Below are 140,259 nucleotides of genomic sequence, written 5' to 3' on the forward strand. Positions count from 1 at the left end.
CGTTTCCTTGAAAATGAATGAAGTGAGCTTCAAGGAAAGCAACTAACAGAATTTGCTGCCAAGGAGACCATGGGAGCTTTCACGTGAAAATTGGAACTTGGGGACACTTGCATCTGCCACTGTGAGCTTGGCAGCTTTGCAATACTTAAAAGATTTTTCTGATGAGATTGGTGGTGCCATTAATGAATGTGGTCTTTTAATTTTGCATAATCATGCCATTGGTCGGTATTTGGAAGATTTGCACAACTTTGTGGGCCAGTATTTCCCAAACGACCAATGTATGATGCTACAAAATTGTGCCTGGGTAGGCAACGGCACCCCACTCCAGTACTCTTGCCTGGAAAATCTCATGGACAGAGGAGCCTGGTAGGCTGCAGTCCATGGGGTCGAGAAGAGTCGGACACGACTGAGCGACTTCACTTTCACTTTTCACTTTCATGCATTGGAGAAGGAAATGGCAACCCACTCCAGTGTTCTTGCCTGGAGAATCCCAGGGATGGCGGAGCCTGGTGGGCTGCCGTCTATGGGGTCGCACAGAGTCGGACACGACTGAAGTGACTTAGCAGTATAAGCAGCAGACCCAGTTACAGTACCAGATGGACCCATGGATTTGATGTAACTGAGTGTGAGAAGTCACTGATGTGATTTCAAATTCCAATTGGCAACTAACCTTTGAAAAACCATCACTTGTTGAGTTTTGGTGAATTATCAAAGAATATTCAGCCAAGTCATCTGAAAAGACTATTAAACTAACCACCTCTAAGAACTTCCCTGGTGGTCCAGAGTTAAGAATCTGCTTTCCAATGCAGGGGACGGGGGTTTGATCCCAGTAGGGAAACTAAGATTCCACATGCTTGAGGACCAATTAAGCCCGTGCACCACAATGAAGATTAAAAAAAAATACTCTCCTCTTTTCCAAATACCTATCTATATGAGGTTAGAGTTTCTTATATACTTAAACCACTTTAAGTGCAAGAGATTGATGCAGAAGTAGATATAAGAAACCATGTATTTTTGAAGACACCTAATAAAGAGATTTGCAAAACTGCAAAACAATGCCACTCTTTTCACTGTATTTTTTGGAACAGTTTTTTTTCTTTCCCCCATAAAATGTTATGTATGATAGCAAGCAATGGGTTTGTTATTTTTAAATGAATTATATTTTTCAAAATTTTGTTTTAATTTCTAGTTCAGTAAGTATTCATATCCATCTACATAAACAAAAGCTCTTTGGAGGGTCCTCCATAATTTTTGGCAGGGCTAAGGAGTCCAAGGGCCAAAAAATCTGAGAAACACAGTTGTACACAATTATCTGAAGAGATCAGTAAAAAGATAAGAGGCAATATTTAGTTATTGTCCCTGAGATTAAATGCTGGTGCTGTAAACAAGCTTTTAAAAATGGTCTAATAAGTGGTTGTGTCATGGAGATCATCGACTATGTAAATATTTCATTAAGCGGTACTGATGGCTTGGAAGAGAATTTCTGGGTAAGCATCATCTGGTTCAGAAAGTGCTGCATCTGGCTGGGGACAGGGCTGGAGTTCGAGTCCAGCCTGAATCACAAAGTACCCACTGCTCTCTCCTTGTATCTAACATTGAAACACAGGCAAAGCGATCGACGGTGTTACATGTCACCTGTGAGTTACACGGGGGCATAAAGCCTCAGAAAACCCACAGGCAGCATCCTTGGGACCCAGGAATGCAGCACCTGAAGCGACCAAACCCAAATCCTGTCCTTTGACAGAAAAGGGCTGCAGCCAGAGGGAAGGAGGGGGTGGGGCTGAAGAGCCTGAAGGACCAGAGCAGCATCATGGCGTGGGGCCCATGGTTATCCACCTTCTGTGCCTCTTCCCTGGACACGTGCAGGTGCTCCCACTTCTGGCGGGCCCACGGCAGGAACTATATAGATGCTAAAACAGCCACACGGCCCGCGGGCACCCAGGGGTGGAGATGCGTGCTGGAGGAGAACCACTCCCAGCTCCAGCCCTCTGCTGCCTACAGCAAGGAAGACTTCTTGTCGTCAGACCCACTGCTCTAGAGAAGCTAGAAATGGAAATCTTGGGTACAGCCACCTGATTTAGTTTTTGGCGGCGCCGGGTCTTCATTGCTGCACGTGGGATCCTTAGTTGTGACACGTGAGCTCTTAATTGCATCACGTGGGATCCAGCTCCGCGACCAGGGATCAAACCTGGTGCCCCTCCCCACCCCGAATTGGGAGCACAGAGTCTTAGCCACTGCACCACCTTAGGAAGTCCCCAGCCACCTGATTTCAAACATTTCATTTTCTTTCAAATGTAGCTCTCTGCTTTTTGTTCTAGACTAAGGCATCCACTCCTCTTTGGTGATCTTTAACCTAATGCTGAAGGTGAAGCTCCAATCCTTTGGCCACCTGATGGGAAGAACTGACTCACTGGACAAGACCCTGAGGCTGGGAAAGATTGAGGGCAGGAGGAAAAGGGGACAACAGAGGATGAGATGGTTGGATGGCATCACTGACTCAATGGACATGAGTGTGAGTAGGCTCCAGGAGTTGGTGATGGACAGGGAGGCCTGGCATCCTGCAGGCCATGGGGTCACAAAGAGTCGGGACACAACTGAGCAACTGAACTGAACCGAACCACACTGTGCATTTGAACACATCTACTTATCTTAAAGGTAGGTTTATCTGGTCTTAAAGGAGCAAATTTGCATGGGATTTAGAAAGATGGTAATGATAACCTTGTATGTGAGACAGCAAAAGAGACACGGATGTATAGAACAGTCTTTTGGACTCTGTGGGAGAGGGCGAGGGTGGGATGACTTGGGAGAATGGCTTTGAAACATTATGTGAAACAAATCGCCAGTCCAGGTTTGATGCATGATACAGAATGCTTGGGGCTGGTGCACTGGGATGACCCAGAGGGAGGGGATAGGGAGGGAGGAGGACGGGGGTTTCAGGATAGGGAACAGGTGTACACCTGTGGCAGATTCATGTCAATGTATGGCAAAACCAATACAATATTGTAAAGTAATTAGCCTCCAATTAAAATAAATAAATTTATATTTTAAAAAAGAAGCAAATTCACAAACTAAAGAGAATTCTTAGCTTCAGGAGCTGTGGGAGTATGAGGAAGATGTCAAAAGTGCAGGGTCTATGCCGGAATCAATCTACGGGGAAGTGTGTCCTGATCTTCGTCAGCAGGGCCTGCTTGACTGTCCTTTGCTCCAGTGCCCAAGACCCCTTGGAAGCACAGCCTGTTTCCTCCTTGGACAGTAAAAGCCTTGCAGACAACAGACAGTGGGGAGGAGGGTGGCTGGTGGCTCAGCTCCAGGAGCACGTGGCTGATGAAACTTGTGTAAAAGGTCAGAGTGCGAGGGCAGAGACCACCACAAGGTCATGGAAACGGGCGACACGATGCATCTCGGACGGGTTTTCTTCTATGGGCATTGAGACAACTATCTTTGCTGAAGCTAGCCTTGGTCACATGCACAAGGAGACTGGCCCAGCATGTTTCCAGCAAGGGAGACGGCAGCGTTCCCCTTCAGAATGAAGATACGGAAGGCTTCGGGTCTTGGCCCATTCCTTTGCAGAGTGACATGAAAGCCTTATTGAACAAATACTGAACTCTGGTCTAATCCCAAATGCTCAGGTATTTAGAGAAAAATGAAGTCAAATTAAGATGCAAAGGGAATTCCCTGGTGATCCAGTGGTTAGAATTGGGTGCTTTCACTGCCGAGCAGCAGACGCGGGTTCGATCCCTGGTCGGGGAACTAAGATCCCACAAGGCAGGAGGCGCAGCCACAGAGACTCACGGAGGCAGGGGGCTGCTCGTCACGTTCCTTTTATGACATCTTTTGCTCTAAACAGCAGCCATGAGGCTCAGTCCGCAGTGAACCGGCCTGGGCTCTGCGGTTCCATGGACGGCACTTTGTGAAGGGTTCCTGGCTCCCTGCTCCGGTCTGCCCACTGAACCCCTCTGAGGAGGGACAGAATTCGGATCTCACCCCGTGTCTCCACTGCTTCCACTCCACCCTGTGAAGCAGCAGCCTGAGAAGTGTGTTTGCCACTGAAACAGGCTCCTGACCCGGCAGATGGCCGACCTGCCACGCTTTCATTAAGGCGCTGGGCTGGCGGCCCGAGGTGACCCGGCCCTGCATGACTAAAGGTGCACCATTTCAAAAGTGACTTCCTTTTGGATTCTCCACCAGAGTAGGAGACGAATTCACAAAGGTCATGGAGTCTGAGAGTCTGGGCTACCTGGATTTTCACTGTTCCTAATTTGTAGCCTGAACACAGCAGAGCTGTACTGCGGGTTTCTTATTTTGCCAAGTGTATCAATGTGAGACTGGAAACCATAAAGCAACTCAGGGGGAAAACAGTATGTACTCCTAGGTTCCCAACTATTAAGAGAGGTGAAATTTTCTTTTTAAATAGCCTCTGCCAAATCTCCATAGTTCACGCGGGCAGTGAGGGGGAGACACACCTCGGAGGCCCGAGCGCAGGTGGGTCCCTGGACTTGGGTGGCCTTGGTGGGGATATTAACTAGGTAATGGGAGGATGAAGCTGAGGGGCACTGAGCCCCAGCCGGGGTCGTGGGGGTGGGGAGGGATTCCGATAGGAAACTCTCTGGCTAAGGCCCTCGGGGGCACCACCTGCACCCCTGGACATTTTTACAGGGCACCATTTTTAGAAGAATTCAGAGGAGGTTTAAATTGTTAAAACTTTCTTCTCATGTGGCTAATTAAGTCTACCCTAAAATACTGATAGATAGATACTAGGTGTCTTAGGCAGGATAAAGCTTCCCCAAAGATGCCCACGTTCCAACTCCTGGAACCTGTGGGTATCTGACTCAGTGTGGCCGGGGCATTATTAGATTGTGGTAGAACTGAGGCTGCTGACCATCCGATGGTAACATCAGGCCAGCCTGGAGTGTCTGGTGGGCCCAGCAGTCACAGGGGCCCAGAGACGAGGCAAAGAGTCAGAGGGAGATGGAAGACTGAGCTGCGGGCTTTGAAGACACAAGAAGAGGCCATCAGCTAGGGATTGTGGACGCATCGGGAAGCTGGGAAAGGTCAGGAAACCGACCCTCCCCTGGAACCTCCAGCAGGCATGCGGCCCTGCGGACACCCTGGTTTCAGGCCAGCAAGACCCATTTTGGACTCCTGGAGTATGGACTGCAAGGGGACAGCTCTGTGTCACGCTGAGCCTCTAGGTCCGCGGTGCTTTGTTAGGGCAACATAGAAGCGGATTCACACGCCTTTAATAACGAGGCGGCTGCGCCTCCCTCCTGAGAACACGCCCTCCCTCCCTGCCTCCCTGACGTCAGGCTGGTTCATCCTTGCAGGGAGCTCACACTGGCTGACATGGCCCTGAGCCTGCAGCCCCGCACAGGCCCTTCTCAGCGGGCATCGAGTCAGAGCACGCACGCCCCCCAGCGGCAGGCTCTGCGGATCGCTTCATGGAGAATGCCCATCACAGTCATGAGGATTTGAGGCGGGGCTCACAGTAGCTTTGAGAAACAGCCCAGACGGACTATTTCAGTCAATCCACCAAAAAATTTAATAGTAATGATGATAATCAGAGTTGTTAGTCACTCAGTCCTGTCTGACTCTAAGACCCTATGGACTGCAGCCCACCAGGCTCCTCTGTCCATGGGACTCTCCAGGCAAGAATACTGGAGTGGGTTGCCATGCCCTTCTCCAGGGGATCTTCCTGACCCAAGGGTCGAACGGGCATCTCCTGCACTGGAGGCAGACTCTTCACCATGGAGCCAGTCACCAGGGAAGCCCAGGGATGAGGATACTAATAACGCTTTCTAATGCTGTTTTACAGTTTGCTAACAGCCATCCCATTGCTGATTCCACCTAATCTGTGGCAACTGAGCACTGAGACCCGAAGAGTCCGGGATGAAAGGGGAATCGGGAGACGCCTGCCCGGTCCCTCACCCGGCGGCACGCACGAAGGAACGCGCACAAAGCCACCTGACCTCAGAGAAAGTGGCATGCGCAGCCTCAGAGAGGAACTCCCATCCACGAAGCGGCCGAGGATCTGTATTTGAAAATTTATTGACATGGTTTCCCACAAGGACTACAGTCGAAGGATCCATGAAGCGTGTCTGTCTGGAGAGAGAGAGAGTGGCCCCGAGAACGTCGGTGCTGCCCGGGTCCTGGAGCCGCTGCTGGGGGGCCGGGGGACGCGCCGCATCCACTACAGGAACCTGATCCCAGCTCCAAACTGGACACCGTCACAGATCCTGGAAAACAAAGTGCCTTCTCTTAAGACAGGAAGTCAACGCTCGGGTCTGCCCTGCTCACCCTGCCGCTGTCGGATCCAGAGATGTGCATGGCTCAGACACAAGGCCCACGGCCCTGCCTCTCAGGGGGCCCGGGCCCTCCTGGCCGCTCGGCCTCACCCGCTGGCCCTGGCTGCTCCCTCCTCTGCCTTTGGAGGATGGATGAGGGAACAAAACGGGAGACACAAATCCCCCTCCCTGCTTCCTCCTCTACTCCTGTTTCCCCAGTCCTGACCCAACTGGAGACAAGAGGACCTCTGAGCAAAACAGTTACCAACAACAAAACTCTGGTGGGGGCGGTGGAGGTGGTCGGGGGGAAGCTTTGTTTGTTTCTAAGGCTACCAGGATGTCCCAGGGAGGTCGGGGAGGGAGCTGGGAGGAGGGCAAAACCAGAGGAGTCCCAGGGTCTGGCAAGAGCAGAACCCACAGCCCCGCAGGGTTTGCCCCGACCACCTCTTTGCTCCTCTTGCAGGAAAGGACACAGGAGGTCACATGGGTTGCAGCATCTGCCACCCACTGAAACTTTCACAGGTTCCCTTCTGTGCGCTGTTGATCACCAGCTGACAGGCCCCTGGGCCCGAGTTCAGATGGGCAAGGAGGCCGAGCAGCGAGGAGGCGGCTGTGCTCACGGCAGGGTCCTGGGAGCCGAGCTCCGCACCCAGATGCACGCATGCCCGAGGGCCTGGCCATGTCCGTGATGGCCTGGCCCCTGCCCTGGCCACACACAGGCTGGGAATCACCGGCCGAGGTGCGTTCCTGGGACCCCCCAGCGATCTCGGTGCCCACCAGGCCAAGAACCGGCCCCCGGCACGGAAGGTGGTCTCCTGCGCTGCCCACCTGCTGGCTGGGCTCAGAGGAGGACCAGGGCTGTATGGTCCTAGGGTCGCAACACCAGGAAGCAGAAGCTTCCAGCAAAAGCAGAGTTCCAAATCCCAACTGGCAGTTGGCGACGATGTGTTTGTGGAACACGGCGTGTTTTTGCAAGTTCTGACAGTTTCCAGAAAAACTGGACAAGAGCAGCCCCCTCACTCAGAGTAGAGCTGACATTGCACTGCCACGACGCCTGTGCCTCGCCCTCCCTGCCCCGAGAACTGAAGACGCAGGAGAGCAGACAGACAGTGGTTTTCAGCCTGAGTGAGCAGGGGACAAAATAACCTGATCAATTAAGAGACTCGACACAGAATCACTGCTGTTGCCACCGACCGCCTGCAGGGTCAAGGGTGCTCACTGACCGACGGCGTCAGCAGAAGTCACCTGACCGGAAGGGGTGGCCACAGTCCAGCCCCAACGTGACCCTGAGTAAACCTCACCGCTGTCCTTAAATGGCAAAGACCCACAATCAGGACCGCGACTGTGTGCACAGCTTAATTCCGCTGAGATCCAAACAACGTGTCTTTACCTTTTATATTTTCGGGTCCATAAAAGGGGGTCCAATGCCTACATTCGCTATTTAGGAAAATGTCTGAAAATAGGCTACAAGATAAAAATAAGTCAAGTCCTAGGTTTACACGGTTCAGAAACAAGCAGGCATTCCAATAAAGGCTCGTTTACTTGAACTATATAAACAGATTAAACAGCTTTACAAGCGCATGTTTATGTTCAGAGACCGTATAAACGTGTCACGGGAAAGATACCCGCTACACATACCCAGAACGGTGTCGCTGATGCCAGGAGCATGGAGACCGCCTCACCAAACGCCCGTCATCCTATTCTGTGTCTTCTGTAACTTGTAAGCCTGTAACTCAGGAGGCGCCTCAGAAATCCCCCGTGTCTTCAGTCGCCCCCTCCCACTGGCACGGTCTCCGGCCCTGCAGGGTCCCCCAGCATTAGGCTCCCATCCTCCCCGTGCAGGCCCCGGGCCTGAATCTGGCCTGGGCAACTCAGCGGGAGGCAGGCTGACGAGGGCCAGAACTCAGAGACCCTGGTGTGTGCCCAAGGGGAAAAGGCCAGAGGAGACGGGAGGGGACGAGAGTGCCCGGAACTCAGTCCCCGCCCGACATCAAGGGCTGCCCCACGCCTCACTTCTGCCCCTGCAGAAGGGGTGCAAGCTGGTGCCCACAGGCATCTCCTGCATCCGCCCCTTGGCTCCAGCTGTCCTTCCAGAAGTTTCCAGTCAGGTATCATACCACTCCCTCCAGGAGGCCCTCTCACACCCTCAGCAGTCGCCGTGACCCGCTTCCTGTCCTCCTCCGTCACTGACCACACACTGCCCTCCCAGGCAGAGTCGCCTGAGTCCCCAACGGGTCTCCAGGGACCTCCGTCAGCAGGGCACAGAGTGGTCACATCAGAGCTCAGAGGCAACAGTGTCCTATGTCACCTCTGGTACAAAACGCACCAAGCATTTCACAACGGTCTCCATTTCTATAAAGGTCTGAGACCCTAATTACAGAGTGACTGCATTAACTCGGGGGTGTGGGGGGCGGTTTCTACGGGTGATCTGCACACACAGTTCCCCATCCTGCCAGCTGCCTGAATTCAGAAATAAAGACCGAGCAACTTCCAGTTCTGATGAGAAGACTTCAGACGGAGCCACGCGCTGAGTGAAGAGAGGCGCCTGCGCAGGGACGCCGTGCACGACAGGCCTCGTGTCCTGGTCTAAACGTCCGGTGCACGGCCTGCTCCCTCCTTCCGGAACTCACAGCTGACATCAATATCTGAACTACATTTTTCAAACTTAAGCTGAAAAGAGGGAACAGAGGGGAGAGGGGAACACGCCCGCTCCTTGCAGAGTCTGCGGGGAGAGTGGACCCAGCCAGGCTTCCCCAGAGCCTCGATCCTGGGAGCACAGCGACACCCAGTGGGCTCCGAGGACGCTGCAACCACACTTCCAGTTGGAAGGACGGGAAGCTTCCCCAGGGCCAGCGGGGCGGGCCCAGGTCACACAGCCAGGGACAGGCAGGGGCTGGCCCTGCAGCCCACCCGCAGGGCAGCCAGTCGAGGGGCCGTGGCCACTCCGCGGCTGACAGTCACTGGGAAACAGTAGAGCTACAGTGAAAACCCCACCCGCGCGTCCAGGCTCCCCTGTAACAAGGAACACCTATGACCTATTTACTTGTATGATCGGGACAAATATCAAACACGGTTAATCTCCATCAAACAATCGTCATGGAGACAGCCTGGGTACTCTCTGAGACAGAGAAGCTGGTAGCGAGTCAAAGTGTGAATGAGGAGACACAGACGGTTCTCATCTTTGCACACTTTTGCCCGCGGGGCGGGGGGTGGCACAGCCTCACGCGGGGGTCTCTGAGCGGGCGGCAGGGTGCTGGGCTCCTCTGCTGGCGTCGGGGGCGGAGGGAACGGCGCGCGCTCTGGACTCAGCGGGCTGGCGCTCCCTGGCACCCCTGATGGACACACACACCATCGTCCTGCCCACCCAGGCCCATTACGGCTTGAGAAGCGCCGGCTCGGATGGCTCTCTGTGACTCCATCCCAGGGCGAGTGCAGGGTCCGCACTGCACCTCAGCCGCTCCCTGCAAGGGATCAGTGATCACCTGGGTATTACGCCAGGGAGCCCGGGGCCACACCTGTGGCGGGCAGCTAAGACGTCACCTAGCAGACAAGCCTGGCCCTGGGCAAAGTGCCCGATCGCCCACACTGCACTCTTCCTGAAATCATCACACGTCACCCATCGCTATTACGTGTCTCCATCACAGTGAGCCAGGCGGCAGCCCTGGGCACCCTGCAGACGGGGAGAAAGCAGGGGGACCCGCTGTGCTTCCCAAGGGAGCAGCTGGCCGGGGCGACTGCACCGGTCACAGCAGCAACGTGAGGAGCAACCAGAGCTGCTGACACCACACCGGACATGGCTCTGCAAGTGTACGGGTGCTCACTCAATCAGCCCCTAAACCGGCAGAGCAGTCCCTACCACTAGCGCCACCATCTAGACGTGAAAACAGGCCCGGAAAGGTTACGCCACTCACCCCGGGCCACACGGTGGCCGAGCTGCGCTCCAGAGCACACCCAGCCTGAGCACCCAGACCCTCCTCGGCTCTGCTCCGTGTCGAGAACAGGCAAGGTGTAGAGGGGCGCTGACTGTGGTCAGAGCCGCAGACCTGCGAGGGCACAGGGAGGAAGGGCTCCAACACCATGGGTGGCTTGGTGGCCCCGGCCCGAGACAGCCTTCCAGCGAGACGAGCAGGGCAGACTGCACTGGGCCGACGGCCACAGGGGACTCGGCTGATGGACGCTGACCCGCGCCTAAGAGCACAGCCTTGTCGGAAGGCCTCTGACACGGCTCCTCCCAGAACACCGCCACCCCACCACGCTGGGTGAAACCAGAACACCGTCACCCCCCGACACGGAGCGGAGGCAGCACGGGACCCCCTCCAGCATCGCAGACCACAGCTCGGCGCCGGACGCCTGGGAGACGGTGGCTCAGCATCACGGCGGACCACAGACAGAACACCAAGGAGAAAAACACACAGCCGTCGAGACTCTGAAGTGCGTGCGTGTGAAGATACTCAGAGGTTAACAGAAACATGTGGCCTCCCCACCCGCACAAGCTGAGGCCCAAACCCTAAGCCCACGTGACGGGACCTGGGGAGGTGACCCAGTCACCACAGACGAGGGAGCTCAGCCAGGACGGGGTCCTTGGCGGGCTCAGTGTCCCTGTGAGGAGAGACACCAGAGACCTTGCTCTGTCCTCAGGTGAGGATGCAGAGAGAAGGTGCCGCCCGCCAGTCAGGAAGGGCGCCCTGGGCCACAAACCAAACCTGCCAGCATCCTGACCCCAGCCTTCCCAGCCCCCAGACAGTGAGGGATCCACGTCTGCTCTCTAAGCCGCCAGTCTGTGGTATTACATACTAACATGATATCTCTGGAGAAGGCAATGGCACCCCACTCCAGCACTCTTGCCTGGAAAATCCCATGGATGGAGGAGCCTGGTGGGCTGCAGTCCATGGGGTCGAGAAGAGTCGGACACGACTGAGCGACTTCACTTTCACTTTTCACTTTCATGCACTGGAGAAGGAAATGGCAACCCACTCCAGTGTTCTTGCCTGGAGAATCCCAGGGATGGGGGAGCCTGGTGGGCTGCCGTCTATGGGGTCGCACAGAGTCGGACACAACTGACGTGACTTAGCAGCATGATGATATCTCTGGGCTTCTTGAACTTTCTAAAACGTGCACCAAACACTTCAAGAAACAGAATTAACTTATTCTTCAGCACAAATCCATGACAGCTGGAGAAATGCCAGACAGCCGGTTCCTCTGCTGCCCAAAGAAGGCTCTGGAGGGTGCAGAGCTGCATCCAACCCAGCCTTTTGGGCTACCGGCCTGCAAAGGCCCTAAGGCAACACCTCATCCCCCTCAGCACAGACCAGCAGCGCCGGCCACCGCCTCCAGCCAGCCTGCCCGGAGGGCTCCCGCTGCTTGGCAACAGGTGCAAATAGTGTGAGGTCGGGGGACAAGGATACCCCACAGCCTGTCCTCCAAACCAGATGGAAAGAAAAACCCCGCGGAGAAAAGTCCCTGTATTTTCACTCCTTTGCCAACTATTCAATTTCTCCTAAAGTCCTGAATCTTAAAGGCTGTTGGTGAAGTGATTGCTGCTGCTGAGTTGCTAAGTCGTGTCTGACTCTTTGCGACCCCGTGGACTGTAGCACCCCAGGCTTCCCTGTCCTTCACGATCTTCTAGTTTGCTCAAACTCCTGTCCATTGAGTCGGTGATGCCAGTGATGAAGCAGGTTCAAACAAAGTACAGTGATGGTAGAGTGCCATGTGCCTCTTGAGAGGACCCCCACACCTACCTGTCCCCGCGCTGCACGCCCATGGGGACGCAGTAGTTGAGCTCCAGCCGGGCGATGTTGCCCAGCCTGAGGACGATGCCTGCCCCGTAGGACCAGCGGATGCATTCGGCCAGCTTCCGGATGTGGGCTTTGGGGCCCTCCCCTGAAAAGAGAGGGGAGGGGAGCGTGACCAACCGCACGTGGCCCCCAACTCGCTGTCTGCAGACAGCCCTAGCTCTCACTCTCCGTGTGGCCTCCGATCATCGTGAGAGCCAGGTCGAGCTCTTCGAGGAGAATGCACGAAAGTGACACTAGGTCCAAACTCAAGACAGGGCCGGGGACCACGCTGCCTCGCCGCCCCAGAACGCAGGCCTCTCCATTCTCTGGGCCCGGCGCGTTCTGGTCCTTTTGCCTAGGATGGCATTTTCCCCATCCCCTGAGCACCCAGGAAGCTTGACTCCAAGCCTTGGTTTCTAGACACCTCCCACGCCCCTGCTGCTGGATACGTCTGTGCCCCTTCACCCAGCCCAGAGCTCCGAGAGGAAGAGACTGGCTCTGTAGCCTTAATGACCAGCACAGAGTTGCTGCTTGAGAAATGTTTGCTAAATAAATACTTTTTTTTTTGGCAAGAGAGCACCAGATGGTTTTTCACGTATGTTCCAGTCATTTGACCAATCGCTTTACTCTGGGCGTTGTATCAGATGATGTGGGCATCGAAGGCGAGCACATGCGTGCACGCTCAGCCGTGCCCAGCTCTTCATGACCCTACGGATGGTAGCCCACGAGGCTCCTCAGTCTATGGAATTTTCCCAGCAAGAATACTGGAATGGGTTACCATTTTCTCCCCCAGGGCATAGTTGATACATTTAAAGATGACATAATCTAAACCAGGGGCTTCCCAGGTGGCTTAGGAGTAAAGAACCCGCCTGCCAATGCAGGAGACACAAGGGACGAAGGTTCAATCCCTGGGTCGGGAAGATCCCCTGGAGAAGGAAGCGGCAACCCACTCCAGTGTTCTTGCCTGGAAATCCCCTGGACAGAGGAGCCTGGCGGGCCACAGTCCATGGGGTCAGACACGGCTGAGCGACTGAGCACAGCAATCTAAAGGAGACAGATCCCTGCTCGTGTCCTGTACTTTGAAACATAAGGTCAGGTGTGCTGACTGGTCACTAAGGAGTCCAAGTCTTACCGTAGTTGAGGTTGCAGAGGTTCCCCGCGTTGAGGAAGAAGTGTGTCCTGAAGAGCTCGCCAAAGCCGCCCTGGCCGGGCCGGAAGGGTAACGGGGTGTACAGGTGCAGCCCGCCGGCCCAGTAGGCTTCCCCGCCCAGGTAGTCACCTAGGCAAGGAAGGAGCGCGGATCAAAACAAGGTCACAGGTTCAAGACCACCCCGACGGCCCACCACGAACAAGAGCGAGGGGTGTGCTGTGATCAGGACATACTCCATGCCCAGCCCACGAGCAACTGCTCTTCTAACCGCTGAGGCTGTCGGCCTCCTTTCAAACAATGTTTCTTATTCTCTTGGTTTGTTTTATAATTTGCTTTAACTGAAAAAAAAAAAAAAAAGCTAATACATCATTTAGGAAAGAATGAAACCAGTAATTGATCGTATCTGTGAAATGCTTAGAATAAACCAAGCGAACTAATGGAAATCGCTTTCTCCGCAACTGCAGATGACCAGATCATTGTTGCTTGGCAAATGAAATGCATTATTCTGCAGGAATTTCAAGACCGCACTACAGAGAGACAAAATGCCGAAAATGTCTCCGCAGTTTCTGGAAATGGTCAGACTAGCTATTGACCCAATGGTACGGAGGGCCTGCTCCCCGCTGCACAAGGACACCATCCCAGCTCAATGTCTTCACAGAAGAGGCTCGTTCTCAAAGGTTCATGACCACTTGGGGTATTGTTTGTTTGTTTACATAACACATAATAATACAAATTACTTCTACAAGTGTCCCTACTATTTCAACTACAAATAGCCACAACATTAAAACAACAAAACCCTCTGAACTGTTTATACGTTGTTACTAAATACCATTTGTAAAGTGCCTCAGTCTCCTTTAATACAAAATGACCCCACATGACAAAGAAGACTACAGGTTGTCTCCAAGATTAACCTCAAGGGATGAACTGCTTATTCACTCCGAGACTTCAGCGTCTCCTCACCCCTGTCAATACTGAAGTTCTAGAGGAAACAATGGACCGAGAGCAGGAGACCAACCGGGCTGCTTTTCATTTCCTAGCAAGTGTTCCTCTCCTTCCTTAAATAACCTCTTTTATTCTCATCACGGGAGTATAAAAAAGGAAATTCTCCTCTAATTTCTACCATTAAGAGAAAACCAGCTAACATCCCAGTGTCCTTCCTTTCAATGAATTACAATGAAATATTAAATAAGAAAATAAAATGTAAGTATATATATACATATCTTTCAGCCTTGATTTTTTTTTCATTTACTGTACTATAAGCACTTCCTTCTAAGACTTCTTATTCTTTGAAAATGTGATTTTGATGCCTGAATAACCACATATATGGACCATAATGCAATGACCTGTGGTTCGGTCGCTAAGTCACGTCTGAGTCTTTGACCCCATAGTCTGTAGCCCACCAGGCTCCTTTGTCCATGAGATTTCCCAAGCAAGAATACTGGAGTGGACCGCCATTTCCTGCTCCAGGGTACCTTCTGGGGCACAGATGGAACCTGCCTGGCCTCCTGCAGGCGGTCTCCTGCACTGGAGGCTGATTCTTTACCAACTGAGCCACCAGGGAAGCCCAATGTAACCACCTACCCCTTGACTACCGTCCTGTTGGTGCTGGACTTCTTGAGAGTGGACATTAACCTGTGATGGGCTTTCCTGCACATGCACACAGTTTTAGACCATCTTGAAGTATAATATACACACAAAAAGCACACACATCCTAAGTGTACAATGCAGTGAATTTCCAGGCCCAGAACACACGATACAGTGAGCACCCAGACCAAGAGACAGACACACGCAGTGCCCTGAGGAGGCCCTGTGCCCCCTTCAAATCACCGCCCACGCCAAGGGCAACCATCGCCTGTCGCCCAACAGCACGGAGCTCTTTACCCGGCTGCCACACTTTGCACAGACAGTCACAGAGCATGCACCAGCTGGGCCTGACTCTTTTGGGGGGAGGCGTATGTTTCTTAAGTTTGTTCAGGCCACCCCATCAGTGGCTCTAACTTGCTCATCCTCGCTGCTATATCATAAACCACAGTGTGAAGACACAACATTTAGCTGCCTGTCCTGTAGCTGGCGGGCATCTGGGTTTCCAGTTTTCAGTGCTGTTATCCGTATGTGTTAGTCATTCAGTTGTGTCCAACTCCGCGACCCCTACAGATTGTAGCCAGCCTGGATCCTCTGTCCACGGGATTTTCCAGGCAAGAATACTGGAGCGGGTTGCCATTCCCTTCTAGTTCTTGTATATATATATATATGTATATATATATGTTTTAGGCTCTCGATAAGTATTGTCAAACTGCTTTCATGAAAAGTTACGGCGATTTACATCCTTGCTTACAGAATCTTACCAATGGCCTTTTAATAGGTAATTAAATAAAACATCACTGTGTTTTAATTTTTAGGCAAATGGAAGACTCCAAAACTTTTATCTAGTCACTAAATAATACTTGCTACAATGAAAAAAGAAACTGTTATTTTTCCAAGAGAAAAGGACAGACTAATAAAAGCATCTTAAAAGCAAATGAAAAGAAATAATTTATATTTTATACAAAAATTTATGCCGTGGATGATCATTATTTTTAATAATATAAAATAGGAACAACAAAGATGTTTTAAAAAAGTTAAGAAAATCAGGATAGACTATTTTATAATGTAATAACATGTGTCCTATCTAAATGATGTTTTTCATAACACATGGCAATTCTCTAATAAAATGTCAAGGACTGGAGAGAGTTCCCGAAACAGGAATGCCCAAACTCTGCTAGACAGACTATGATTGAGCACAATATAAATAAACCGTTGAGGATACTCAAAATCTGTTGATCTAGCAATTACAACCTAGAACTTTATATTATATAGTAAAGCTTATAGATAAACACAAAGATTGAGCTAGGTTATTCACTGACACATAAGTTATTTAAAATAAGAAAAAAGAAAACAGTCTAAATGTCTAACACTTGGGATTTGATTTAGAAAGGTCACAGTATGGCAAGAATGTGAAATATGCAGCCATTAAAAATGATAAGGCTTTTATCTTTCTGAGTCATTGCTGGTGGGAATGCAAAATGGTAACACTATTTTGGAAGACAGTCTGGCATTTTCTTACAAAGCTAAACATAATTTTACCATACAATCCAGCAACTGCACTCCTTGGTTTTTACCCAAACGAGCTGAAAAATCTTACGTCCAGATAAAAAAAAGCTGCACACAGAGATCTCTATCAGCTTTACTCGTAACTGCAAAAAGTTGGATGTCCTGCAAGCAAGATGTCCTTCAACAGGTGAATGGATAAAACACCCTGTGGAACAGCCATGCAGTGGGGGGAGTATTATTTGGTGATAAAAAGATATGAGCAATCAAGCTATGAAAAGACACAGAGGACTGAATCACTATATTGGACATCTGAAACTAATGCAATGCTATAAATCAACTATACTCCAATTAAGATATATATATACACACATACACACACACACATACGTAAACAAAAATTTGATAAATACATTGACCAAAAGAGGAAAAAAAAGATACTGAGGAACCTGAAATGCGTACTGTTTTGTCAAAAAAGCCAGTCTGAAAGGCACATACACTCTATGACTCCAACTATATGACATTCTGGAAAAGGCAAAACCAGGGAGGTAGTGAAGGTCAGAGGCCATCAGGAGCAGAGGAGAAGGCAGGGAGGGAGGAACGAACAGGTGGAGCACAGCGAATGTTCGGGGGTGAACGCTGGATGGATGCATGCCGTCACCCATCTGTCAAAACCCGGACACTTCACAGCACAGCGGGGGGATGCCCACGGGAACCAAGGAGCTCAGTTGGTAGTAACATGTCAGTACCTGGAGAAGGAAATAGCAACCCGCTCCGGTATTCTTGCCTGGAGAATCCCGCGGACAGAGGAGCCTGGTGGGCTACAGTCCACGGGGTCGCGAGTGGGACACGACTGAGTGATTCAGCAGCCGCAGCAGCACATCACTGCTGGCTCAGCGGCTGTGACAACCGCCCCACACTAACACAGGACTAGTGATAAAGGATCCTACGGGCGTGTACGGTGAGCTCTGCACTTGGTGCCCAATTTTTCCATTAAACCTAAAACTACTCTCAAAAATAAAGCCCATTACACAGGGTATAGAGTCGACATTTTATGAATCACTACGCTGCACAACTGAAATTTATGTAATATTATAAACTGACTATATCTCAGTAAACAAATAAGCTTAATGTAAACATGCGAAAAATTTGCAAAGTGCAGAAACACTTTAAAAAACTTACTAAAAATCATTCATCAGTCCCATCACCCAGATAAAACCATGACTGCTGTTTAGCTGTATTTCCTCTAAGTCTTTTTATAAAAATGCATGCTTATTGTTTACTTTTACTATATGCATTTTTTTAAATTTTAAATAAAGTACACTACTTAAAAAAATTGTAGTTTGTCAATGAGATAAAATAAGCAGCCATAAAAAAACGATAAAGTACTTATTCCTATAAACATCGTTTCATATACTGTTATCGAGGAGGTGGTGGGAGAAACAGATGAGAACACAAGCGTGTAAGAAAATAACACATGTATGTGGACACGTGTGTTTAAAACCACACAACGCTCACAGCTTGAGGTGATGGGATTACAGGTCACTCTTGTTTATGTTCCGCTTAGCTATACTTTCTCACTGTCTATCATTTCCTCAACAAATAAATATCTTTCCAAGCCTGCTGGGTGACGGATATTAGGTGTCAGTTCCGCTGGTGAAACATGAGTATCTATTATCTTGGTAATTTAAACAAACAAACACATGGTTCAAAAATGAGATGTAAATGTAGGTTCGATTTTTTTTCAACGTGGTGTATTTTGGGGCAGGACAGACCTTCGCTCTGTGGCCCGACGCTGTGCATGCTGAAGCCCCGCACGCTCGTGGGTCCGCCGAGGTAGAACCTGGAAGAGGGAAGAGCTGTCAGAGGAAGTCGCCGTCACACACCGCAAGTGCAGAGGGCGCACACTCGCTTCTGGGTGGCCCACATCGCCACGCGCCGCACGTCTCAGGACTAGGGAGATGCACTCGAGAACGGAGAACGCCATTAAAAGCCAAGCTTTGCGGTCGGGGAGGTACGTCATTATATTAAAAATTGTATATATTCTGTTTGAGTATGAAAGAAAAAAGTTCAAACGGGTTATCGTTTAGTCGCTCAGTCCTGTCCACCTCTTTTCGACCCCCGTGGACTGGAGCCCGCCAGGCTCCTCTGTCCATGGGCTTTCCCAGGCAAGAGTGCTGGAGCAGGTTGCCATTTCTTTCTCAAGTGGATCATCCCGATCCAGGGATCGAACCTGCATCCCCTGCACTGGCAGGCAGATTCTTCACCACGGAGCCACCAGGGAAGCCCCGTGTATGTTACAGAAACACAGAGAAACATTTCAGAAAGTAATGAAACAATCCTGCCACTGGCAAGCAGAGTTACCATTTGGGATTACCGTGAATCCTTGAACAACCCATGGGCTTCCCTGGCGGCTCTGACGGTAAAGAATCTGCCTGCAATGCAGGAGACCCTGGTTCAGGCCCTGAGTTGGGAGGATCCCCTGGAGAAGGAAACTGCAACCCACTCCAGTATTCTTGCCTACCAGAGCAGGCTGGTAGGCTGCAGTCCATGGGGTTGCAAAGAGTCAGGTACCACTGGGCGACGTTCACTTCCTCTCAGCTGAACAACTCAGAGGTTGATCCAAGTGTACCCTGCGGTCAGGCCTCGGGGCCTGAGCTTCCTCCACAGCCGCAGACAGACCACCTCCTGGTCATGCAGTGCTGCTGTGTTGGCTGCTGAAGGCGCCCACCTGCCGCTGGGCCCCGGGGGTCAAACTCACGTTTGTTCAGGGTCACAGGCACTTCCTGTCCGTCGATTTTTTGTGAATGTGTATTTGTGTGAGAGTGTATACATACAAATTTATGTACACATCTGTAGTATATTGGTGACATACTATACTTCGCATACATTTTTTGCATCTTTCTTGTTTTTTAAAAATTAGCATAAAGCTATACAGGGTATTTTGAAATTAGCTTAAACCTAAAAACTAAATTAAAATGTGAAATAAGTGCTCTCCTAAATAGTTAAACTTCTTTTGTAAGAAACCAACCAGGAAGACCCAAAGGAAGCCACTTGCAAACCACCCATTCGTTTATTATTACTCACCTATCAGCAATGCTCGATGGCTTATCACCCATGGGTACCAACATTCCACCCCAGAGAGAGGCTGAAAAAACCTATTGAAATAGAAACAAACAACCGTTTTCTTCCAGCGTTTCTTTCCTTCCAACGAGTATCAGCAGACAGAAAATGCACTGAGGTCTGGTCGCGGCCCTGCGTGTCCGGTGCAGAGCTCTGGGCTGGGGCATGAAGGCTGCAGAGGGGAACTCCTGGCTCGGGCAGGGGAGGAGCCACAGCTCAAAGCATTCTGAGGATATCTGTGTAACTCACAACTTCAAGTTTCAAGACGTACGAGACATAAGCAAAAAAAACAAGCCCAAACCCTCAGCAGGGCCTGGCTCTGACACTGGGCAGCCCCCTCCCTTCCGAGAAGCCAAGCCCAGTGGGCCATGCCATGGCCAGATGGGGGAAGGGGACTAGGCCCTGACAAGGGAGTCGGCATCCAAAGGCCTCTGTGGCTTGGCCTCACGTCCTGAGGGCGCCTGGCCTCTCAGGAGAGGGAGGTAGCAGGTAAGAAAATGCTACAAGTAAGAAATTCAGGGCTTTGCTGGTGGCTCCGTGGTAACGAATCCGCCTGCCGATGCTGGAGACACAGGTTTGATCTGGGAAGACCACAGGTGCTGCAGAGCAACTAAGCCCGTGCACCCCAACTACTGAGTCTGCACTCTAGGGCCCGGGAGCCGCAATGATGGGAGCCTGCAGCCCGCGCTCTGCAACGAGGGAAGCTGCCATGGTGAGAAACCCTCACCCCCCGACCAGAGGAAAGCCTGCAGCGCAATGAAGGCCCGAGAAACCCTCACACCCCGACCAGAGAAAAGCCTGCAGCGCAATGAAGGCCCAGCACGGCCAAAAATAAATAATAAAATAAACAAATGGAAAAAGAAATGCAGAGACACACACGTCCAACCCAGCCCTCGGGGACAGCGCTTCCGTCTGACAGGTCAGGGTCGGGGCGGCAAATGATCCCACGCAGGGGTCCGACTTTCACACCACGTCATCTCCACCCAGAACTGCCCCAGTGATGCCGGAGACCACAGTGGGCCCTCTGGGCTCCTGACCCCCAGCCATCATCATGCGCCCCCGCATCTCCTGAGTGCTCCCCATAGGCTTCTGCCCAACTTGTCCTCTTGGACATGCAAAGTCCATGTCCTTCAAAGCTGCCCAGAGGGCTCTTTTTTAGAAGCTTCTGTAGGAAGAATCACAGATGAAAACTGGGGCAGAGTGGGCAGAGAGGGCCAAGCGCACGTTCTATTCTGAGAAATGCGTCTTTGCTCAACAACGGGAGAGACTGCCGCAGAACGGGGTGAGGGGCTAGAACCTGGCACGCAGTGGGGCGGCCGCCCCTTGGACAAGACGTTCCTGACAGACTGTTCTCCCCGCCCCCGCCCCTCAATGGTCACAACCTAAGGGAGGGGGGCGACAAGGAGCACTGATGCCCCCCCAAGACAGGCCCATCGTGCCGCGTGTCCTGCTGAGCTCAGTGACCACGGGAGCCCCAGGTGCCCCCACGCCTAGGCCTCTCCACCCGCTCCCTCCAGCACCGGGCACCCCAATTCTTCAATGCCAGCAGGACGATGAGCCCACCCCCTGGTTCCCTCGCGTCCTCACTCCCCGCTCACCCCACTGAAATCCCATGGCCCGTTACTAAACATGAGCTGCTTTATGCACCTCACACGGCTGTCCCCGGGTGGGCTGGCGCGGCGGGGAAGACACCACTGAGGGTGGAGGGGCTCATGAAAGACACCCCTCCCGGCCCATGAGGAGGCAGCACCCCCGCAGCCACCTTCTCCCCCGCAGTCTGCTGTCCTGTTTCTCACGCCTCTCATCACCACCTGCCGGATTATATACCCATCTCGTGCTTGTGGGACTCCCCCTCCACTAGCGTGTGAGAGCACGGACTGCTTTATTTACTGGGGTGTTCCTGGTGCCCAGACAGTGCCTGGCAGCCAGCCAGTCTGTGTGAGAAGAAGGGAGGGATGGACGTACGCACGGATGGACAGGTGGGAGGACAGATGGGCGGGCAGACGGATGGATGGATGGAGAGCCGGGAGCTGGACGGAGGGAAAGGAGGCTGAGGAAGAGACACGGAGGCCCGGAAGGAGAAGGCATGATGCAGTCAAGGAGGGCTGACGGAGTGCCAGGGAGTGGGCACAGGAGGGGACCGGAGACAGCGCGCTAAACTCAACAAGAAATTGGCCCCGGCAGCCTCCGGAGAAGCACAGAAAAAGAAAGGCAAGGGACTGCACTCTGAGTGCGCTGAGTCCAGGACCGATCGGAAGCAGTGATAAACAATTTCAGTCAGATGAAACAGCGTGTACCGTTTCGTCAGAACTCGCGCCTCGCTGCCAGGTTCTGAGGCAGCAGTGGGGTGTGGAGAGCTCCCCCAGCTACCCGGGCACTAGGCAGAGTGGACAAAAGGCACAGTGTCTCCCGGCCTGGAGCTCCACTGCCTCGGGCAGAATCTGGTCACTCACTCCTCAGGTCCTGAGGGAATCAGGAGGAACTAAACCAAACCAGGTTAAAAACGTTTAACACAGAGATTCTGGAGACACCCAGAGCCTAAAGACCTAGCAAAGACCTAGCAAAGTCAGGTGAAGACACAGAATTTCTAGGGAGGTAACATCAGGAGGCAAAGACGCCGGCACACACGTCCTGCAGTCATGCTTCTTGATGGCTCTGAGATGATGATGGATGGGGAAGGGGCTCTTCCGTGTGAAATGACGGACAGGTGAGTTTTAAAGGAGCTAGTTATTGCTTCTCCCCAGAGCAGCCTCAATTCTGGCCACGCTTAAGAGATGGCGCGCTTGAGCTTCAAGCTCGACTGTTCTCATTTCCTCTTCCGAGCTTTAGATATTCGGGAACTGGGGTCTAGTCAGATTCCAAAAACACAGGTCACAAGCTGCTGGCGAGATACTCACTGTGTCAAGGATGAGTTGTTTATTCAACTGAAGCTCAAAATCTTCTTTTAAGAAGCTCACGTCGCCTCCGGTGTAGCCAGCCAGCTCCTGTCAGGGAGGGTCTCAGGTGGGACAGGGCCCACAGGCTGACTGCAGTCACTGCGGTCAGCACTACAGGCTGCTGCTCTGTATTTTCAGAAAGGCAACAGGCCCCGTCTGTGTCCCAGAGGCTGCCTCCTGGTCTTTTGGGACGGCATCAGGGGCCTGGCCGAGACACCGTCACCAAACACAGAGCAACCGCAGAGAAGCTCGCTCCTTACGCGTGCCAGGAGAACACTGGCAACATCGGCGTTCATTACAGAGCCTGCTAAGGACGGTACGGTGGCTCAGCCGTAGAGAACCCGCCTGCCGACGCAGGAGATGCAGGTTCGATCCCCGGGTTGGGAAAATCCCTCGGAGTAGGAAACGGTAACCTATTCCAGTGTTCTTGCCTAGGAAATCCCATGGACAGAGGAGCCTGGAGGGCTACAGTCCATGGGGTTGCAAAGAGTCGGGCACGTCTTAGCGACTGAACAGTAACAGGATGTTATGACTTGTTTGGCCCAATCAATGTTTGGAAAAAGAATATTAGCCCACCTTTCACAATTTCGCACATTTTTATATGAAAATGGGAGAAGGAAATGGCAACACACTCCAGTACTCTTGCCTCAAGAATCCCGTGGACAGAGGAGCCTGGCGGGCTGCTGTCCATAGGGCTGCACAGAGTCAGACACAACTGAAGCAACTTAGCATGCATACATGCATTGCAGAAGGAAATGGTGATCCACTCCAGTACTCCTGCCTGGAGAATCCCAGGGACAGAGGAGCCTGGTGGGCTGCCATTTATGGGGCCACACAGAGTCGGACACGACTGAAGTGACTTAGCAGCAGCAACAGCACGTGAAAATGGGATTCCCAGCTGCTCCTCTGACACTGAGTTCAGGCAGACAGAGGGGCGGAGCCCCCTTCCCAGCCGGCTTCTCCCCAAGGTCACCGGCTGGGCCCTGCCAGTGTCCGGGTTACAACCCGGGCTCGTGTGCTCATCGAGGACCACCAAGGAAACCAGTCCCACCAAGTCACGACTTGGCTCCTGGTCTGTGAAGTGGCACATCAGAAGCCGGCACCTCACCCTGACTCTGAGCTCCGTGAAGGCAGAGTCTGAGCTGCCGGGAGCAAATCCAGGGCTAGGAAGCCTGAGAGGGACGGACACGCTCGGAGGCATTCCAGAATGGCCTTTACAGCTAAAGGCAGCTGCAAGTATTACCAGCGTGACCGCCCCCGAGGGACGCCTCAGTCCCCCAGGAGCCTGCAGGGGCCACAGGGGAGGGAAGGCTCACCTGGTTCACCTTCAGCAAAGCACCTCTTTTTGGCAGGATGGAGGAGTTCCGAGAGTCGATGACCATCGAGTGCTGGAAGAGGCAAGGACGGGGGTGTCTGCGCTTCAGTATGGAATGACACCAGACACTCCCTGAGCGCTGGCTGCTCGCCAGGCTCTGTGCCGAGTGTTCCCTTAGGTGGCTTCGCCTTCATGAAAACCTCCCATTCTGTGGGAGGACCCAACAGAGTCAGCAAGACAGGTCACGTCTGCTGGCTGGGCGACTCCAACCCCGTCCCCAGCCCTGTTTTCTCAGGGAGCCTGATGCCCTGACGGATGTCAGCTCAGCCTGCTTCCAGCTAAGACACCACAGTGGGCCCTTATTCCCTCCGTTTCCATCACCTCCCGTGTTACTGAGGAAAAAACGACGTGAGGCTGTGTCCAGATATTCAGTGACCGGTCCTAGCCACCGTTCTAGCCGCCCCAACCGTGACACTGCTCAGTCCCTCCTGATGGAGGGAAACACCATTCTCCCAACGCATACGGCCTGGCTGCACCAGGGCAGGCACACACCGAGCAAAGCCCTCACCGAGAGAGACGACTTCAGCGAGTGCCCGCTCTCCTTCCGGACGGCAAAGGACGCAGCCCTGGAGAGGCAGCCCAGCTCCCGCCAGACGCCCTCCCACTTGACCGTGTGGCTCGTCTTCCAGGTGGGAAACTGCAAGCAAACACAGAAAATCGTCAGCCTTCGTGCTGCGTGGACGCAGCGTCATCCCAGCCCAGGCCGTGGGTAGATCATTAACCAATTAAAAACTACGACACGCTGTGGAACGACGGGATGGGAGAGGAAGACAAGGTAAGCGGGAAAGGAGGGAACGGAGGCAGGCAGGGCAGGGCTGTGGGAGAAAGCCAGGGTCGCCATCAGACGGAGAAACTGCTTGAGCAGCGGGGCTGTGCTCCGAGCCAGGAGACGGGCGTCACTGGTCTGATGCTGCAGGGAACTTTATAACCACTTTTCTTTTCCATCTGAAAGACCACGGGACACACACCCCACCTGGTTTTCTGAAGCCAGGCAGGGTGACCCAGCCACCTCAGCCCCCAGAGAAGAGCAGGGAGACAGGGTCACAAGCCTGTGACGAGCGGAGGCACTGGGTGGGGGGCATGGCACAGTAGCTTCCTGGGGCCCTCCTGGAGACGCTCACCCAGCAGGGCACACAGGGCCGCGAACGTGCAGGAGAGGCAGCGGCAGCGGCAGCGGATTGGAAGACCGCACGCAGGGAGCTGCTCTTACAAAGCGCGTGCCTCCAGTCTTTCCTCATCAAACTAAAGCCCACACCAGGAGGGGAGGAAGGGGGACAGCTAGAAAGGAAGGCAAGGAACGGCAGCGTTCGTCGTAAAACTGAAAAGCGGCCAAACGGCAGTAACTCCACGCGATGCATCCCGCCAGAAGTGAACGCGCTATATAAGCCAGCGATGAAAGTGCCCGGTAAACTGGCGTGACCTTAACTGGCTGTCGGGAGTGATCGATCTGAGCGTGCGCAAGGAAGCACAAACAGACGGTGTCCCAGGAAGTCAGGGGCAGGGAAGAGACCAGGTCAAAGTATCTGCCGCCGTGGGGGGTGGCCACCCTCTCTGGCCCTGGCAACGGGCACTGGGCAAGTGGGGAGGGGCCACCCAGGAGGCGGCTGGCAGCAGGACAGGGAGTGGAGGGTGACCCGAGCAATGGGGCCCGCGGCTCCAAGCTTCAGCCCACGTGGGGCTGTGCGCCTGGCCCCGCACCCTCAGCCAAGTCTGGGGATCAATCGACAGGCACTCAGGTCCCATGTAGGCACACAAAGGGAAGGACGGGAAAGCCACTCACGCTGTACTCCGCTGATACGCCTCGGTCTGTCTCCCGGAGCGAGCTCCAAGGGAACTGTCCCGTGACTTTGTATAAGTTTACGGAGAAACTAGAAGACAAAGGGACATAGCTTTACATGCTGGGACGGCGATTATACCTGGTGTACCACCTAAATCAACAGACTCACAGCAACGCCTCGGGGCTCATCTGCATGGGGAAATCCATGCATGCGGCGACGCAACAGAAGCGTCGGCCCATTCTGCAGTTTCCTTCTAGAAACTTCCACTACAGCTATCTTAACCTCTAAACCATGCCACTGAACACAACGACCCGCTGGGCTTCCTACTTTCTATCGAAGTTTCCGGGCTGTGGTTTGAAGAAGGACAGGCCATACGAAGTTTCTTTTGTTCCATAGGAAAACTGGAAAGTCACCTTTTCTGCCCGGCCTAGAAGATTAGGCAGTTTGAGGCCAAGGACCTGGGAGCAAAAGAAAAACAGCAGAGGTTTTGTAAGTGAGTTCATCTCTGTCATTTCTGTTTAGAGTCCACTCACAAGAGGTGCTGTATGATATTTCCCCTTCTCTGACTTACTTCACTCGGCGTGACACTCTCTAGGCTCATCCATGTTGCTGCAGATGGCAGTATTTCACTCTTTTCAATGGCTGAGTAATATTCTATCATAGATACGTACCTCTCATGGACTTAGAGGACGAACTTATGGTTACCAGCAGGAAAGGGAGGGGGGAAGGGATAGTGAGCGAGTCTGGGATGGACATGTACAAACGGCTGTATTTAAAACGGATAACCAGTAAGGACCTGCACAGGGAACTCTGCTCAATGTTTTTGTGGCAGCCTGGATGGGAGGAGAGTTTGGGGGAGAATGGATACATGTATACCTATGGCTGAGTCCCTTTGCTGTCCACCTGAAACTATCGCAACACTGTTTATCAGCTACACCTCAATGCAAAATAAAAAGTTTAAGGAAAAAAAAGGAATCATACCAAAAAAAAAATAGCAGGGGTTTAGATGTACACTAGGGTCCGCCTTTCAACTGTAATTGCTTTTCTTCTTTAAAGCCTGCCTCTGCTGAGGGCACACACCTGATGAATTTTAGGGTTAAGCTAATCCTGCTGACTGTGAAGCTCAGAGAAACTAACTCTGTGTGCTTGGAGTTCAGGAGAATTTGAACAAGAAACTATTAATATGAACATGGGTTATCGACACCTCGTTCTCAAACAGTCCATCTTCATAACAAAGCGTGTTATAATCAACTCTAGGAAGATTAATGAGAACCACAGGACAGCTGACAAATAAAGACTGAAGGTCATGGAAAAGCTCTGGAATTACCGTTAGTTTTTAGAGCATCGTTCACAACTGGGGACTCCCCTGGTGACGGAGACTCCACACTTGCATGTAGGAGGCCTGGTCAGGGAAGCAGACCCCACATGCTGCGACTAAAGATCCCTCACGCCACAGCCAAGACCCAGAACAGGCAAACAAATAAATGTTTTCTAGAAAATAAGAAGTTCACTATGGCAAGTCCCACCCTCAGGAAGGGAAAGCCCGTGTCTTACCATGCTGCCTTCGTTGTTCCCGACCATGGTGTTGTAACTGCCCGTTAACCTCCTTAACTCAGTTACTTCAAAGGTAACGTCTAAGCCATTGGGAAGTGCATCATCACCTAGTGAGAAAGATGAAACAACGAAGACAGCCTGAGTGTGCAGCTTTATTTTCTGTCCCGCTGCGATACATGGCAGAATGCAAGCTGAAGCCTCCGCTGATCTCACAACCTCCTTTGGAATACACGCTCTGGTTTAAAGCCCAAGAACGTGCGTGAAAACCCCATCAGATCCCGACACATGGGTCTCGTTTCTGCGGTGGAAGACGGCGAGGTCAGGCCTCGCTGAAAGGAGCCATTAAGCAACAGCAGCAGCAGCATTACGCAAACACACGTCATTTGCATCACTTCCTTGGGGTACTTGCTCCCCAACAAGTGAGCTCTCTGAAAATGCTGGGGGGGGGCCTCAGTTCAATGGACATTAAAACGTGGAATTCGAGTGACAGAGGGGCTTGAGTAACCCTGACGGAGAAGCAACAGCTCGACCCGGATGTACGACGTGGATGGTTCTGTCCTTCTCAAGCTGGTGGCATGGGGCCTGAGTTCAGTGCAGCTGCCCCTCACCCACCAACGGTCCTAGGGGGCAGGGCCCTGAGCGCCAGAAAGGCTGAGGTTGATCCTGCAACCCTCGCTGGACACCCATGGCCTCTGGGAGCTGTCAGACCCACAGACACCCAGGCAGGGGCTCCCGAACTCTCAGATTCAGCTGGTCCAGGCTGGAGCCTTGGCACCACTTTTTTTTTTAATTAGCAGACTTTATTGTTTGGAGGAGCAGTTTTAGGTTTATAGAAAAACTAAGCAGAAAGTACAGAGTTCCCATAAGCCCCCTCCACACACACCGCCTCCCCCCATTCACACACTGAGAGACGTTCCTGCTAACTCCAGTGTGGCCTGCACTAAGGCTCAGTTTTGGCACTGCACATTCTAGACATCGGACAAATGGATGATGCCCACATTCTTTCTTAAAAGCTCCTGGGTGGTTCTAAAGGCAGCCAGGGTGGAGAACCACGGACAGAAGTGAACCAGCTGACCACATACACATCACATTCACAACAGAGGAGAGCGCTAAACCTACACGCCACCCAGAGGACTTGCCACCAGCAAGCACTCAGAGCGCTGGCAAGGACCACTGCCGCACCCCTGTCCCACTGGGGGCAAGGCCAGGGGCTCTCTGTTAGCCACAGATGAACCTGTACTCCAGGTAATAGAAACGCCTTTCATTTACACAGCATTTTATATTTTTGCAAGCACTTTCATATACTGTTTCATTTTCATCTTCTCAAAACTATCTTTCACTCAATCCTGAAGAGTTCACTTGTTCTCTGATGCATTCCAAATATGTAGTTTTTCGGGGGACGTCGGAACGGAGTGAACCACCACACACGGAGTCCTTCATGACCTGTCTCCTGTCCCTTCTCCTGCCTCGTCTTGCATCACTCATTCCCCACGACTGCCTTCTGGCTCTGGAGCCCCGGCGTCCACCCAGTGACCCTTTCTCTCTGGCCTCTGGGCCTATTCTCTCTCCCCAGAACATTCCTCATCAGCCCTGCTCCCCAAACACACTCATGCGCCTCTTCTAGGTCTCAGCATCTGCGTCACCTCGTCCAGGAAGTCTTCTCTGATCCACTTTGCCTCTGCTGACCGAGAGGCTAAGTCTCCTACCCCAGGGCCCGGCCCTAAACAGCACAACCTATCAGCTGAACTGTCCTCACTTCTCTGTCTGTCCCCAAGCCTCTTCCACTTGACCAGAAGCTTCTTTGGAAAGACACCATGTCTCGTCTGCCACAGTCTCTTCCCATGGCAGGGACTCATTAACCAAAGAATAAACACCAAGGTAAGACAGCTGCCCAATAACACAGCAATCAAGCAAGTGAACAGACACTCAAAAGTGAAATCTGACTCCCACTTGGCTCCTCTTCTTAATACATATTTAGGTGGAATCTGCCAAGAGCTCATTTGGACACCCGCTGAGGTAGGCTATCCCAAAAAAGCCCAGCTCTCTCCTTCTCAGAACCCTGGTCCCATCCAGGGGCTCAGCAAGCAGCATCTTCAAAGTCACCTGACCTTCCTCAGCCTGACATGAAGACCCAGTGAATTCCTTGAGAATGCACGTGCTCTCTGCCTGGACACATAGTGTCCATGATCCTAGGGGAACAGACGAAAAGATGAAATCAGAGAGAAGCTAAAAGCAGGATGCCTACCCTGACACGTATCGATCAAAACATCCACTTGTCTAAATATTCCTAGACGCAGTAACTTTTCACGGGCTTCGTGAGATTTCCTCATAACCTGTAAGAGAGAAAAACAGAGATGGTATTCCTCTAAGACACAGAGACATACACGGTGGCTGTGAGATCAGGCTGGCGGCTTAGCATTCGTGCAAAGTTGATGATTCCCAGAGAATATTAATCTTTAAAAAAAAAAATACTGTATTTTTAAAAGTGGGAATGGCTGAACACTGCTTAAGAGATCACACGCAATAGGGACTGGAGCCAGCCGGATGTGGTCACCAAGAAGCTGCTGGCGACTCTGCAGGTACCCAAATGTGGTTCCGAGAGCAGACACAAGAAAGCCACAGAGGAGAGGACGGTGCAAGCCGGGAAAGACGCAGCTGCATAATCGAGTAAGGGCCTGAGGAGTCAGCGCGGGTGGGTGGCAGAGAAGAGCCCACCCTCCACGGTCATGGTGGGCCCTGAAGGGAAAGTGCACTGAGCACCAAGGGGGTGCAGGAAGGGTCAAGACCCCCCACCAGCAGCTCCAAGGCAAAGCTGGGGCGGCTGCAAGGGACACGGGGAGGAGTGGCCCTGGGCAGGACGGGGGAACACCTCTTCTCTGGAGTTAGGGTGGACAAGAGAGCATGTCAGTTTGTGGGGGGGGCTTCTGGGAACGAAGGGGGTTCAGCCCCCTTCCCGGTAGGAGGCGACCTTATCACTGGGGGCGGGGTACCCGGTGGTGCGGGCAGAGGTCCACGGGGTTCCGAAGGGGATGGGAAGAAGGCCACACAGAGCGGAATACTTGCCTCGATAAGGTTTTTAGCCTTAAAAACATCTCTAATTTCACACATGATGATGTCGTCCTTAGTCCTTCCAAGTCCATCAAAATGAACGTGTTGAACCACCACCTGAACGTGATAAGGGGACACAAGATCGTTGAGAACAAGACAGGGCAAAAGACCCGACATCAAGGGTAAAGACAAATACCTAAAATTAGTTTCAAAGACTTTCTTTTTTTAATTTAATGATCCACGTTTCTTAATTCCATGCCTTTTCAAAACAACTGGTCCCTTGAACTGACTAGGTCTGTACTTCCTGTGAATGAGACTTACAAGGTCTCTGCAGCCAAATGACCAAGGGCCAGGTCAGGCCTAAAGCCAGGCAGGGTGCAGAGATCCTCTGGACCTTCTTCTCCACATGCTCCCTGGGGCAGGGGCCTCTGGATGATGCCGACTGTGACCTGGTTTAATAACTGAGTATTTTGCCGGAGATCCTGTTTATAGCATGATACACGCCAGCTGAGAGCCTTTCCCTTGTCTATACTTACTTCACTCATTCATTCAATAAAAATGCACTGATTACCTATGAACCAAATATCATACTGAACACTGAGAATATATCAGTAAGCAAAACTTTAAAATTTCTGACTCCATGGAGGTTATATTCTAAAGGGGAGAGAAACAGGCAATGTACATAGTAGAGTAGATGGTAGTGAATAACAGAAAAATCAAGCAGGCGTTAACAGGGAGTGTTAGGGCCTGCATGACTTATAGGTGATCAGAACACTACTACAATTGTAATCAAAGAACTAATGAAAGGGAGGTGGGAGGGAGGTTTAAGCAGGAAGCCATATGTACACCTATGGCTGATTCAGGTTGACCTATGGCGGAAACCAACACAACAGGGCAAAGCAAGTATCCTCCAATTAAAACTAAGTAAATTTAAAATAGAAAAAAGAACTAATGAAAATGTGTTTACCTTTCTCTATTTAATTTCAAAGGCAACAAAGTTAAGAAAAAGTCTCATTCAGGACCCAAAGTCTTTTCTGGGAGGAAGGAACACAGTTTAAACTCTAGCACCAAAAAATAAATAAATAAATAAATAAATAAACTTTAGCACCACTTGAGTTTCTCTTTGAAATACTTTTGGGTTTTTTGTAACATAAATACAAAAATGGGTTTGTTTACCCTTCCCACACAAAGAATCACCAAGAAAAAACTATTCCTCTAAAACCAGAAGCTATTTCTCTTATAAGTGTCCAGTCTTTCTAAAATGTAGCTGGCTGCAAACTCTCCTTTGATAAAGGTGTCAACAAGGTTAATCCCTGTCTGTTTTCCCAGCGGCTTGTAGAAGCGAGTGCTTCTAGCAAGTATGGAGGTATGGAGCCCTCGCCCTCCACAGGATACGCACATCCTTGTTCTCAAGAATTTCCTGTTTAGCTTCAGGTTCAACTTCAACAAATTCAGCTTCTTCTCCTAATGCTCCGAAATCAGGTCCACTGGCTGGAAGAGGCTCCAAACTCTGAAAGGGAGTGGGGGGAACCACAGATAAATGAACTTCCATTAAAAAGCCCGAATCTTTTCGTTTTTGTCTTTAGATGGCACTCCAGAAAACTCAGGACCACAGCTCCCTCTACTGCTGGTGGCAGTGGGGTGGGGAGCACAGAGAGTGGAACCAGCTATTGACTTGCAAGCCTTCGGCCGGCAGTGACCCTTCGGGGTCCAGAGTATTGTTATTACAGAAAACAAAGGTGAAAATTAATCAACAAAAGGGTCAGGCACAGACTCCAATGACTGCTCCATGGACTTAGTTCCATACACCTGAGACTCACGTGAAGACAAAACAAAAACCCTGCTTTCCTGTTATAGAAAGCGTCCCAATTTTTTTAACCAAAACTGGAAACAATCTAGGATAGTTACATTAACAAACCAAATCACTAAAAGATACTTCTCCGGGCTCTGATAGATTTGTTTCGGTTCAGAAAGTCTCACTTACACACTAAGGGGAGCAGCATATGCCAGAAAGTGGCCCTTCAGTCTGAAGTGACATTGCCTCAAAAATGTTCAAGCATCTTCTGAGGAAGGATTCTACAGTACTAATTACGGAGATATGACAATAATAGGCACAGCAATGCACATATAATATCCTATATTTATTTCACACATAATCGCTTCCGTCCATGGGGTCACATGGTGAAGCCGGAGCCAATACTGTGCGGGAGACCCAGGTTCAATCCCTGGGTAGGGAAGATCTGGAGAAGGCAATGGCACCCCACTCCAGTACTCTTGCCTGGAAAATCCCATGGATGGAGGAGCCTGGTGGACTACAGTCATGGGGTCGCAAAGAGCTGGATGTGACTGAGTGACTTCACTTCACTTCATGGGGTCACAAAGAATCAGACACGACTGAGCGACTGAACAACGTGACTGCTTAACCACGGGGACTCCCAGACACTCGAGTGGCACCAGGTGAGTGCACACAAGCAGCTCTGGGAGAACTATGGTACCATAACCGGCTGCTTCTTTCCTCCACCAGCTCTCCATAGAGAAGCACTTCTGAAGTGCGCGGGCATGTCTGCCGCCTGCGGAACGTGCAGCAAGGGGGACTCTGGGCCGTTTTCCCCCAGAACGTTCAATGGCCTGTCAGCACACCCTTCGTCATAGCACCGGTCCTCTGGAAAGGTACTGGCCTGACAGTACCATGGCTGCTTTCCCATCCTGGCCCTTGAGGACTGGTCCTTAAAAGCGCCCCTAGGGAGGAGTGCAGCTGGGCTCCTCAGCGGGGTGCAGAGGAGCTCCACTCTGCAGCCCCCTTCTGCTACTCCAGACTCGACCCCGACCACACGCAACCCTCGCACTCCTGTCTGGGCGCACCTGGCCCTCTCCGCCCAGGATAACTGGCCTCCTCCCCAGAGATGAGCCGAAAGAGCCACCCTCGGCGTCATCTCCTCTGCGAGCCGTCCCTGCTTCTTCAGCGAGAATCCGTCCCTCCTTCACAGGGATACCCCTCGGCGGAAATTTACGACCTTGGCAGGTACTCCTTTTTATTTTTACCTGCCCGGCTGTATCAGAAATACTCATTTATGGAATGGGTGAGTGAATTTTTTTTTTCTTTTGTTCTCACGTTTAATAAATATCTGAGTGCCTACTGTCTAAAGAGCAGGGAAGGCAGCCGTGAATACGACTCGGTCCTTCCTGCAGGGATTGACGTGGATTACTTACATGAGTAAAAAGGGAAGATGATGTCGGGCAAAGAAATAGAGTTTATTTCACATAATTATCCTTTCATTTTTGTTGTGTAAATATTTAAAACAGGGGATCATTACAGTATTTCTCAAACATGCAAACAAATCAAAATAGTAACTTAAAAAAATTTTTTTTAATGTGGACCATTTTTAAAGTCTTTATTGAGTCTGTTACAATATTGCTTCTGGTTTACGTTTGTTGATTTTTTGGCCACAAGGCAGGTGGGATCTTAGCTTTCTGACCAGGGATCAGACAAACACCTCCTGCATTGGAAGGTGAAGTCTTAACCACTAGACTGCCAGGGAAGTCCCTAAAATAGTAACTTTTTAATGCAACCTTTCATGAACATCCTTCTGTATTTATGTTTACCTAGTGCTAAAAAGTGTATTACAGATGAGTAAATCCTATACGCAGAGTATATACTACGGTTAAGAACAACACACATATTCATTGTTCTTAATCCAAATGCTTGACAAACAGATTTTGTCTGGACATACAGTTCATGTGCTATTGTGCTAAAAACAAATTCCCTTATGGTTCCTAAAATCTCGAAGCATACAACATATTTCACCAAAGACTTGCCACACCCATCTGTAGTCTTAAATCTGAAATTTACACTTTAAGTTCAACAGATGGTGTCTTTACAGTCTCACTAACTGCACCAAAGCTTGATGTCCTAAATTAACTATTTCACCAACAGAGATTCATTCATTCACCAAATATCCATTCACTATGTGACAAGCACTTGCAAGAATCTCACCTTCACAGAATTTACATTGCACTGTCTGGCTAAGTAGTCAGTGAAATGAATTAAAATAAATATTTGGATCTAGCCTCTAACCTTTAAGCAGATGTCTACTGTGAGTCGACAAACTTTACCAAGCACCACATGTCAAGCACTGGGCAAGGCAGTGCTAACGGAAGAAATAGGACATGAAATAAATTTACTGAGTTATGAACACCATCTTTAAAGTGATATAGACTAGAATGAGACAGAAAATACCAAAAAAAAAATAATAGATATCGATGGTAAATACTGTTTCAGAAAACTTTATTCCAATTTTTTAATTTTTTGGTCTTGCCACGAAATGTGTGGGATCCTAGCTCCCCAACCAGGGATTGAACCTTTCCTGCACCCCCCACCCCACAGTGGAAACAGCATCCCAACTACTGGACCGCCAGCGAAGTCCTCATTCAGAAAACTTTTGTTTCACATATGCATGAGGGTACTAGATAGCAAATATGGGAAGTTTTCTTACTGTGAGTTCTGACCAAAAAATTCAAACACTGGCTAGTGAAGTTAAAGAACTGAAATTGTTTTTTGTCAATATATTCAACAAAGGAGTGGCAGTTTTAGTGTCAAAGGAGCTCGATAAAAGCAAAGTCTTTTTGTTCCTATACTCTGAGCACCTAGAACAGTGCCAGGCAGCACACAGCTGACCATCGGTAAACATGAGCTGAATAAATGAACAAATGTTTACTTTGCCAAGATGCTACAAGGGATCCAAGGCAAATAAGATGTGGTTCCTATTGTCATCTAGAAACTAAGAATCTAAAAGGTTAAGTGAAAAATGCAGAGCTAAAACAGGGCACCAGAAGAAAACTGTCAATCAAGGAGGTTGGCAGCACATCCAAAATGAGGAACGGAGGGGACACAAGGTTTGTGTAGAAAATGATTTGAACTGAATTCTAAAAAACCATGGGCTTCCTTTGTGGCTCAGCTGGTAAAGAATCCGCCTGCAATGCGGGAGACCTGGGTTCGATCCCTGGGTTGGGACAATCCCCTGGAGAAGGGAAAGGCTACCCACTCCAGTATTCTGGCCTGGAGAATTCCATGGACTATATAGTCCATGGAGTCACAAAGAGTCGGACACAAATGAGGCACCCTCACTTCACTTCTGAAAGACTGGCCCGTTTTGTCAGCTATTTCGAGTGATGAGAGAGGGGAGCTACGCCCACCAGGACAGTCCAAATAGTGTTTTATCTGAAGGAAATATCTGGCAAAGGGAAAGGGAAAGTGAAGTCGCTCAGTCGTGTCCGACTCTTTGCGACCCCGTGGACTGTAACCCATCAGGCTCCTCCGTCCATGGGATTCTCCAGGCAAGAATACTGGAGTGGGGTGCCATTTCCTTCTCCAGGCAAAGGGAGGTTAAGTTCAATTCTGGACATCATGCTGGGACATCTGTGCTAAATTCTTTCAGGAAAACTCCTGAAAACTTCTGAGCAGCGCAACTATCTATGCTGCAGAAAAAGTTGTGCTGTGGGCTGGGACTCAGGAACATGCAGATGGTTCAGGACATTCAGTTTCAGAACATTCTGAGGCTTGAACGGTAAGGCCTTGGACAGATATTCTTTCTCTGGGCCTCAGTTAAGACTGCGATAAAGGAGGGCAGCTGGGCAGCCTGCCTACTGCACTGCACCCAAGCAAGTGCACTTACATGCACTGTGTGTTTCAACTCTCCCACAGCCCGGTGAGTGGACACTATTTCCGCCTCCACTCAGCTGGGTTCCCTCTTTGTGCGGTAACCAGGAGACATGAGGACTCCTGAGCCTGGGTTGGAAGACTTCAGAAGATGCTTCCTGCTCTAGGAAAGCCTAGCAAGACCCCAGCAGCGGCTGAGCGGGACAGACTAGAAAAAAGCAAAAAAAAAGCAGAGACATTATTTTGCCAACAAAGATCCATCTAGTCAAAGCTCTGGTTTCTCCAGTGGTCATGGATGGATGTGAGAGTTGGACTATAAAGAAAGCTGAGCGCCGAAGAATTGATGCTTTTGAAGTGTGGTATTGGAGAAGACTCTTGAGAGTCCCTTGGACTGCAAGGAGATGCAACCAGTCCATTCTGAAGGAGATCAGTTCTGAATACTCATTGGAAGGACTGACTGATGCTGAAGCTGAAACTCCAATACTTTGGCCACTCATTGGGAAAGATCCTGATGCTAGGAAAGATTGAAGGAGGGAGAAGGGGACGACAGAGAATGAGATGGTTGGGGGGCATCGCCGACTCAATGGACATGAGTTTGAGCCAACTCCGGGAGTTGGTGATGGAGAGGGAGGCCTGGGATGCTGCATTCCCGGCGTCGCAAAGAGTCGGACACGACTGAGAGACTGAACTGAAGGAACTCAGACGCCCGAAACCGCTTAGGGCAGAAAAAATTTATTCCTCCGCTGCAGGACATCGCGGAAAGCCCGCTGGCCCTTTCCCGGCCCCACTGCTAAGTGACCTTGGGCAAGTCAGGTCTCTTCTCTGGGTATCGGTTTTCCAGCTCGGAAGCCTGCCGTAGCGGGTGGAGGCATCTTTGCGGCCTCCTCCATCCGGCCTGCGGCGGCGCACCACTGGGGCGCCCCCACCCCCACCCCGGCCCGTTCCCCGCTAGCCTTCGGGCTCCGCCGCCCTCTTTTTACCGGGGCAACCCCGGGCGCAGCCGCGAGAGCGTCTCCCCACGACGCTCGCCCCGAGGTCACGCAGCCCGCGCGGGTCGCTGGGCCTCTTACCCGGGCGTGCACCGTCCCCATGGCTCCCTCTCTGGCCGCCGCCTCCCAGAGCAGTCCCGGCCGGACGAAAGCTCGGCGGGTGAGGACAGAGGGCGGGGCTCCGGTGACCGAGCTCCGGGTTAGGGCAACACCCACAAGCCCCTAGACGCGGCGGACTGGGGGCGGCCATGATGTCCCGCCTTCGCCCCGCCCCTTGGCTCACGATGCTTCTGCTCATTGGCTCATAGGCATCCATGACCCGGATGTGCACGCGGGCTCCCGAAGCCCTGAGACCTGGAGATGGCCCCAGCGCCGCGCGTTCGTTAGCGCTCAGAGGAGCTAGCGGCGAGTGGACTGCGGGTCTCCGTGGGGGTCTAGGGGGGGTGCGGTGGGGTGGGCGCCCCGGAGTTGCCCCTGGGGGACAGTACACCAGCTGGTGAGCGCGTCGGGCCTCATGTGTTTCCCTTAAACCTCGTGTTTAGTTCAGTTCAGCCGCTTAGTCGTGTCAGACTCTTTGCGACCCCATGGACTGCAGCACGCCAGGCCTCCCTGTCCATCGCCACCTCCTCGGAGTCTGCTCAAACTCGTGTCCATGTCCTTGGCTCCGCGGTGCCGCGCTTGTACCCGGACTCTGGCGAAGCGCCGCGGCCCTCTACGGCTGTGGCCTCCCCGACCCCTGCCTGCGGAGCCTCACAAATCCGGATTGGCGCCCTGCACCTCTCCCTCTGGCCACATGCACCCTTCAGGTCTCTGAAGTTCCCAGGGCTCAGGCTCCTCTTTGACAGAATGAATGTGACGTCTTACCTGCTTAGCAGGGATGGATTACAAGGCTTTTGCACGAGAGTATAAAAGCGCTGGGCACTGAGTGAGCAGCGAGTCAATGGCTCCTATTCTCTCAACTGCAGTGAATGTCAAGAGTGTTAACCAGGGTTTGACGCGGGGACTATTCACATTGTAAAACAAGACAGCTCTGGTGTCACCGAGTCTAAGCTTGCTCTTATCCTGGTAGGATAGGCAGTGAATCTGGGGAGAGGAGGAAATGAGGCCAGGAGTCTGACTTTATGTGGAAAGCTGGCTGACTGAGAAGAGGGCAGACTGATGTCTCAAAGTAACCCATCTTGTAGGGGTCTGGATGCCAGGTTCTTTTATGGATCTGAGATGGGGGAGGGGTGAGGAGACAAAGTAAAATAAAGGCCTTTAATCGTGGAAATACTCTTTTAGAATGCCAAGTCTCAGGCAGAGAGATGTGTTAACCTCTTTCTTCCTGCCTTCTCCAGGTGTACAGGGTTATTCGCAAAGGCACTTTAGCTTACCAGGCAGAGGGGCAGAATTCTCTGAGGCAGGGCATTGTATATGATTGTAATAACAAAAGCAACAGAAAGCAAGTGGAACAATGTCAAGATGGAGTCAGAACTGACTTCTCCCTGCAACATGGGGCTTTATTTTGGTGGTGGAAACAGCTTCCTGTCTCAAATGACAGCATGTAATAAGTAATAGCACATGGTGATAAATGCAGGGAGAAGAGACAGAACAAGAGAAGGATTTTCAGTATCATGTGGTCTCACGTTTCCACCCCTTCCCAGAGACCCTGACACTCTTTCCCATTTAAGTGGCAGTACCTTGATTCTCTTGCCTTCCTGGGGTAAATATTAAGTCCATGTTCCCCTTCTTGCCTGGGAATAGACATTAGCTCCTCCCAGGCACCCCTTCCCACACTGCGTTCCTTGCCAGTTGACCTAGTCATCTGTTTTCTGAGCTGGACTGGTGCCTGGAGGCGGGGCCCAGTCCTTCGCTCCATGAGCCCAGAGGCTGCATGGTGCGTGGCGTGGTGCAGGGACTCAGTTAATATTTCCCAAATTACTGCTACAGCAGACAGACACTGCTTATATTAAAAATGCACATTCCTGAGCCACAGCCCTGATCTACTGAACCAACCTCCGGAAAGTAGAACCTGGAGATGTGAGTTTTTTAAAGTGGGCTACATAATTCTTTTACCCATTATGTTTAAGAACCCCACAGTAAAGAATCTGCCTCCAGTGCAGGTTCCGTCCCCAGGTGGGGAAGATCCCCTGGAGAAGGAAATGGCAACCCACTGCAGTATTCTTGCCTGGAAAATGCCATGGACAAAGGAGACTGGCGGCCTACAGTCCATGGGGTTGTAAAAGAATCGGACGTGACTTAGTGATTAAACAGCAACATTCTAAAAACCTTCAGGTCTGTGTTTGACTTTATCACTCATTTATAAAGTCTCTGAAGACTTGGGCTACTCACCTGCTTATAAGGAACTTGGCCAGAATTGAGTGGAAGAGGTGGTCAGCAAGGGAGAGGAGGCAGCGGCAGCAACCGAGCATCTGCAGGCGGGGCAGGGCCGTGACACAGGCAGGCGAGGCGGCCTCCAGCGGGAAGGGGAAGGGTGGGCAGCGTCAAGGCTGGCCCGGAGGCTTCTGGGTCTGGGCATACGTTTGAAAGACAGCGAGCTGTTGGAAGAACTGGGCTGTAAGTTAGCAGTTGACCCCTGGCAAGTCACACCCTCTTTAAGGGTTACTTTTCTCCACTCTCAGATAGAGGTGAGCTTACTAAGGACCAGAAACAGAAGGTTTTTAAGTGTTTTATATTTCACACTGGGAAGTAACGGGTCCTGGGCTTTTGTACTCGTTTAGGCCATTTTGGATCACCCCTTGGCAGGAGATGACAACCAGATTAGCTCCCCTTTAATGGTTATGAGAGCTGGCTTTATGGGCAGACCCGCTGGTTGGGTTTCAGCCATGATTCTGTCACTGCTAAGCTGTGTGGACTTGGGCAGGGCCTGTACCTCTCTGGGTCAGTTTCCCCTTTGGTGAAGTGAGGGTGGTGATGGTATCCACCTCATAAGGTTAGTAAATAATGTAAAGGTTTGCCTGGCCTAGATAGAAAGGGCAGGTGCACACGCACACACCCACACACAGCCTGCAACCAGGCCTAGAGAGAGCACGTGTGCACGCATGCACACCCACACACACAGCCTGCAACCAGGCCTAGAGAGAGCACGCGTGCACACCCACAGACACACCGCCTGCAACCAGGCCTAGAGAGAGCACGTGTGCACACGTGCACACCCACACACACACCGCCTGCAACCAGGCCTAGAGAGAGCACGTGTGCATGCGTGCACTCCACACACACCGCCTGCAACCAGGCCTAGAGAGAGCACGTGTGCACGTGTGCACACCACACACACCGCCTACAACCAGGCCTAGAGAGAGCACGTGTGCATGCATGCACGCCCACACACACACAGCCTGCAACCAGGCCTAGAGAGAGCACGTGAGCACACCCACACACACACACAGCTGCAAGCAGGTCTAGAGGGAGAGAGAGCACATGTGCACACCCACACACACAGAGCCTGCAAACAGGCCTAGAGAGAACACGTGTGCACGCATGTGCATGCACACAGCCTGCAACCAGGCCTAGAGAGAGAGAGCACGTGAGCACACCCACACACAACCTGCAACCAGGCCTAGAGAGAGAGAGCACGTGAGCACACCCACACCCATACCACCTGCAACCAGGCCTAGAGAGAGAGAGCACGTGAGCACACCCACAGCCACACAGCCTGCAACCAGGCCTAGAGAGAGCACGTGTGCGTGTGCATGCATACACACACACTCACAGCTGTGAGAAAAAGAACATGTGTGCACGTGTGGACAAACAGCCTGAAACCAGGCCTAGAGAGAGCATGTGCGCGTGGACACACACACACACACACACAAAGAGTAAGCAACTTACCCTATAGCCAAGCATGGCCCTGCTACTGGCTCTTGGCCACCTCTGAATGATGCCCACATGTCCCAGGATCTGGAGACAGGGCAGTGAAGTAGATGATAACTCAGAAGCCTCCCGACCCTTAATGGGAGGGGGGAGTATATATAACAGGCTGTGCCAGATTGTTTCCCGGCAAGACCCCTAGGGCCCTCAGCTCAGTGCCCACAGGCCCGGTCCCTGGGGCCCCAGACACCTGCCTCTGGCCACCAAAGTGAGGCTTTGAGGCTCTTACCGATCCCCAGCTCAGACACAAAAGATTGTGATGTGTGAAAACTTGGACACAGATTTCCAAAGATAATCTAGGAGAAGGAGCAAATTTTAAGCACGAGTCACACAAGTTGGACACTTATTTTAAAATTCATCCTCCTGTTGCCTGAACCTGAGTTTTCTCAAGTATAAGATGAAGATAGCGGTTCCTAAAGCATAATGGTGTAGTGAGGATTTAAGGAGAGAGATCATGGGGCCTGGCTCACTGAACGCTGAATAAACTAGGCTTTCTTCCTGCATTTCCTTGTTATTCTCTTACGAAAGCCTCCTCTCAAAGATAAGCCATGACTTTGACCTGCAGATTGCAACACAAGTCCTGAGCCAAATATCTGAGAGCCTATTGTGCACAAGGGCCAGGGTGGCTGAGGACGTGTTGAACAGAGTCACAGCTCTGCCCTCTCTGGTGGTCACAATGTACGCTTTTTTTTTTTTTTTTTTTCCGGTCACGCCGTGTGGCATGCAGGATCTTAGTTCCTATCCAGGGATCAAGTCCTTGCCCCCTGCTATGCCCCCTGAAGTAGAAGCATGGAGTCCTAACCACTGGACCGCCAGGGAGTTCCCCGTACATTAACATTTCAAAGGCTCTGAGACATCCTGTGATGCCTACACCTGTTAGGGTTTCTTTAACCCAGTATTTCCTGGGTTATTTATTCTGCCATAAAGACTTTGCGGGTTTTTTGAGGTTTTCAGTGGCCCTGTTCACCAGAATTTCTGCTCTTCCTCTTTGGGGTGAAAGATAGGCTTGCATTTCCATGACCCCATCCATGTGACTTGCTTTGGTCAACAAGTGGTGGGCAGAAGGGAGAGCTGACACCCCAGATGGAAACCTTTAAGCACCACGTTCCTCCCCTACCGCCCATCCCGACCCTGGGTCCATCCCGACCCTGGGTCCGGAGGCAGGGAAAGGTTCAGGCTGGGCCACCTGGGTCCGAAGGGCACGCACCCTGAGAAGTGAAACTTTCGGGAACATAACCCCGTTTATCCTAACTGATAAAAGTCCCTAGTCCCATCTGCAAGGACATCAGCATCTGGAAAACTTGGTTTACGAAGGGCTGACCTAAATGCAGGTTAGTGACCACACTGGTTCCCTTGACAAAGTTAAACCCTGAGTCTCAGAGGCCACGAGGAAGGCACGCTGGGTCTTCACAGATCTCCGCAGTGGTGACCCCTGCTCTTAGTTTGGGGTGCCCTGAGGTGAGGGCCTTGCCTCCATCCTGTCTCGCCGGCTCCTGCCACCGGAGGAGTGAAGGTGAGCGGCTAAGAGGAAAGGACACAGGTGTCGGCGGGAAGCGGAAATCCAGGCAGGATGCCTGGAGCTGGGGGCCTTGCGGGGAAGGCAGCTTCTTCGGGTCGGGGTGGGAGGTGACTTGACCGATTTGGGGCCCAAGAATGGCCTGAGGCAGAGTTCAGGCCACCAGCCCCTGCCCGGAAGTTGTTGCCACAGCCCAGGGCAGGGGCGGGCTGCCAAGAGGGACTGGCTTCCAGGTGCCGGAAGTGGAGGTGGACGGGCAGGACAGGGACTAGCTGGGGGAGAAGGGTGGGGGGACTCAAGCGCCGGGTCCTGGCTCCGATGACGGAGCTGAGGAGCTCTGCCCTGGGGGAGGGTGTGAGGGAGGCAACCAAGGGCAGGTGGAGGAATGTTAGGTGGGCCCTCCCCTGAACCAGAGACTGAGGAATCCTCGGAGTGAGCGAGGCCTCCCCAGGAGTGGCTGGATGCTTTCTGCAGAGCAGCACATCCAGGCCCTGGGGAAGAGCCGGGTACCCAGGATGAAATCGGGGAGTCTGGGGTCCCAGAGGAAGGAGGGTCTGGGTCTCAGTGTCCAGGACAGAGCATGTGAAGGCCACCTGGCCTGGCTGGGCCCATCTGGGGCAGTGGGCCCATGAACCCACTTAGGATGCGGGTGGGGGGTGGCAGAGGAGTTTAAAGGAGCTTGGCCGTAAGGCAAGGAAAGCAGCACAGCGCAAAGGATGCAGAGACAAGGGGAGGCAGTTGAACAATCAGATTTATTATGAATTATTTCCTGATGAATGCAGAAATTTAATATAAAATGTAATTACAGGGAACGGCATCATGGTAACCACCTTCAGTAACTGGGCCAACAGTCTTTCAGTCTCCACTCTACACACACACACATTTTATTTCCTTAGCAAGACTGGGCTCATGCTTCTCAGCAAGTTCTGCTGTCTGTTGACCAAACAGACGGTTGCTGCCTGGCATGAATCAGACTGCACGCGGCTGATTCCTGATACTGGAGCATCCCAGCATATCAAGGGATCATCAATATTTGACAAGGTGGGAGAAACTTGAGAATGTTTTATGCGCTGATGAGAAACCCGCAGTGCTGGAGAGGTGAGGGCCTGGCGTTGGGGGGCGGTGAGGATGTCGGGGGGCCATGACCTGGGGTCAGCCAGTGAGGAGGAGATGGGTCACATTTAAGGCACCAGTGAGGTGGAACCCTGGATATTCCTAAGAGAAAGTAATACACTTTCTCGTCTTAGTGCACGTTTGAAAAAAATTAATGAAACACATGCTCATTGTAAGAACGTGGAATAATCACAAATAGTAAGAAAATAAGTCCCATGTAATCCTATCTGAACACATCTCTTTCCTTACAATGACGTCAGAGCCAGTGCAGAGAATACTATCTGAACGGAAGTATCTTGGTCATTGTAAAGTGCTGCTGAGGTGTGCTTGCATGTGTTTAGACCGTGCCATGGTTCTGGCAGAGAAGGCCACTGGGACCCTGAGCTCCGGGCTCGGGGAAGGTGTGAGAGGGTGTCACCAGGAGTCCCCAGCTCAGCAAGGGGACAGTGCTTTGTCCTGCAGCCCAGGTGGCCAGAGAGCCCACCACTCAGCCTTGCCTCACTCGGGTAGTGAGGGTTACCAGCACAGGAGGCCCCAGGAATGACAGGCCAGCCAGGAGCCCCACGGGGCACTTCCCTGCACTGCGTGCCGACCCTGTGTTTTCACAGGCAGCCCCTGCCTGCTGCCCTCACAGGGCGCTGCTCTGTCTGGCCCTGCTGGTTCTTCGGCTCCAGGACACCTACACGATGTGGGTGAGAGCTGCGACTTTTCGTGCCCACAAGTAGGATTTGAGCTTATTGTTCCTTTCCTTTTTGGTATCCTCAAATGCATAAATAAGAAAAACACACGCACACATTGGACCTTGAGTCATATTACACAGGGCAGCGGGCCCATGTAATCTGTGCCTGCCAACAAATTACCACCCTGGAGAGACAGTGCGTACCTGCCTCCTGCTCGTCTCCATTAGAGCTCTGGTGGAAGGGAGGGTGGGCTGGGTGGGGCAGGTGTTGGGGAGACTGTCTTATGCGCTGGATTTTTATTTTCAAGGCTTCTGCTCTGAATATTTTAATGATTCTCATAATAGATAATCCAACAGATTTTAAGAATCCTTTATGTTTAATATCAGTTCAGTTCAGTTCAGTTGCTCAGTCGCATCTGACTCTTTGTGACTCCATGAACCGCAGCATGCCAGGCCTCTCTGTCCATTACCAACTCCCAGAGTCCACCCAAACCCATGTCCATTGAGTCAGTGATGCCATCCAACCATCTCATCCTCTGTCGTCCCTTTCTCCTCCTGCCCCCAATCCCTCCCAGCATCAGGGTCTTTTCCAATGAGTCAACTCTTGGCATGAGGTGGCCAAAGTATTGGAGTTTCAGCTTCAGCATCAGTCCCTCCAATGAACACTCAGGACTGATCTCCTTTAGGATGGACTGGTTGGATCTCCTTGCAGTCCAAGGGACTCTCAAGAGTCTTCTCCAACACCACAGTTCAAAAACATCAATTCTTATGTGCTCAGCTTTCTTTATATTTCAGCTCTCACATCCACACATGACCACAGGAAAAACCATAGCCTTGACTAAACAGAACTTTGTTGACAAAGTAATGTCTCTGCTTTTTAATACACTGTCTAGGTTGGTCATAACTTTCCTTCCAAGGAGTAAGCATCTTTTAATTTCATGGCTGCAGTCATCATCTGCAGTGATTTTGGAGCTCAGAAAAATAAAGTCAGCCACTGTTTCCACTGTTTCCCCGTCTATTTGAAAGGAAGTGATGGGATCAGATGCCATGATCTTAGTTTTCTGAATGTTGAGCTTTAAGCCAACTTTTTCACTCTCCTCTTTCACTTTTATCAAGAGGTTCTTTAGTTCTTCTTCACTTTCTGCCATAAGGGTGGTGTCATCTGCATATCTGAGGTTATTGATATTTCTCCTGGCAATCTTGATTCCAGCTTGTGCTTCTTCCAGTGCAGCATTTCTCATGATGTACTCTGCATAAAAGTTAAATAAGCAGGGTGACAATATACAGCCTTGACGTATTCGTTTTCCTATTTGGAACCAGTCTGTTGTTCCATGTCCAGTTCTAACTGTTACTTCCTGACCTGCATACAGACTTCTCAAAAGGCAGGTCAGGTGGTCTGGTATTCCCATCTCTTTCAGAATTTCCCACAATTTGTTGTGATCCACACAGTCAAAGGCTTTGGCATAGTCAATAAAGCAGAAATAGATGTTTTTCTGGAACTCTCTTGCTTTTTCCATGATCCAGCAGATGTTGGCAATCTGACCTCTGGTTCCTCTGCCTTTTCTAAAACCAGCTTGAACATCTGGAAACTCACGGTTCAGAAGCCTGGCTTGGAGAATTTTAAGCATTACTTTATTAGCGTGTGAGATGAGTGCAATTGTGTGATTTGAGCATTCTTTGGCATTGCCCTTCTTTGGGACTGGAATGAAAACTGACTGTTTCCAGTCCTGTGGCCACTGCTGAGTTTTCCAAATTTGCTGGCATATTGAGTGCAGCACTTTCACAGCATCATCTTTCAGGATTTGAAACAGCTCAACTGGAATTCCATTACCTCCACAAACTTTGGTCTTAGCCATGCTTCCTAAGGCCCACTTGACTTCATTCCAGGATGTCTGACTCTAGGTGAGTGATCACACCATCATGATTATCTGGGTTGTGAAGATCTTTTTTGTACAGTTCTTCTGTGTATTCTTGCCACCTCTTCTTAATATCTGCTGCTTCTGTTAGGTCCAGACCATTTCTGTCCTTTATTGAGCCCATCTTTGCATGAAATGTTCCCTTGGTATCTCTAATTTTCCTGAAGAGTTCTCTAGTCATTCCCATTCTGTTGTTTTCCTCTATTTCTTTGCATTGATCACTGAAGAAGGCTTTCTTATCTCTCCTTGCTATTCTCTGGAACTCTGCATTCAAATGGGTATATCTTTCCTTTTCTCCTCTGCTTTTCGCTTCCCTTCTTTTCACAGCTATTTGTAAGGCCTCCTCAGACAGCCATTTTGCTTTCTTGTATTTCTTTTTCTTCAGGATGGTCTTGGTCCCTGTCCTGTACAAAGTCACAAACCTCCGTCCATAGTTCATCACTCACTCTATCTATCAGATCTAGGCCCTTAAATCTATTTCTCACTTCCACTGTATAATCATAAGGGATTTGATTTAGGTCCTACCTGAATGGTCTAGTGGTTTTCTCCACTTTCTTCAATTTCAGTCTGAATTTGGCAATAAGGAGTTCATGATCTGAGCCACAGTCAGCTCCCGGTCTTGTTTTTGCTGACTATATAGAGCTTCTCCATCTTTGGCTGCAAAGAATATAATCAATCTGATTTTGGTGTCAACCATCTGGTGATGTCCATGTGTAGAGTCTTCTCTTGTGTTGTTGGAAGAGGGTGTTTGCTATGATCAGTGCGTTCTCTTGGCAGAACTCTATTAGCCTTTGCCCTGCTTCATTCTGTACTCCAAGGCCAAATTTGCCTGTTATTCCAGGTGTTTCTTGACTTCCTACTTTTGCATTCCAGTCCCTTATAATGAAAAGGACATCGTTTTGGGGTGTTAGTTCTAGAAGGTCTTGTAGGTCTTCATAGAACTCTTCAACTTCAGCTTCTTCAGCATTACTGGTCGGGGCATAGACTTGGATTACCGTGATATTGAGTGGTTTGCCTTGGAAACGAACAGAGATCATTCTGTCATTTTTGAGATTGCATCCAAGTACTGCATTTTGGACTCTTTTGTTGACTATGATGGCTACTCCATTTCTTCTAAGGATTCCTGCCCACAGTAGTAGATATAATGGTCTTCTGAGTTAAATTCACCCATTCCAGTCCATCTTAGTTCACCGATTCCTAGAATGTTGATGTTCACTCTTGCCATCTCTTGTTTGACCACTTCCAATTTGCCTTGATTCATGGACCTAACATTCCAGGTTCCTATGCAATATTGCTCCTTACAGCATCGGACCTTGCTTTGGTCACCAGTCACATCCACAACTGGGTATTGTTTTTGCTTTGGCTCCTCCCTTCATTCTTTCTGGAGTTATTTCTCCACTGATCTCCAGTAGCATATTGGGCACCTACCGACCTGGGGGGTTCATCTTTCAGTGTCCTATCTTTTTGCCTTTCCACGCTGTTCATGGGGCTCTCAAGTCAAGAACAGTGAAGTGGTTTGCCATTCCTTTCTCCAGTGGACCACATTCCATCAGACCTCTCCACCATGACCCGCCCATCTTGGGTAGCCCCACATGGCATGGCTTAGTTTCACTGAGTTAGACAAGGCTGTGGTCCATGTGATCAGATAGGCCTATTGTCTGTGATTGTGGTTTCCATCTGTCTGCCCTCTGAGGCCCTCTCTCAGTGCCTGCCAAGAGTTATAACTCCATCAAATATTTAGGATAGATAAGTACTCTTGCCTGGAAAATCCCATGGATGGAGGAGCCTGGTAGGCTGCAGTCCATGGGGTCGCTAAGAGTCGGGCACGACTGAGCAACTTCACTTTCACTTTTCACTTCCATGCATTGGAGAAGGAAATGGCAACCCACTCCAGTATTCTTGCCTGGAAAATCCCAGGGACAGAGGAGCCTAGTGGGCTGCCGTCTATGGGGTCACACAGAGTCGGACACGACTGAAGTGACTTAGCAGCAGCAGCAGCAAGAGGTACCAGAGCGCAAGTAAGTTACTACCTTGTAATGCCCCCCAAAACCAGGGATGTCCTTGGGAGGATGGCACCCCACCTCACCCAACACTGACTGCTTTCTGTACAGAGAGGTGGGACCACAATCCTTCCCCACAACCCCCAAGACTGCACAAAGGGCAGCCCAGCTCCCCGCCACAAGGTCCCCAATCCAAACACCAGTCACCCTAGGAGCCTGCCTCGGGACAGCTGAGTGGGCGACAAGTCAGTCACGGACTCCCCAACGCCAGTCGCCCTCGTGCAGTTTCTCAGCCGAGCCAACGATACTCAGAGATGCATATCCTGGGTATCCCTGAGCTCGGCACCCACCGCGCACACCAAAAGTAGCTTCCAAGCTTTTTGTAAGACAGAAAGATTGCCTTTGGTTTCAGGACACTACAAACTCAGCACGGAGGTCATTCTGCATACATCACAGGTGTCAGCTCTGGCCTCTGCGGGACATCCACAGTGTTCTGGTTTGTGGCGGAAGGCCGTTGACCGCTTGCTGGGATTTGGGATCTGAAACAAACGAAGAATTCTGACTCAGCCGCCGACCTGCCACTCTGGTCTGCAGTGTCAGTGGGGATGACGGTCTGGGGTCTGCAGGGTGGCCCAGCCCAAGTCCACCGCCTCCTCGGGTCCCCCATCCCCGAACTGGGCTGACATCACCATCCCAGGCCTCCAAACCTGTGGCCCTCCCAGCCACCTGGACACCTCCCAGTGGACGTGCACAGGCCCAGAGGAGCCCATCGGTCACCCCCACGCACACCAGCTCACCCGCCTGGGTGGCCTTCTGCAGCCACACCGCCATCCCCCCCGCCCCCTGCTCCTGCCTGCCGACCAGCCTGGAGCTCAGCAGCGCCTCGCAGCTGCTATCTTCCTTCGGACCTGGAGCCTGCAGACAGCACTCAGTCCTCCAGTTTCTCTGGAGAGCAAGCCCTTCCCCTCGCTGGGCCAGTTCTGCCCTCTCTGGGGATCCGGCCTCCGCAAGGCCTCTACCGTCATTTTCCCAGCACAAGCCAGACCCCTCCATCCCTACTTTAAACCTTCCAGGTCTGTTAATAGAAAAACTGGAGGGCTTGTCTCCCAAGCACCTGCCATGTGTCAGGCAGGACTGAGCTGGGGGCTCCCCAAAGCCTCGCAGACACCAAATGAGGCGAGGAGGATCACCCCCAGTGGACAGGGGAGGAAGCCAAGGTCCACGACTTTCAGGACAAAAATCCCAGAATCATGACTGGAACCAGACCCTTCTTGCTCTTCATTAGTTTTCAGAATTCAGGAAGTGGTAGCAGCAGTACCCGGACCATGTTAACAATGCAGATGGCCGGGTTCCAGCCCAAGAGACCGGGATTCAGGGAGTCTACGGTCAGACGGGAATTTGCATTAACAGATGTGCACACATTCACACACAGACACACACACACAGAGGCCCTGACCCTCTCTCCCTGCCTCATCCCCTCCCCGTGCTACCGGTACTCAGAGCCACTCTCTTTAGGCATACCAATGCTACCTGTCCATTGGCCCTGCCCCTGCTCATCAGCCAGCTCCTCCCTCCTTCACCATCAAAATGGGCTCAGTGAGGGACTTATCTGGCTGTGCAGTGGCTAAGACTCCGTGATCCCAGTGCAGGGGGCCAGAGTTCAATCCCTGGTCAGGGAACTAGACCCCACATGCCACAACTCAAGATCCCACGTACTGAAACTAGGACCTGGCCCAGCTAAATAAATAACTTTTTAAAAAATTACGCTCCATGGACATACCTCCCCGGGCTTCAGCACACCCTCTGCAGATGAGTCTTGGTCACTAGCTTCCAGCAGGCACAATGGGACCTCTGATGGGCTCAGCTGCCTCCTGTAAGGCAGGGCCTCTGGCACCAGGGGACACAGTCCCTGCCTCCTCTCCGGGGCCTGATGACATTCCTAGGATGGCGCGTGAAGCCTGAGCAGATGAGAGGGTGCCTGGTGGACCCCCAAACCCACAAGTAAATCACTTACCTGGAAGCGGGGAGCAGACGCACCATGGCTTGAGAACACACGTGGGAGGTGGCCCACCACAGCCACTGGATGTCGCTGGGCATGTCTGGAAGCCACGTCACCAGTCTGCAGGAAGGAAACGCGGAAACTCAGAGACGCACACCTCGTACGTGGGTGAAGACAAGCCACAGCAAAAACGACCAGAGGAAACCCCACCCGAAGGCAGACATCTGACGACAGTGCCATCGTGCAGGTACTGCCAGGGCCACTTCTAACCCCAAGCTGATAAATTCCGCAAGGCAAGCCCACCTAAAAGCCCTAGAGCAAAATGAGGCCACTTTGGATTCAGGAAAGCTCAAGGGACTTGCATGGAGATAAAAGGCCTGGGTCTTCCAAGACCCCGCTCCTCCAGGGCAACATGGACCCTGACACAGCGTCTTCTGATTGAAACACCACCCCTGCACCCACATCGAAGGGGCTCGGCCACATGCAGGCCCGCAGAGGAAGCTGCCAAGGAGGCCTGACCTCTGCTCTCCAGGCTTCCAAGACCCCGACACAAAAAGGACCCCACGTCTCGGGCTTCAAGAAATGTCAGCGGACGACTTCCCTGGTGGCTCAGTGGCAGAGCCCGCCTGCCAATGCAGGAAGCATGAGTTCGAGCTCTGCTCCAGGAAGATCCCATACACCTAGGGGCAACTAAGCCCGTGCACCACAACTGCTGAGCCTGCGCTCTAGAGCCTGGGAGCTGCAACTGCTGAGCCTGTGTGCCCGAGAGCCTGTGCTCAGCAACAAGAGGAGTCACTGCAATGCGAAGCCACGCACTGCAACCAGAGAGCAGCCCTCCCTCTCCACAACTAGAGAAAAGCCCATGCGGTAGTGAAGACCCAGCACAACCAGAAATAAAGAAATGTTTTTAAAAGTGAAACTGTTAGTTGCCCAGCCGTGTCCGACTCTTTGCAACCCCAGGGACTGGAGCCTCTGTCCCTGGGATTCTCCAAGCAAGAATGCTGGAGTGAGTTTCCATTCCCTCCTCCAGGGGATCTTCCCAACCCAGGAATCAAATCTGGGTCTCTTGCATTAAAAACAGAAGGAAAGAAAGAAAAACCTACTGTATACCACGTGGAACTCTGCTCAGTGTTATGCGCCCGCCTGCTTGTATATGTGTATGTATGGCTGAGTTCCTTCACTGTTCACCCAAAACTATCACAACATTGTTAATCGACTATACCCCCATAGAGATGTTTTTGGTGTTAAAAAAAAAAAAAAAAGAAATGTCAAGGGACTTCCCTGGTGGTCCAGTAGTAAAGAATCTGCCCTCCATTGCAGGGGACTAGGGTTCGATGGAACTAAGATCACATATGCCACAGGGCAACTAAGCCCGCTCGCCACAACTGGAGAAGCTAACGTGCATCCTGGTCTGAAACCCAAGCACTACCACAATAAACAAATAAAAGAAGTCATCAAACTACTTTTTTAAAACAAAAGGAAAGGAAGGAAAAAATATGTCAGAGCAGCCAGCCCTCCTCCCAGGGCAAGGCAGGTGGCTGACTGGCAGCTCTGGGGAGTGATCTAGGAGGTCCAGCAGAGCCCGAGAACTGAGCTGGATTTTGAAGGATGGTTGGGACTTTTAAGGGCTTCCCTCATAGCTCAGTTGGTAAAGAATCTGCCTGCAATGCAGGAGACCCCAGTTTGATCCCTGGGTTGGGAAGATCCCCTGGAGAAGGGAAAGGCTACTTACTCCAGTATTCTTGGCCTGGAGAATTCCATGGACTGTAGTCCATGGGGTCGCAAAGAATCGGACATGACTGAGCGACCTTCACTTTCACTTTGGGACTTTTAAAAAGACAGACTGAAAGACATGCTGACTAAGTTGCTGAAAAGAAAATAAACACTAAAGAAAATCTGAAGAAAACGGAGGGAAAACAAATGCCCAGGAATCCAGCAGCCACACAGGGTAAGCCTCGGGATCCTTCCAACACACTAGAAATAAATCCCCCTCCTTCCCAAAAACATAGACCTACAAGAAGGGACAGACCTGCAGGAGCAATGAGAAAGGGGCTGGGGTGGCCAGGGGCTTGTCCACCAGGCACCTTTCCAGGGTGTTCCACGCAGACTGTGAGCTCCACCCAGATGTGTAAGGACCCAGGCTCTGGGCTGAGCACCCAGCATGACTCCACTCACTGAATCCTCACCCTACCCCCCAGCCCCGAGAGGAAGCCAGAAAGCCACGGAAAGCATTCACCTCTGGACCACAGCGATGGCAGACTGCACGGGCAGCATACAGGGCAGCATCACATAGGACATGATCTTAACGGGTAAGAAGTTGCAAATCTTGTTTATGTACCCATCTTGGTTTCTGAGTGCCTTCCTCAGTGCTGAAAAACACAAGTTGGAGATATGTTTCCCACCAGCGTAAAAACCAAGCCACCTTCCCCAGCTGGTGCCTGGAATTTCTATAAATCCTACCAATCCTGGCAGCTAAGCAATCAGAAAGTGAAAAAGTGAAAGTGAAAATTTCTCAGTCGCGTCCCACTCTTTGTGACCCCATGGACTGTAGCCTGCCGGGCTCCTCTGTTCATGGGATTCTCCAGGCCAGAATGCTGGAGTGGGTAGCTGTTCCCTTCTCCAGGGGAATCTTCCCCATCCAGGGATCGAACCCAGGTCTCCCACATTGCAGGTGGGTCCTTTACCATCTGAGTCACCAGGGAAGGAATCAGAAGCTATCACAAATGAGGTCAGATGTGGGATGTGCCTACACAGCCCTTGGATCACCAACAGGACACAGGCTTCCTTTTAAAGTGAAGTGAAGTGAAGTCTCTTAGTCATGTCTGACTCTTTGCGACCCCATGGACTGTAACCTATCAGGCTACTCTGACCATGGGATTTTCCAGGCAAGAATGCTGGAGTGGGTTGCCATTTCCTTCTCCAGGGGATCTTCCTGACCCAGGAATCGAACCCAGGTCTCTTGCATTGCAGGCAGACGCTTTACCCTCTGAGCCACCAGGGAAGCCCTTTTAAAGAGTCTCCTTTAAACTGACTCCCTGGAGAAGGGAATGGCAACACACTCCAGTATTCTCACCTGGAGAATTTCATGGACAGAGGCGTCTGCTGGGCTACAATCCATGGGGTCGCAAAGAGTTGGACACAACTGAGCAGCTTTCACTACTACATTACTACTTTATTTTTTTATTTATTAAATTTATTTGGCTGTGCTGAATCTTAGCTGTGGCATGTGGTATCCAGTTCCTGGACCAGGGGTTGAACCTGGGCCCCCTGCTTTGAGAGCTGCATTGAGTGTTAGCCACTGCACTTAGTCTTCCAGAATGGAAATCCCATTTCACTACTACTTTGAATTACTTTTGGAGGCAGACACAAATGTCTCAAATCTCCCCAGCCCAGGCTTCATGAGCTTTTCTTTACATCTGCAATTGGAGTCCACTCTTCCACCTGGAACCCCTAGCCTTCTATTTTTCCCTTTGTGATGACCTGACGATGCCTCAGATCCCAATAACCTGAGCAGCTGCTGGTTAGTGTGATTCCTAGGACATTAGTACCTGAGGCAAAAAACAGCATCCCTTTCATCTTTGTTTTATTCAGCTGCTCAGTCGTGTCCGACTCTTTTTTTTTTTTTTTCGTGTCCGACTCTTTGTGACCCCGTGGACTGCAGCACGCCAGGCTTCCCTGTCCTTCACCATCTCCCGGAGTTTGCTCAAACTCATTTGCATTGAGTCAGTGATGCCATGCAACCGTCTCATCCTCTGTTGCCCCCTTCTCCTCCTGCCCTCAATCTTTCCCAGCATCAGGGGCTTTTCCAGTGAGCCAGCTTTGAGCTTTCCCCAAAAGCCTGACTGGAAACTGGACGGCGCACTCATCTGTCCATCAGATAGTTTGTGATGACACGATAAAATACATCACCTTCAGTGAAGGTTCAAAACTGTGGTTTGGGGAGGAGGAAGAAGTTAGGAGGGGCTCCTCAAGAGAGAGAAGGCTTTGAGATGGGAGGACAGACAGCAAACAGCATCGTCAAAGAACAGGCCACCCCTAGGAGTCCCCCTCGAAACCCAATGTGTTTGGACTTTTGAGCAGAGAGCACAGCAGGTTAACTCAAAAGTCAGCTAGAGGACTTCCCTGGTGGTCCAGTAGATAAGGAGCCTCCTGCCAGTCCAGGAGAATTCCATATGCTGGGGAGCAGCTAAGCCTGTGTGCCACACCTACTGAGCCCTCGCGATGCAATGATGGAGCCCATGCCCTGGAGCCTGTACTCTGCAGCAAGAGAAGCCACCGAAACGAGGAACCTGGGCACCACAACCAAGAGCAGCCCCTGCTCACTCAGGGACAGCAACGAAGGCCCAGTTCAGTCCAGTCGCTCAGTCGTGTCTGACTCTGTGACCCCATGGACTGCAGGAGGCCAGGCCTCCCTGTCCATTGCCAACTCCCGGAGCTTGCTCAGACTCGTGTCCATTGAGTCAGTGATGCCATCCAATCATCTCATCCTCTGTCATCCCCTTCTCCTCCTGCCTTCAGTCTTTCCCAGCATCAGGGTCTTTTCCAGTGAGTCAGCTCTTCACATCAGGTGGCCAAAGTATTGGAGTTTCAGCTGCAGCATCAGTCCTTCTGATGAGTATTCAGGACTGATCTCCTTTGGGATAGACTGGTTGGATTTCCTTGCTGTCCAAGGAGACTCTCAAGAGTCTTCTCCAACACCACAGTTCAAAAGCATCAATTCTTCTGCACTCAGCTTTCTTAATAGTCCCAACTCTCACATCCATACATGACTCCTGGAAAAACCATAGCTTTGACTAGATGGAACGAAGAGCCAGTGCAACCAAAAATGAATTAAATTAAAAAAAAAAAAAAAAAAACCCAGCTGCAATGTTATGTGCCAGCCTGGATGGCAGGAGGGTTTGAGAGAGAACGGATGCCTGTATGGCTGAGTTCCTTCCCTGTTCACCTGAAACTACCCCGACACTGTTAATCAGCTCCACCCCAATATAAAATGTTTCTGGTATTAAAAATAAATAAATAAATAAAATAAAAACTCAGCTGGAGTTTGTTTCCCTCTGGCCATGGCCGCATGGGAAGGGAGACAGAGCAAGGACCCAGGGGGATGGGAGGTCCATGCGTGGAGGTGGGGGTCCCGACCGACCTGCGCTGGTCACTCTGTCCTGTGTCTTCCCGAGCAGCGCGGCTCGACCGTCACAGTTCACGGAGAAGCCGCCCTTCCTTCTCTGAAAGGGTCACCGACCACCACCGCCTCTGTGCTCCCCCTCCCCACCCCCAGAGCCAGTACCCATGATGAGCTTGGGCGACAGGGTCTCCAGGACGCTCTCGTCCCAGGACAGCACGCTGAGGCGCACGTGGTCCAGCAGCTCAACTGGCTCAGGCCCCGCCTCCCAGGTGGCCACACCTGGAAAAGGCTCCTGGCTCCCGGGCTCCGACTCTGTGCGGGACGTGCTCAGGCATGGATGGGGCCCGTCACAGATGCCTGCGAAGGGCACAGAAACACAACCCATCAGGCGATTTCAGGCAGCAGGGCCACTACTTGCCCAGCCACCCTGCCCACCCAGTTAGAGGAAGCAAACAGGCCTGTTATTAGTACGCAGCGGGGATCCACCTGGGAGTAATCCGCCTGGGATTCCCCCTGCTCCACCTCGAACAGGGACCACCACTCCTAACAGGGAGAGCGCAGTGTGGGCCTTTGAAGCTGGACGGATGAGGCGGGCAGCTGGCTCCGCCATGCACCAGCCACGTGGGCTCTACACCCACATGTGGATTCATGAGGTTCAGAGGAAAGGATGATTTATAACAACTGAACCACTGGTGAAGCCCAGTGATCCAGGCCCTGCAACAGCCACACAGCTGCTCCCCACTGAATGCTGAGGAATCAGAAGCCCAGAGAAGTGAAGCGATTTGCCTAAAGTCACACAGCCAACAGGTGGCAGAGTGATATTCGAACCCAGGTCTGACGTCAAAGATGGCACCCTTCCATCACACGACCTTGAGAAGAAGCCACAGTTCGGGGAGTCTGTGCTGGCACTGCCCTGGGTGCCAGGGCTCAGGGGCTGATCTCAGTGGGTGATTCCTGCTCTCACACTGGGTGGGGACACTGGGACGGGTAGACTTGGGTGCCCACACCTCCCCTGGCTCACCTCTCGCTTCCAACCTTGGGTTAAAAGCCCAGGGGCTGGTCCTGCATGCCCCCCGCCTCACTCCCAAGCTACACCTCCCACTTCGACTCCCTTGCATCTATCCAGCCTCTGACAGACACACAGCTCAGCCTCTGGGGACTTATTCTCTCTTAGGAATGTGTCAGAGAATCTGTTTCCAGGGAACACCTGTCCCGCCCCCATGCATCCTCTGCTGAACCCCAAGGAAGCCAAGTTGACCAAGGCAGAACCTGGCTTAGATCCTTAAACCCAAACCCAGCACCCATGCTGCAAGCGCCCAGCCCCACGCCAGGATTTAGAATTACTAAGAATCAGTCGGCATCATTTACTCCAAACTCCTCTTGCTACAGATGTGGAAACAGAGGCCCAGAGAGAGAAGGGGCTTGCCCAAAGTCACCTAGCAACTTCTATAGGGTCCCTCGTTGTCTTTTATTCCCAGGTGGCTCCCAAATTTCAATCCCAGTCCAGACCTGCTTTCTAGAACCTCGAATGCTGACATCACTATGCCTCCTGAGTACACGCATGCTAAGTCACTTCATTCGTGCCCAACTCTGAGACCCTGTGGACTGTAGCCCACCAGGCTCCTCTGTCCGTGGAGATTCTCCAGGCAAGAATACTGGAGTGGGTTGCCAGGCCCTCCTCCAGGGGGTCTTTCTGACCCAGGGAACAATCCTGTGTCCTGCAACTCTCGCATTGGTCAGGGGGCTCTATACCATGAGTGCGACCTGGGAAGGCCCAGTGCCTCCTGCCCAACCACCCAAATCTGTCCCAGGGCACCACACAAGGGGCTCTCGAGCTTTCCTGCAGTACCCACGCCCTCCCAAGGGCCCAAACCATGAGCACCGCCCTCTGCTCTAGTCCCAGCCACAGAAGCCAGGGGCAGGACTTCATCCCCGAGTCCTCCTCCTCGGGAATCTCTGGTTGGTCGTCTCCAAGTCCTGTCCCCGTGGGCCCTGTCCACCACCCTTGCTGCCGTGACCCCAGCCAAGCCCATGGTGGCCACCTTGACCAAGGATGTTGGCCTCACCCTCTCTGTACTGCAGCCAGGGGCCCTGGCAAAGCTCCCTCTGCCTGCCCTCACTCCTGGGTCAGCAGCCCTCCCTGGCTCCCTATGGCTGTGAGATGCAAGCCCCGCTCCACCTCCATGAGGCCCAGCCTTGCCCCTCTTTCCATTCACCCCCATTCCTGCCCCCCTCTTATCTGTTCCTCTGTCCCCCACCCCCACCACTCCAGTGACACATGCCTCTTTCCACCTCGAACAGACTACCTGTCTGCAGCACTCATGCTCACACCCCCCCAAGCCTAGAACATGCCTGTGCACCCTCAAAGCATCACTGCGGATTTGCATCCTCCCAGGAGCCCTGCTTTCCCCTGCCTTGCAGAACCCCACCCACCTTCCCCTAACTGAACCCCAGCTGAATCTACAGCGTCTTGTACGTCCCTGCTGGGCACTGAGCCCTCTGTCAGCCTCCTATTTATGTACCTGGCCCCCTCCCCAATCTCAAGACTAAGCTCCAGGAAGGCAGAGGCTACATCTGTCTATCCACTGTGGAGTCCCAAGCACACAGCCAACTGCTTAGCGCCCAGAAGGTATGCAGTAAGCGCTTTCTGAGCAGATAAATACATGTGTGCCCCATGAACCACACCAGCTCCTAGGTCTAGGACAAAGACTAATTCAGAAGATCAGTGACTGTAGCACTCGTTAGGGAAAAATAGCTCGAAACATAACTAAGGCTTGGTTCCACACTAACATTTGAAGAACCCAAGTTCCCCAGCCCAGACCAGCCAGGACCTTTCCCCAGAACACCCAGGACCTTTCCCCAGAACACAGCTGGGCTGGTGGGCATGGCCCACGCCTGGCTGGAGGCAGCTCTCCTGATGGCTTCACCGGAGACCCAGAAACCGTTTCTCTTCCTTCCTCATCAAACTGAAGTTCACAATTGTTCAAGCAAAATGCAAAACAAAGGAGCTGCCTTCAGCTAGCAGACAGGGACACTGAAGAGGGAAAGGAGCCCCGGGGCTGTGACCTCTGCAGGGTCAGCTCTGCTCCCCAGAGTGCAGGCCGTGGCTGCCTCCATGTCTCCATCTGTAAAATGGGGGCAATGATTTCCTATTTCTCAGGGCCGAGCCAGATGGCCGGTGACTGTGCTGAGCACAGCCGTGGCGCCAGCACAGCTCCCCTGGTGACCAAGACTGAACAGAAAACTTGCTCAAAGGGCGCGGCTGCCGCCCTCACCATACGCACCGTTCTTCTCCAAGAACCTGAGCGCGTCTACATATCCTTGAAGGCACAGCTCTCCAAGCACCTGTGGACAAACCACATGACGTGAACCACAGGCGGAGTCACTAAGCACCATTCCATTCAGCAGCACCCAAAGACAGCAGGTGCAGAGCCAGGAACCCTCCGAGCTCCGAGTTGATGCCGCGTGCGGACAGGGCTCTGGGCTCCCGGGAGAAGGCAGCCCTGCTTCCCGGTAGGACTCCGCTCAAACGACACCTGCTCCACGCGCAGCCTGGGCTGGCACCCCAGCACGACGGGAGCTGGTTCCTCTGGTCCCTGGATGAGCCTCCATCCTCACAAATACTGGGGCCTGATCTGCTTGTCGTGGGACATTGGGCTGCCTTCTCTGCACCCAAACCACATGGGCACCCGATGCTGAGGTCCAGCCTTATCTCTACCCGTGAGCACACGCCGTCACATAGGCTATATGGCATGGCCTTCTTTCTCCCCAGAGAGCTGTCACTGTGCAGATTCTACCAACTTTCTTACTATATTAGGGTGGTAAGGTCCACCACACTATAGCGACAATCAAAAATAAACAGATTAAACGGGGAATTTCCCGGTGGTCCAGCAGTTAAGACTCCACACTTTCGCTGCCAAGGACTCAAGTTCAATCCCTCAAGATCCTACAAGTCTCAAGGCACAGCTGGGGAAAAAAAAAAAAAGATTAGACCATCAAATGCAGTGTAATTCTTGACCATGGCTGCCAATAATCATTGGGGGACTTACCTGGTGGTCAGGTGGCTCAGGCTCTGCACGCCCAAGGCAAGGAGTTTCAACCTCTGGTCAGGGAGCTAGATCTTGTGTGCCACAACTAAGACCCAGTGGAGCCAAAGTAATTAATTTAAAAAGAGAATCACTGGGATAATTAAAAAAACAAAACACAGAAACACCCTACTGCCCAGGCTGTGGTGTGCTATGATCAGTCATGTCCAACTCATTTGCTCATTTGCCTTGGGATTTCCTAGGCAAGAATACTGGAGTGGGTGGCCATTTCCTTCTCCAGGGGATCTTCCCAACCCAGGGACCAAACCCGAGTCTCTTGCATTTCTTGCACTGGCAGATGGATTCAGGCTGTGGATACTTAAGCCATAGCCGCTGGAAGTGGGATCTCAGTGGCGAACACCCCACCCCTCCAGTTCAATGGCCCCAGGGGATTCCGGTGGCCAGCAGGAGGCAGCCTTGAGCCGAGTTCCTTTCCAAGGATGGGGTTTGTTGCTGTCGGTCCGTCAGCGTGGAGAACAGCTGCTGCTCTGTTCACTCATTCATGTCCGATTCTTTGTGACCCTTTAGACTGTAGCCTGCCAGGCTCCTCTGTCCATGGGATTTTTCAGGCAAGAATACTGGAGTGGCTTGCCATTTCCTTCCCCCGACTTAGGGGATCTTCCCAACTCAGGGACTGAACCCACATCTCCCGCGTCTCCTGCATTGCAGGCAGATTCTTTACCCAGTGAGCCATCAGGGAAGCCTGAACAGCTGCTGGGTCCCCTGGCAAAGAGGGACGCAAAGGGGAGAACAGCACCCCCAGAACTCAGAGCCCCCCCTCACCTTGCCATCTGGCGGGAACAGCGACCGGAACACCAGGTAGAGGTTCTCTGTGCAGAAGTACAAGTTGAGCTTGGTGAAGCCTTCATGAAGAAAGAACGTGGGCTTGACTCTGGGGCAGATGTCGCTCTCCCCATAGAAGGGGGACACAGTGATGGTCGTTTTGGTATCAATGAAGGGTATGTTATCACTTATTCCTCCATCCACATATCGCTTTTAAGGGAGAAGGAAAAAAAAAAGGACACGCTGTCAGAAGCTCTGGGCTGGGGTTTTCTGCGTGTTTCGGGTTAGGGATAGAGACTTCTCAGAGCCCCAGGCAGATCTAGTGAGAGAAGAGGGCGTTCGGAACGACTCTTGCAGCAAATCCCCAGGGAGCACGTCTGTGCCAGGCCAGGCTGCAGGCTGGCACTCAGGACTGCCACATGCTGTCGCATAGTGTGCGCGCGGCACCAGAACAGTGCCGGGTCAAGAGGCACACGGAGGCGGGCGCCTGGCCGCGTGGCTGGGCCCCGTCAGGAGCGCCCCCAGGCGAGTCCGTGTAACTCGCATCCACTAGGGGCGCTGTGTGCACTCAGGGCAGGGTGTGATGTAGATCGGGCGGAAAGGAGACAGATGGTCATGGGTTCGATTCCAGAGGCCCGCTGCTGCTTGAGCAATCTTGGACGAGACACTTAACCTGTGGTCCTGACTCTCTGTCCACACCTGGGCAATGAGAACCAGCACTGGAGACTTAAATGACATGGCGAACCTGGGACCTGCGCTCTTAAAAAATGGCATCTTATCCCACAGGAAAGGTGCATTTGAGTAAGTGCTGTGAAAATCCATTTTCCCATATTCCATGGTAAGCACTCAGGCACTCTGTTGTGTCCAACTCTTTACGACCCCATGGACTGTGGCCCGCCAGGCTCCTCTCTGCCCATGGGATTCTCCAGGCAAGAATATCTGGAATGGGGGTGCCATTTCCTACTTCAGGGGATCTTCCCAACCCAGGAGTCAAGCCCAAACTCTTGCATCTCCTGCGTTGGCAGGCAGGTTCTTTATCACCGAGCCACCTGGGAAGTCCTCCTATTAATGTATTCATAGCCTTGAACAACCCTAGTGCCCAAAGCCAGGCTGGGGCAGGCACGTTTTGCTACAGTTTGGATCGAGTCTGGACCTATGAAACCAACATCTTGAATGATTCCCGAAGCTCAAACCATCATAGCCCAGCTGTCGGTGCCCATGGTGGGGGTGGGGGGGGGCCTTCAAATATTACAACTGGGAGGCTTTCCCCAGCCAGTCCTTCAGAAGGGAGAAATGCCAGGGCACACTTTGGCCTAAAATGAGTCCCGGAGAGCATCGGGCATGTTCAGGCATGCCTTAGGTATCAGGAGCGTCCTCCCTTGAGGACAGAAGCGATTGGTGTGCACACACAGGACTAGCTTCTATATTGTTGCTGTTTGTCAGCATCAAAACCCTCACTCGGAACCCAACGTCAGGAAAGCTGAGTTAAGGTTGAGATGGGGGGAAGCAAGCGACTGTTTTTTCAACTATTTTTTATTTTTTTAAATTCATGTTTACTGGAGTCTAGGTGCCTCACAATGCTGTCTTAGTCTCTGCTGTACAACAAAGTCCATCTGTTATACACACACACATCCCCTCCTTTGCCCCCCAAGGTCTATTGTAAAGTCCAGTGACTCCTCTGCCGTGTGGGGTTTTTCCTCCAGCCTGAACTGTCCTGGAGGAATGTTCTGAGTTTGCTCAGTGGAAGCTCAAGAACACTGTGCTCTGATTTCCAGCAGGTTTTGTCTGAGGACGCTGAGGGTGTGACTGTGTGTGCACCACAGCGGGGGCAGTCAAGGGGAAGTGCAAAGATGACAATAACAACAACAACAAAACAACCCATATTTACCTAATACTTAAGGGTGCCAGGCTCTGTGCTGGGCGCTTCGCTGCATTATTGCAGGTAATTTCCACGGCCGTGCTGCAACCGCACACTATTATTGACTTCCAGTTTGCAATTCAATCTAAGAGTTAAGAAATGTGTCCAAAGACTTCCCTGGAGGCTCGGTGGCTAAGATCCTACACTCCCAATACAGGGGGCCCGGGTTCAATAGCTGGTCAGGGACCTAGACCGGGGACACCACAGCTAAGAGTTTGCATGCTCCAACCGAAGAGCCAGAGTACCGCAACTAAGACCTGGTACAGCCAAATCAGCAAATAAATGTTAGAAAGAAAGAAAGGAACGTATCAACGTGGCCCAGCTAACATGGGCTAATGCAGACACTCGATTCTAGATTTGTCTGCCAGGCAGGGGCTGTGAGAACCGCAGGTGACCACTTCATGGCTCCAGGCCTGTTTTCTCATCTGTAAATAGGGCCAGCTGTGTGTCTGTCCGGCGGAAGCTCCAGGGCATAAGTGAGGCTGTTCACAACCTGCCTTTGCAAGTTGCTTTGCAATGTGAGGCCCATACTGCTGTTAAAGCGTGAACCGAAAGGGCTTCTGAAGTGCCTTCCTGCTGAGACATGGGGATGTCTCGTCTTCTCTTCCACAGCTGTGACAACCTAACTGGTCTCCAGACATCGCCAGATGTCCTGGGACAGGGAGACAGAATTAGCTGACAACCACTGCCCTAGAAGGAGGCTGCCAGGTGGTCCAGCATCCAGCCCAGGGTCTGCAGGACCAACACCTCAACTTCTGCTCTTCCTCCTGAGTCAGTGCTCAGGAATAGCCACATGTGTCTACACAGGTGTTGAACTGCAGCCCTGTCGGCAGCCTCTGCCCAAAGCCATGGACAGAGTCAGAGGCAGAGAGGATTGACACTCTCAGCTCCTCAGAGTAAAACCTTAAGTGATTAAATTGACTCTTGAGCATCTTATACTCTAAATAGGCCATCGGGCACCTATTTCGGTGCTCAAGTGGAGATTATGTGAACAGCTTATGTTACAGGTAAGCAGTTAATTATCCCACATGAAGTCGGTTTTGCTTCAAGAGAGCTTGGAAGGGGTTCAGCTATGGAATCTCTGTCTGAAGGCTGAGAGGCAAAAGGCTTTCTTCATTTAGGGACAGGTCTCAGGGCTCCAGGGTGCCTGAGCCCAGTGCCTTGTCTTCCTTTTTTTTTTTTTTTTTAAGATGCTTACGAGATCTTAGTTCCTGGACCAGGGATGGACCCAGGCCCTTGGCAATGAAAGTGTAGAGTCTTAACCACTGGACCACCAGGGAATTCCCAGAAACTCAGTTTAAAAGTGGACTTACCACACCTCTGAAGGACGGGGGGATCAAGCCAAAGAGGAGGGGGATGTAAGAGGAACAATACAGGGCCTGCAAAGACAAAAGAGAGTGAAACCACAGCACAGCCCAGAGCAGGCGGCCTTTTACACCCTGGGCCTTTACAAGCCTTCTACAAGCAAGGACAGCAATAAGCCTGAAAGCGCTGCTGGCAGAGCAAGTGCTTTACTAAATGGATGAAGATGAGCCTGCCCACACACTTATTATTTCAGCGTGCTTGCACGCTAGATCACATCCGACTCTTTGTGACCCCCATAGACGGAAGCCCACCAGGCTCCCCCGTCCCTGGGATTCTCCAGGCAAGAACACTGGAGTGGGCTGCCATTTCCTTCTCCAATGCATGAAAGTGAAGCCATGTCCGACCCTCAGCGACCCCATGGACTGTTGCCTTCCAGGCTCCTCCGTCCATGGGATCTTCCAAGCAAGAGTACTGCAGTGGGACGCCATTGCCTTCTCGGGGCGATTAGATCAGGGCTTTGCAATTACTGGCACGCATCAGAATCACCTGCAAAGCTTGGCCAATCACAGACTCGGGGCCCCACCCCTAAGATTCTGATCGGCAGGTTGGAGGCGGGACCTGAGAGCCTGCGGTTCTAAAACACCCCCGGGAGATACTGCTGCTGCGGGTCCCCAGGGGACCACGCTCTGCGTCTCACCATGCTAGTGAGCATGAAGCATGATGTAACACGGGTGCAGTGAGAGAAAAGGGCGCCTGTGGGAATGCACGGGTGCTGGATATCTAGAAAATGCTCCCGGAAACAAGGTTACGCGGAAGACGACACTGGCTGGTTATACACGCCAGGCAGCTTGCTCCTATGGACCCGTGTTAAGTGAAATGACACCCAAGGCATTCTCACAAAAGATACCAGCCAAACCAAATGGTATGTTGATGTCGCCGATAATCTTCTCTGTGCTAGAGCCAGGGGACAGAGGTAACCAAGACACGCTCCCACTCTTGTGGGGCTTCACTGGGCGGGTCCTCACTAAGCAACAGGCATCGTTGGGAGGAGGGCCACACACAAAAGGTCCCTGAAGCAGGAAGTTAGGAACCAAGTCATGAAGGAGGGGGAGACACTGTTCAAACCTGAGACTGTCTGGGACACCCCAGGTTTGCACATGCTCTGGACCAGCCCGCTGGAGGCACACAGTTTACATCACTCTGGTATAGGAAGCCAACCAGCATCATGGCCCGCTAGGTTCTCCTGCATCTTAAGTAAAAAATGGGGCAGATTGGCTTACAACAGCCCCTCCCTGTGTTGCTTCCAAAACAAAATGGCCCTTCCGACTCAATAAGCCGCTTACGTCCACGACTTCATCTTTGGAATGAAAATCCGACACCAGCACGTTTTCTCCGTCGGACACTCTGGTAAGCGAGATGACCATCTTGCCCGAGATGAGCTGGTGGACGTTGTCAGGGAGGTGTCTCTGGAGACCGTCTCGGATGTGCTTGCTCAAACTGAAGCCCGGGTGAAGGATCCCCATGCTCCGGCTCCTGGCACTCCGGACGAGGTCCATGAGCATCTCCACTGTCTCATCTGGGTTGGGGGTGAAGTGGGGGATGGGCAGGGTGGGGAAGAAGGGAGGGGTGGAGAGAGAAATATGCAAAGGAAGGTACCACCCTGGAGGTGGCAATTGCTTTGCGGTGGGACCAGAAACCTGATGGCAAGGAAGCTGCCAACCCTCTGCTTTGTCTAGGCCTGGGCTGCCTGATCTGGCCGGTGGTTCCTGAGCCTGAGATGTGGTTAGTCCACACTGATGGGTAAAAGACACACGGGATCGCAAGGGCTTAGAACGACAGTAACAACAACAAAAATGTTGACTATCTCATGGGTAATGTTTTGTATTGATTAGATGTGAAAATGGTAATATTTTGGCTATACTGGGATAAATAAAACAAATTTCACTGATGTCTTTTATTTCTTCCATGTGATTCAATGGACATGAATTTGAGCAAATTCCAGGAAATACTGAAGGACAGGGAAGCCTGGTGTGCTGCAGTCCATGGGGTGGCAAAGAATCAGACACGACTTAGTGACTGAACCACAACAGCTAGGAAATAAAGATATACATAATCCTGTTGGTCAGAGCCATTCTTGAACCCGCGCCCCCGGGCCAGAGGAATGAGCCTCCAGAGGCCCAGGGAGCCCTCTCTTCGTCTTCATCCCTCCATCAAGGCCAGATGCCAGGAACCCACAGCATCAGAGCTTGAGCATGGATGGGCCTAACCCTGCAGGGAGCAGAGAGCAAGCGCAGAGTGGGACCTGAGTTTGAATCCCATCTCTACCGCTTACTAGCTGAGCAACTTAAACACGTTACATCACTGCTTCTGAGCCTCAGACAGTATGTTTTTAATGTGGAACAACACTCACCTACATTTTGGAGACAGAGAAGGTTAGGTACACTAAAACCTGTACACAGTCAACCCAGAGGAAGCACCTCATAAATAACTAGGCTTAACTTTCAAAAACATATTTTCTTATTTATCTGTCTGCACCAGGTCTTAGCTGTGGCACACCGAACGGTGTGAAGGTCTTTGATCGTCGCTGTGGCATGCTAGTTCTTCCACTGTGAAGTCGCTCAGTCGTGTCTGACTCTTTGTGACCCCATGGACTGTGGCCTACCAGGCTTCTCCGTCCATGGGATTTTCCAGGCAAGAATACTGGAGTGGGTTACCATTTCCTTCTCCAGGGGATCTTCCCGACCCAGGGGTTGATGCAGCATGCAAACTCCCAGCTGCATCATGAGAACGCTTAGTTGTGACATGTGGGATCTAGTTCCCCAACCAGGGAAGAAACCCGGGTCCCCCGCATTGGGAGCATGGAGTCTTAGCTACTGGACCATGAAGGAAGTCCCCAGACTTAACTTTTAACCTCTGGAAAGGGAAAGAGTCACTCAGCTTCGTGGCTCCTCTGTCCATGGGGATTCTCCAGGCAAGAATACTAGAGTGGGCTGCCATGCCCTCCTCCAGGGTATCTTCCCCACCCAGAGATCGAACCTGGGTCTCCTGCAGTGCAGGCAGATTCTTTACCGTCTGAGCCACCAAAGACACTTTTAACCTCTAATGCTACAATTGCCAGACCGTCTAGTGGACACAGGGCCCATTCATGCTCCATCTGACCTCACTCACTGCCCTGGTCCCCTCTGCTGGCCTGCACTGCCCTGGCAGGCAGTGCCAGCCCAAGCCCTGGTCATCCATAGATGTGGGGACGCAGAGGGCCCGGACACACCAGCAGGCCCTGACCCACTTCCGACTCCACTGGGCTCTCCCTGCACATGTGGCCCTTTTGAGGCCAGACAGAAGGTGCACGATTGCACAGAGCTGCTTGGTTCTGCCAGGCTCTCCTTCCAAGTCAGCCCTGGTTGAGAGGTGTGCTCAGGAACCCTGCCCAAGCCACAGGCCCTGGGAATGCTCCCTGGAGCTCCCCAAAGTCAGACAGGCCGTTAAAGCAGAAAACCAGGGGTCACGGACCCTGTGGAGCAGTTCTTGCCAAAACCTCCAGACCCTTTCGGAGGCCTTGGTGGTCCCGAGCCTCCCCCTGCAAGCCCAGCCCCCCCACTACACCTGTCCTCTACCTGTGAACCTCCTCCAGGCTGGAGTCGGCCGACTTCTGGTGCTGGGGTCTGTGCATCTGAATCAATGAAACATTTGACTGTGTGGATGTCTCCAGGTCACAAGCCGGAAACACAAGGGTTGGCTTTTATCACAGCTCAAGTCCAAGCTGTGCAGGCTGTCTGTGTGTCCAGTCTAGTCACCCCTGAGGTCACATTTCCTGCTCTTTGCCCCTCTCCCTCTCGATGGAGAGGGTGGCCAGCGTGGCCTCTCCCAATCCCCACCTCGCAATCAGCCCAGGGTCTGCTCACTGATCCTATCCAATGGCAGGGCTGTGAGTATTGGCAAGGGATTCCTGGCCTCCAGAAACAGTCACTTCCTGCTGGCAGTGCCCAACACAGCTGTCCCCGGGTAGAGCAAAAAGTAAACTGTTGAGGAAGCCCAGCAAAACAGGGGCCGGTGAAAAGCTCTATCACCCAGTGTGGGCGCCAACAGCCTCACTCGCTCCAGGCTCTGCTCCCTGGCCAGAACCACAGGCCAAGGATGCCAGGGCCTAGTAATTCAGGCCCGCTGGCCACCAGCCTCGGTCCTCCCCTCCCTCCAGTCTCCGCGTGGATGGAGACCTTCACTAGGACAAGATTCAAACACCCAGGACCTGTTTCCAGGGCACTGTGCAGGGACGTGGTAGGGAGGATGGGATGGGACTGTCCAGTCCCCAACAGGGTCTCAAACACCAGGAAAGGAGGAGAGGAGACAACTTTGCTAATTCCTCTCCTCTCCCCAAAACATCCCTCCTCAACCCCCTTTCACCCCAAACCAGCAAGCTGCCTTCTACCTGAGAGGCACCCAGGCGCCCCCCAGTCCCCAGGGTTGGGCGGAGCTCAAAGGCCCTCGGGGGCGGTGGAGAGGGGGGTGTCTCAGCCCCTCGAGTCCCCAGAGGGAAGAAGGTACCCACCCCTGCCTGGGACACAGCCCCAGACCTCCCTCCTGGCCGCACACAGGGCAAATGGGAACTCCGCCCACCCGACCCCGTCATGCTCCCTCTTCCCCGTCGCTCCGAGACAAGCCCGGGCGCCAAAGGGGAATTGAGAAGAGGATGCGCTCCGGGTTTCTACGCCCCGCTTTCAGGGCTCCCCGAAACCGGGCAAAAAAAGATGCACTGGAGGAAGCAACTGTTTGGGGGGAGACCCCGGGTTTACCCCCGCAGGGCCCGCTTCCAGCCCCGGCTCCCAGCGCGCGCCCCATCCCGGCGCGGAGCCCGGGACCTACCCAGCGGGATCCCGGAGAGAAAGCAGGCGCAGTGCAGCGCGCCCGCCGAGGCGCCGAAGAACTTGCGCGCGTGGCGGAGGAGGTGCGGGGCGCGCTCGCTCAGGCAGCGGGTCACCCCGATGTAGTAGAAGCCCAGGAAGCCGCAGCCGGCGAAGGACAGGCTCCAGCCGCTCTCGGGGTCGTACATAGCGGCGGCAGGTTGGGGCGGTGGGATTGGGGTCCGAGCGCGTCCCGGCTTCGCCCGGCGGCCACCCTGGCTCTCCGTCCGGCCTGGGCGCCGCAGCCCGGGATATTCCCGCCGCGACGTCACCGACCCCGGCCCCGCCCCGCTCGGACCACGCGAGCGAGCCTCCCGGCGGCCCAATGCGGGTAGCGCGGCCACCCCGCCCTCCCTGGAGGCGGGGGGCTGGGACGGGTGTGGACCCAGCGGAGAGGAGAGCGGAAGACCTGCGCCAGGTGAGGGTGGGGGAGGAAGTTCCCGCAGCTCCTTTGACAGTGGAGATCGAGAGCTTCCTTGCCGGTTCCTTTTCACCCCTTAAACCAGTTAGAACGTTACAGCTGCCTACTTAACGTTCTTTGTTTAAATTTAGAAAAAAAAAAATTTTTTTTTTCAATTTCGCTAGCCCTGTGTCTTTTTTGCTGCCCCAGGGGACCTCCTCTTCACTGCAGTGCATGGGTTTCTGCGAGCGCAGGCCCTAGGCATACCGGCTTCAGCAGTTTCAACATCCAGACTCAGGAGTTGCAGCGCGTGGGTTTTTAGGACGCCTGGGCTTCAGTAATTGGGATCCAGGGGCTAAGTTGCTCCGCAGCAGGTGGAATCTTCCAGGACCAGGGATGTAACTCCTGTGGCCTGTGTTAGTGAGCAGATTCTTATCCACTGAGCCACCGTGGGAGTCCCCCACTTAGGGTCTTAATATCCTTCTGACAGTGTATTCATTTACCTTTTTACAGGAGGAAGCAAGCTTGCAGTATTTTTACAGGAGGAAACAAGCTTGCAGTAAGCACCAGGATCTAAATGGAATTTCATGATTTTGACTTCCTTCAAGTTTTTGCATGATGTCTTCGGTTCACGGCAAATGGTGGAGATTTTTCATTGAATGATAATGACACGAAGGTCCCTTTCAAAAATTCACTTCTAAGTCAAAATTGTACATAACAGGTGCTTGGGGGGGTGGGGTGGGCCGTGCAGGATCGCGGGTTCTGGAGGCTCAGGCCTGGGTTATTCCTTGTACCCTTTAGGAAGTGCCCGGGATCCCCTTGGTCTCTGTGACTGCCCTGCATGGAGAATCTCCACAGCAGCCCACAAAGGGAGGTTAGGCTTTTGCCCAGAGTTGCAGAGCTAGCAACCAGGTTACTGGGCCATCCCACCCACTGTTTTGTGGACAGGGGCACCCCCTCCCCGCTCCACCAAGCCCATGTTGGGTGTAGAGTGTGGGCCTTGGGATCAGACCTCCCCCTCTGTGTAATCCTCATCTGTAAAACCACTGGTGGAGATGCTGCCAGGATTCCAAATGTCACCTAAGGCCTGGCCACACCGGTTATGCATGAACCCCCCACCCACAGAGTTTCCCAAGTCTGAGTCATCCCCTGCTCCAGCTGAGCCTGTGCCTGTAGGTATGGGGGAGAGGCATGCCAGGATCTGAGCAAAGGCTGAGGCTGGGGTGCTTCAGGGACTGCAGACCCCCAGGGTGAGCCATTCTGTCTCGTCTCTATGGACCAGACCCCGGGATGTGGGAGCAGACTGGAGTGACCACCTGGACCAACAGCAACCTCACACAGACGCTTCACTGATGGAAGTCCAACGCAAGGAAAGGACTGGTCCCTCTGTTTGTCCTGGACCATGTTGGCTTGGCTAGGGTGAGGGTGGGGCAAAACTCACAGGCCTGCCCCAACTAACTGCTCTCCACACCCACCCTACACTCAGGGCTGGGACAGAAATGAAATTTCTGGGTGGGAAAATGGAGGCTGTTGGCAGGGTCCTCTGGGTCCACAATCTCTCGACGACTCCTGCCCCTTACCGGGGACTTCTGCCCCTGCCAGCCCTCCTGTGTTGTGTAGCTGCTCTTAGGACTAAAATTAGAGGCTATGAATGCAGGTTCCAGATGAGTCGTCCTGCCAACAGCCACTGGCCTTTGCATTCTCTTCCAATCCACGGATATACATTCATGGCAGCTGCCAGGAACATCTGTGCTCCCTGATGTGAACCGGATAAAGGTGGGAAAGGAGCAGGGCTGAGAGTGACTCTGCGTTACATGAATAGCAAGTGGACACCCTTGTGCCCAAAGAGAAGAAAGGTCTGCGCAGGGGTCCCCGGTCCCGGCTTTCTCAGCCCCTTGTCCAGTGCTCCTGCAGGGCAGGCTGTGAGCTTTAATATGGGATCAGTGTTGTGTTACTCACTTCAGCCATGTCCAACTCTTTGCGGCCTCATGAACTGTAGCCCGCCAGGCTCCTCTGTCCGTGGAACTCTCCAGGCAAGAATACAGAAGTGGGTTGCCATTTCCTCCTCCAAAGGATCTTCCCGACCCAGGGATCGAACCCAGGTGTCCTGCATTGCAGACAGACTCTTTATCATTTGAGCCATCAGGGATGGCTGAGCCCAAATGCAGGCTTCGCCACTCGTTAGCAGAGTTAGATTTTTGCAGGCATCTTTTACTTCTTAGCTTAGTTTCCTTAACCGTGTGAGGGTAGGCAGTTTTTGTTTTGGGGGGGTTTTGTTGGCCACACTGCAAGGCTTTCAGAATATTAGTTCCTCAACCAGGGACTGAACCCTTGCACCCTGCAGAGGCAGTGCAGTGTTAACCTATGTTAACACTTTGTGGGAAGTCCTGAGGTTAAGCTGGTTTATGGGCTTCCCTGGTGGCTCAGACAGTAAGGAATCTGCCTGCCAAGGCAGGAAACCTGCGTTTGATCCCTGGATCAGGAAGATCCCCTGGAGAAGGGAATGGCTACCCACTCCAGTGTTCTTGCCTGGAGAGTGCTATGGTCAGAGGAGCCTGGTGGGTTACATTCCATGGGGTTGCAAAGAGTCAGACACGACTGAGTGAATAACACTTTCATGTTGTTTTTCCCCACCAAGCTTCTGACATCAATTATGTTGACAACTTTTCCAACGCCACTTCAACAACTCTCAGAAGCACCAGCTGGGTGTCCAACGTTCTGTTCAGTTCCGACGCTTGTTTCCCAGAGTTAACACGGTCTCCAGGGGTGAAGGGCTCAGTCCACAAGACTGGCCCCACTACAGACGCCAGTGGTGCATCGCGTCCCCGGAGTCCCACCACTCCCCGTTATGATTTGCTAGAACAGCTCGCAGAACAAAAATCTGACTGCCAGTCAAAGCATTTAGGAATGACCAGGTCAAAGCTCTGTCTGGTAGTCTGGGGCCAATTAAGGTACATGGCGCACACTGGTGTTACCCAGAAATAGCAAGTGTCGATTCCCTGCTCAACTTCATATCCTAAACATCGTGGTATCGTGATCAAATGTGGGCAGTTTTGGCAGTAGCTGTACCCAAAGACTGAGGAACACTTTGTGGTATTAAGAAACACCTGTTGCTATTGAGCTGGTTAGTTCACTGGCCTGACTGTGAGGCATGAAACCTATTACTCTTTACCTTGGCAGCTAGGTGAGAGTGGAACAGTAGAGTTGTGCTTACTTATAGTGATAAAACTTATAGTTTTATGGTTTTACTTATAAAACTTATAGTTTCATCTTGATAAAAATATTGACTAAGGTTTCAACTTTCAGCCATATTAAATAATTTAGATTTAAAAATTTTAGATCTTTTTCACACACACACACACACACACACATATATATATATATATATAAAGTCCAACTTAGCTCAGTTTGCCAGGGACTTCCCTGGTTTGGGCACTTGAAAGTCCTACATCCTGGGAAGACTTTTGGTCCCAGACAAACTGGGATAGTGGGTCAAACCCATGCCACTTGCAAATGGCAGGGGTAGGTCTGCCTGGCCTATAAATCTTCAGTAGGAACAGCCCTAGGATTGTTCATCTTATTGGGCAGGAAACAGCCAAACCACTGGCTGGGAGACAAGTGAGAAAGTCACAGAGAATGAGAGACCAGCTCAGAAAGGAAAGAAACACTCAGCCGTCCTCACTGTTTATGGTTCTGTATTCACAAACTCGCCTAGAACTCACTAGAGCATATTTATAAATCCCGATTAATGCTAACAGCTCTATTTCTGGCCGTTCATGGATATCTGCAGAGCAGCCACAACGTTCAGGCTGCCCCATACCTGCTGTTCCCAGCTGCGGCTGACCAGCTGTGCCTCCTGTCTCAGTCCCTGCTATAAACTAGCGTCCTTTCTGTCATCGGTTTCTGATTTGTTTCACATTTTGGTGCCTTTGGGTGGCGATTTTGCAGCTTAAAATGGTCCCCAAGTGTAGAGCTGAGGGCCATCTGGTGCAGCCAAGCTCAAGAAGGCTGTGCCTGCCTTCATTGTGGAGACAACGGACGTGTCAGATGAGCTTAGGAATGGCACCAGGGACAGTTCCACGTTAATGAATCATATGTGCATCATACAAGGTGTCTTTAAACAGAAGCACCTATCGCACAAGGTTGTGTTTTTTTTTTTTAAGTATTTATTTATTCATTTTGCAGCACCTGGTCTTCAATGAAGCATCAAAGGGATCTTTAGCTGCAGTGTGTGAATGCTTAGTTGAGGCATGTGAGGCAAGTTGAGGTACTTGAAGTCTCAGTTGTATTAATAGCCTGTGGGATTTAGTTCCCTGATGAGGGGTCAAGCCTCAGCGCACTGCATGGGGAGGGCAGAGTCTTAGCCACTGGGTCATCAGGAAAGACCCTTTTTTTTTTTTTTCAATCATGGTAAAATACATGAATGTAAAATTTCCTATTTTAACCAATTTTAAGATCCAATCAGTCAATCCTAAAGGAAATCAGTCCCGAATATTCATTGGACAGACTGATGCTGAAGCTGAAACTCTAATACTTTGGCCACCTGAGGCAAAGAACTGACTCATTGGAAAAGACCCTGATGGTAGGAAAGACTGAAGGCTAGCAGAGAAGGGGATGACAGAGGATGAGATGGTTGGATGACATCCTCAACTCAATGGACATGAGTTTGAGTGGACTCCGGGAGTTGGTGATCGACAGGGAGGCCTGGCGTGCTGCGGTCCATGGGGATGCAAAGAGTCGGGCACGACTGAGCGACTGGACTGAACTGCCCTGAAGTGTGTTTGACTTTCTCTGGTACTAAGTTGGAAGCAAGACAAAAACTGGGGAAGCTGTCAGTGATTAGGGCTTCCCTGGTGGCCCAGACGGCAAAGGCTCTGCCTGCACTCAGATCCTGGTCTTGTGAGGATGGTTGTCACTGGGTTATTGTTTGGCTTCCTGGACCGCTTGCTAGCGATAGTGATCTGACCGCCTACAAGTCTCACTCACCTTGTGGCGGGCATCTGGGGCCAGTTACTTCAGATGGTGGGTTGGTTTCCTTGGCTGGTTGCTACACATTGTATGTCAGAATTCTCTTTTTATACATGGTCTGGCTATTGTATATTCCTATATTTAGTCTCCAGTGGGGGAATGCAGATAGAAACTTTGCTCATGCAAAGCATGGAACCAAGCGATACAGATATGGTGTATAGATATGCAATGGAATATTACTCAGCCATTAAAAAAGAATGAAACAATGCCATTTGCAGCAACACGGATGGACCTAGAGATTATCCTACTAAGTGAAGGAAGACAAAGAAAGACAAATCCCATAGGATCTCACTTATACATGGAATCTAAAATATGATGCAAATGAACTTATATACAAAACAGAAACAGACTCACAGACGTAGAAGACACACTTATGGTTACCAAAGGGGCAAAGGGCGTGAGGGGGTCAGTTAAGAGCTTGGGATTCTTGTTGTTGTTCAGTCACAAAGTTGTGTCTGACTCTTTGTGACCCCATAAATTATAGCCATAAATTATAAAAAATAGCAAGGAGAGATAAGAAAGCCTTCCTCGGCGATCAATGCAAGGACATAGAGGAAAACAATAGAATGGGAAAGACTAGAGGTCTCTTCAAGACAATTAGAGATACCAAGGGAACATTTCATGCAAAGATGGGCTCAATAAAGGACAGAAATGGTATGGACCTAACAGAAGCAGAAGATATTAAGAAGAGGTGGCAAGGATACACAGAAGAACTGTACAAAAAAGATCTTCATGAGCCAGATAATCAAGATGGTGTGATCACTCATCTAGAGCCAGACATCCTGGAATGTGAAGTCAAGTGGGCCTTAGAAAGCATCACTATGAACAAAGCTAGTGGAGGTGATGGAATTCCAGTTGAGCTATTTCAAATCCTAAAAGATGATGCTGTGAAACTGCTGCACTCAACATGTCAGCAAATTTGGAAAACTTAGCAGTGGCCACAGGACTGCAAAAGGTCAGTTTTCATTCCAATCCCTAAGAAACGCAATGCCAAAGAATGCTCAAACTACTGCACAATTGCACTCATCTGACATGCTAGTAAAGTAATGCTTAAAATTCTCCAAGCCATCCTTCAGCAATATGTGAACTGTGAACTTCCAGATGTTCAAGCTGGTTTTAGAAAAGGCAGAGGAACCACAGATCGATTGAATTGCCAACATCCGCTGGATCATTGAAAAAGCAAGAGAGTTCGAGAAAAACATCTATTTCTGCTTTATTGACTATGCCAAAGCGTTTGACTGTGTGGATCACAATAAACTGTGGAAAATTCTGAAAGAGATGGGAATACCAGACCACCTGACCTGCCTCTTGAGAAACCTGTATGCAAGTCAGGAAGTAACAGTTAGAACTGGACATGGAACAACAGACTGGTTCCAAATAGGAAAAGGAGTATGTCAAGGCTGTATATTGTCACCCTGCTTGTTTAACTTATATGCAGAGTACATCATGAGAAACGCTGACCTGGATGAAGCACAGGCTGGAATCAAGATTGCCAGGAGAAATATCGATAACCTCAGATATCCAGATGATACCGCCCTTAAGGCAGAAAGTGAAGAAGAACTAAAGAACCTCTTGATGAAAGTGAAAGAAGAGAGTGAAAAAGTTGGCTTAAAGCTCAACATTCAGAAAACGAAGATCATGGCATCCGATCCCATCACTTCCTTTCAAATAGATGGGGAAACAGTGGAAACAGTGGCTGACTATTTTTCTGGGCTCCAAAGTCACTGCAGATGGTGACTGCAGCCATGAAATTGAAAGACGCTTGCCCCTTGGAGGGAAAGTTATGACTAACCTAGATAGCATATTAAAAAGCAGAGACATTACTTTGGCAACAAAGGTCTGTCTAGTCAAGGTCTCTCTCATTTTTCCAGTGATCATGTATGGATGTGAGAGTTGGACTATAAAGAAAGCTGAGCACTGAAAAACTGATGCTTTTGAAGTGTGGTGTTGGAGAAGACTCTTGAGAGTCCCTTGGACTGCAAGGAAATCCAACCAGTCCATCCTAAAGGAGATCAGTCCTGGGTGTTCATTGGAAGGACTGATGCTGAAGCTGAAACTCCGATACTTTGGCCACCTGATGTGAAGCACTGACTCATTTGAAAAGACCCTGATACTGGGAAAGATTGAGGGCAGGAGGAAAAAGGGATGACAGAGGATGAGATGGTTGGATGACATCACCGACTCAATGGACACGCTGCTGCTGCTGCTAAGTCGCTTCAGTCGAGTCCGACTCTGCAACCCAATAGACAGCAGCGCACAAGGCTCCCCAGTCCCTGGGATTCTCCAGGCAAGAACACTGGAGTGGGTTACCATTTCCTTCTCCAAAGCATGAAAGTGGAAAGTGAAAATTGAAAGTGAAGTCGCTCAGTCGTGTCCGACTCAGCGACCCCTTGGACTGCAGCCCACCAGGCTCCTCCATCCATGGGATTTTCCAGGCAAGAGTACCAGAGTGGGTTGCTGTTGCAGAGTATGAGTAAACTCCGGGAGTTGGTGATGGACAGGGAGGCCTGGCGTTCATGGGGTCACAAAGAGTCAGACACCACTGAGTGACTGAACTAAACTGAAATTATAGCCTGCCAGGCTCCTCTGTCCATAGGATTCCCCAGACAAGAATACTGAAATGGGTTACCATTTCCTTCTCCAACTATATAAACTGTATATTAACTATCATAAAATAGATAACCCACAAGGTTCTACTGTATAGCATGGGGAACTATAGTCAAAATCCTGTGACAAACCACAGTTGGAAAAGAATATGAAAGAAGATGTATACATATGTATAACTGAATCACTTGGCTGTACAACAGATGTTAACACAACGTGGTATATCAACTGTATAACAACTTATATCAAATAAGTTAAACAGAAAAAAAAAAGCTGTCCTTACAATAAGAGGAAGTCATTGTGGGGTGGCCAGGGGAAACTTCTTGGAACGTTAGTGCTTTAACAACATGTCCAATAAGAAGGATCAGCCTTGAGGGAATGGGAGGGAAGGAGCCAGAGGGAGACTCAGTCCAGCTGCATTGGAAAGTCTGGCAAATTCAAGTCCGCACAAATCTCCCCAGGCCGCAAGATAGAGCAGGGGGTGGAGGAGGGAGTTGCCTGCCAGGAGCTCAAGCAGAGAGGTGAGGATATTACAAAAGCTGCCGGCGGGAGGCTGGAGGCACGGCTTACAGAAGAGGAGCTGGTAGGAGGTGGAAGGTCCCAAGGGAGCTATTGCCTTTGAAATGGGCAATTGCCGGGAAGCACTCAACCTCTGTGATGGGGTCGGGCACCGTGGGGACAGGCGTGAGTGCTGCCAACATGGGAAGGGACTGCACTCTCTCTGGCAAGAGCCAGGTCACTGATGAGTGTGAGGAGGAGGGGGTGGTGGGTTGTAGGGACTGAGAGTAGAGGTGAGACAGGGTGCAGGTTCTGTCTGGCCATGCTGAGCCAGGGAGACCCCAGGCTCCTCGTTGAAAGGGAGCTGGCAGGTTCACTTAGATCAGATTTAGCAGCTGCATCTAAACCGTGAAGACACGGCAGTCTGAGGACAGCCAGCCCCACAGCACCCGGGGGCTTCCCACACGAGGCTCACCCAGGACGTGGCCTGCCCAGGACTCTCCTGTTGGAGAAGCTTTGCCTCCCTGTCTCCTGGGGGTGGTGTGCTCCTAACCACTCCCCATTTGGCACTGCCCAGGTCGAATTGATTTTTGCTCAAAAAACTCAACATTTTTTATATGCTTCAGTTTATCTTTTTAATGAGCACATGCTTAGTCGTTCAGTCATGTCTGACTCTTTGTGACCCTGCGACCCTTTGGACTGCACACAGTTCAGTTCAGTTCAGTCTCTCAGTCATGTCCGACTCTTTGCAACCCCATGGACTGCAGCACGACAGGCCTCCCTGTCCATCTACCAACTCCTAGAGCTTGCTCAAACTCATGTGCATCGAGTCGGTGATGCCATCCAACCATCTCATCCTCTGTCGTCCCCTTCTCCTCCTGCCTTCCATCTTTCCCAGCATCAAGGTCTTTTCCAATGAGTCAGTTCTTCTCATCAGATGGCCAAAGTATTGGCGCTTCAGCTTCAGCATCAGTCCTTCCAATGAATATTCAGGACTGATCTCCTTTAGGATGGATTGGTTGGATCTCCTTGCTGTCCAAGGGACTCTCAAGAGTCTTCTCCAACACCACACTTCAAAAGCATCAATTCTTCGGTGCTCAGCTTTCTTCACAGTCCAACTCTCACATTCGTACATGACTACTGGAAAAACCAGAGCTTTGACTAGACGGACCTTTGTCAGCAAAATAATGTCTCTGCTTTTTAATATTCTGTCTAGGCTGGTCATAGCTTTTCTTCCAAGGAGCAAGTGTCTTTTAATTTCATGGCTGCAGTCACCATCTGCAGTGATTTTGGAGCCCAATAAAATAAAAAGTCTCTCACTGCCTCATTGTTTCCTCACCTATTTGCCATGAAGTGAGAGGACCAGATGCCATGATCTCAGTTTTTTGAATGCTGAGTTTTAAGCCAGGTTTCCCACTCTCCTCTTTCACCTTCATCAAGAGGCTCTTCAGTTCCTCTTTGCTTCCTGGCATAAGGGTGGTGTCTTCTGCACACATGTGGACCTTGTTCCTAGATCTCAGATTAAGGATGTGTGTCCATGCTGACTCTTTGCGACCCCATGGACTGTAGCCTGCCAGGGCCCTCTGTCCATGGGCTTTTCTGAACAAAACTGGAATGGGTTGCCATTTCCTCCTCCAGAAGATCTTCCCAACCCAGGGATCGAACTCACATCTTTTGAGTCTCCTGCACTGAAGGCGGATTCTCTAGCACTGAGCCATTGGAGCACCACAGAATATAAGCTGAGGAAGGTGAAAAGTGAGGACCTGAAAGGAGCTGTGGGTCTTGGCAAGGCCGTAGGGTCATTGGGCTGGAGCCTTGCTGGAGTAGGAGAGCAGCTGGAGTGGGGAGGGGATGATGCCCCTCCTGGGAGAGGGGCAAGGTTTGGCTGCAGTTTTCTAGATGTCAGAACACAAAGCAGGGGGAGACCCTGACTCAGAGATTGGTTTTGGAGGGAGGAGCCCAGGTCACCAGCTCAGGGACAGGCACAGCCTTGCTGAGCCTGAGTGTCCGCATCTAAAATGGGCGTGTGCTCAGCACCTGGAGGCTCAGTGTTCAACTCAGTGCAAAGCTCAGAGACAGAAGACGCCCCACATCTGGAATTTGGTGGGAAGATGATGGAGTCTGAACAGTCTGTGGCTCATTAGGTACCTCAGCTTTGTGTTGAACGAGAGACAACAGCTCGTTGGTGCCCCCCAATCCCCTGAGAAATGAACTCCTGCTTGTTCATCTCAGGAGCTAGTGCAGGACATTCAGCTTGGAAAGGGGAGCGCCCTCAATTCAACCCTTCTGGACATTTCCCTCTCAAAAGAGCACTCTGTCCACGTACCTTATGCGGAGACACCACTCTGGAAACCAGGAGGTCTTAGCTGCTCTTTATGTACACGCCGAGGAGGCACCGGTAATTTTGCATTTCTCCGGTGAGAGCCTGCTGACCGGCCACAGACAGGTTCTAAGCTGACTCTGCGGGTGGGCCTCGGGGTCCCTGACACTGTGGCTCCCGCGGGTGAGTCTGTGCACAGGGCTCGGGGCTTTCTTTACACACTTATCAAGCATCTGAAACCCCACTGCCCCATCTGTGCCTGGAGGCTGACATGAAGCAAAAGTCTGCCGAGGGCAGGAGCAGAGAAAGGCCGGCGCAGGTGGGCCCTGCCCCACCCTAGCACCTTCTCCGAGGGCTTCCTGAAGCCCCTCTGAGGGCCCCTTCAGACAGGATCAGAGGCTATTTGGGTTTTTGCTGTGTGACTGCAGCCAACCCCTTGCCACTTCGGGCCAGAGCCCCACCCCATCAGGGCATTCGAGGCTGGGCCTGGTGGCGCCTCACTGCCTCCCACGTGCAAGTGGCCGTTCCGAGGTTCGGGCGTGGAGGGGGCCCCCACGGGCCCCAAATGTCATCCAGGAGGTGAGGCTCCAGATCTGGGACCTGTGAAGAAGGAAGGGAGGGGGTTCAGCAGGACAGACCCGCTGCTCCACCCTGTGCCCTCTGAATCAGCAAGGGCCCTGACACCCGGATGGGGCGGCACCCAGAGGGGCAGGGTCCCGTCATCGCTTGGGGGTGCACGGGGGCTGATCAGGACCCAGGCCTCCTCACAGGCCCCCTTCCCCTGGACCTGCTGTGGTTTGTAGATGGCACGCGAGTCTTAAGTACCTGGATCAGGGCTGAGAAACAGACCCTCCCTGGGAGGGTCACCGAGATGAACACAAGTCCCCCTGGAGCACCCCCATCAGTGTCCGGGGGGGAGCAAATGCTCAAGAAATGGTAACTGGTGTGACGGTCATCATTACTGCTGCTGGGTATTTTTTCTTTTTTCAGCATTATAGAGAATCATTTTATTTTTTAATTTATTTTCATTATCTTTAATTTTTTTTTCTATTAGTTTTTACTGGACTATGGATGCTTCCCCAGGTGGCTCGGTGGTAAAGACTCTGCCTGCCAGTGCAGGAGAGGCAGGGACTTGGGTTTGATCCCTGAGTCAAGAAGATCCCCTGGAGGAGGAAATGGCACCCTACTCCAGCATCTCTGCTGGGAAAATCCCACGGACAGAGGAGCCTGGAGGGCGACCGACCGTGTGGTCGCAAAGGGTCGGACACGGCTGAGTGAATGAGCACACACACAGTTGCTGTCCATTCTCACGTTAGTTTCTACTCTACAGCAAAGTGAATCTGCTATGTGCATACATATGTCCTATCTGTTTTGGATTTCCTTCCCATTTAGGTCACCACAGAGCTCTGAGTAGAGGTCCCTATGCTATACAGTAGGTTCTCATTGGTTATCTATTTTATCCTTAGTAGTGTATATCTGTCAATCTCATTGTTACTACTATTAGCTTTATTGTTTTCCAGGAAATTTCCTGGGAATGCAGAAATGAATGATTCATGGTCCCTGCTCTCTGGAAGCTTAGGCACCAAGACATACACGTGAATAATCAAAGATAGGAAGTCCTATAGCAGAGAGAAATACAGGGCAATAGTGATTTTCATAACAGCAACAATAATAGTAGCTAGTACTATTGGGAACATGCTATCTGACGGCCCCTATGGGAGGAGTTGTGGAGAAGGAAACGGCAACCCACTCCAGGACTATTGCCTGGAAAATCCCATGGACAGAGGAGCCTGGTAGACTACAGTCCACGGGGTTGCAAAGAGTCGGACAGGACTGAGCAACTTCACTATGTGAGGAGTTGTACCTGGATTTGGTTTCATGCTGGCAATAGCTCTGTGGGGTAAGAAATATTGTCACCTTCTCTTACAGGTGAGGAAATCGAGGCTCAGAGGTGGAGGAACTGGTCCAGGGCCCACGGCCAGCAGGAGGTGGAGTCGGGGCTTGAACCTAGGTAGTCAAATTCCTCCTCCACTGAGACAAAGGTCACCTCCATTGGGGTGGTGGAAAGGGAGTCAGACAGGGCTTCTGAGAAGAGGTGGCCTTGGTTTATTTACACGTGCACATCTCAGTGAGCCCGCTTCCCCCCCAGAAGCAGGGACATAGGCGAGCTGACCCACGTCTTGTCCCCAGTGCCCAGTACAGGCCCTGGGGCAGGTCAAGGGGACTCAGTGACTTTGATGAAGGAATGTGTAAGGGGCGTTCACTCTGGCCCCAGTCATGGCCTCACCAAGGGGGCCTTGTTGCTAGACTTTCTTGCCCACTAGGACAGCCCGCTACAAGCCTTGCTCTGGAGCACCGGAAGCCAGCCCCACAGCAGGGCTAGCTCCTCTGGGACCAAGCAGAGGGTGGAGCAGCAACATGAGGACAGGACCGTGCCGGGAGTAACCGCTTCCCTCAGGCTGATGTTCACAACAGGAGGGTCTGGCTTGTGAAGCGAGGACCCCACATCCAGCTGCCACCCCAGCTGGCTCCAGTCCCCACAGCCTTCAGCCAAGCCCACCTCCCACAGACCCTCAGATCAGCCCTACCCCCCACCCCCACCACCATTATCACTGGCCCTTTCCTCTCCCTGTGAATCTCCATGAATCTCCATGAATCTCTGTGAATCTCTGCAAATCCTGGCCCCTAACCTTCTTCCTCTGCGTGACTACAGAGCTCACCCTGGTGCCAGCCATCAGCTCACAGGTGACAGGGCCAGGGCCTAGATTGAGGAGGGGACAGATATTTCAGAAACTGTGTGTTGAGGGGTGGCAGGAACACTGGGACCATGTGGCTTGGAGAAAGGACCCCAAGTGCTTCTGATGCACCCCACTCAGCTGGAAGTCCAACTTTCAAAACTGTGACAGTCTACTCTTGTTATTGTTCAGTTGCTAAGTCATCTCCAATTCTTTGCAACCTCATGAACTGCAGCACCCCAGGCTTCCCTGTTCTTCCCCATCTCCCAGAGCCTGCTCAAACTCGTGTCCACTGAGTCAGTGATACTATCCGACCATCTCATCCTCTGTCATCCCCTTCTCCTCCCTCCTTCAATCTTTCCCAGCATCAAGGTCTTTTCCAATGAGTCAGCTCTTCGCATCAGGTGGCCAAAGTATTGGAGCTTCAGCTTCAGCATCAGTCCTTCCAATGAATATTCAGGATTGATTTCCTTTAGGATGGACTGGTTGGATTTCCTTGCAGTCCAAGGGACTCTCAAGAGTCTTCTCCAACCCCATGGAGATGCTCAGAGGATGCAAACAAAACCTTGTGCACACCAGGGCCCAGGGCAAGGAGCAGTGACCTTCGCAAGAGACTGAGCCAGACCTGCCTTTGAGTGTTTTGAGTGTCTCCTGCGGAGGCATGGAGAACTTCCACAGGACTGGGAGAAACAAACTCTTGGAGGGCACAAACAAAACCTGGTGTGTACCAGGACCCAGGAGATAGGAGCAGTGACCCCACACAAGACTGAAGCAGGTTTACCCATGAGTGACCTGGATCTCTGGTGGAAGCTTGGGTTACCAGTGGCCTGCTCTGGGGTCAGGGTCACTGGCTACAACAGTCCTGAGAGCCACTGCGTGCTGGTGTAAGTCCTTCTGAAGGAGGTTGCTATTACCCCATTACCCCTCATGGCAGGAGAGGGAACACAGCCCTGCCCATCAGCAGAAAATTGGATTAAAGTTTGCTGAGCACAGCCCCGCCCATCAGAACAAGACCCAGTTTTCCCCACAGCCAGTCCCTCCCATCAGGAAGCTTCCACATGCCTCCTATCCTCATCTATCAGAGGGCAGACAGAATGAAAACCAGTCTGTACATGACTACTAGGCAAACCATACCTTTGACTATACTGATCATTGCTGGCAAAGTGATGTCTCTGCTTGTCAGTACACCATCCAGGTTTGCCATGGCTTTCCTTCCAAGGACAGTCTATGGTGAACTGGAATGTGTGTTTCTAAATGGAGGTTGGCCCACAGATACACTTAATTTTACTTTTAAAAAGCCCTCATATCTATTTAAAGCGATCTGAGGGCATTTTTATTCTGGCAACAGGTTCCCCTTGACAAACTTCGAGGAGAGCTGCAGAGAGAGGAGGGGGGCAAGGCCAGCCTTGAGAACACACGCTTGCTTCTAGAACATCCAACAAGGAGGCGTCCCGGCTGCAGACGCGAAGTAACTCTGAATGCTGGTCACGATGGCTGTGGACGTTGGAGGGAGGAAGGCCTTCCCAGACGGCCCTTTGGAACAGCTGGCCCACTTTCTGGAAGAAAAGGCAGCTGAGTGGAACCAGAAGCACCTGGACTGTCCCAGTTGGCAGGGCATAGGGGTTGAGGACGCAGTCATCTGAGACACCAGGGTGCAGATAGCTGCCCCCACGTGAAGAGCCTCAGGTAACACAAGACGTGCTGGGATGGAGTTTCTGGCAGGACTCTGTCACTAGAAACAGCCCTGAGACAGGGCGGGCCTGCCCTGATACCCAGAGACGAGGGGGTGGGGGTGGGAGCACAGCCTCCTCCTTTGTGCCTGAGACGAGCCTCAGGGTGACTGCCTCCAGGGGACCCCAGGCAGCCACACCCGCGGTTTGCAGGATCCGATTCCTGAAGCCTAGATACACAGACACTCAACCTGCTGTCCAGGGCTACAGCTGCCCCGTCTACTCTCCTGCTCCACGGGCTGTACTGGAGTCTCACCCTCCCTTCTCCTCCCTGCCCCAGGGCCTTTGCTCCTATACTTCCTTCTGTGTCCACCCCCTTTCCTTGCTAGGGGAATCCTCACTCAGCCTCTAAGCCCTGGGACGGCTGGCCTATGACCCCCACCCTTCTGAACCCACACTGGCTGCCCTAGCTGCCCACCTGCCCAGCCCACCTTGACCCTCCTCCAGCCCATCACTCCTGCGTGTGTTTTCCTCCATGGATGGTGGGCTCCCTGGGGGCAGCCACCTGCTCACGCCTCTCAGAGACACCAGGGTTCTGGGAGGCAGTGCGTGCTGGGAGATGTCAATTTCTACTTTGAATTCTAGACCTGCGTTCTGTTATGTGATTGCCACCAGCCACTTGTGCTTCTGAGCACTTAAAATATAGCTAGTGCAAAGCAGTGGAAACTATTTCCGCATTAAGCACCACTTTATTGCTTTGGTAGGATTGTATTTTGCTGAAAATTTAATATCCTAATTGAGTTGTTTTTTTTTTTTTTTAATAGAAAAAGGTTTAGAAAGCTTAGGGAAAGAAAGAATAAAATCTCTTAAGAATATTTGTTTATATTGATTGCAAGTTGAAGTGATCATATTTTAGATATATTGTGGTAAATAAAATGCATTATTAAAATAATCTTTCCTCTTTCTTTTTACTTTTTCAATGTGGCCTGAAAATTAGAAGTAACATAGCAAGCTTGTATTATATTTTTGTTGGACCATGATGTTCTTGACTTTGCGTGTGTTAGTCACTCGGTCGTGTCCAACTCTTTGCAACCCTATGGACTGTAGCCCACCAGGGTCCTCTCTCCAGGCAAGAATACTGGAGTAGGTAGGATTCCCTTCTTCCGGGGGTCTTTCTGACCCAGGGATTGGATCTGGCTCTCCTGCATTGCAGGCAGGTTCTAAACCATCTGAGCCACTAGGGAAGGAGTTCTAGACTTTAAGGGGGGAAAAGCTGCCCAAGTAGAAGATGAAAGAGGCATGGTACAGAGCAGCCTTCCTGACAAGGATCTGGCATTTAAATGACTGGAAACTGCCTGTCAAATATCAGTATGATAAGGTCTGCCAAAAGGCTAATGAGACCCTGGGCCACATTAAAAGAAGCAGAGTGTCTGTAATGAAGGAGGTGAAAGTCAGCCCTGTGGCTCTCCCAGGAGTAGGAATTTCTGTGCTGGGTCCTGCATCTTGGAGGGGCACTGACCACTTGGAACAGGTTCAGGAGACCCACCCAGACAGGGACTGAGACACCAGGTATCTGACTGTGCAAGCTTGTCTCCAGGTAGAGGGAGTGACTCTATTCTGGGGAGGTGGGTGCTAATAGATCTTCCTCCTAGGAAAGAAGCTTCCTTTACCAACCAGGAAGATCCCCATCAGCAGAGGTGTTCAAGCAAGGCTGGATGACCACTGGGACAATGTTAAGGGGACTTGAGCATGGGCTGGGTCCCTAGATCTCAGAGTCCTTAGGGGTTTTTGGACAGAGCTTCTCCGGGGCCCAGCACAGTTATGCCTGTGTGTGTGTGTGTGTGTGTGTGTGTGTGTGTGGTTGTGGGTGGTCCTGGGCTTTGTTTGATGTTGTTGGATTCAATCAGCTGGGGCCTCTGACTGACCCCCAGCTGGGGCCCATTCTAGAGACAGCCTTGGGTTATTTGCCACCAGGACAGGTAAGTTAGTTCAGGACAGACAGTGTGAACACTCAGCCCACTGTCTCTAAATCGAGGATGCTGCTAATGCAGGCTTCCCAAAGCAGTTCAGTTCCCGAGCCAGACAGAAGGACAAAAAAGACCAAGAAATTCAGAGTCCATCCCCAGAGAGCCTACAGAGGGCGTCATTGGGTTAAACAATAGGTTATTTGTTCATGCACAAGATGTGTCTGGATGGAACTCTTCTTATGGCTATTTTCAAATACAGACCCAAGGGGAGTCTACAGCCACACCAGCCTGAGAGCGCTTGATCGTGTCTGATCTTGGAAGCTAAGCAGGGTCAGGCCTGGTTAGTACTTAGACGGGAGACCTGAGGGGAGAGGTCGGTGCCCCAGGCCTCACATGCTGTCAGCTAGATGCGTCTGTGAACCAGCCGCGTGCCCTGATAGAGCTGCGTCTGGGGGCAGTTTAGGGGAGCCGGGCTCCACTTAGAGAAGCCAGGCTCTCATCTGGTCCTGAGACAGTTTAAACAATAGTGAGGAAGTGAGGCACGACATCCCTGTCACAGCCAGCACCTTGCTGTGTGGGGACTGGGGCTTGTCACTCTCTGGGTCTCACCTGCCTCAGCTGGAGTTGGGGGGCCTGACCTAGATGTTTTCCAGACCTCAGATCCTGGAGCTGAACTCACCACCTGCCCCCAAACCTGCTCTGTCCCCCAGATCCCTAGCTCAGTCCATGTACTGCTGTTCCCCCGGGCACCCAGAGCAGAAACCTGGGTGTTCCGGGCTGCTCCCCCTCTTTCACCTCCAGTCTCTCCAGCCATGGGCCCTGTGCCTTCTCCCTCAGGAGTGTCTTCCACTACGGCCATCTTAATCCCAGCCCCACCATCATCACCGTCCCTGCTGCCTACTGCACCAGTCCCAGCCATCGACGAAACAAAAAGACAGCCTACTGAATGGGAGAAAGTATTTGCAAATGATATAACTGATAAGGGACTAATATCCAACATATATAAACAGCTCATCCAATTCAATATCAAAACAAATTCTCAAATGGGCAGGAGACCTGAACAGACATTTCTCCAAAGAAGATATATAGAGGGCCAACAGGCACGTGTAAAGATGCTCAAGGGTGTTAATCATCAGAGAAATGCTAAGCAAAACCACACTGAGATACCACTTCACACATGTCAGGAAGATCATCATCAAAAAAACTACAGCGACAACAGGACGCAAATAACAACTGTTGGTGAGGATGTGAAGGAAAGGGAACCCTTGACCACTGTTGGTGAGAAGGTATATTGGTGCAGCCACTATGGAAAACAGGATGGAGGTTTCACACGCCAAAAAGAACTACCATATGACCCAATAATTCCATTCTTTGATATGTATCCCCCCAACCCAAAAACTCTAATAGGAAAAGATACATACACCCCAATGTTCATAGCAGCATTATTTATAATTGCCTAGATTCGGAAGCAACTGAAGTGTCCATCAACAGATGAATGGGTAGAGAAGATGTGGGACGTATATTTCTCAGCCGTGAAAAGGAACGAGATTTTGCCATTTGTAGTCATATCCAAGTCCATCACGCAAAGTGAAATAAGTCACACGGGAAAGACACATACTGGATGATATCACTTATACATGGAGTCTAAAAACTACAACAAGCTAAAGAATGTAACAACGAATAAGCAGACACAGATGTAGAGAGCAAACTGGTGGTTACCAACGGGGAGAAGGGGAGGGGGAGGGGCAGGATAGGGGTGGGGGTTAAGAGGCACAAACTGCTACGCATAAAAAAGTAAGCTAGAAGGATACATTGTATAGCACAGGGAGTAGAGCCAATATTTCATAATAACTATAGGTGGAGTATCATGCTTGTGCTCACTCGCTAACCTTGAAAACTTGTGAATCACCCCACTGCACGCCTATCGTTTATGTGGTATTGAAAAGTAACTATATCTCAGTGAAAGCACAGAAAAATTAAAAGTAGCTTTTGAGAGCTTGGAGGGCAAGTGGAAGGCACATGGTAAGGACAGGAGAGGGGCTGGGAGCCTCCCACCGCTCGGGGCCAGCTCACAGGTCAGCGGTGGCCGCGTCTTTTCCAAGGCTTCCTCCAGCATCTGTCTGGCCAGTGGCTCCCTCGGGGGCGCCTCTGCAGTGTGCCCACCGCTCTCACACCCCTGTGGGACCATGTCAGTTGACAAGAGCGTGAACAGGCTCCCTGTGCCCCCTGGCTCCCAGGGCCAAGCTGCCTTCTGCAAAGGATACATTCCTTTAAGGCATTAAGAGACACATTCCTTTAATCCCCCCGCCCCATCCTTTCCAGGGCTGCCTGCTGCCACTCAGGCCTGGGTGCCAGGTACGCTCAGAGGACGTGCTGCAGAGGATTTTTCGGGGCCCCCCTTTTCTTACCTTCCATGTGGCTTCTATTAGGGGGCCCCCATCTATCTGTCTATATGGGCCAAACGTGCATGCTGGGCCCTCTGTCCTTTAGGGGTGGGAGGGCCGGGGTCGGGCAGGGCAGGCAAGGGCTGTGTCTTGCTGCCAGCTTGCCCTCTTCCCACGCTCCCAAGGGGGCTCCTCCAGAACTGAGGGTGAGCCAGCCGCATTTCCGTGGGCTGACACCTGCCCTGAGACAGCGGCAGTGAGCCCCTGGGGGAGGCGGTTGGGCTCCACGTCAGGCTGGGCTCAGCACCAGGAAGGAGGGGTTCGGCTCCAGATGTGGTGCCCGACATGGGACGGGCAAAGCGGGGAGCACCTATCTCTGCCGAGGTGGGGAGGAGGGGTTGAGGCGTCCAGACGTACCTGCTGTGCCCAGCACCTGCAGGGCAGCTTCACTGCCCCGGGCCTCCTAACCTCCCTCCTCTTCCTGGGAACATGACCCATCCAGGCGGCCGATCAGGCATCCCGTCCACCTTCTCTGAGCCCCACTTCCTCCAGGCACCGGTGGTGGCGTGGCCCCTTCCTCAAGGGGCTCAAGGTCCCTGACAGCATGCGGCTCGTGTCACACGATTAAAACAACACCACGACGGCCGTGGTGGATTACATGCTGACCACGTGTGAGGCGTGACCCCCCCCCACCCCCCCTGCTCTGACTCATTCAGTCTCCACCGCGGCCCTACAGCATTGACGGGGGGTTAGGCAACTCACTGGAAAAGCCCCTGACGCTGGAAAAGATTCAGGGTAGGAGGAGAAGGGGGCGACAGAGGAGGAGATGGTTGGGTGGCATCACCGACTTGATGGACATGAGTCTGAGCAAACTCGGGGAGATGGTGAAGGACAGGGAAGCCCGGCGTGCTATAGTCCATGGGGTCACAGTCAGAGACAAGTGATCAAGCAAACAACAGTGAGTGAGGAGATACGGATCAGCTAAGTTACCCAAGGTCACCAGCCAAGAAGCTCTCAGGGCAGAACTGGAATCCAGGCAGTGTGAATCATCACAAAGCCAGCCAGGGTGGACTGGCTCAGCAGTCCATAAAGCGCTTTGGGGTATATTTATTGGTCTCTCCATTCTCTCCACAGATCTATGTGAATCTCAGGTAACCCATACTTCTAGGGAAAGGGAGCCATTCTCCTATGTTCTAATTCTTTAAAGAGGATTAATGCATACACAGGATAAAAGGGGATAGCAGGAATGTGTGTCTCCCCTGATAAATCCCTCCATCTCTGCTCCCCAGGGGCATCAGCGTTATAGTTCCTGTGGCTCTCCCCAGAGATAGTTTACCCTTATATTCTCATGTGTTTATATTCTGTGTAAAGTGAAAGTGAAGTCGCTCAGTCGTGTCCGACTCTTTGCAACCCCATGGACTGTAGCCTACCAGGCTCCTCCATCCATGGGATTTTCCAGGCAGAGTACTGCAGTGGGTTGCCATCTCCTTCTCTATACTCTGTATAATTCTCCTTTAAAAAAAAAAATCACTCGGATTTCCCTGGTGGTCCAGTAGTCAAGAGGAAATGGCTTCGATCCTTGGTCCGGGAAGACTCCATATGTCAGAGCAACTAAGCTTCAACCACAGATACTGAAGCCTGCGTGCTCTAGAGTCCGAATGTCATGACTGCTGAGCCCTCGATCCAAAGTGCTCGGCAACGAGAGAAGCCTCCGCTCACTGCAACTGGAGAAAGCCTGCGGGCAGCAACAGACCCAGCGTAAAACAGGAAAAAAGGAAAAAGAACAAGATCCAGGCGGGGGAACCCAATGCACACTGAGGTATCCTGCTGGCCCCTCTTCCCCTTGGGTGTGCCTTTGTGGCTTCACGTACCCGTGCTCCTCTCTCAAGCCGGAGACTCACTGATGATGCTGGTGTTTGCCTCTGGACGAGTTCAGGTCTTTTTGGGCCCCTTTTTCGGATGTGGTGCATCTTTTGAAGTCTTTCCCTCTATGGTGTGAGTTGTTCTCTGCCGTGGGTACGTGCATTTTCCTTCTGATCATTCTGAAGGCCCGTTGTCAGCCAGCAGTGAGGCAGATAGGCGCTATCAACCCCGAACAGGCTCAGAGAGGGGCAGTGACCTGCCTGCGGTGGCCCAGCCTGGGAGATAAAAGCCAGGACCCAGCTCAGACGTGCGGCCCCAGGCTCCAGCCAGCGCCTTCTCCGTAGAGCTCTTTATGGAGACAGCAGTAAGACCTGCCTGCCAGGAGTGGGGTGGGGGTGGGGTTCGGCCATCGTGGCAGGATCCGGAGGCACGTGGGGGTGTTCTGTCTTGGAAGGGTTGGGCTGACACCTAAGTGAACAGGTCGGCGAGGAGTCCGGGGGAGGTTTGTGAGCCGTGCTGGAGACTGTGGGAGGCAGTGGGAGGCAGCTGCAGGTGATGGGGTGAGAGACAATGAAGCGTGTCACTGGGGAGGAGGGGAGAGGTGAGATGCTGAGGGAATTCAGGGAGCCGGCGCGGGGTGGGGATGGGAGGGGAGGCCCAACGATGCTCCATGCTCGATGTCCAGCCCTGGGAGAGGATAAGAGGGAGTGGAGAGGTAGGGGGAGATATTGTTCTAGGGGATGGAAAATTCGAGGCTGGGGGAGCATCTCCAAAAGAGATGGGGTGGGGATTTTCCTGTCATCAAGGGGTTAAGACAATGCAGGGGGCGCAGATTCAAATCCTGGCCGGGAATGAAGATCCCACAAGCCATGTGGCACAGCCAAAAATAAAAAGAGAGAGATGGGGGTGGGCTGAGCGAGGGCTGCCGCCTGCAGAGAGACAGGCGGGCAGAGGACCTGGGTGATGACCCGGGGCCAGGAGAAGAGCACGCCTCTTGGGAGGTGGGAAACGCACACGGTTTCCCAGCAGCCCCACCCGGCAGCCTGCTCATCGGGAGCTGGCTGGGCACGAGGCTGCCCGGGACCGAGCACCGGGCAGCCACAAGGACAGGGGTTTTCAGTCACCCGCTCTCGGAGAGGGGTGCCTTTCTCAGTGGTCTGTGCTGCCCCTCAGTGGGCACTGCCCGCCCCACCCCCTGCTGCATTGCCCCAGCCCACAAAGGTGGTCCAGCCACAGCCACCCTTCTCCTCACCAGCAGGCCGCCCTTGGCCTTGGTGGGCGGTGAATCTGCAGAACTCTGTCCTGGCCCTTCTTTCTCCTGCACCCCGAAGGCCTCCTAAGCCCAGCTGCCCAACCACCGGGAGGGGCGGCGGTGGCTGAGGCCCCAGCCCAGTCACCATCTTTCATATACATGCATCTTTTGCAAAACGCTTGCCAGTCGGAGGTAGCATGGCTCTTCCCGTCTCACAGGGGCAGAGATAAGCTCACAGAGGGCAGGGGACGCACTTCAGCCCTGCTGGACCCAGTGTCCCGCCCCCCAGTGCCCCCACCCCTACAAGGGAGGTTGGAGCCATGGGGAGGCCGAGGATGCCAGGCCCAGCTGCCCAGATACCACCCTGCTTCCCTTCCTGGAGGCTTGGGCCCTTGAATCCCGGAGGGGTACGCCTGTTGGGGCAGGGAGGCCCAACTCTCATCTATTCCCACACAGCCTGGGCCCAGCTGCTAACAGGGTACTTCCTGCCCGGACCCCTGCCCAGCCTTGCCCACCCACTAAAGCTCCATCTGCCTCACCAGCCTCATTTGGAATCTCTTCCTTCCGGTCCATTCGAAGAGCCCCTCATCGAGTCCCAGGCACACCCCACGCTCTCCTGCCCATGTGTTTTCGCTCTAGAATGCCCTGCTTGAGTCTCCCTGCCTCCCTCCCTCCCCGCTCCTCCTCCCTTCCAGGCTCTGCCCAAACCCCTCCTCCCAGCAGCCTTCCCTGATCGGTCCCCTTTCAGGGGTGAAGAGCACAGAGAGGGAAAAGCAGCTTGTAGGGAAAAGGGCACTGGCTGTGGGCTCAGTGTTCACACCTCTGTTCTGTTTTTGCCTCACTGTGTGGCTTTGTCGGATCTTGGTTCCTGGGCCAGGAATTGAACCTGGGCCCTCAGCAGTGAGAGTGCAGGGTCCTAAACAGTGGACCTCCAGGGAAGCCCTCCATAAGTCCTTTGTGGATGGAGGCGGACTAAAGAGATGAGAAAAGGAAGGAAGACCGGCTTGGTGTTTAGATCTGTAAGATGCGTGTTTCCCGTCCCCTCAGAGCTCCAGCGGTCATCTTGGAGGGTGTCCCGGGCTGAGGGGCCCCTTTGTCCCATCGTGGGTGGGGGCAGGGGCAGGTAGAGGCCCCTGGCCTCTCCCCAGGGCTGGGGCTGGGGCATGGAAGTCAGGTCAGCGCCCTGCACCTGGCGCCCTAGGAGTGGGCTGGGAGCGAAGGCTGAAGCTCTGAGTCACCTCACTCAGAAGTCCTCCCCATCCCAGGACCGTCCAGTGGAAATCCACTAACCTGGACAGTCCCAGGCCCACCGCGGGCACCTCGCTACACTGAGGCTGTCCGGTTAGCAGGTCAGCCCCAGGGCTGCAGGCTCCCCTTTTTGGGGCCAGGCCTTGGTGACATTGTGAAGAGTTGGCCCCTCTTCCGTGGCAGAATTGAGGCAGCATTTCGGAAGCAGGCGGGTCTGGAGGCCCAGCAACCTGGTCCTGGCAGGACCCTCACCCGCTGCGTGACTCAGGCCAGCCCCTTAGTGTCTCTGGGCTCCAGTCCCTTCGTCGGTGAAAAGGGGATAATTAACCCCGCTTCCTGACATCAGAGCAGGGCTGCGGAGGAAGGGCTCTGCGCCTGGCCCTGGAGAGGGGCACCTCCATCCTCGGTCTCCTGTTGGACGCTGCGTCCTGAAGGAGGCCTGGGGCGCCATCCCGGCCCCTCCCCATCCTCTGTGGACCTCTGCTGGGTCTCTGTCGGTCTCTCTGCCCTAAACACACTGAGAGCGGGACCTGGGACAGCCCTGCCAGCCTCTCAAGTCCCATCTCTCCAGAAGAGCTCCAACTCCCAATATCTCACAGGCAAAGCCTCCGTGCTGATGGCCTGAAGTCTTCTGATAAATGCTCCGTGGAAATCATTCTCCTGCATGTCTTCAAGTGGGAATTGAATGGACTCTCTGATCCCAACACCCACCTCCCTTGGAGCTGGACTCAGCCGTGTTGCCTCTGGACTTAGTCAGGACCTACTGTGTCCAGCCTCCGTGTTGGGCAGAAGGGAACTGGCGGAGGCCCCGGGCCTCGCTTCACACCATGTGAGCCTGGTTTGGAGGTAAATAGATGACTTTGCACACACAGGGACAAGCGTTTTCCCGTGCTTGTCTGGAGAGTACTGTAGAGTATCAGCACAGCTGATACGCTGCTCACCTTTCCCAAGAGTTGCTGAATTCAGGGCAGCTCTCGGTGGTTCGGGATTTTCTCCATCACTGGATGCTAAAAGGTCAGTTGACTCAGGTGACTAAAAGGTCAGGTGACTCTCCAGGTGTGCATGTGCGTGAAGTGACACTCTCCTTCTGGAAAAGGCTGGAGGCTATGATGTAATGATTTCCCCAATTCACAGGTGGGAAGAGAGAGGCAGAGAGAGGCAATTACTTGTCTCAAGCCCCAGTGGCAGAGTCCACTTCAGAACCCACGTAGGCGGGGAGCTGCTTCTTATATCTGGGTCTTGGGTCCTGGGTGAAATGCTCTTGGAAGATCCCAGTGCAACCCCAGGGACCAGATGCAATGGTCAGGATGGAGGCCTGAGAGTGGGTGGGGAACAGGTTCTGCCCGTGGCCCAGCAACCTTCCCTGCCTCCTTCTCTCCTTTTGCCAGTGGCCTGGACCACGTGACTTACTGGCGCTGTGTGTTCACAGCCTTCCACAGCCTTCACCTCTCTGCTCTCCCTGCCCCGACACGGTCCTTCATACCGCCAGTCAAGCAGCCCATCTTTTCCTATTTTAAGAATATGGGCAGTGAAGGATGCAGATTTGATGCCTCTGACTCTTGTGCCAGTTTACGTCAGAAAGCCTGGCCTTCCCACCCAGCACTGCCCAGCCGCCGTCCACGGGCCATTTCAACATCCTCCCCCTCCCTTGGCTTGCCCCCCACAAAACTGCATCCCCGGTTTTCAAAGCTTGTAGAAATGAAGTGTGCTCTGTGAAACAACAGCCACCCAATCACAGTGGTTGCCGGACGTCTTCCCCATTGGGTGCAGACCTGGCAAGGACTCCTGGTGCCCACGGTGCCCTGCAGCCTGGCAGCCCCTTTCCACTTCCAACAGCTTGTGCCAGCCGCCTCCATCACCTAAGTCCATCTGGAGGCTTGTGGTTCAGCCAGAGGTCAGACCGTTCTGTAGCTCAGGTGACCTTCACCCACTTTTAAAGGATGAGATCACTCACGGCTGGGAGAAGAATACAGGGATAACAGTAACTTATTAAAGTTTACTTGTTCCCCTTTTAATGTTAAAAAGAGAAAAGAGAGTGCAGGTCTGAGCCTCAGGAAGGCCTGACCGATCAATATCAACCCTTATAAAAAGAGACAGTGAGGCACTTCCTGGTAGTCCAGTGGCCAAGACTCTGAGCTCCCAATACAGGGGTCCTAGGACCAATCCCTGGTCAAGGAACTAGATGCCACACACTGCAACAAAAGATCGAAGATTCCGAGTACTGCAAATAAGATGCTACACGGACAAACAAATACATATATTTTTATTATTATTTTAAAAAGACATCCAGGGGTTGTCAGGGGAGGTCCTAAGGGTGTGGGGGCAAGGAAGAGGGATGCTGATGAATCCCAGGGTGGGGGAGGCGTGGGCGATGATCTTTAGATCCCTGGCCTGGACAGCAGGTAACATTACCTGAGGCTCAGGGAGTAGCCACCCTGTGCCCTTTCCAGACCAGAGTCCCATTCCTTCAAGTGGAGGGCAAGTTACTGAGTCCCTGCTCACTCTGCTAGCCACACAACAGGCCTGTGAATCGGGTGACAAGGTGTTAAGGCAAGGAATAACCAGCGGATCGAGAAGATGGAAGCCTAGCGTCTCAAAATAACCATCTTACCGGGGTCTTATCGGTCCAGTGTCTTTTAGAGAACACAGAGGAGGAAGAGGAGAGGAAATAAAAAGGCCGTTAATCTTGCAAATAACTCCTGTTATAGCCAGTCTCAGAGAGGAGATGAGCTAATTTCTTCTTTCTTGCAATCATTCATGGGTAGACAGGGTCAGGATGACTTCCTGAACAAACGAACTTTGGTTCAACATTCAGGCAGAGGGGCAGGGCCCTCAGGGCAGGCCGTTATGTATAGACACCATTCCTTTAAGTGAACAAAAGCCACGGGAAGACAAGGTTAAAGAAATACAGATCCAATAAGGAGTCAGATTTGGTCCTTCCCTGTAACAGACACGCTGCTTAAAGCTGTCTCCAAGGCTCAGAAACCATTTCCCCACCTCCGTCTTCTGTTCTTTTTCGGGGTGTCCCTGTCCTCACCTCCCAGCTCGCCCCTCCTCTCGCACACCACGTTGGCCTTCCCTCCTGCTCCCTGCTTTTTTTCCTCCTTTTTCTCCTCCTTTTTTCCTCCTCCTTATCTTTCCCTTCTTTCTCAGTTAGGGAGACCCTGGAGAGATTTCCTTATTTTCTCTTTGGCCTCCTGCTTGGGACATTCACTGCTTCAGCAACCAGCTCTCTGCAGAAGCTCTGAAAAAGGCACCGCTCTACCCTCAGTGAGCCCGTGATCTCTAGAGAGTCTAAAACCCCCATCCAAACACTGATGCTGAACAGAACTCACTACTCATGGCTGAAGATAGACCCCCCATCTCAAGTCCCCTGAGCCAGACCAGAAAGGGATAACTGTCTCCTGTTTTTTTCCTTTTGATATGATCTCATGTTTTCTTGCAGAGAAGTTGCAAGAATTGGGCCCAAAAAAACTCTCATGTCCCCGTAACTCCAGTTCTGGGATCAGTAACATTTGGCATGTTTGGCTTCTCTCTCTAGATAATAGACATAGACAAACAGATGTGGTTACGAGCTATAGAAATATAGAGGTTTTTTTTTTGTAACTGCTGGAAATTAGGTTGCGAACACCATGCCTCTTTGACCCTAAATATCTCGAAGTATTCCCCAAGAACCTTTCTTTTATGAATCCACAGTACAGTTTTCAAAATTGCCAGTGTAACATCAGTGCAGCTCTTTGATTTCATTCATGGCTTACGTGTACACTTTGCCAATCGTCCCCACAATGTCTAATATTTAGGGCTGTTTTCTCTCCAAGCCAGGATCAAATCCAGAGCTGTGTGTTGCTCAGATGCCACATCTCTGGTGTCCTTTAATCTGTCTGACTCTGAGTCCCCATGGAGTCCATGGAATTCTCCAGGCCAGAATACTGGAGTGGGTAGCCTTTCCCTTCTCCAGGGGGATCTTCCTAAGCCAGGGATCGAACCCAGGTCTCCTGCATTGCGGGTGGATTCTTTACCAGCTGAGCCACAAGGGAAGCCCAACAATATAGGAGTGGGTAGCCTGTCCCTTCTCCAGCGGATCTTCCCCACCCAGGGATCAAACACAGACGGCTACAGGGGTGATGTGTGTTAGTGTCTCATTGCTGCTATAACTTAGCAAGCGTAGTGGCTTACGAAAGCACAATTTTATTATTGGGTTGGCAAAAAAGTCCATTCGGGTTTTTGCATAAGATGGTATGGAATATTTTAGTTTGGAAGTTTGGAAGTCCAAAAGGGGTTTCATTGGGTTAAAATCAAAGTGTTAGCAGACTCTGTTCCTTTTAGAGGTTCCAGAGGACAATTGGTTTCTCTGCCTTTTAGAGCCACGCAGTCTGTGGCTCATGACCCCTTCCTCCATCTTTAAAGTCAGCATCGCAAGAGCTTTAAATCTCTCTCTGACTCTTCCTCCACCCTCTTCTGTCTTTTAAGGACCCTTGTGATTACAATGGATCCACCCAGATAATCCAGAATAATCTCCCTGTTTTAAGATCCTTCCTTTAATCACATTTGCAAAGATCCTTTTGACATGTAAGACAACACATTCGCAGGTTCTGAGTACTGGGATGTGGACAAGCCACCATTCTGTCATTTCTTGAACGCTTGCTTGCTTGCTGGCATAAGAAGATGTCCTGGGCTCAGGCTTCCAGGATTCCCTGAGAAGCACTGTTCTCCCCCGATTCCTATAGCGAAGCTTCTACTCCCTAAATTCTGAAGCCCCATGCCCTCCAGCCAGCCCCTCTGGAGTCCTCCAACCTGAAAGATACACTTTCCCATCTGCTTCCTGCCTTACCCTGGTTTCTGGTTTACACCTCAGCTCCTTCCTTTGTAAAATGGGACTGATGATATCTCACTGGGCAGTTGCGAAAATAAAATACGTGACCTAGGAAAAGGGCTTGACCCAGTGCCAGGTAGAAGGCAAACACCTGCAAAGGCGTCTTATCAGTCCTCTCCTAACTGTGTCCCATCCCTTCTTCTTAGGTCCTCGGATGCACGTTCTCTATAATATTTCATTCCTTGCCTCCTCCTCCCCATTTCCGTTTCTCTTGTCATCCACTCCCCATAGTCACACCAGCTGATATATGTAATAGCTGACCTTCCAACCCATCTTCCAGGCAGTTAATACATTATGTTTTTTAACTTTTAACAAATGTATTTTAAATGCAAAATGCTTTTCAGGAGTCCACAGGTTTTACATCTTTAAAAAAAACGACGTAATTTTTAGGATTCCAAAATTCTGTTCTTCGAAAGAAATGACTAAGTGTTTTCTTCTGTGGTTTCAAACTTTCTACACTCAACTATTTGACTGCTGTATGCTACCCCAGACAGACTGACATGACTGAGCTGCTGTATGTGTTACCGACTTTCCCAAAAGAAAGTTAAAAGAGGAGTTTGCAGTAAATGCAAGTCTCTAATACAATATTTAATGCAATATCTAACACAAAAGAAGATTTAAAAAGATCATTTCTTTCCTCATTTGATTTGCCAGGAGTTAATTTTCTGTTAAAGCAAAAAAAAAAAAAAATGTTTTACAAACTGTAACACTGACGGTTCCTTTTTCACTCAAGATGTTTGCTACTCAAAATGACAACAATTACATCTTTAAGAATATAATAAAAGGGGTGGAAAACAGCAATACAATCGACAAAGTGTAGAAGTTAAATAAAGATTTTTAAAGGGTTCTTTTTAAGGAGTAGGAAGGATTAGAAGCTTGGGGAAATCCAGAATTTGAAAAAAAAAAAAAAGGAAAGAGAAAAAGATGTCCTCAACTGTGACCCCTCTGTTTATCAATAGCATCTTGGGCTGTAGGACGGAGCATGATCTGTATCGACTACAGTAAGGAGAAGGGATCTTCTGTGCTGGTGATCACAGTCTGCATATCTGTCCTGCCCACAGTCACACCCTCCAGCAGAGTAAGAAGCTCGGTTCCGCCTCCGCCTCCGCCACTACAAGGCGGGCTGGCAATGTATATATATGCCTGGTGTAGGGGTGTGGGCCCTCTGGGGGACAGAACAATCCACACAAACTCTCCTACCGTCCAGTTCCGGTCCATTTGCCCTTTCCTTAGCCTCCTTTGAGTCATCTACTCTCTCGAAATAAACGAAAGCATGTCCTCGGGATCGTCCAGTTCGCTGGTCATGAACCACACTGCCGCCACTCAATGGTGACACCACTGAGTGTACACACGGAGGGGTTCGCCCTGCTGCCTGTATGTCTCCTCCGGTTAGATGTTAGAGTGACGTCGGCTCCTTCGACGCCGGGATCCTGGTGCACCTGACCTACTTCGAGATCCCCTCTCTGGCCTCAAAGTTGTTCTCCCCTACATCACTCATGCCGGCCAGGCGCTCCCCAGAACTAAATAAGAGACACGTCTTGGCTTGAGGACTGATGGCCTAATCAGCCCACCAACTGGACGGTGGGGAAGAGGAAAGGGCCAGCAACAACGGCCCCTCCACTCACGCTCTGGCCGAAAGGCACCACCAATGCACTATTTTAAAAATACACAGCAGAAAAGGATTTTGTTGTTGTCCTCATTCGGTCACTAAGTTGGGTCTGACTCTTTGTGACCCCATGGACTGCAGCACGCCAGGCTCCTCTGTCCTCCACTGTCTCCCAAATTTGCTCAAACTCATGTCCATCGAGTCGGTGATGCCATCCAACCATCTCATCCTCTGTCGTCCCCTTCTCCTCCTGCCTTCAATCTTCCCCAGCATCAGGGTCTCTTCTAATGAGTCAGCTTTTTGCATCAAGTAACCAAAGCACTGGAGCTTCAAGTTCAGTATCAGTCCGTCCAGTGAATATTAAGGATTGATTTCTTTTAGGATTGACTAATTTGATCTTCTTGCAGTCCAAGGAACACGCAAGAACCTTCTCCAGCACAATTCAAAAACATCAACTCTTCAACACTCAGCCTTCTTTATGGTCCAACTCTCACATCTGTACATGACTACTGGAAAAACCATAGCTTTGACTATATGGATGCTTGTTGGCAAAGTGATGTCTCTCCTATTCAGTATGTAGTCTAGGTTGGTCATAGCTTTCCTTCCAAAGAACAAGCGTCTTTTAATTTCACGGCTGCAGTCACCTCCTACAGTGATTTTGGAACCCCCCTCCAAAATAAAATCTGTCACTGTTACCACTTTTCCCCCTTCTCTTTGCCATGAAGTGATGGGACTGGATGCCATGATCTTCGTTTTTTGAATGTTGAGTTTTAAGCCAGCTTTTCCACTCTCCTCTTTCACTTGCATCAAGAGGCTCTTTAGTTCTTCGATTTCTGCCCTAAGGGTGGTGACATCTGCACAAATCTGAGGTTGTTGATGTTTCTCATCGCAATCTTGATTCCACCCTGTGATTCATCCAGTCTGGAATTTTGTATGATGTACTCTGCATACAAGTTAAATAAGCAAGGTGTTGAGATACAGACTCGATGTACTCCTTTCCCAATTTTGAACTAGTCTGTTGTTCCATGTCTGGTTCTAACTGTTGCTTCTTGACCTGCATACAGATTTCTCAGGAAGCAGGTAAGATGGTCGGATACTCCCATCTCTTTAAGAATTTTCCACAGTTTGTTGTGATCCACACAGTCAAAGGCTTTAGCACAGTCAATGAAGCAGAAGTAGATGTTTTTCTGGGATTTTCTTTCTCCCGTGCACCCCGACATAGCAGCACTATTTACAACAGTCAAGAAATGGAAGCAACCTAAACGTCCATGAACAGATCTGTATTTGGGGGAGCAGCAACCAGAGCAGAAAGATCTCTGTAGGTCCTCATCCAAGCCTCATCCATGTCAAGTGGTAACAGTGACAGATTTTATTTTGTGAGGGGGGCTCCAAAATCACTGTAGGAGGTGACTGCAGCCGTGAAATTAAAAGACGCTTGTTCTTTGGAAGGAAAGCTATGACCAACCTAGACTAAGTTCCCACATTATACTGAAAAACTGCAACCCAGACAGAGTGAGGAACGTGAAAAAAGTCCCAGGCACAGGTGGGGGTTGGGGAGGCGGTAGAGCTTAGAACCCAGACTCCCCCTCCCAGGGCTCCGCCAGGTCCCTGATCCAGCACAGCTGCAGAATTAAGTCTGACTTGACCCCCAAGACCCGATGGATATTGTGTGTCCAGCTCCCGCAGTTCCTGGCTACCAGGTTCCCTTGCACTCTGTTTCCTCATCTGCGAAATGGGGGCAGGAACAGCCTTTCCGTCACGACTGCCAGAGACCCGGCAGAAGAGCTGGTTCTGTTTACCCGGGCTCCGTCACCCAGAAATCTGGGACTGCGCTCCGGACCGAGGGCGTGCCTGTGGGGGCGCGTTAAGGTGCCCACATCCCGCTGACGCTTCCAGGGCACAACTGGTGCACACCCGGGGATGAGGATGGCGGGGCCGGGGGGGGGGGGGGGGGGGGGGGGAGCCGGGGCTCGGCTCGAGGGGCCTCATTGGCTGGTGGCTGGTGGGTGATGCAACCCGGGGGCGGGGGTTGGGCTCCGGCCTGAGCTTCACCTCTTGGCCACAAGTCCAACTCGGCACTCAACCGGTGGAACTTCCCGCTGGAGCACCTCCTCTCTGCCCCGTCCGCCAGCCATCCCCCACTCCCGGCCCTGTTCCAGCCGCACCCCGGGGTCTGGCCCCATTGCCATGAGCTGCTTCGAGAAGGAGGGTAGCTGGAGCCTGTCCTTGGCGGGCGCGGGTTTCCTGAGTCTCTACCACGTAGGGGTGATCCACTGCCTGAGGCAGCGCGCCCCGCGCCTCCTCCGCGGCGCCAGCCGCTTCTACGGGTCCTCGTCCGGGGCGCTCGTCGCAGTCAGCATCGTCAGCGGCATGTCTGTCGGTGAGTCCGGGGACTGACTGCGTGGACCAGCGGCGCAGGGAGCATCGGCTTACCTGCGCGAGTCGAGGCTGATTCCGACCTGAGAGGGTGTCTCAGGGAGCCTGGCGCGGTGCCCTGTGCTCCCTACAGCCAGCCCGTTTCCACTTAATCCTTACGAGAACCCTGAGGACGTGGGACCACAGGCATCCCCATTTTCCAGAGGATAAATCTGAGGCTTAGAGCCTGGAAGACTGTTCCCAAGGTCAAGAGGCTGCATAGAACGTTTATTTAGTAGTTATTTTAATATTTATTTATTTATTTGGCTGCTCCTGGCCTTAGTTGTGGCATACAGGATCTTTTAGTTGCAGTGTGTGGGATCTATCGATCCCTGACCAGGGATGGAACCCAGGCTCCCAGCTTTGGAAGCCCAGAGTTTTAGCCACTGGACCACCAGGGAAGCTCCCTGCACAGAGTGTTTGAAGGCAGCACTGGACACAGAAATTCTGAGCTGGAGTCGGAGCGGGGAGACCATTCATTCCCACGGCACCCGGGAGGGAGGGCAGGGGCTGAGGACCCCCTCCCTGCCCCACCCTGCAGATTTGTGCTGCTCCCGCATCCTGGCCATGGTCAAGCAACTGGAGCAGCTGAGTCTGGGCATCTTCCAGCCCTCCTTCATGCCCATCGAGACCATCAGGAAGGACCTCCAAGACTCGCTGCCCGCCGACATTCACATCCTGGCCTCCCAGCGGCTGGGCATCTCGCTGACCCACTGGCCCAACGGCAAGAACTTCATTGTCACCGACTTCGCCACCCGCGATGAGGTCATTGAGGTGAGCAGGGGGCGGGACACAGGGCCTGGCAGCAGATGGGTGAGTACCATCTCCTACCCAGTGGCCTGCAGGCGCTTTCCAGAGCAGACACTTCTCTGCAGCCCTGGGGAGGGGTGGGGGGATCAAGCAGGAGACGGACCTCATTCTGTTTACTAACGAGGGAGCTGAGTTGCACAGAGGGACGGCCGCGTGGGCTCCCGGCTCCCGAGCCTGCTCTTCGGAGGCCCTGCCGGGTCTGCTCTTCCCGGCAGTCGGGGTGCCTGTCACCCCCGACCTGGTCTTCCAGGTGCTTTTTGATGCAGCAGAGAAACACCAGTTCCCTATCACGTGCCAGTCACCACCCCAAGTGCGGCAGCAGAATGACAACAATCCTTGTCTTCCGGGGGCTCCTATTCAAACCTGTGAGCGCACGGATAGTGGCCACAAGCTCGTGTAAGGAAGGAAGAAGCAATCCAGTATCAGAAGGGGACATGATCGGGAGCCCCATGGTCAGGGAGGGGCTACGGGGAGCTCAGAGAGGTGTCGCGCACAGCTCTGCTCAGCCTTGCCACCCGAGTCCCTGCAGCAGAATCCTCTTCACCGTGGTGCCCCATCGCACAGCACGGGGACCATCTCTGGGTGCTGACTGGTGTATGGGGTGCTGTGCTAAGTCGCTCCAGTCATGTCCAGTTCTGTGAGACGCTATGGACTGTAGCTCACCAGGTTCCTCTGTCCATGGGATTCTCCAGGCGGGAACACTGGAGTGGGTTGCCACACCCTCCTCGATGGGATTTTCCCGACCCAGGGGTCAAACCTGCGTCTCTATGTCTCCCACCCTGGCAGGGGGGAAGCCCAGTGTGTGCAAGAGCAGGGCCAGTCCTTTCCTGTGCGTTCATGTCCGTGGGCTCCTGGGACTCCAGTGAGAGTCCCAGCATCCTGGCCTGGATGACACACAGTACAGGGCCCGGAGTCAGGAGGCGTTCAGTAAACATCAGCTGCTGTTGCTCTCATGACGAACCCATGGGAGCAGAGCTCTCCCCTGCACCTCTGCCCTGTCAGGGGTGGGATGGGTTCTGGGTCTCGCAGAAGGGGCTGGAGGGATGGTTCCAGGAGTTGAGTCCCAAGAGACAGGGTTCTATGCTCGATGAGTCTGGTAAGCTCTAGGTCAGCAGTTTTCAACGAAGGGTGATTTTCCCCCCTGGAGACATTTAGCAACACTGGAGACATTTTTGACTGTGACAGCTCTATGTGAGTTTGTGTGTGTGTGTGTGTGTGTGTGTGTGTGTGTGTTTGCACGCACGCACACAAAGTACTGGCAGCTCCAGGGTGCAAGCTGGGGATGCTGTTAAACACCCTGCAATGCACAGGACAGCAGCCTCCCCCCAACGGAGACTCCTCCAGCCCCCAAACGTCACCCGTATCAGGGTCTCTGTTAAGCATCTTTCTCACTGCAGGACTTGTCAGAGCCTCTGCTGGGAGGAGTAGACAGTGTTTTCCAAATGAGGAGAGAATCAGGGTTTCTTGTCAGAGGTGCCCCTCGTAGGATGACCCCTGGTCCAGGGAACACACTTCAGGAGACATAACCTAGATTCTCGGTGGAGAATTCCTGGCAGCTGGATAAAGGAGAAATGGTACTTGATGTCTGTCCTTGAGGGAAAAGGCCCAGCAGCAGTCCTGAGCCAGCAAGGGGCCTAGCAGGAAGAGGAAGGCAGAGGAACTCCTGTTCAAATCCCTGCTTATGTTTCTGGTTTTTGGCTGCACTCCACCGCTTGCAGGATTTTAGTTCCCTGACCAGGGATTGAACCCTTGCCTCTGCAGTGGAAGCGCTGAGCCCTAAGCACCGGACCGCAGTTCTCAAATCCCTTCTTAACTTTGAGAACTAGGCTGGGACGAGGCGATACCTCCCTCCCTGGACGCAGCTTTCCTGACGCCAGTGTGGGCTGTTCTGGGTTAGACTCCACGCCCAGAGCAGGTTCTGAACGCCAGGAGCGCAAACAGCTGTGTTCTCACGGGCTTGTCTCCCCAGGCCTTGGTCTGCACCATTTTCCTCCCTTTCTACTGTGGTATGATTCCTCCCACGTTCAGAGGGAAGGTAAGTGCACTTCGGGGGCTCAGTGACCCAGTCCGCCCCCATCCGTACCGAGAGGTGAGTGGGTGGAGGAACCAGGGCTCCTGCAGCACTTACTGGGTGTGTCAGCCCCCCTACTCTGGTCCCAGGGGTGCTCAGAGCGTCCTGGGCTAGGGGTCAACCTAGCGGTTCAGGGCAGCTGGAGGTGATCTGCTGCCGCCAGGTTCTGGGGGTGGTTTCGTGGCCGTGTGGGCAGAGAGCACCCCGAGGGCAGCAAGGCCCCCTGAATTGCAGCGCTACATTGATGGGGCTCTAAGCAACAACATACCCTTCGCGGACTCGCCCTCCACCATCACCGTGTCGCCCTTCCACGGGACAGCGGACATCTCTCCCCAGAGCAGTTCGGCTAGCACACACGAGCTGAACATCTTCAACGCCAGCTTCCAGATCTCCACCAAGAACTTCTTCCTGGGCATCAGCTCCCTCATCCCCTCCAGCCCCGAGGTAGGTCTGGTCCCCACCCCATGACCAGCCTTGAAGGTGTTAGAGGCTTGGCCATGATCTAGTGCCTGGTGAGTCAGACTCTGTGTCCAGGAGTCCTCCCTACAAGCTCGGGGCAGTTAGGACATTTGTCCTGAGTCTCACGGTCAAGCCCTTGAACTCAGCCTGGGCTCCCGATGTGTCTTGCGTCATGCTTCCCATCGGGGCAGCACCCCAAGGCCACCTCTGCTGAACTGGGGTTTAAGCCAGGCCTCTGCGGGTACTGTTCGGGGTCAGGCTTGGTGACAAGGTACTGTGGTCATCTCCACTCCTCAGGGAAGGACACTGAGGCTCAGAGAGGGTAAGCAAACTTCTTCAAAGTCACCCAGCCTGGAAACAACAAAGCCGAACTTCAGATCCTAGTCCAAAGCCATGCTCAGTTGTAATGGCTGCCCTAGACTGTGGCCAGATTGACCCTCTGTATGGCAGTAAGGCACAGCACAGAAAAAGCTGGACAAGAGACCCTCGTTTCCTGCGTTTTGCTCTCTGGGATTTCTGGGATGTGGGTGATTTGACAGCTGTTTGTCATCCTAACAAGCTCCTTCACACCAGTCACACCCCGGCCCTCCCTTAGTCCTGCACTTCTCCTATGGTTGTGCAGTATTTTGTAATTCATGAAACAAAGTCCTGTTCATTTAAGCTGGTCCTCCCTACACCCATGGAGTGGACAGAAAATCTCAGCCCGATTTTACAGCCAAGGAAGGCAAGGCTCTCAGAAAGGCGGGGCAGCCGTCGAGAGGTCACTCGCAAGCCTTCCTGGGCCTGCAGGTGACTCCCTGCTCCTGGTAGGGCCCTGACTGAGAGCCTCGGCCATCTCAGGGTGGTCTTGGCCACGAACACCCAATGGCAAAGGGCACTGCTGTGTATTGATCTGTAGGGGCCCAGACATCTCTGGCCAGGCCTTGTGATCCCATCTTCCAGAGGAGGAAACTGAGGCCAGAGAAAGGAGAGTTTGGAGCAAAAGCCCCCAGCCAGGGCGTCTCAGAGTGGGAAGGTGAATGAAGCTGTAGGGAGGGAGTTGCTGGAGAAGACGTGTCTCCCCGAGGTCCTGGGACTCTCCCCATCCAATGCTGGCCAGACACCCTCAGGGTCCTTGAACCCTGCTGAGAGGGGGTTTCGGGAAGCAAGGGCTGCCCTGGGGTCCAGCTGAAGATGAGTCTCTGGCCTGTGGCTACTGGCTTGAGGGGTGGGTGCAGGCCTGCTGCACCTCAGCCTGACCTGTGTGTTGGCAGGTAATAGCTGACAGCTGCAGACAAGGCTACCTGGATGCCCTGAGGTTCCTGGAGAGACGCGGTAGGTGGCGGCCCCCCATCGGAGCTGGGCATCGCCCCCCACCAGTGTGAGTGCCAGGTGGACCCGCCTCTCAGCTATTTGGGCTCTCAAGGAGCTCGGCTCATCCATTCTCTTCCGCAGCATCTGCTCTGTGCCGGGTGCCGGGGACCCAGGGAGAAATCGCACGTGTGTCGTAGTCTCCAGCTGCCCGCTGCCTGGTGCCAGGGGGACAGATCAAGAGAGAGACATCCCCCAGGGGTGATGGAGGGATGCTCAGGGTCACGGGAGCCCAGCGCGGGCACCTGACCCAGTCTGGTGGGTTGGGTGGGCAACGAGGGCTTCCTGAGGTGGTGACTGACAAGCTGGGTTTTAACTAGTCATGAAGGCTGCAGAAATATTGACAATGGGAAGGAAGAGGGCACTCTAGGTAGGGAGAAGGAGAGCAAGAGCAAAGGAACAGAACTTGGCACTTCGAGGGTGCATACCTCAGTGGGGCCATAAGATTGTCACGTGTGTGTGTGTGTGTGTGTGTGAGATGGAGCACTGGGAGGGTCAGAGAGGTCTTCTTAGCTGGAGAGCTTGGCTGTCATATCACAGGGCCATGCTTTTCAACATGGTAGGGCTGAGACTTGAACTCAGGATTTCTGGCTCCAGGGTCCATGACCCTTGACCCCCCACTTTATGGCCCCAAACCCTCAGCAGCAGGAAGCACTCATGGAGCACATATGTGCTCAGAGATAAAAAGCTCAGACCTGGGCTCAAGCTTTGTGTGTTCATCGTATCTGACTCATTGCATCCAAGCAACCATACACAGCAGGTCTAATCTTCCCCCTGTTTTCTCGGGAGGGAAGCCACGTACGGAGCTGTCAGATCCCAGAGCTGGCGGGTGGGGACCCCAGGATCTGAGCCTTGGGCTGGGTCTTCTGGACCTGGGCTCTGTCAACCGCTAGAAAGTGCAGAGGAATCAGACGGCAGACAGAGCAGGGCCGGGGAGTTCAGGACGAAGTCATTCAGGACTAGCCAAGGGTCCACTCATCCTGTGGCCAATGGGTCCCCAGAGCTGGGTTCGAGCGTCGAGGCATGCGGGTGGTGAGGGCAGGGTGGAGCACTGGGTGGGGGTCACTGTCGCTGGGAGGCTCCAGCTGTGCTGACCCGTTGAGTCCCTCCTCTCCCCTCACCCAGGACTCACCGAGGAGCCGGTGCTGTGGAGCTTGGTGTCTAAGGAGCCCCCAGCCCCAGCTGATGGGACCCCAGATGCTGCCCACGACAGAGGCCTGTCACTCAACTGGGCAGTGCCCAATGTGCTGGTCAAGGACGTGCCCGACTTTGAGCAGCTCTCCCCAGAGCTGGAGGCTGGTACTGCCCCTCCCATCCCATCCATGCTCACCTTCCAGGTGCCTGCACCTTGAAGGTGCTCGTGGTCTGCAAGAGGACAGGACTCAGGCGTGCCATGCGTGGTGCCCACGCCTCTTACACGTTGCCCCTTTCACTCCTCACCACAACCCAAGCGGGCCTGAGTGTTTTTCATTGCCTATTTCGCTGATGAGGAAACTGAAGCTCAGAGAAGGGAAGGGGCTCACCAAGGTCTCAGGACCTACAACTGAGGGATTCAAACCCAAGTCTGCGCCTGAGAAAGCCAGGTCTTTGCCCACTGCCCAGGGAAGGGCAGAAGGTGCCGAGAGACAAAGGAGAGGCACACACAGGCTCTCCAGGTGGAGACAGACTCATTTTACCCCCACCCCACCGCCCGCCCGAGATACTCTGAGGGTGGTGCTGAACGGTCCCCACTGGACAGTTGAGGAAACCATCGCACAGAGAGCTTAAGTGACCTGCCCAAGGTCACCCAGCTGGCAAAGTCAGCCCTCCTGCTCGGTGACCTAAATGTCACAAAGGCCCCAACAGGAAAGGACAGGCACATGTCGTGGTCGTGGGAGTGGGAGTCTGAGCAGCATCTAAGTGAAGTGTGAACGGAGGAGTTGGCCAAGCAAAAGAGGGGCCAGATGAGCATCCAGGCAGTGGGCGTGGCCTGTGCAAATGTCCTGGGGTTGGTGGGAAGGGGAGGGGGCCCCTGTGGCTGAGGGAGAGGTGGGTGAGCAGAGATCAGCTTGGGGACGATTGGAGGGTGGGGCAGAAGGCCTCCAAAGCAGCAGGAGGAAAGAGACTAGGAGCCACCAGGGCGACCCCTCACTTTCAGAGTTCACGGCTGCTCTAAACTCTGGGTCCCAGTGTTGGCTGCACCCAGCTGGGAGGCGACAGGCTGAAGAGGTGGGAAGCTGGGAGGAGAGGTGATGGTGATTGAGCCCAGAGAAGGGGCAAGGGGGTGGGTGAGGAAATGAGGCGAGCCCCTCTTTCTGCCTGGGAGACCACATAGGGCACAGAGAGGTATGTCTGCATCCACGCTGAGCTCCTGAGGTCCAAGCTTGGGGCTCTGGAACCCCAGCGGTGTCCCTGCGGCCACAAGGGGGCACCAGAGAGCTTCTCTGAAGGCCTTTACAGCATCTCCTAATCCTAACCCTGGCCGCCTCTACTGATGGAGATACTACCTGTATCCCATTTTTCAGAGGCGGTGACCTGGCTCAGGGACAGAAAGGGACCCATCCTAGGCCACATGGCAGGTAACAGGGAGCCAGGTCTTGGGACTGTGTTTTCAGGAACCTAGAGTTGAGGCTGGTGGTGTGTGCATGGCCAAGCCATAGTTTGGAGGTCAGGATTCGGGTTCTAGCTGTGCCCCAGCCAGGATGCTGGGCCCTTGTACTCTGATCAGTTAAAGGGTTGGGGGCTTAGGAAGTGGTCGTGTGGTTACAGCTGCTGTCATCAATAGTGCTGATGTTATGGGAAGGAGGTATGGTGGGCACAGCAGACTTTCCAGAGGGGCAGGAGAGGCAGAAAGAGTGCAGGGAGCCTGACAGGCTCCATCCTGGCCCCACCACTTCCTGGCAATGGGCTTGGGCGAGTCACTGCTCCACTCTGAGCCTCAGTCTACTCATCTGGGAAAGGGCACACTCTGCCGTTTCAGGACTGATGAGGGAGCCTGGGCGGGGCTCCATCAGTGCAGCTGCTTCCTCTGCAGACTGGCTGGGAGCGGGGTGTCCTCTGTGGGCGGTGGGAGGTAGAGAGGGGGCTTGGGCTGTCTTCCCTAAGGGTGACTTTGAGGGGGCGGCTGGAGGGGTGAGGGGCAACTGTGGCCTCTCTCATAGCACTGAAGAAAGCCTGCATGCGGGCCCCCAGTGCCTGGGCCTCTTTTTGCCGCTCGGGGCCTGGGCGGGCGCTGATGTACCTGCTGCTGCCTTGCACACTGCCCTTTGAGTACGTCTACGTCCAGAGCAGAAGGTGAGGCATGGCCAGGGATCCTGGGAAGGGTCTGACCCGTTGAGACTGGTGCCTGTGGCAGGAAGGGCACTGGAGCACTGGGGCAGGGGGCAGAGCAGGGCTGGTGTCCCCAAACTGCCTGACGCTGGCTGCAGGCCCTGAGGAGTCTTGGTCTCCTTTGGAAGACGGGACTGATGGGGTGGTTGGGTAACAGCTGTGGCTTTAGTCCACTGGAAACGGGGCCTCGTGGTCAGCCTGGACCTTCCCGTCTCTAGGATCTTTGGTCCACTGTTGCACCTGTCAGAGCCTCAGAGGAAACGAGTTCTTCCTGAGGGTAGCTCTAGGGGTTGGTCTGCCTCAGAATAACTGTGTGGCCCAAGCCAGGCATCGTGACCTCTCTGGGCCCCAGATTCCTTTTCTGTAAAACGAGGCCTTTCCAGAGCAGACTGGCTGTGGATAGGCCCTCGCTAACCGTCTCACTTTGCTGGCTCATGGATCACTCTGTGTTGTTGACTCATTCATTCCACCAACAGTTATTGAGGGCCCGTCAAGGGGCAAGCCTTGGCTGGGGGCTGGGAGGCAGGACTGACCGAGACCCAGCCCTGACCTGGGGATCACAGCGCACCAATCGTCACATATTTATCTGTGCCATCCAGCTGTGCCTACGGATACCTAGAGAGATCAACAGTGGCTATGGATTCCTGGGAGAGGTGTACAGTGGCTGTGTGATCAGGAAAGGCTGCTTAGAGGGGATAACTTCTGAGCTATAATCTGAAGGATGAGTAAGAGTCCACTAGGCCAAGAAGGATGGAGCAGCATGTGCAAAGGTCCTGGGACAGAAGGCAGAGGGAGTAAAGCTCACCTGAAGAGCAGAAAGGGAGGCTAGTGTGGCTGAAGCCAAAATCTGGAGTGTGTACAAGATGGAGCTGAGGAAGCTGGCGGGGGCTAGACACACAGGGGTCTGTGGCCAAGTGAGGGGTATGGTCTTTATCCTGATGGTTACAGGAAGGCCGTGGAGGATTTTGGCAGGAAAGTGTCATGCAGAGATCTGTTTTTTTTGTTTTTTTTTTTTAATTCCCCATCCCTGGAGAGGGTCTGTGACAGTGAGCCACTGGTCTCTGGCCCACTCCATGCAGAGTCCATGACAGGGTCAGCCCTGCTGTCTGAACTGCTGGTGACCCAAAGCTGGGAGACAGCTTTCTGCTGATGTGGAATTTTTCTTATGCAGAGCTTTTAGACTACAACCACAAGTTAAAATCAAAAAAGACCAATGCAAATTCTAGCCATTTCAGTTACAAAAAGAAGATCAATGTATGAGTATTGATGGAGGTGCCTGCACAGACCGCAGGGGTCTTTTCTGTAAACTACATGCTCAACCACAGCACTGGTGATTAGTGGTGGAGCTCTCGCCTGCCAGTGGGAGGCCCGGGCTCGATTACTGGGCCGAAGCAGGGTGACGTTTCAAGGCTTCTCTGGTGACCCGGTTGTAAGGAAGCTGCCTGCCAATGCAGGGAGAAGGGATTTTGATCCCTGGGTCAGGAAGATCCCCTGGGGAATGAAATGGCAACCCACTCTAGTATTCTTGCCCGAAAAATCCCATGGACAAAGGAGCCTGGTAGGATATAGTCGATGGGGTCGCAAAAGAGTCAGACACAACTTAGCAACTAAACAACAACACCCTCACAAAACACCACGGAGCAGAACATAAGTTAAAGTTTGGGGCTTCCCTGGTGGCTCAGATGGTAAAGAATTCCTGCAACGCAGGAGATGCAGGTTCAATCCCTGGGTCAGGAAGATCTCCTGAAGCAGGAAATGGCAACCTGCTCCAGTATTCTCGCCTGGAAAACCTCATGGACAGAGGAGCCTGGCGAGTTACTGTCCATGGGGTCACAAAGAGTTAAACGAAGCTGAGACTGAGCGCGCACATACTCTACATATCGGTTACAACAACAGGGGCAGAAGGTCCAGAAACGAGGGAGGGGACAGTTCAATTTGTGTTTGGCTTGTCACAGTGCACGCGGTGGGCTCTCTGAGTCTCAGAAAGTGCGGGGCCAGGCGTCCTCTCAGCTGTAGTTGAGTAATGCTGCCCTCTGCTGATCCTGTGTGGTCTAGGTGGGGAGTCCCAGGAGGGCGCTGGGCATGGGAAGGCCAGGGTCAGATGTGTTTAGGAAGCTGCTGGCAGCCTAAAGGAGTGTGGACGAAGGGGCATGCAGGGTGGAGGGCAGGGGCTGTTCTGGGGAGGAGGAGGGGGGACAGAAACATGGAGGCGGGAAGGGGATGGTCCTCACTCGGTGAGAAACTGAGGCCCAGAAAGTCTCCCTGACCTGCCGAGACCACACAGCAGATGAACGGGGCAGCGGGGCTGCAGTGCAAGCCGGCCTGACCCCAGGGCCCTGGCCTTTCCACCCCAGGGCTTCCCCCTTGTGCCCTTTGGAGTCGATGACCCTGAGGGCCTGGTGGTCTCCGTCAAGCTCATGGCCCATGGGGATGGTTCCCCACCCCCTGGTGCCTCTGCAGGTGCTGACCTGCTCCACAGTGCAGTCAATGCGGCTGGAGCTCCGTACCCCGCTTCCTCCTTCCCTTAGCCCTGGTGCTTGGGTGCGGGGGCCCCCAGCTCTGCGCTGGCCCCATGGGGAGGGTGGGCTTTGCCAGGCTGCACGCTCGGCTGGGCACAGACTGGGGCCACGGTTGCTGCCTCTCCCTCTAGATTGGTGGCGTGGCTGCCGGACATGCCGGCCGACTTGTGGTGGATGCAAGACTTGCTGAGGAGCTTGGCCCTCGAGGTCTATTCCAGGACGAAGGACCCGCTCCTCAGGTTGGTCAGGTGAGATGGGCTGGGGGAGGTGCCACTGGTTCCCCAGACCCTGGGCGGGCAGTCGCATCGTCCATGTCCCCATCCACCCATTCGTACAGCCTTGGAGCACATGCTGGGTCCCTGCTGTGGGCCAGACCCGTGATGGCCTCGAGGCAGGAGCTGGCCGGTCACATCCGTCAGTCTTGCGGGGGGGGGGGGTCACCCTGCCCCCTTCATCCACAGGGGTGGCCTGAGGTCACGGGGGATGAGTGGGTCTCTCTGCTCTGCCAGATGCCCTGCATTCCTTCCAGACGTCACCCAGGCCTGGTGTGGGGTCTCCCCAACCTTCCCTCCCTCCTGGCTGGAGACTTCAGCATTCCACCTTCCTGCCTGTTGCACCCACTCAGCACCATTTCTAAACAAGGAAGTTGGCACAGTATTCTCAGGGAGCGGCTACCCTGGAACCTTCCTGCTACCTCTGCTTGGCCAGGATAAGGGTTTATTGCACAATTTGGGAGAAGAGCAACCCAGGGCTTCACCCAACCCCAAGCTCTGAAAATCACCTTTGCTGGCTTCTGCTTCCTCTGCAGCCTGCTTGTCACCTGCCCGCTCCAGCCTAAGGCTGCTCCTCTCGAGGACCTGGCCAAGGAGCCCAGACCCACCCATCAGGCCTGAGGGGACCGTGCCAGCCCAGCCCAGCGACTAGCCTCCCCAGACTCCCATCGTGGCCCTTGTCCTGTGCCCACATCTGCCCCCAGTCCTTGAGTCCTGACCCATCTCCTGGAGCTCAGAGCCTGACCCCTAGCCCAGGGTGGGCACTGGAATTGTCAGCCACGTGGAGGGTGGAGAGGACAGACTCTTGTCCCAGGCCACATGGGCAGGTGGCCCCCAGGAGTGAGAAGAGCCCCCCGAGTCTCTCTGTAGCCCCCGCTCCTGAGGCTTCAGGTTCTTCTTTTCCGAGTGAGGCACAGCCTCTTGGTACAGCCCCAGGTCATCCTCCCATCTCATCACAGGGAGGAAGGAAGCCAGGGGCTGAGACACATGTCTGGTTCTGGAATTTCCATTTGGGGGACTTGGGGCAGTGTCTCCGGGAATAAGGGCTTGGGTGTGTCACAGAGCAGCGTGCAGAGAACTTCAGGGAAGGTGGAGAAATGGGCATTTCAGATCCCTGGCTTCCCTGGGGGCTCAAACGGTAAAGAACCCGCCTGCAATGCAAGAGACCTGGGTTCGATCCCTGGGTCAGGAAGATCCCCTGGAGAAGGAAATGGCAACCCACTCCAGGATCTTTGCCAGGAGAATTCCATGGACAGAGAGGAGCCTGGCGGGCTACATGGGGTAACACAGAGTCAGACATGACAGAGTGACTGACACTTCCACTTGCACAGATCAGGGAACAGATGGAAATGTCGCGGCGAGGAGTGCCGCCTCTCTGACCTTTCTGACTTTCTCTGTCATGCGCTAGCCCTTGGGGGGTAATCCCCGTGCTCTGCATTAGTCTAGAAACCTTGACTTCTGACTTCCTTTGGGTCTATTCCCCAGGGAACCCCCCGCAGGAGATGGGAGGGTGGGAGGAGAGAGAGGGATTAAAATCTCAGAATCTCAGCTATGTGTGCTTCTGTTGGGGTTCCCAAAGGCCCCTGGCTGCCACCACCACAGGTCTCCCTGACGTGTTCCTTAAAAAGATTTTTGATGAGCAATGCCTCCAGCCTGGTTCCTCCTTCTCTTGGGCACAGAAGGTGCTGGGACACCAGACCTCCTCCAGCCTCTCTCAGGAGTTGCTTCCCTTCCCATCCTGAGAGCAGAGCCCACACCGTGCCCCTGGCCAGGCCCTTAAGAGACACTCAGCCCGAGGAGGACTGGGAAGGGTGGAGACATGGAGGCAGGTGTGAGAGAAAAAGAAGCAAAGGAATAAATGTGTGAACAAGAGGCATATTCATTCATCCATCTGACTTAACAAGTTATAGGCTCTGGGGACACAGCTGTGAACAAAACTTATATTCTGGTTGGGGTACGAGAACAAATGCTAAACAGGAAACAGGAAAAGGTGAAAATAAGATCATCTCCAGGAATGGCAGTTCTGTGAGGAGACAGGAGGGTGAGACTGATGGAGGTGGGGAGCAACCTGGGACCAGGTGGTCCTGGAGGGCCTCTTTGAGGAGGTGGCACGGGAGGGGAAGTCTGAGATGAGACGTGAGAGCCGGCGAAGAGCTTTGCAAACAGGGGGAACAGCACACACAAAGGGGGACCAGCGCTTGCAAAGGCCTTGAGTTGAGAATGAAGAAGGGGTGATGGGGGGCACTGTGAGCAGTGAGGCGGTTGTGGGGTTGGCAGAGGTTGGGGCGTGGAGGGCACTGTTTGGATTGCGCAGTCATTGGGGGGCGGTGAGAGCAGAGAAGCAAAAGGCGACTGAAGGGTGAGTAGAATCCAGGAGGGTCTGGGCATGAGGGTGGGACAGAAAGGTGAGTGGCTCTCCAGCTCCCAGTCCTGCCTTTCTGAGCACCAACCGTCTGCTGAATGTGAACTGAGCCCGAGGCAGATCCCTGCCTCAGGGAGCTCGCGTTCCTCTATTGCTATTTCTGCGAAGGTAATAGGGAGTCTGACCCTCACGAGTGCCCACCACTTACAGTTTTCAAAGCCAGTTATCTCAATTAATTCTCACAGCAACTCTGGGAGGTGAGCATTATTCTGCCCCATTTTATGGGCGAGGAAACCAAAGCGCAGAGTGGTCCTGTGTGTTGGGGTAAGTGGTAAAGCTGTAAATGTCCAAGTGTGTGCTCCAGGCAGCAGAAGGATCTCTGGAAAAACCACAGCTTCATTGCGTACCTGCTGTGCAATGCTGAGCAAGTTCTTTCCTCAATCAATTCCTCATTTCCTTGCCTTTAAAATGACCAGTCGGTTTCTAAAGGGCCTCCAGCTCCCACAACAGAAACAATTAATACCACCGTGCTCAGAGGGAGGAGAGGTGATTCCAGGAGGGGATTGGCCACAGAGGGCTAGGTGTTTGAACTGGGTCTTTATAGAAGCCTAGATTCTAGGTTGGCAGAAAGTCACTCCAGGAGTGTGGCTGCAGGTGTAAAGACAGCTTTGGGGTGCCCCCTGGTAAGTTACAGAAACAAGGAGTCTGGCTCATATATGTGAAGCACCTGATCCCACAGCAAATCATTGACAGAGTTAGCATTCAAGACTAGGTCAGGGGACTTCCCACACTGGTAGCCCAGTGGCTAAGACTCCAGGTTCCAATCCAGGGGGCCTGGGTTCAATCCCTGGTCAGGGAACTGGGTCCCACATGCTGCAGCTAAGACCCAGGGGAGTGAAATAAATAAATAAAAATATTAGCAGTAAATAATCTAAAATAAATAGGATCATTAAAAAAAGACTAGCTCGGGCTGTGGTTCCATCCTGTCTGCCCACTAGAATGCTGGGTATAAATATTGAAGCTCAGGACTTTCTTCAGAAATTCTGGTATTGAATTAGACGTGTCTAGGCAGGAATGTGACTGAAGCCTGTAGTTCCTGGGCACTACTGTCCTCAGGGGCACTCTGTGGGTGTGACCATCTGCCTGAGCCAGCACCCTGGGCTCAGACTTTCTTAAGGTCATCTGTGGCAACAGGCTGGCATGTGCCTATCTGTGTCTGGCATCGTGGGATGCTATTGGGTGACCTCTGCCCCAGCACTAAATCTTGGCTTCGTTAGATATCCTCAGATACCTCAACCCCTCTGAACTTAGCATCCCACCCACAAGTCTGAAACTGTACACTAACTGGATATTTGGTGATGTTAAGGAGTAATCATTACTTTTTAGTTGTTTTAATGTATTGGGAATATGGTTTCAAAGAGTTCTTATCTCTTAGAGATCTATGTTTAAGTAATGGCATAACACATGAGTTGCTTCAAAATAATCTGAGTGGGGAGGAGTGGGTGAGAGTTGATGAAACCTCAGTTGGTAACAGTTGACAGTGGGTGATGGATACATAGAAATTCATCCTACTATTCTTTTTATTTTTGCATATGTTTGACATATCTTGCGTATGTTTGCATATTTCCCTAATAAAAGGCATCATAATCTTAAATATTTGATAGTCCGTACAAATAGGAAAATATGCATCAAGACAGAACATAAAACAAAGCAAAACCGGAGCCACTGGGTATCGTGTCTACCCAGAGTCCCGCCTTGGGCGATCATGAGGATTTGGTGAGCTGTGCGCTTTCAGCACCGCGGACAGCGACCGGCGGCCGCTCCGCAGTCTCTATGCAGCATTGAGTATCTCACAGGGCAGAGAACTTTGGATCTAGGTTACTTAGGAAGAGTCTCTTCAGGACAAAAGACTATCCAGCCTCTTACCAATCCCCAGAGAAGAGGCGCTCACTACCCATGGGGAAGACCAGGAGTTGGTGGACAGTTTCGGCTCATAAGAATCTTCTGTTTCCTGCTCTTTAGAGATACCTTTGTCAAAAATGAATCAATCATATATGTGTGTCTGTTTCTAGACTCTCTGTCCTGTTCCATTTATCTATATGTCTATGCTTATGCAAATCCCACACTTTTGATTTCTAGATTTAAGGTAAATAGATTTATAGTAAGTCTTGAAATCAAGTATTGTGAGCATTCCAGCTCTGCTATTCTTTTTCAAAATAGTTTTAACTAGTCTAGTGACCTTGCTTTTCTATATAGGTTTTAGAACTGGCTTGTTAATTTCTACAAAACAGTCCATTGACACTTCTCTTGGGATTGCATCTACAGATGAATTTTGAAATATTTGAAATATTTTGAAATAATTTGAAATAATCATATCTCAACAATGTTGAGTCTTCTAATTGATGACCAGGATATATGTCACCATTTCTTTAAATTTTACAGATTTATCTCATCAATGTTTTGTAGCTTTTGTTATATGAATCTTGCATATGTTTTCTTAGGTTTATTCAGAAACATTTAATGTTTTTTTATGATATTGCAAACAATATTTTTAAAATTTCAACTTGCAGTTGTTTACTGCTGGTATTTGATTTTTGTTTGCTGGTGCTGTGTCTTATGAGCTTGCTAAACTCATTTCCAAGAAGGCAATGGCACCCCAATCCAGTACTCTTGCCTGGAAAATCCCATGGACCGAGGAGCCTGGTAGGTTGCGGTCCATGGGGTCGAGAAGAGTCGGACACGACTGAGCGACTTCACTTTCACTTTTCACTTTCATGCATTGGAGAAGGAAATGGCAACCCACTCCAGTGTTCTTGCCTGGAGAATCCCAGGGATGGGGGAGCCTGGTGGGCTGCCATCTGTGGGGTCACACAGAGTCGGACACGACTGAAGTGACTTAGCAGCAAACTCATTTATTCAGTCTAGCAGCTTTTTTGGTAGGGTCCTCAGGCTCTTCTATATTAACAGATATTTTCCTTTAGATTTCTATTCTAAAAGTTAAGTCAAAAGAAAAGTTTCAAGAAGTAATACAATTGTGGTAGGCAAGAATAACACCTCCCCACCTCCTCAAAAGATGTCCATGTCTTCCCAGAACCTGTGACTATGTTATATATCAAAGGTAATTAAGGTTGCAGATGGAATTCAGCTTGCTAATCAGCTGACCTTAAAATAGATTGCCCTGGATTATTTATTGAGAAGACCTAATATAATTATAAGGGATCTTAAAAGTGGAAGAGGGAGATAGAGAAAGAGTCAATATCAGATTAAAATGATGTGAGAAACAGTAAACCGGCATTGTTGACTTTGAAGAGGGAGGAAGGGACCCTGAGCCCAGGAGTGCCGGTGGCCCCTAGTGGCTGGAAAAGGCAGAAAACTGGCTTCATCCTTAACCTCCAGAAAGGAATGGAGTTTTGCCGACACCTTGATTTTAGCTCAGTGACACACACATTAGATGTATGACCTACAGAACCGTAAGATAATAAATATGTGTTGTTTTAAAGCCACTGAGTTTGTGGTAATTCACTATAGCAGTGATAGAAAAAGAAAACAACAATGAATATATACTATCACCTACATTCACCAATTGTAGCATTTGTCACATTTTCCTCTCTCACTGTATGTATACACAATAGTGTTATAATTGTGTTTCATAGAACTATTTGAAAATAAGTTGCAGACAGAATTCTACACTCCCAAATACTTCAGCATCTCCCCACTAAGAAAAAAAAATTCTCTTACATATCCACAGTACAGTTTTAAAGTTCATGAAATTTAAAATTAATACAGTGTTGCTGATGTTTAGTCTACCAGGTCATGTTTGACTCTTTTGTGACCCCATGGACTGTAACCTGCCAGGCTCCTCTGTCCATGGGATTTCCTAGACAAGAATACTGGAGCGGGTTGCCATTTCCTTCCCCAGCGCATCTTCCCAACCCAGGGATCAAATTCACGTCTCCTGCACTGCAGGTGAGGGCTTCCCCGGTGGCTCAGTGGTAAAGAATCCACCTTCGATGCAGGAGACATCAGTTCGATCCCTCGGTGGGGAAGATCCCTGGAGGAGGGCATGGCAACCCACTCCAGTATTCTTGCCTGGAGAATCCCATGGACAGAGGAGCCTGGTGGGCTACAGGCCGTGGGGTGGCAAAGAGTTGGACAGGACTAAAGTGAGTGAGTATGCACAGACACACTGCTTTTGGATTCTTTACTGCTAAGCCACCAGGAAATTCTGTCACTATTATATTACAATAATATAATATTACCAGCTTATAAACAGTCCATAGTCATATGTTGCAAATTGCCCCAAGAATGTCCTTTTCAATTATCTTTAGTCCTTTTATCTAGAACTAGTTCTTTCAACTTTTTTTTTTCGTCTTTCATGACATTGACATTTTTGAAGAGTACAGGTCAGTTGTTACACAGACTGTTCCTTTCCTTTGGTTTTGTATTCTGTCCTCATTTATTAGATCCAGGATATGAATTTTTGGTGGGAAAACCATGTAAGTGATTTGGGATCTTTAATGTGGTATGGAGTCTGCACCTAAATTTATATCCACATCTGTATTTATCTGTATTTATGCTTATATCATCATGTGACCATCACTAAAAGGAAGACATTAATAGAATATTTCCAATACTCTGCTGCTGCTGCTGCTAAGTCACTTCAGTCGTGTCCGACTCTGTGCGACCCCATAGATGGCAGCCCACCAGGCTCCCCCGTCCCTGGGATTCTCCAGGCAAGAACACTGGAGTGGGCTGCCATTTCCTTCTCCAATGCATGAAAGTGAAAAGTGAAAGTGAAGTCGCTCAGTCGTGTCCGACTCTTCTCGACCCCATGGACCGCAGCCTACCAGGCTCCTCTGTCCATGGGATTTTCCAAGCAGGAGTACTGGAGTGGAGTGCCATAGCCTCTGAGTTTTGTGTCTTTGCCCAGTCACCCCCATCTGCTGCCTCAAATTAAACACTGTTCTGACCTCTGATCATAGATAAATTTTGTTCGTCCTTGAATTGAATATGAAGAGTCATCCAACATACCACCTTTTATGTTTAGCTTCTTTTGCTCATCATTTTGACTGTGAAACTCACCTATATTGTTGCATACACCAATCATTCTTTTTTTAATCGCTGTGTAGTAAGAATTCCATTGTATGAATATATCACAATTTATCCAGTCTAATGTTGATGGACATTTGAGTTGTTTCTAATTCTTGTCTAACAGGTACAAAGTGTTAATTTGTTCCTAATTTCAAGATAGCTCCTGTGATCTTTTGACCTAGCCCCATCATTTTTAATGGTTTCTTCTTCTGCCCCAAAGATATTTTAGGCTCATCTTGTACTTTCTTTGCCCAGCCCTGGAAGTGGCCTTTTCTCTGAGAAACTCTGGTTCCTTTTGGTGGGGAAGTATTTAGAAACCAAGATCTGGGCACTGGCTATTCCTGGTTTTGCTGGAATACAGTGCTTAAAGGCCTTTTCAGCAAAGATAAGGAATAGATTTTAAAAATAAATAATAAATTCATGAAATACCTTAGATTCTAATCTAAAAGGACAGGGTCCCTCCTTGCTCTTCCGTAGCGAGACCTTCATCTGAAACACCAGCTCGTTTATTTGCTCAGTTTCTCCAGCCTTTGGCTACCTGTCTTTGTGCCATTACCTAATTGTTCTTAATGATGTTTTGGTATTTGGAATCTTCTCTTGCAGTTTTGTGAAGACATCCTCAAGCCCCCTGAATCAGAGTTAATGCTCTCTTTGCACTTTTCATCCACTGTGTACACGTGGCCAATGTCCCCCTTGCCAGACTGTGAGTGTCTGTGAGGGGAAGAAGCAAAGAGAGAAGGTAGGTCCTACCACCTGCATTGCTCTGGATTCTTTTTTAAATTAATTAGTTAATTAATTTGGCTATGCTGGGTCTTAGTTGTAGCTTGCAGGATCTTTGATCTTTGTGTGGCATGTGGGATCTAGTTCCCTGGCCAAGGATCGAACCTGGGTCTCCTGCATTGAGTGCAGAGTCTCAGCCACTGGACCACCAGGGAAGTCCCACAGCTCTGAATTCTTGCTGGTGTAATTATCTCTGTCCTCTCAACTACAGTACCTAGAAGTAGAGAGTATCATTCTCTTTTCACAGTCAGGGACACTGAACCTGTGCAATACCACTGTTTCTTTAAAAAAAGTCACAAATGAACATGACTTAATTAACAAATGTTTTATTGCTAAAAATTGCTAATCATCATTCGACAATGCAAGATTGTCACAAATGTTCTATTTGTAAACAGCACAGCATCTGCAAAGCACAATAAAATGAGCTTTGCCTGTGTGTGTTTCTTGAGTGAATGGATGAGGGGTTGTACTAGAACCTCTATAGAATTCGGTTGTTCTCGAATTGTAGTCTGCCTAAGAAGAACGTTTTAAACGCAGACTTGTGGAGCACTACACCAAGGGTCCTGGGTATCATGAGTTCTGGGGTGGGCCCCGGAAATATTCAATTAACAGATTTAACCCTTTCCTGCTCTCGGGATATTGTAAGCGTGTGATTCACACGTCTTATTCTGATCTGAAATTGTCTTGGTTAGTCACAAACGTAAGCTCCAAGGGAGCTGGCTCTTGCCACTATCACTGGTCTGGACCCTCAACCCGTGGCGGGTACAGATCAGAGGCTCCCTAAATATTTGTTGAATGAATGATGAATGAATCTTTCGGGTCACTGCTAGTTGCAGTGTTTCTTGAGTTTGTGTTGAAGCTTTGCTGAAGGACAGAATCGCTGGAATCCCTGGGTTGGTTAACATATGCGTGATGAAAGTGATGCAGACTGCCAGCCAGGAGGAGGGCGGGGGAGGGGTCTTGGACGGTCCTCAGGGAGGGTGGGCGAGGGGTGGCCGGGGCGGGGCTCGGGCCATGACGTCATGCCCGCATCCACGCCGGCGTCGTGACGTCACGACACGGATCGCCTCCGACCCCGCGCCGGCTGGGGCGGGGCGCGGGCCGGGCGGCGCCGTGACGTCACGCCTGCGGAGGAGCGCCGTGACGTCACGCCTGCGGAGGAGCGCCGCGCGGCGGCTGCGGGGCGGCAGGCTAGGGCGCGGGGCGGCGGCGGCGGCAGGGCTGCGGGGCTGCGGGGCCGGGCGGCGGCATGGCGGAAAGCGAGGCGGAGACCCCCAGCACGCCGGGCGAGTTCGAGAGCAAGTACTTCGAGTTCCACGGCGTGCGGCTGCCGCCCTTTTGCCGCGGGAAGATGGAGGAGATCGCCAACTTCCCGGTGCGGCCCAGCGACGTGTGGATCGTCACCTACCCCAAGTCCGGTGAGCACTGCGCGGACCCCGCCCCGGCCGGCTCTGCGGCGCGCCGGCGTGGACGCTGCGGCCCGCGCGCTGGGAGGCGGGGGGCGGACTGGGGGTGGGGGGCCGAGGGCGGGGGCGCGATGCCTGGAGCCCGACAGGGCGGGGTGGGGGTGGTCGGCCCGGGGTTTGGGGGGAAACCAGGTGTTTGGAGGTTGAGCCCCCCGTGTCCATGGCCAGGTGGCGTCCTGTGGGGATGGAGCCTTGTTTGGCGGCGGCAGCTGCCAGGCAGACAGGCCCAGGCCCGCCACCCTTCACTGCCTCCCCTCCCGATGTCCAGCTGGCTGTGTGACCTTGGACAGTCACCCAACCTCTCTGTTCTTGGGTTCGGTTCAGCCCTTTGATGAGCGCCAAGTCCTGGTGATGATCTTGGGGAGGGGGTGAAACGGGGCGTCAGGGCTGTGTGCGTCCCTCATTTCTTGCGTGGGCCCTGGCTGGGGGGTGGGACTGGCCCGTGCCGAGTGCAGTGTCCGATGTGTCCCCCCTGATTCAGGGCCGCCTCCTTCACCCTCGTATATCCTGGCTTCCGAGACCCAGGGCAGCCACATTTCCTAGCAGTAGAATGTCGCTTTCATGACCGCTGTGTGAAGTCCAGATGGTCCTTCCCACTCCCACTGTATGGTGGGCACTGAGGCTCAGAGAGGGGAGGTTGCTTGCCCAAGGTCACACAGCTGATGAGTGGGAGGAGCTGAGATTTAAGGCCAGGTGGGTGTGCATGTGCCCAGGACCTGATGTAAGAGATTTTTGATGTAGTGCCTCTTCGGAGGTTTGTAGGGAAAAGGGGCAACTTTCCTGTTTGACATTCCTGCGGGTTTCCATTGTTGCCGCTGTCCTGAAGAGAGAGGGATTCACTGCTCTGAACCCAGACAGTGCAGTGCGTCTTTGACCTGGTGTCCAGGGTGGTGGCCTTGAGTTCGCATGGTTGGAGGAGCAGGCCAGCAGGTTGCTGGGAGAGCCTGTAGGCTTGGCTGTCCTTGCGGTGCAGGGCCCCAGATGCTCAGGGGGTAGGCCTGGTTCTCCCAGGAAGGCGGAAGAAGGGGCTTGTGAGTGGAGGGGTGGAGAGGAGTCTGGAGGCACTGCTGGGCTGTCTTTGGGAAGAAGGAAAGGGAGTGTGGGGATTCACAATTGGTCAGATTTTAGAGCCAGGGATATCATTCATATATATAAGACCCCCAGCTGGGTGTGGGCAGGACAGCACTTGGCTTTCCTCCTCTTCCGTGGGATCACTGAAGGCTGAAAATGGTCTCCTGTCAGTTTAGGGCAGGGTCTGCCTACCTCTGAATTGTGAAAAATGTGGGCACCTCTGAGGATTTCGGAGTGGCAGATGGGCAGTTGTGGTTCTCTGTTACTCCCCTCCATTTCGTGAGTAGGAGATGGTGGCTGAGAAGCTGGGCTGCTGGCAGGCTGGGGAGGCCCTGGGCATAGAGCTTGCTTGAAAGGCATGGCCTTGAAGCTTGTGGGGAGGCTTTAGACGGGTCCAGCGTTGGGGGCCTGCTGGGGTTCTGCAGGGACCTTGATGGGAATGAAGTGTTAGTTTAAGGAAGTTTTCTGGATAACCAAACCTCACATCTTGTTTGTAACTTGCATCTTTCAAAGATAAAAACATGTCCTTCTGAGTTTGCTCTCAGAAGGAGAGCAAAGATTGGCTCTTCCCTTCGGAAACAGAGAACCCAGCTTGGCCAGAGATCCTGGCGTGGGGTCCCTTTGCACACAGCCTGAAAGAGCCTCCTTTTCAAAGCTTAAAATTATTTTTCCCCTTATGGTCTTTCCAGGCCCTTACTGTTTCTCCATCTGCCCCCTGCTGGCTCCTTTTGCCTTTTACCTGCGGACTGGGCAGTCTGAGTTGGCGCTAGTGGTTAAAAAAAAAACAAACAAAAAACCTGCCTGCCAATGCAGGAGACATAAGAGATGAGGATTTGACCCCTGGGTCAGGAAGATCCCCTGGAGAAAGGCGTGGCAACCTCCTCCAGTACTCCTGCCTGGAGAATACCATGGACAGAGGAGCCCATCGGGCTACAGTCCATGGAGTTGCAAAGAGTCGGACACAACTGAACAACACAAACCCATTTTAAGGGCTCCCCTGGTGACTCAGTGGCAAAGAATCCACCTGCCAATGCAGGAGACTCTGGGTAGGGAAGACCCGCCCGGGAGAAGGAAATGGCAGCTCACTCCAGTATCCTTCCCTGGAGAATCCTATGGACAGAGGAGCCTGGCAGGCTACAGTCCATGGGGTCGCAGAGAGCTGGACATGTCTGAAGCGACTAAGCATGCATGCAGCCTGAAGGGCAGCCTGAAGATGCCCTTGTTCGAACCGTGTGTGAGCCAGAGGGAGAGGACATTAGTAGTGCTCAGCTGGCGACCTGCCATGCTCCGTGCTCTGTCACTTGCAAAGGTCTCTGTTCATCATGGCAGTAAGCTGTCTGCGGACCTCTCTGACCAGAGGTGGTCTCCATTTCAGAAGTCCGGCACAGAAACTCTGGGAGGTGAAGTGGCTCGCCCAAGCTCAAGTGCCTGGGACGAGGCTTGTTTGAGTTGACAGCGGGCCCGGGAGTGAAGCAGCAGGGTGTCACAGGTTTGTGTAGGCCAGTATCTGCTATTCCTTTTTTGCTTTCCTCCTGGTTCTTAACCTTCACCCAGTCCATCCTGCTTGTCCATGTCGTGGGATGGTGACAGGAAAAGTGAGAAATTTTCTCAGGAAGGATGACCTTGCTGAGACCAGTGCTTCTGGAGGTCCCATGTCCTCTCAGCCCCCACTGCCTGTAAAGTTCATTACTCAAAATGATAACAGAGGGGCCTGAAGAATCAGTCCCCCAAATCTAGTTTTCACTCAACCAAAGATGGCACACCCTGGAGGTCCTCTCCAGTGGCAGCTGGTGTGGCAGGAGGAGCTGCCTGGGGGGCAGGATCTGGGTTCCTTTCCACCCCCCACCCCACCCTGGGCAGTTGCCCTCAGGCGATTCCCCTGCTGTGAAATCCACATGGTGCAGTCACAGAGGCTGCTTCTGCTCCCGGGTCCTTGGAGGGGCTGTTACTTTGAACGCAGGCCAGGTGTAGTTTGCCATGGGCCCTCAGAGTGGTGAGGTGGCCCCTTGGCGAGTCCCACGTCCCTGGTGCTCTGCCGTGTTAATCCAGAGGCTCAGAGAAGGCACGGACTTGCCCAGAGTCACACAGCAGCTGAGGGACAGTCAGGTCTAATCCGTCCTCTGCTCCGCAGCCCATTTCACCCCTGCCCCTCTGGAGGAGGGAGCTGGACTCAGGCCCCAAGGAGGAGAGAGGATCCCACCTTCTCTCCCCTGTTCTGGGGTGGAAGTCTCAGGATGCTTCGGGGTTTTAGGGGTTTTGTCAAGAGTTCTGAGTCCTGGGCCACGTGGACTTCAGGTGGCCGACTTCACGATTCCCTTCCCTTCCCGTCCCCGCCTCCCTGCTTCCTCCTCCCCACCGGGAGTGTGTCTGCAGGAGGCTCTGGCTTGGACATAGAGGGCCTGGCTTTGGAGCCCAAAGACCTGCATTTGAGTGCAGCTGTGCTACTCACCTGCTGGCTGCCCCTGGGCAGGTGAGACCACCTGTCTGAGCTGTGCTGCCCTCGAGGGTGGGAGAGGCCGCCTCGGCGCCTTGCTGCGCAGCTGTGAGGATGGGTGGGAAGATAAGCTGGGGCTCCTGCCTGGACCAGATGCAGCATAAGCAGAGGGCAGGATGTCGTCAATGCCAGCTTTCACTCCCTGAGCACCCGTGGTACCCCAACCTTTCCTCGGGGCTGGGCATGCAGAGAAAAGTCCCGTTGGGTGCCTGTCTTCAGTGAGTGCTCAGCCTGCCGGGGGCCGGACGGCTCCAGTGTGGACTCACGGGACCACTTGGGTTCCCGGTGCCCAAGTCTAGGGGGTCGCAGTGAACTTGCAGGTGGCCCCAGGGCCCCTGTCCACCCCGCCCCTCTGGTGGGGAACGTCTGATGGGAGAGGTCGCAACAGTCGGATCCTGCTTTCCTCCACAGTACTCCTGTACTTCTAGAACTTTTCTGTGTTTCTGACATTTGAGCTCAGGTGACAGGTTAGGACTGTGCTGTCTTAATACGGGAGCCTCTAGTTCCCAGAGGGGTATAGAAGTTTAAGGAATTGAAATAAAATTATAGAGATTCAGTTCCTCAGTAGCACTGGCCACACTCCATGAGCTCAGGAGCTGCATGTGGCTAGTGGTCATCGCGCTGGAGAGCAGGCTTCAGCTGTTTCCATCCTCACAGAGGTCCTACAGGATGGCGCCAGTTCACGCTGTGACCCCACGGTGGGAGCCCGTGGTGCCTTCAGTGTCCGGGACCCTCCTCGCTGTCCAATGTTGATGGTTCTTCTTTCTTACAGCCTCTGGTCCCAGGGTCTCTCTCTCTCTTTAGTTGCTAAGTCGTGTCTGACTATGCAACCCCATGGACTGTAGCCCGCCAGGCTCCTCCTCTGTCCATGGTATTCTCCAGGCAAGAATACCCGAGTGGGTTGCCATTTCCTTCACCAGGGGATCTCCCTGACCCAGGGATCAACCGGGGTCTCCTGCATTGCAGGTGTCTTCTTTACCGACTGAGCCTGAGGGAAGCCCAGGGTGTCCGGTGTTAAATCCAATCTTGTCTGGGCGACATCTGTCCCTGAGGCCGTGGAGATAACGTGGGCTCTGGGATGTGCTCCTTGGCTGGGCCTGGGCATCCCCGCTCCCGGTTTTTCTTTCCTTTGGCTCTCACTCGTCTTGAAGTGCACCCCCGTTCTCTGGTCACTGATGGGGGGACGGGAGAGCCTGGCCCAACTCCAGCCCTGTCCCTGTATGACTTCAGTTTGCTCTTGAAAAATGAGAGGGTTAGACCTGATAGGTTCATGTAAGTCTTAAGCGTTAAAAACCCCCTGGGGCGGGGAGGCTGGATGATCTTTGGCTGAGAAGGTCCCCAGGCCTGGTAGATGGGCGCAGGGAGTGTCATGAACGCAGCCCTCGAGGAGCTCGTGTGGACACTGGAAAGCCAGGCTCCTAATGCTGATAGCTGCCCAACGGGCCAGGGTGCTCATTCTCGTGGGTCAGGTAGGGGGCCCAGGAAGAGGGGCTCCGAGGAGGAGGGTTGCAGGGGGGCTGCATGGAGGAGGTGGCGGGACCCGGCGGTGAGAGTTGGTGGGGCCTCCCCGTCCATCGTGTTTGAGCCTCGGAGCAGCTTCGCGTTCTTTGTTGTTGCCTCTCTTGGATAGAAACAGGCCCCCCGAGGGGCAAGGGCGGTGTCAGTGCCCGAGGACGCAGGTTTGACGTGCAGATGGTGGGGAGGAGCCAGCCCCGGGAGAGCTGGACAGAGGGCCGGCGGTGACCTGGCCTCGGTTCTGGGCTGAACGCTCCCGGGTTTCCAGGGATGGTTATCATGTTCCCCCAGCCTGGGGAGGAGACTGGCCTCAAATCCAGATCCGGAAGCAGGCTAGGAAGTTTTGGGGGAGGAACTCGCCACCCACCCTGAGCTCACGTTTGTGCCAAGATCAGAGTCAGCATCCCTGCCTTCCAGCTCCGGGGTGATGAGTGCTCCCCAACTAGCACCTGCTTACCCGCCTCCCCGAAGATGTCCCCGGAGGTTTGGTTCCAGATGACTTGTCGCCTTCCTGTATCCTTCCCCTCCCTCTCCCTTGCCTCCTCCCTCTTCCTTCCCTTTGCTCTGACTCCAGCTGTTCACCCATACTCGAGAGGGCTTGGCTTTGGGGAAGGAGGTGGCTGGTCCCAAGAGCCGGGGTTGGCTGGGGGAGCAGTCTTCTCATCACCCTATGAGACCTGGAGAGAAAGCCTCTAGAGGAACTCACAAGGTTCTGGAGGAAGATGGGAGCAGGGCCCCCGGGACGAGAATCTGCTGACACCCGTGGAATTAGGAGGAGGCCCTGAGCCCACTCTGAGCTTCAGGGTCTCATGGGGCTCCTCGCCTCTCCTTCCTCCGAGGCAGTGAGGACTGCTCTGCCATTCCCCGCCCCCACATGCACCTGGTTACTGTGCTTCTGTGGCTCCACCACCCAGGAAGTGCTCAAACCTGCCCACCCCTTCTCAGCCCCCCTGCAGTCTTGGGAGCCTTCCTCTCTCACCTGGATTGTTGTGTGGCCTGCCTCCTGGGTTCACCTTTTACTCTGCAGCCAAAGTGACCTCTTAGGAATGCAAGACCACGCCCCCAAGGGTTCGATCTCTCTCCCAACTCCGCCATGGCCTTCAGGCAGTGGTGAAGGCCACCCCACGGCCGTCCTCTGGTGGTCAGCTGTCCTGCCCCTTGCTCACCAGCACGGTGAGCACGCATGGCTCTCCCTTCCCTCCAGCCTGGCTCCCTCTGTCTGGGGTGCTCCTACCCTCCCTTCCCTTCCTCTCCTTTTCCCTCCCTCTCGATTACCCGATGTGGACCTCTGTTTCCAGAACGCCTCTCACCTGTTCACTGTGGCACTGAGCGTCCTCCTGTGCCTCTGCCCGCCACCTTTCAGGGCTTCAGAGGTGCCACGCTGTTGTCTGCCAGCTTGCATTGCTTCTGGTGAAAAGTCAGCTGTGATTCTTTGTTCCTTTTGGAATGGATCCTTTTTTCCCCCTTCTGGTGGCCTTCGAGATGTCCTCTTTATCTTTGGTTTTCAGTGCTTGGATATGAGGTGTCCAGATACATGTATTTTTTAGGGGAGGAGGATGCCTATTCTGCTTGGGCTTCTCTGAGCATCTCAGTGCTGTGCTTTGATGCCTTTCCTTACTTTGGAAGAATTCTCAGTCACCACTGCAACTATTTCTGGTGTCCCGCTCTCTCTTCTTCTTTTCAGATGCCAATTACACGCATTAGACCGTTTGATACTGTCCTATAGCTCTTGGACATTCTATTTTTTCACGCTCTTTTTCTCTTTGTGTCTCAGTTTGGGTAACTTCTGTTTGTCAGTCTTCAGTTTGACTGATCCTTCCACTGTGTTAGGTATACTGACGAGCCCACTGAAAGCATTCTGTATTTCTGTTACTGTGTTTTTATTTTTTCTCTAGCATTTCCATTGTGGTTTCCATCTCTCTGCTGAGATATTCATCTGTTTATGCTTGTTGTCCATCTTCTCCATGAAATCCTTCAACATTTGAGTCAGAATACTTTAATATTCCCTGAGTCTGATTCTGTTGATTGTTTTGTCTCCTGACTGGGATTTTTTTTTTTTTTTTGGTGGTTTTTTTTTTTTTTTTTTGATGTGTACTACTTTTTGATTGGATGCTGGACACTGTGCCAGCATTGGAGACAGGAATCATTTGTATTGATGCTTTGAAATCAGCCTGTCTCTTCTTGGCAGGCCATTAGTGTAGGCAGTGAGTCAGTCTAGTAGGAACTGGGCTGTGTTTGCATTCGGTTATCACTCTGGTCACTTGAGTGACCACTGGTGTTAACTCCCATAGCATCACCTCATGCTTTGTGTAGCGGGGGTGGTGCTGAGTGTTCAGAGGGTCTTTCCTCAGTGTTCCTGTCCTGTTGTTGTTGTTCAGTTGCTAAGTTGTGTTTGGACCTACTGGTTAGCACACCAGGCTTCCTCCACTGTCTCCCGGAGTTTGCTCGTATTCATGTCCATTGAGTCAATGATGCCATCTAACCATCTTATCCTCTGTTGCCCCCATCTCCTTTTGCCCGCAGTCCTTCCCAGTCCTACCTTCAGCATTTGGTTTGACTCTTAAGAGGGGTTTCTCCCTACACCCTGTCCCCTCCCTCAAGGGTGGACAGCTGGTACTTGTTGCTCTGTTACTGGCTGAGAGAGGAGGGTTTTGAGGGCGTTGCCTGGTCCAGCTGCAGCCTTAGGTAGGCTCTGGGTTTCTTGGTCTTGATGGGACTTTCTCAGTGATGCCCTCCAGTGGCTGCCAACTCTGCCTTGATGGTGGGTCTTGTGCGGGAAAGAGTCTCGCATCCCTCTTTCTACATTTGGGGTCTTCAGATCCCAGGGACAGGCTTCTGCCCTGCCCATGGGGCCAGAGTTCTTTTCTTTCACCGAGTCTCCAGCCATGTTGGGTTTTCACCAGTACCTGGGTGTGCGGGGGCAGCAGGTTTTGCTGGCCCTCCTCCAGTGGCTTAATGCTTTCTTCCCTTAGAGGAGGAGGGTTCCAGGAGGTTTTCTGTTTTCCTGGGGGAGCTGGACTGACCCCCGCTGTGGCACCTTTGTGTCCAGTGCCTGCAGAGCGCCCACGGGGTGGACTGAGCACAGGTGCTCGTCGCTGCATCCTTTTCAGACCTCTTTACGTGATGACCAGAAGTAAGAGGCTCCGAGCCCCTGGGAGGGGGAGTGCGATGACTGTGGGTTTCGGAAGCTCAGTGTTAGCTAACTTAGCAGCTAGAGAACCTAATGCCAGGAGGGGAGGGCAGCAGGTACGTGGACCCGTCCACTGCAGGGCCTAGGAGTCATACACTGCGCCCCTCGGAGGAGTTTGAAGGCAGGAAGCTGTTGCAAAGACAGGCAGGTTTCTTTGGGGGAAGTGGGTCCAGAGAGGCCGTGGAGTTGGGGCTGTCACACACAGCAATAGGCTGGGATACAGTGCTGAGTCGGAAGTGGACATCAGGTGAAGACCACAACCTCACCCTCCTGCTTGGCTCTCCTGGGATGCCTGCGGTCCCCCGGGGCAGAGAGTGGAGGCGTCTCCTCTGGAGAAATTGACCCCAAAGTGAAGACTTAGAAATGCTCCCACGCGGGCATTGCTGTCATAGTCGTGAGGGTGCCGGGCTGGGCTGTACTCGCACATGTGAGGCCCTGCGGTCAGCAGGCGCGTCCACCGCAGAGAACTGTAACCTGGGGCTTGTTCTCACCTGTGGGTGGACTCAGGGTCTCCAGATCTTAGCATCTCCAACAGGAAGGACAGAGGCCTGCCGAAAGAAGACAAAAAGCAGCAAGAGGCACTCAGCGGAATCCAACACAATGTGCAGAGCAGAAGAAAACCTAAAAGAACCACCCCTGGCACTCTTGACTCTGTTCCACTGTGAGAGTGAAGGCAGGTACGCTCTTGGTGAAGAAAGCAGTCACACCAGGAATGAGCAAGTAAGGGTCCTGAAAGAACTCTTGGAATTAAAAACATTGTAGCTGAAATTTTTAAAACTCAGCTGTGAGGTTTGGATGGTGAAGCAGAGGAAATGTCCTGGAAAGTGGAACAAAAATTGTTACAAATTGATGACAAGTGGGAGCAAAGAGGTAAGAAAAGTAGAAGATCTCAGAGTTCCAGAAAGAGGGAATAGCGAGATCGGGAGAACTGGAAGTCAGGATTTCCAGACTGGAGCTTGAGTTAAAGGCCCCCTTGTGCCTGAATGTGTCTCCAGGCACCGTGAATAAGGGACCCGGCTGAAGCACTTAACTGTGTGAAATTTCAGAGAAGATCGCAAAGCTTCCAGAGATAAGAATGGGCCACATTCAAGGGACGAGGAACCAGGACCTCAGAGTTCTCAGCACAACGCTGGCAGCTGGAAGATGGGAACAGTGCATTCAGGGTCCCCAGCCTGGAACCCCGTACCCAGCTCAGCCAGCCGTCCCGAGCCAGGTAGAAGCAGGCAGTTGTCGTCAGGCTCCAGCTCATAGAGGGTGGGCTCTGCCGCCCTGCACGCAGACACCGAGGGGCACACAGCTAGAAGATTGGGTCCCTCCAGCCCCACGGAGACGCAGGAAGACATTTGTGGGGCGCCGGGGGGCAGGGCACGACCCTCAGAGATTCATGGGGTTCGAGCACAGCCCCTGCATTTGGCTGTGTGGGGAGTGTTTGCCAGGAATTATTATCCAGAGTCGGGCAAGGAATTTTTAATAGGCACATAAAACAGTGAGCAAACAAGCAAAGGAGACAGTCTCGTATGAGTAAGGAAGCATTACCACCACACGCTGTACTTTGGATTAGGCCGAGAATTGTGCCAAGACCGCGTCAGGGAGAGAAGCCTGCAGGAAGGAAGGCGGCTCGGTCAGCAGTCAGTAACCCATCAGAACGTACAGATGTGAAATAACGGTGTAAGCACGTCAGAAACTGGAGGGTAAGAGAAGAATCAGCAGGGCTTTGTTGTGTTCACAGGAGTGGGGTGGGGAGGGGCGTGAGATTTCTGACCTCAGTCTTTTTACTCTTTTTACAGTTTATTTTTGACTGTGCTGATTGCCCTTGCTGCGTGCGGGCTTTCTCTAGTTGTGTTGAGCGTGGGGGGCTCTTCTTCCTTGTGGCTCAGACTTAGCTGCCCCTCGGCTTGTGTAGTCTTCCCGGACCAGAGATCGAACCTGCATCCCCTGCATCGGCAGGTGGGTTCTTAACCACTGGACCACCAGGGAAATCCGCTCCTGACTTTTAGACCAGGTATACACGTGTGATCTTAGGTAAAGAATAAAAATGAAAGGAACAGGATTCCAAAGTTTCCCAGCCGCAGGACCCTGGTGCCTGGGGGTCCAGTTCCGACTGGTTCTGACCATGGAGTGCTGGTCCATCCTGTCCCTAAGGGTTCTGGTAGGAATCTTGACGGGCTCCACCCCAGCCATCCCCAGGGAGTTCCGCCCAAAACCTCAGCGTTCTCTGCAGATCAGAGTCATGCCACTGCCTCGGAGCCGCCCGGGAGCAGTTTCCTGCTGTCAGCAGAAGCGCTCCTGTGAGCCATCGATCGCATCTGTTGACTTGAAAATGAGCTCGTGTTACTCCTGCCTGGCCAGTCCCCGGTGTCCCTGGGTTGAAAGCCTGGCTCTCCTCCACCTCACCTTGAATTTGCTGGGCAGCGGGCTGGCCTCCCGGGCACCTCTCCCCAGGGGGATCAGACACAGCGGGGTGGCGGAGAGGGGCTGAGGCCTGGCTTCACCCCCGTCTGCTTCTGCGCATCCTGTCCGGGCGGCTGGCTGTGGCCCCCGTGCTCCCAGGGGCCCTGGGGAGGCTGTCCGTGTAGGGCAGTGGTTGCCACCACTCTGAGGGTTGCTCTCCCTGCCCCAGCTCCGTGACCTTGGCTCGGAACCTGAACCCTGAGCGTCTTTATCCACCCTGGGGGTGCTTGTCAACCCTGCCTCGGTCGTGTCGGGCCTTGCCCCCGGTGTCACCCATCAGCCCATCTTCTCGGGAAGGCGGCCTGGCTTGGGGTGTGAGGAGGCTGGGCTATTTCCAATGTGAGCAGTCTAGGTGAGTGGTGCCCACAGGTGTTAGGGGATGTGACCTGGGGTGGCAGGAGGCGGGGGTCCAGCTTCTCCCTGGAGCCCAGAACGGGGTGCAGCCTCGCAGACCATCTTGGTGTTAGTGCTGTGAGACCTGCGCTGGCCTCCTGGCCCCCCAGAACGACAGGTAGTACCTGGGTTGTTCTGGGCCACTGAGTTGTTGGTAATTGGTTACAGCCGCTGTAAAAACTAGTAATCCGATGCAGCCTCGCTCCCTGTGCACACGAGCTGCACCCCCCACCCCCCACCCCCGTCAGCTCCCCAGCGGTGCCTGGAGCGTTGCGTGCAGCTGGACAGGAAGCCCAGGTCACCCAGTGTCCCCGGGGCTGGGGAGACTTGGAGGGTCCAGGGAGGCCTCTGAGTGGTGGCCCAAAGCACAAGTCCAAGGTGACTAGGCAGAAGGGCAGCCCGTGGCAGGCCTGGGCCCTGGGTGCTGGGTGCAGGGGGTGGTGGAGAAGGCTGGCCGCAGCACAGAGGGCCAGAGTGGGGGAGAGGAGGCCGCAGGCTGAGCAGGACTGCGTCCCTGGACGTGAGAACAGCAGGGCCTGGGCCCGGGATTCCCGGCCACGGTAGCCAGGAGAGTGGGTGGACGGGCTGGGCAGGGTAACACCTCGGCAGCGGGACTTGGAGGCGCCAGTGGGCAGGGGAGGTGCCTGGTGGAGCGCTTGCAGAGCCGGGGCTGCCTGCAGGGCCTGCGTTTGGACTTCGGTTGAGGGGCTTTGTCTGGACCCGGGTAGTGACTGCCTGGTAGAGTCATCATCCCCGGTCATTCTTTTCCGTGGTGGTTTGGTCACATCCGGCCGGCCTGGGGACACCGGGGGCCGTTGCCTGAGCTGGTCCTGTGTCTCCTACTCCCCGTCCTCCCTGGTGCCCGGCAGGGGCATGGTGCGCCCTCCTGAGCTGGAGACGGAAGGGCCAAGCAGTGCTCCACCAGGAAATGGACTTACAGGGCTGCCCTGGAGAGGGGGCTGCGAGGGACAGGCCACAGAGAGCTTCCTGTGGGCTCTAACGAGGCTGGCCTTCCGGCGCAGCTCCTTAATGGAGGCACGGATGGAGCTTGTGAAATTGCTGTGTCGATGCTGATGTTAGAAGTACTAATGTGCAGAAATGGCTGTCTGGGTCATGCCTGTGGGGGCTGCTGGGGCGGGGTGGGAGCACTAAGTGCAGCTCCTGAAGAACTCCTTGGCGGTGGTTTAGTGGCCCAGTCGCGGACTGCAGCCCGCCAGGCTCCTCTGTGTACGAGATTTCCCAGGCACAAATACTGGAGTGGGTTGCCATTTCCTCCTCCAGGGAATGTTCCCAACCCAGCGATCAAACTCACGTCTCCTGCACTGCAGGCAGATTTCTACCACTGCACCACCAGGGAAGCCTGAAGACCTCCCTGGGAGGAAACTGCCCACAGTCTGATTTCTAAGGGTAACCCCCCAGTTCCCACCCCCACTCTGCTCACCTGCCCCCACCCAGGTGCAGCTGCCTTGAGCTGCTGGGTGGATGGGCCTCGCCAGCAGGAAGAGGCGGATGGGGGCCACACACTGGCGCTGTGACCTTGGGCACCGTTAGGCCTCAGGAACCTCCCCTCTAATGGGGGCGATGGTCCCCGCGTCTCAGGTTGGAGGGCGACCACAGCCGCAGAGCAGACTCCCTTTGGCGTCCCACTCTGAGTGCTCAGCACCGTGTCTGGACCCAGCCCTGCTGGGCGCTGCAGCCCTTTGTGGCTCCCGTCGTCCGAGTCTCGGGGCCGATGCCTTCACCCTGCTGCTCACTGACGCGCCCGCTGTTCCCAGGGTTTGCTCTTCTGAGGAACGCTGCAGGGCTGCCCTGCTCTGTGTCTCTCAGCGTGGTCCTGGCTGTTGTCGTTCCTCAGTTGCCCAGTCGTGTCTGACTTCTTGCGATCCCATGGACTGCAGCACGCCAGGCCTCTCTGTCCCTCACTATCTCCCAAAGTTTGCCCAACTTCATGTCCATTGCATCCATGATGCCATCTCATCCCCTGATGCCCTCTTCTCCTTCTGCCCTCAATCTTTCCCAGCATCAGGGACTTTTCCAGTGAGCCAGCTGTTCACATCAGATGGCCAAAATACTGGAGTTTCAACTTCAGCATCAGTCCCTTCCAATGAGTATTCAGGGTTGATTTCCCTTAACATTAACTGGTTTGATCTCCTTGCTGTCCAAGGAATTCTCAAGAATCTTCTCCAGCACCACAGTTTGAAGGCATCAATTCTTCAGTGCTCTGCCTTCTTTACAGTCCATCTCTCATAACCGTAGGTGACCACTGGGAAAACCAGAGCCTCAACTACAGGGACCTTTGTTGGCAGAGTAATGTCTCTGCTTTTTCAGCACACTGTCTAGGCTTGTCGAGGTTTCCCTGCCAAGAAGCAAATATCTTCTGATTTCATGGCTGCAGTCACCATCCGTGGTGGTTTTGGAGCCCAAGCAGAGGAAATGTGTCACTGCTTCCACCTTCTGCTCCTCTGAGTAACTACGGGGCTGTTCTGGCCCATGTCTCTTGGTGCTGTCCTGGTACATTTCTCGTTACAGGTCAGACCCGTGTTTTGGTTTAGTAGATACCAGGAGACGTGGTTTTTATTGTAAATAATAATTGACTGGCCAGCCATTCCTCTGGACCCTCATCACTCCTGGTTCTGGAAGCCCAGGACTGAGATCACACGCTCATCACAGTCCTCGGGTCCCTGAGGGAGGCAGGCACCGCGCGTCCTGTTCAGCCCTCATGGCAGTCTCAAGAAATCTCCTGTCTGCATTTGGTGCCGACAAGACAGGAGCTCAGAAAGGCTGGCTCAGCCACAGTCACCCCGAGAAGTGGCATTGAGGCAGGCAGTGTTCCTCCACTAGACTCAGGACACTGCCGAGACCTCCCTGCAAAACCTGGAGCCCTTCAGCCCTTTCCTGGGGCGGTCAGTGCTCCCTTCAGAGTGGGGCTGCCCCTCGGGCTTCCTTCCAGGTGCCCCCTCACCAGCTTCTCTCCCTCCAGGCACCAGCTTGCTGCAGGAAGTGGTCTACTTGGTGAGCCAGGGGGCCGACCCTGATGAGATCGGCTTGATGAACATTGACGAACAACTCCCAGTCCTGGAATACCCACAGCCAGGCCTGGACATCATCAAGGTGGGCTCGGGGCAGGCGTCACAGCCCACGTGAGCCCCTTGGGAGCCTTCCTGTGGTTGCTCCTGAGGGGTTCCTGGGGCCCCTTTGGTTGGAAGGAAAGCACCAAGCTCCTGGGACCCCAGGTGGCCGGCAGGGAGAGACTGCTGGCCTGAGCTGGTGATGATGACCCTGGAACCGAACCAGAGGGTGATAGGGGGTGACTTCAAGGAGGAAAAGAGGCAGCTGCCGGGAGTAGTGGGGCAAGGTGGGGGTGAGGGGCCTCCTCCTGTGGTTCATCCTGCCTGTTGTGGGGACTGGGTAGAATGTGTTAGCATCATAAATACTTGGTACCAAGAGTAAAACAAACATCCCCGAGTCCCGTCTGGCCCACCCCTCATGTTATCTGGGGTTTTTTTTCTGCACCCTCCCCTCTGCCACCTCTCAGTTCAGGCCTCACTTCCCGTGTGGCCCCCCCGTCCATTCTCCTGTGAAATGGGCATTCTGAAGCTCTGAGAGCACTCCCACACCCCTAGGTCAGTGTTCGCATTGCTGCTGGCTGAGCCCCGCTGCTGGCACCGTGCTCCTGGCCTTGCAGTCCCACCCAGAGCTGAGCTGACTCTGTGATGTCAGAGCCTTACAGCACTTAGAGCCCACAGGACAGGAAAACCGAGGGTCCTGGTGGTCGAAGGGTGGCCCCTCCGGACAGGAGCAGCGTGGACGGGCTAGGGCCTGTCAGCGGAGACCCCTGAGTCAGGGCCTGGGGGTGGAGCGCTGGCTGATGGAGGGGCCGGGCATGGCAAGGTGCAGCGGGGAGCCCTGTGCTGAGACTACTGCAGAGCCCAGCGGCCCTCCTCCCTGTGCTTCCGTTTCCTCTGTGGCCCTTCATGGCCCGTCCTGCGGCTGCTCTTGGCCGCTCCAGGCTGCAGCCCGCCCTCATGTCCTCTGAGCAGACCCTTGCCGGTATACTTAGACTCAGGCTGTGGGTGCCTGTGTCTGGCTTGTGTCTACCCCCCTGGGTCCAGCCTGGGCAGGGCCGGGGGTCGTATCTCGGGGAGACGTTTCTGGGGCAGGGGTGCTGGTCCTGATTCGTCCAAGGCTCCATAGGGCCCAGGGCCCGTCAGAAAGTCTGCGTGTCCCCCTCTGACCGCCTCCCCTCTCTGCCCGCCACAGGAACTGACATCTCCCCGCCTCATCAAAAGCCACCTCCCCTACCGCTTCCTGCCCTCCGACCTCCACAACGGCGATTCCAAGGTAACCCTGGCTCCCCAACGTTCCCAACCGCTTCCTACTCCTGGAACCAGGAACGTGTGTGCCAGTCCCAACTGTGGTCTGTCACAGGCATGAATTCCCAGAGAACCTTGGTGGGGTGGGACCCCCCGGAGAGATGTCCTGGAGCCTTGTCGCTAGTGTTTTATATCCATGTTGCTTACCTGGGTTCTTCCTCACAGTTGAACTTGACCAGCCAGGGCTCAGCCTCTGCCTGTTTGAGACCTAAGGACTCACGGGTGTTTTCACTGTCTCTGCTTTTTCCTGTTTTCTCAACTGCATGAGATGTTGGAGACCTATAGTTCTCATCACCAGGAGGGTCAGGACCATAATTTTTCTGTCTTCCGCTGATTTTAAAGTAGTGCTAGAGACACCGCAGTGTTCATAGCAGCCCAGTGTCCAATCACCAAGCTGCGGAAGCACCCTCAGTGCCCGTCCCCAGATGAATGGGTATGAAAGGTCTGATAGATATGTACAGTGGAAAACCATTCAGCCATAAAAAGGAGAAGGGGATTCTGCCATTTGCAGCAGTGGGGCTGGACTTGGGAGGTGTTAAGTCAGACAGAGAAGTACAAATACTGTTTGGCATCACTTTATGTGATTTTTTCAGTGGAATCTGAAAAACTGCAACAAACTAGTGACTGTAATAAGAGCAACCAGACTCAAAAAGGAAACCAGTGGTTACCAGTGGGGAGGGGGAAGGGGCAGGGCAAGACAGGAATGGGGACTAAGAGATACAAACTATTATAGAAAATGGACATGAACTTGGGCAAACTCTGGGAGATGGTGAGGGACAGGGAGGCCTGCTGTGCTGCAGTCCATGGGGTCGCAAAGAGTCGGACATGACTGGGCAAGTGAACCACAGCAATAACATGTGTAAAATGAGCTACAGGGGTATATTGTACATCATGAAGAATATAGCAAATGTCTTATATAAAAGGAATATACTCTACAAATTTTGAATGACTGTATTTTATACATGACGTATATAATACTGTATATCAGCTATCAGTTCAGTCACTCAGTTGTGTCTGACTCTTTATGACCCCATGAACTGCAGCACGACAGGCCTCCCTGCCCATCACAAATTCCCGGAGTTTGCTCAAACTCATGTCCATTGAGTTGGTGATGCCATCCAACCATCTCATCCTCTGTCGGCGCCTTCTCCTGCCTTCAATCTTTCCCAGCATCAGGGTCTTTCCCAAGGAGTCAGTTCTTCACATCTGATGGCCAAAGTATTGGCGCTTCAGCTTCAGCATCAGTCCTTCCAGTGAATATTCAGGACTGATTTCCTTAATGATTGACTGCTTTGATCTCCTTGCAGTTCAAGGGACTCTCAAGAGTCTTCTCTAAAGTATCAACTGTAGTTTAATTAAAAAAAAAAACAAGTAGTGCTAGAGGACAGAAATGTGATTAAACATGTAAGTAATTGTCCTAGCTGATGCTGCCGTGTGGACAGGAGTCTGTCTCTGCTGAGACAGGGCAACGGTGGTCCTGGCGTGTGAAGGGCTGGCCTCACTGTGGGTAATGGGGGTAATGGGGTAGGAGAGTAGCTTGTAGGTCAGTGAAACCTGCTCGGGGTGGCCTTCCTGGGCCGGAAGATTGCAGACTAACCCCCTCCATCTGCCTGCCTGTGCCTCCTTCCTCCCCCTACCCACTCCTGCCACCGCAGGTCATCTACATGGCCCGGAACCCCAAGGACCTGGTGGTGTCTTATTACCAGTTCCACCGTTCGCTGCGGACCATGAGCTACCGAGGCACGTTCCAGGAGTTCTGCCGGAGGTTCATGAACGACAAGTGTGAGTGTCTATGTGTGATATTCCCGCGGGGGTGCTTCCCATCACCCCAGGACTGTGATAACCACGGGACTGGCCTGCTTCCCTGCTGGTGGGCAGTGGAGCTCGGGCTGAGGGGGGTCAGGAAGTTTCTGCCAGGCCGAGCGGGCATCCGATGCCGAAGCCCATGTCTCTCCCCACACCCCTGTGGTTCTGAGAAGTCCCTCAGTTAAAAGCATCCGTATCCCTGCCTGGATTCCAAGCTGTGAGAACAGTGGCCTAGATCCCCCCGTTATTGGTGCCCGAGGCCAGCGTGGAGGCCGCGGCTTCGTGTGAGGGCTCCGGGCCTTCAGCTTGAGGGTCAGGCTTGAGCCGCAGGCCGGTGTGGCAGGTGGGGTTCACTCCAAGGGAGGGGAGGGACAGTGCTCTGGGCAGGAGGCTTGTTCCCAGGGGAGAGGCCTGAGCAGGGGCTAAGCATGCCCAGGGCCCCTCCATCCGTGTCTGCCCCCACCCCAGGGAGAAGTGGACCAGGGAGGGAGCTATCCCCTTGGCCGTGGGGTTGGTTCTGGTCCCCCACCTGCCAACCCTGGCTTCTCTGCACACCTTGCTGCTTAAGACTTTGCGCGCAGGAGAGTTTTGAAATTAATTAAGTCTGTCTGGAGACTCTCCTGCAAATACACTTCCTGTTTTATTTCCCAGCTCAGGAAGCCCTCAGTCTGGTTGTCCATTTGTTGTCCGGCCCAGGCAGGGCAGGGGTTCTGCAATGAGATTACGTGGCAGGAGCAGGATAAAGCGCACAGAGGCAGTACAAGAGCGCAGCACCCCAAGTTTACATGGGACCTGGGGCGGCTGAACTGGAGGCTGGCTGAAGACCAGACCTCCTAAGTGAGCTCCCCACAGTGCCTGAGACCCTCTCTTTCCTGCCCTTGCATCTCTGCTTCAGCCCAGCCTGGGGAGGAGGGACCCCGGATGGGAAGGGACAAGTGTAGGGCCCCAGCGCTGTGCCTTAAGGCCCTGAGAACCTACTGAAGGCCTCTGTTCAGCCTCCCTCCCCTCCAGCCCATGAGCTGCCTTGGGCCCCTCCTGGTCTGTCAGGCATTTGGTTCCCAGAGCCGTGTTTCAAGTCCTGGTTTGTGTTCCCGCCTTTAAAGCATCCACCAGCACGGGAACACCCCCATTGCAAATAGTGGGTGTCCACTGCATTCACGCTGCCCCCTGCTCAGGCCGGAGGAGTTATAAGTTATCCAGTACAGGCCCCTCCACCTCGTGAAGGTCACGTTACTGCCCAGCACTGACGTTCAAGGCTATACACACTTGCTGTGGTCCCCCAAAGCCCCTGCACCCAAGCACCTAGTCCTGTTTATTCCCCGCTCTGAGAAGGATTGCCTTCTCTGTCCACGGTGCTGAAGAGCTTGAGTGCTGTGCAAGAAGAGGCAGTGAAACTCGCTGTCTGTCCACTGACAGCCAGGGTGCACTGCCCCGAGGCCTGTGTCGGGGGTCGTGACGCACACACTACAGGGCGGGAGTTGGGGGGGACTGGCCCTGAGTGCCAGGGGACAGGAGCAGGGTGGAGGAGTGCCTGCATCCCCCGTCTTCTCGGCCTCCCTGTCCCTGAGTCGCCCCCCACCCCTCTGCCACCCCATCCTCAGGCCCTGGTTGTCTGTCTGTGAGTGTTCTCTGGGAGGATGGGGGTGTTCTGGTCTCCCATGT

General features: G+C 52.7%; 4 protein-coding genes, 1 non-coding gene and 1 pseudogene across 7 annotated transcripts in view; 2 read left to right on the forward strand and 4 right to left on the reverse strand.

Moving 5' to 3' along the window:
• Positions 1-6,026: 6,026 nt before the first annotated feature.
• On the reverse strand, positions 6,027-37,031 carry SAMM50 (SAMM50 sorting and assembly machinery component). 2 transcript variants are annotated; one of them, XM_040233985.1, is made up of 15 exons: positions 36,833-37,031; positions 31,506-31,616; positions 30,122-30,223; positions 29,304-29,391; positions 27,059-27,165; positions 25,832-25,962; positions 25,507-25,594; positions 24,235-24,363; positions 23,668-23,739; positions 22,313-22,399; positions 19,380-19,450; positions 18,068-18,135; positions 13,188-13,334; positions 12,020-12,161; positions 6,027-6,233 (listed from the first exon to the last, which is right to left on the reverse strand). In XM_040233985.1, exons 1-15 carry the CDS (start codon positions 36,851-36,853, stop codon positions 6,188-6,190), a joined length of 1,410 nt encoding a protein of 469 aa, XP_040089919.1. In that variant the 5' UTR covers positions 36,854-37,031; the 3' UTR covers positions 6,027-6,187. The 2 variants fall into 2 exon arrangements, with proteins under 2 accessions (XP_040089919.1, XP_040089920.1); XM_040233986.1 differs by lacking the exons at positions 6,027-6,233; positions 12,020-12,161; positions 13,188-13,334 and adding an exon at positions 16,667-17,041 and having other exon boundaries at positions 36,833-36,988.
• An 11,190-nt stretch (positions 37,032-48,221) lies between these two features.
• On the reverse strand, positions 48,222-68,184 carry PNPLA3 (patatin like phospholipase domain containing 3). The gene is made up of 9 exons (XM_040233987.1): positions 67,915-68,184; positions 64,398-64,630; positions 63,063-63,128; positions 59,832-60,041; positions 58,248-58,308; positions 55,126-55,320; positions 52,078-52,210; positions 49,857-49,961; positions 48,222-48,381 (listed from the first exon to the last, which is right to left on the reverse strand). The coding sequence occupies exons 1-9, from the start codon at positions 68,099-68,101 to the stop codon at positions 48,279-48,281; spliced, it is 1,293 nt and encodes a 430-aa protein (XP_040089921.1). The 5' UTR covers positions 68,102-68,184; the 3' UTR covers positions 48,222-48,278.
• A 27,016-nt stretch (positions 68,185-95,200) lies between these two features.
• Positions 95,201-95,328, reverse strand: LOC120858974. Its single transcript, XR_005719998.1, has one exon. It is a non-coding gene; the product is annotated as a small nucleolar RNA SNORA56 (small nucleolar RNA).
• Positions 95,329-97,746: 2,418 nt separating this feature from the next.
• On the reverse strand, positions 97,747-100,583 carry LOC120857675 (annotated as a pseudogene).
• On the forward strand, positions 100,509-113,478 carry PNPLA5 (patatin like phospholipase domain containing 5). The gene is made up of 9 exons (XM_040232770.1): positions 100,509-100,780; positions 101,357-101,589; positions 103,595-103,660; positions 103,931-104,140; positions 105,409-105,469; positions 106,631-106,804; positions 108,646-108,778; positions 111,465-111,581; positions 113,285-113,478. Exons 1-9 carry the CDS (start codon positions 100,588-100,590, stop codon positions 113,469-113,471), a joined length of 1,374 nt encoding a protein of 457 aa, XP_040088704.1. The 5' UTR covers positions 100,509-100,587; the 3' UTR covers positions 113,472-113,478.
• A 7,548-nt stretch (positions 113,479-121,026) lies between these two features.
• Positions 121,027-140,259, forward strand: part of SULT4A1 (sulfotransferase family 4A member 1) — a 27,466-nt gene continuing 8,233 nt past the window's right edge. The window contains exons 1-4 of one of the 2 annotated variants that reach the window (XM_040234939.1): positions 121,027-121,256; positions 135,399-135,529; positions 136,679-136,759; positions 138,447-138,573. In XM_040234939.1, the coding sequence (XP_040090873.1) occupies positions 121,088-121,256; positions 135,399-135,529; positions 136,679-136,759; positions 138,447-138,573 (508 nt within the window). In that variant the 5' untranslated portion in view covers positions 121,027-121,087. The remainder of the gene's footprint in view (positions 121,257-135,398; positions 135,530-136,678; positions 136,760-138,446; positions 138,574-140,259) is intronic. The other variant, XR_005719930.1, reaches the window with a different exon arrangement.

This window comes from Oryx dammah, unplaced genomic scaffold, assembly GCF_014754425.2.
Source record: "Oryx dammah isolate SB20612 unplaced genomic scaffold, SCBI_Odam_1.1 HiC_scaffold_29, whole genome shotgun sequence".
NCBI classification, from domain to species: domain Eukaryota; kingdom Metazoa; phylum Chordata; class Mammalia; order Artiodactyla; family Bovidae; genus Oryx; species Oryx dammah.

Coding starts and splice junctions, on each gene's coding strand:
- SAMM50 (XM_040233985.1), bottom strand. CDS start 36,853: ATGGGGACGGTGCACGCCCGG. Junction 27,166..29,303: donor TTTGATCGATACGTGTCAGG/GTAGGCATCCTG, acceptor CTTTCTCACTAG/GTGATGATGCACTTCCCAAT. Junction 24,364..25,506: donor GCGTATCAGCGGAGTACAGC/GTGAGTGGCTTT, acceptor GTTTGCTTGCAG/TTTCCCACCTGGAAGACGAG.
- PNPLA3 (XM_040233987.1), bottom strand. CDS start 68,101: ATGTACGACCCCGAGAGCGGCTGGAGCCTGTCCTTCGCCGGCTGCGGC. Junction 60,042..63,062: donor CCCCGTCCTTCAGAGGTGTG/GTAAGTCCACTT, acceptor CTCCCTTAAAAG/CGATATGTGGATGGAGGAAT. Junction 58,309..59,831: donor TGTTCCCGCCAGATGGCAAG/GTGAGGGGGGGC, acceptor GTTTGTCCACAG/GTGCTTGGAGAGCTGTGCCT.
- PNPLA5 (XM_040232770.1), top strand. CDS start 100,588: ATGAGCTGCTTCGAGAAGGAGGGTAGCTGGAGCCTGTCCTTGGCGGGC. Junction 103,661..103,930: donor CTCCCACGTTCAGAGGGAAG/GTAAGTGCACTT, acceptor CCTGAATTGCAG/CGCTACATTGATGGGGCTCT. Junction 106,805..108,645: donor CTCCCCAGAGCTGGAGGCTG/GTACTGCCCCTC, acceptor CCTCTCTCATAG/CACTGAAGAAAGCCTGCATG.